Here is a 144,179-nt window from a genome sequence, read left to right on the forward strand (position 1 = left end):
GCTGTGAGGGAAATGAAGAATCTGGATAGGGAAGAGGGCAAGGAGTTTTAAAGTGCATGTTGCGGACCTTTTTAGGTTCTCAGTATCTGTGTAGGTAGAAGAAGGGGTAAGGTGAAGAGGGTGGGTGGCTGGAAAAAGGTGGATTTAGCAGATCCCGCCCATGCAAGGGCTTTACAAGTACAGGTGGTAGGGGCCAGCCTGGTGGTGCAGCGGTTAAGTTTGCGTGCTCCACTTCGGTGGCTCGGGGTTCGCTGGTTCGGATCCTGGCGCGGACCTACACACCACTTGTCAAGCCATGCTGTGACAGGCGCCCCACATACGAAATAGAGGAAGATAGGCACGGATGTTAGCTCAGGGCCAATCTTCCTCAGCAAAAAGAGGAGGATTGGCGGTTGACGTTAGGTTAGGGCTAATCTTCCTCCAGAAAGAAAAAAAAAAAAGAGTCAGTGTGAGGAACCCATGGGAGAACCCGGGGACATACACCCAGTAGAACAGCAGACACTCATCAACATAAATTGTGTTCAGTAAGTGTTTCCATGTTTGTTACTCTCTAATTAAAAGAACAAGTAAACCCTAGGAAATAAAATATTTTATTGCTCTACTTAACAGTGCTCCAGATCTGTTGCCCTCATCCCCCAATCGTCTGCAAGCAGGCCTCTGAGAGAACGCTCTAGGTGTCGTCCCCGCCTTCTGTCAGTCTGGTCCTCAGGGGCTGGGGTGGGGGGAGCAGGGCCTGAGGAGCACTGAGAAACACTGAGCCCCTCTGCCTGCACCTTTCGTTCTGTGAGTAATACGTCACCCACAGGCGGGGAAAAATAACCAGGGAAGAAAAAGTGAGAAAACAAAGGAAGAAAACAGAATCACAGAGGAGATGCACGTGCTTGGAAGGCTAAACTCTCACCATGGCAACCATATCTGTCAGACCACTACTTAAGCCATGTGGCTTCAAGAGGTCAAGTAAATTGATGGGAGCAATGGGATGACATCTGCAAAACTTGTGCAGGAAGGAATCCCTGCTGGGAAATCGGGCCAGTGGCCTCCAGAGCTGAAAGCACATTTGAGAACATCTATTTATATTTGCTTTTATCTTATCAGTATTCGATTTCTGTCCTGGGTACGTTTGATAATATACAAGGTATTGCAATATCGTAGTTTTTATTGTTCGTGCCGTGGAGTCTATTCCAGCTCCTAGCGACCCTGTGTACAGCAGAGCAGAATCTGCCCGGTCTTTTTGCTCCATCCTCTCACCATCCAGCGCTAATCAGACAATGCTCCACTGCTGTTCATAAGAGTCTTCATGGCCAGTTTTTTCGGAAGTGGGTGGCCAAGTCCTTCTGCCTCGTCTGTCTTAGTCTGGAAGCTCCACTGAAACCTGTCCACCCTGGGTGACCCTGCTGGTATTTGAAATACCAGTGGCATAGCTTTCAGCCTCACAGCAACATGCAGCCACAATAGTATGAGGACCAACAGATGGGTGGTGTGGTTCCCTGACCCAGAAATGAACCTGGGCCGTGGCGGTGAGAGAACCAAATCTTAGCCACTAGACCACCAGGGCTGGCTAATACAATAGTACACGTATATAATTTATAAATAAACAAATATACTTATATTAGGGGATGTATACTCAAATATTTCCTACTGATGGGGTACACGGTCAAAGGAGCTTGCAGAGCACCTGACTAGAACAATGACAAAAACCTTTAAAGACTCCATTAAAGCCTGGGGCCTCACCAAGGGGCCTTGGCCAAGCTGGCTTAATGTAGGAGATGTCAGCTGTCTGCTTGGAAAGCCCCTCTCTCAGCTCGTCTCTAGTGCCTCATGCCCCTTTAAAGGATGAATCACTTGCATATTTGGTCAAACAGAAGAAATATTATCATGACTGTTACTATCTAAAGCCCCAATCAGCCTCTCAGGAAGTCACATCACGGTGGGAAGGCCTTTGCTCCCAGGACCGCCATACACAACTGTGGCCCCTGAAAGGCAAGTAGGGACTGGAATCCAGTCTGTGCTCTGCTTGCCGTGCCATGTACCAGAAAGGGGAGCATTGGCCCTGAGGAAGGGTGCCTCTTACTAACACCCACATTGCATGGATTACCAACAGCCTGCCTTTTTTTTTCGCTTTATTTGAATATAATTTTCTCATCGATTTGCTTTCATAAATACAGTTTCTTGCTTGTTTTGTCTTAGTCTAATAATCACTCCTGGAGAGTACGCATTGTGGTGGGGGTGGCAGAACAGGGCTCTGGCTTCAGCAGGTGCAGCCCCTGGAAAACACAGCATACCATGGACCAGCACTCAAAAGCTGAATGTCATTTTCTGCACCTGTGTCTCAGAGATGCCCTGGTGCCATCTGATTAGGCAAGTTGTTCCACACAGAAAACAAACAACTAACGCCTCAGTCCAGCCTCAGCTGGGGGCAGCCTGTTGCCTGGGATGTGGCCTGCCTCAAATGTCTCCATCACACATAACTATTCAGTCATGGAAGGTTCCATTTCAGTCAGCCTGAGACCACTGTGGAATAATGCAATCCTTTTGAATCTGGCCACAGGGGGTCTTAGATGTCCACACATGTCACTGTTCAGTCTCATCCTCCTACAAACTCCATTGATTTATTTACTAGGGAATGTGATGTTTGCCCCACAATATCTTCTCCCTCCTAGGGAGTAATTGTGCTTCCCAGTCATCAGGTTGCACCGAGAAAGGGAGCAGTATTTGGTCTCTGCGGGCTGTCTCTGCAGTACTCCTGGCACCCTCACGCATCCGTCTTGGACTCCTTCATTGATTTGACAAATTCCTTGACTTCTTCTTCCAAGGCCTTGTTCCTCCTCTCAACGTCCTCCCGGGAGCGCTCCACATTGCGAAGGCTGATTTCCAAGGCTGCAAACTTCTTCTTCTCCTTTTCCAGTTCTTCATTGAGCCTCACCACCTTAGCCCAGACGTCATAATTTTCCTTCTCAAGGCTACGAGGAAGGAAACAACAGAATGAAAGAACAGGGTATGACCTCTAAACTCTCCCTTCCCCCTTGCCCACAACCTCCTCTGTCCATTTTTCTCTCCACGTCACAAGATTCACATCCAACCTGTACCTCTTATTTATGTCCCACCCCCCGACGTGAGAACTTCCTGGGAAACCTGAATTCCCAGAGCATGTCTGAGCCCCTTTTGTCATTTAACGCCATCTTGTGACATCTCTTGTGTTGTTTTTCATGTCATTTTCTTTTGTATCTTCCATCAGATAATGAAGTTTTTGAAAGAGAGGACCACCTCTAATATATGTATATGTTCACCCCCACAGCACCTTGCATCTGTCCTGCTCAATAGAAATGCTGATTGACTGCTGAAGCCCCATCCAGACTCCAGATTACCAACACTTTTGTACACGGGAGTGCCTTCTCATGCCGCTTCAATGGAGAGCACAGACCAACGCCTTCTCTTATTAAGGCCTCCTGGGGATCAAGATTTGGAAAAGTATAGGGAATTGCTCACTGAGGAACAGTGGTCCTGGCACTCCCGCCCTCCTTTCTGAATCCTGCTCCAGGTGAAGGATTTGTCGGATTCCTGAAATCTCAGGATTTTCATGGTTACTGGTCAAAATCTTAGTCCAGTTCCCCCTGCCAGGTTATGTTGAAGTAAGTCTTAGAATGAATACACATATGCCATTTTTAAGGCAAAAGAGGAAATTTCAGGCCTGTGAAGGGATTATGTGATAGGAAATTTGCTTCAGAATTTCATCTTGTGAGGTGCTGCCTCGCGGCTCCCCCAACGGCCTGCCCATTTTCATACGGTGACTTGAGCTCCCGTTTGAGCCCACATCTGGCTTCTCTTCTTAGCCCATTCTGCATTTAACAGCCCCTCTTCAGAGCCTTGCCTACCCCTGTCTGTCTCTTCTTAAAGCTAAATTAGTCTCATTCCTTCAGCCTGACTATTCTCCAAATTCTCCATCTCCCTCTTGCTCTGGGGGCAATCTCCAATGGGACATTACGCTAGATCTTAGCCACTACCAATTCCAGTGAAGAGGTAGAACTGGAGGGCCTCGGGAGCCTGGCTGACCCTGGTTCAAATCCCAGCCCCACCAAGGACAAGTGGTGTGACCTTCAGAGATCTTTCGATACTTCCCGAGCCCCTATTTCTTCTGTAAAGTGGAGATATTACCTATTTCACAGGATCGCTGTGGGGATTACATGAGAAGGTGTGTCTGAGGCACAAAGCTTGGACACTGCAGACTGTTAATTCTCCTCCCTCTGCTGAGGATGGGAGGCCCCCCGACGGTGGATTCAGAGGACTTGGTTCCATGCAGGAGGAGCAACCGCCTCAGTGGCAGCCAGTTCATTACCTACTTTGTCAGTGACGCTCGTGTTAGAGCGCAGCGGGTGTCTTCTCTGGGGCTGCTTTGCTCCCTGCCAACACATCATCCAAGTCTTGTACTTTCACAGGTGACTGATTTCAGGCTCTCAGACAAAGGAGTTACATTTTGCCTCGAGAAGGGCAGCCCTCTCTAGAGAACAGAGGATGAGGACTCACAGAAGTCTTCCTTTCGCGTACCTGAGTCTTAATGGACTGAAAAGTGCCTGTAATTTGAAAACCGTCTAGTTCACATTTCACTACCTCATGATTAGTGTTAATATGGGCTAAGCCAGATTGAGGTTTCCTCTTGTGAAAAATCAGTGGTGTGAGAAAGATTTCAAGACAATAGTTTAGGTACCCAAGAGAGCAAATTATGTCCAAGCAACTTAGGGATTTGCATGAAATTGTGGCCACAGCCGCCTCACTGGCCTCCTGCTTGTGTCTGTCCCTTGCAGCCTGAGTCCAATGGGAAGCCAGTGACCCAGTGAAGCTTCAGTCAGGCGGAGTCTCCTGGAAGCTCTGCCTCACTGCGGCTTTAAGTTGGCTGACAAGGTCCCCCGTGCTCTGCCTCCCGTCCTATCGGTTATTCCCCCTGCTCCAGCCCACCATGGCTCTTCCTGTGCACGAACACACCACACCTGCTCTTCCCACGGCCTCTGCACCTTTGGTTCTCTCTGCCAGGCATGCTCTTCCCCGCTCTGTGGGCCTGACTTGTTCCCTCATCTCCTTCAGGCCTTTACTTAAGTGTCACCTCCTCAGTGAGGCCTTCCTGACCACCCTACTTAACATTAGAACCCCTTCTGGAACTCTCCATCCCCCTGCCCTGCTTTATTTCTCTCCATAGCATTTTCCGCCACCTGACATAGCATAATAGTGTACAAATTAATTACTCATCTGTATTGTCTGTCTGTCCCTGACAGAAGGATAGCTCTCTAAGTGCAGGGACTTTGGACTTCTTGTTCAGTGCTGTTCCCCACAGCTGGGATGGTGCCTGGCACACAGTGGGTGCTCAATAAATATTTTCAGAATGGATGAGTCACATTAGCATGAAAAAAATTTTAAGTTCCTCTTAATTCATTAAAGGTTGTTGATCTTTAAAGAACCACTATTCAGAAATAGTTAATTAAGCTACTTAAGCTACATACTTACCTTTGTATGAATTTAATCTAAAGTTTAGAGTTTTCACTAATTTCATCATCTCATTACTCCCTTTACCCTCTTTCTTATTAGGCCCAATTGCTGTTGATCACTGTATTCTCTAAATTGAAGTTTTATAACGTCACTACTTTGGCAGATGAGAACAATTCCCCTTGCTTCTAAAGATGGAAGCCAGTGGCTGCCCCGGGCCCTCTGCATGTGACTTACTTCTCAATCTGTTCCTCATACATTTGCTTCTGTGTTTCGATTTCCTTTCGTAGCTCCTGGACCACCCTCTGCAAAGATTCAGGGTCCTCTTCTCCAGAGTTCTTTCTTCCAGGTCCGGTTTCAGAGGTTGGGCTGGCAAAAGTGTCTCTCTTGGGGTCACAGGCATGGGGAGAGAGTGCACCTGCTTCGTCCCTGGGGGACCCGGGCAGGGCAGGGACATTATCATAGGTGGAAGTCCGCTGGGGGTCAGAAAGTTGTGGAACACCTTGAGACATCGTTCTCCTGTGCCCTTCCCCTGCCTTCACCTCTGAAGAAGGTGACCAGAACTCATTTTTAAAGATCTCCACTTTGCTACTGTTGGCACCTTGAAAAGCTGATGTCAAGAAGCATTTCCGGTTAGGGAGCGTCTGAGTCCTTTTTCGAGACTGCAACTTCCAATCTCCTGGCTTTTCCCTGGGGGCTTTGCCGTTGTCTTCTAGATACTCATCACTCGGCCGCTGTCCAGTGGGGCTGGTTGTGTCCGAGTCACTGGTCTAGAAAAAAATGGCCATGAATGTTACAAGGGTTTTTCCCACATAGGTCATGCTCCCAAGATAAAGATTAGAGATTTGAAAGAAAGCATGTCCTGGTTGCACCCCCATGAAAATCTTAATTAGGACACCATCTCTTAATTTGTCACATTAGTTGATAATCTGCATGGCATTTTTTTCAAAAGGACATTACACTTGAAGGAACTCACACTCTAGAGGTGTAGTCGTGACTAAAATCAATTGTTTGTTTGTGGTAAAAGAGTTCTCAATGAGGATTTTGTTATAATCTTAGAATGGGGGCGGGGCCCATCTAACTATGGCTCAAAATCCAAAATAAAAGTTTGATACATTCAACTTGTGGATTTCCATGACCCACCAAAATAAAAAGAACAAAAACAGAGCAAAGAAATCACCACACACTAAATCAAAAAGGAAATGACAAAGTGGCAAAAATATTTGCAATACATATCACAGGCTACTCTCCCTATTATATAAACCCTATAAAAATTGAGAAGAAAAAGACCAAGCAATAAAAATATGGGCAAAGGACAAGATCAGACAGTTCAGAGAGGGAAAAATGCAACTGGCCCTTACTATAAGAAAAGGTGTTCAGCCTCTCTCACAAAATGAGAAACTCAAATTAATATGAAAATTACTGAAATACCACTTCTCACCTATCAGATGAGCAACCTCCCCCAAATTTGACAACACCCCCTGCTGGTGAAACCATAGGAAAACAGGTTCTTTCACACATTGCTGGTGGAAGTACAAAATGGCACAATCTCTATTCAGCAATTTTAATCAAAATTACACATTCCAGATCTATTTACTCTCTGACTCAGCAATCCCACTTCTGGGAATTTGTCCCAGAAGTACACCTGCCTGAGTACAAGATGAAGCACAGTCAAGGTTATTCATTGCAGCCGTGTTTGTAGTACAAAGGACTGAAAACGACTTGGTCCTCTGTGGGGGCTGGTTGCAGGGCTGATTAAGCAGATTACATGTACAAATGGAACATTACACACCTGCAAAAACACGAGGTCATAGGAGACAGCTGTCTATGTACTGACATGAAAAAGTCTCCAGGATATGCCATTAAGTAGAAAAACGCAAGATACAGATTATTGTGTGTGTGTGTGGAAAGAGAGAATGAGAGATTATGCTAAATTTTATGTAAAAAGGAAAGTAAATAACAATGTACAACTGTATCTGCTTAGATTTGTCTGAAGGAACACTGGAAGGATAAACAAGAAATTAATAAAGGCAGGGAAGGATTGGGTGGGTGGAGACAGCAGAGGGAGCACGACTTCTCACGTATATCTTTTTCTAAGTTTTCAATCTTTTTTGAACCATGTGAATATATTTTTTAATTAAATTAAAAAGAAAAATAATGAGCCCTAAATGTAAAATCAGAAAATCAGGGCTCAAGGGCTCCTTCTAACCCTTCTAGCGAATCACCTGCTTCAGCAACCCCATCTGGAGCCAGAAGTTCCCAGGCCTTGGGATGAGAACCAGATCTAAATCTCATTCTTGTATCCCTTCTAGTGCTGCCACCTTGGGCCTGCTGGTCAACCTCCCTGAGCCGAGCTCCTCGGCCATGAAGTGTAGATGATAAATTCTGCCCTACAGTGTCATGGTGAGGACTCCAGAGATGCTCTACTTAAATTTCCCAGCACAGTGCCTGTCATAGCTGCCCATGCTGTTACAATAAACAGCAGAACCTGTCAAATGAGTGGAACAATGGCTACTCCCAAGGACTGCCAGGATGATTTCATTATATGAGGAATGAGCATTTCTAAATATTAATTTAATTTTAGAGTGTTAGTAAGATGCATTGTGTCCAGATAGACATCACCTAGGAAAAATCACAATCACTACCACTATCTATCTTTTTTTCAGTACTTTGTTAATCATCCTCAGGATTAACAGTACTATGGGGAACTTACATTACCTGCTCAATCAGAAATTTAAAATTTTTTCTTGCCACACATAACGAATCAAGTTGCTATAGAAAGTTCACGTTCTTTTAAAAGAAACTTGCCCCTATAAATATGGAAAAATATTTGAGCTTTGTAAATTATTGTCCTCCAAGAGTCTAAATATCAGAGTCTGCAGAGTTTTTTGACATTGGGAACATGAACCCCAACCCTTCAGGACAAATGAGGGGGTTGACATTGCTGAGACTGCTTATCAGGGAATGAGAAATATTACACGAACACATCACATACTCTGAGAAAGGAATCACGTTTCATGCATTAGCAGGAAACCAGATCCCTCTGGACTTTCACCCGGAATTTTCAACAACGCTCACTAAAACATTTACAATGTGGTATATAATTTCTCCATTGAACTTCCTTGGATTGTGCTTAAAAGGGTTTCCCTTTTAGGGTGGGCTTCAGTGAGGACTCCCATTGCTCAGTCCTTGGGCGACTGGCACATGTCACTAACCCCACCTCCAGGATGCCAATATAGACTAAATTTTGAAAGAGGGCAACCTTTCAAGATGCATGCCCAGGGGTCTGTACCAGCTGTGCCCACTGCCATAGGATCATCCAAAATTCCCCAAATTGCCACCCCAGAGCAGCTCTTACACAGAATGACCTAGACAAAAGAAAGAGTTAGACGGAAGGAGGAAGCCTCTGCACCTTACCGTATTACTAAAGCTGTCTGTTCTAGAAATTGGGGCATCTTCAGTGGCATCCCAGCCCACAGAGCTTCGAGCCACTGGAGGTTTTTTGGGGTCATTTTTCTGGGCAGGGGGTGACAGTGGTGCATCCTTGGACTTGGGGAAGAGGACTTCATGGTCTCTGATCATCATGGTCATCACTCTTTGGATTTGAAGAGTCCCTGAAAGAAAGAAGAGATCTGTTATGCTGGACCACGGGGCAGGAGGCAGGTAGTCCTCAAGGATCTCCACCCATGGGGTGTCGCTAAACTTGGCTGTAAAACCACAGGGCCCAAAAGGACCTCATTTTGCTCCTCACAAGACCCTTCTTAATTGCTTGGGGTAGGAGATTGTGGTGAAAGGGATGAGATAGAAGATGGATATGGGAGTGGGGTGAAAGAGAATTATTTTCAGTCTACACTCCGCTGGCTCAGTCTTTGATCAGGAAAATAGGCAATATAAAAGGAGACAAAATGAAGATATCTTTCTCTCCTGATGTGGTCCTCAATATATCTGATTTCTTATGGTGCACATAGTGAACACATGCCTGGCATATTGCCTCCCCAAATCCACGACAGACATCGGTACTTTATGCCAACTTCTGGTCACTGAACTAAGACAGCCTCGGAAGTCATTTCAACACAGCTTTCAAGTAGCCTTTTTGAGAGATGACTCATAAAATGAAACCTATTTGCTCTCTCAGGCTAAGGATATTTAAAAGTAATAAAAGACTAAGAAACACTAGCTGACTGTTTTCATGCTGGCCTATTGTACTGTGTGACATTGGGTAAATCCTTAACTTTTCTGCTCTGCTGCGATCTGGAAAATAGACACAATTCCTGCCCTGCCTACTTCACAGGGCTGCTTTACAATTCAGACAAGATAATCAGCTGAAAATGCTTGGCAAATTGTGACAGCGCAGAAAAAATAAGGGGCAGTGTGGTAATTGTTGTTACTTCCTCCATGCCTGCCTCCACCTTAGGACCAGCTGTACCTTGCATGATCACAGCAGGGTCTTCCACCTTCGACCTGATGAGATTCACACCAATCACAGTAGCCAGGTTGTCCACACTCATCTTGTTAACACTACAGTTCAGCTGGATTTCATGTAGGAACCTGTGGGCAGCCAGGAAATCCCAGAGTAGGAAATAGGAAGTTGCCAGAAGCAAGCACATCCAGGTACCAGTGAGATCTCAGAGATGGATCCCAACTCTTTCCCCCTGGTCTCAGGAGTGGAACCAGCCTGCTCTGCCAATAAGAGTTAAGCTTTGCCCTGAAAGATTTAAGACTAAGGAAGCAGAAAATCCAGGAGGGGCCTGCTCAACTGCTAGTGGTGGCATTGGGCCAGGGATGGGGAGGGGAGAGGAGTCACCTCAGTGGGAGGCAGGATCCAGTTCAGGGAGCTAAGAGGAGATTAGAAGGACTAAAATGACTATTTGACTGCCCTCTTTTTATTTTTCTTCTTGAGGAAGATTAGCCCTGAGCTAACTGCTGCCAATCCTCCTCTTTTTACTGAGGAAGACTGGCTCTGAGCTACTGTCTGTGCCCATCTTCCTTTACTTTATATGTGGGATGCCTACCACAGCATGGCTTGCCAAGCGGTGCCATGTCCACACCCAGGATCCAAACCGGCGAACCCCAGGCTACTGAAGTGGAATGTGTGCACTTAACTGCTGCGCCACCGGGCTGGCCCCTTGACTGTCTTCTTGTCCCGACTTTCTAGGCGTATCTCCCAGGCTCTCAGCACCCCTCCCACCCAAGTCTCCAGAGGAGAAAACTTTATCATGAGAAGATCTCAGAGACTGGAACCTATGGTGCCTCCTTGCTCTCATCCTCTGATTACAGCATCGAGCACCTTGAATTCTCAGCAGGTGCTCAATAACTGACGAAGAATTTTTACTATACTTCCACCCATTTGAGGAATGAAGCTCTCAGATTCACTATTAAATAAACTGAACAGATGAGGAAAGGAATTTCTAAATACTCTCTCTAAAAACCTTTTTTAAATGGATAGGCTGAAGCAACATAAAATTCCAAACACAGAGAAATGATGAAATAAATGGTGGTGTGTCCAAATGAAGAAACAATATGGAATATTATGGAGTCATTTATAATCCTATTTTATGACACAGGGAAATGCTCACAATATAACACGAAGCCAAAAAAAGCAGGATACAAATACATATACATATAATTTCAATTTGGTATAAAAAATTGTTCCCCTGTATTTATATTGATGTGTGTAAAGATCTACCATAGAGAAAAGAAACATCCAGCAGGACACATATCCAAGTGTTAATAGTGATTTTTGCTAGGTGAGGGGATTGTGGGTAATTTTTATTTCTTATTTATAGCATGTTGTATTTTCCTGGTTTCCAAATCAAGCATGTATCATTTTTATAATTTGGAAACTACAACAAATTATTTTTTTAAAAATAAAGATAACTTTCAGCTGTGTCTGACATGGAGCTCCAGGCTCCCAACTCAGCCAGGTCTGGGTCAATCCATACACTACATATTGCCACAGAGATGGCACACAGTATGTCCTCAGAAAAGGAAATAAAAACAGTGGCCCAGAATGAATGTCTCTGGGATGCTAAGCTACAGCCCAGAATCAGGAAGATGAGAAATGATTCTAGAAACATTGTAAGGATTCTGGGCTCTGCTGCATGTCCCAGGACTCTGGGTGGCACTACGGCAGGCCTGAAGGAGGAAACTGATTCATTTTTTGTGCTGATCAGATTTTCAGGGGATCCTTTAAATTATCCTGTGGACACAGGAAACTACCTCAGTGCTATGCGAATAGAGTTGACCTTCCAAAGATCTGAATCAGCATCTCTGAGGTCCCAGAGATGCTCTCCTCCTCTAACCATGAGCTTCTTTCTGAGGTGCCCGAAAACTGTGGAGCTGATCCCGGGGACCCTCACCTGCAGATGTAGCTCAGGAGGCTGTAGTTGTCTCGAGGAAGGATGGAGAGCTGCTTCATCAACTCCTGCTGAGCCTGGGAAGAGATTTTTAACACCAGTAAATGAGCCTGCTCACTTGCCAGCAGAGCCCCTAGAACATAATGGTGTTTCTGTGTGGACGCAACAATTTGGCAGTCACTCCTGTTCCCATTGTTTCGTGGGATTTTTAAAAACTTTTATTTTGAAATAACTATAAATTTACAGAAAAATGCAATAAAAATAATGGAGAGAGGCTCATAGTTTTTTGTATAGTGTGTTTTTTTTATTTGTCTATAATGATGCCCCCTTCCCCGACTTGGGAGCTACTCTAAGCCAGGACTATTGACGACTCATATTCACGATAATTGTTTACTTAATGAATGCTTCAGATGTAACACTCCAATAAAGAAGTGGACCCTAAGCAAAAACTCCCAGGTCACTTTAAAAGTTCTGAGAGAAGGAGGATGCTTCTGAGAAGGGTTTCAAGCAATATGGCCTTGCTGAGACCCACTGGGACACAAGGACAGGCTGATCGATCTAAAGGGCAGGTGAGAGGTCTGAAAGTTCTAGCTCTGTGATGACCCATAAGTGTCAGAGACTGTCATGCAAGGGATGCGTGTGCCAAGGAGAAGAAGGACAGGAAGCATTTCTTTGTTCTTTTCACCTGCAGCTGCCTGTAGGGTCTGTAGTCACCGTCTGTAGTCACCGTCTGTAACATCACAATTGTAAAGTGCACCAGTTCCCGTGAGGCACGCAGGCTCTCCTCAACCTGAGCATCTCCTGGAGAAAATGTGCCCTATGGCCCGTCGGCCGGCATGCTGTGACTTGGTGCAGACCCTGTGTATCCAGAGGACCCGCTTCATACTGAGTTTTCCTCCTCTTCAGTTTAGTTAAGTGAATTCTTTGCAAAGGTTGGTATAGACTCAGCCCTCTCGGCTACTGCCTCTGCCACATTTTCACCCATGAGGGAGGCTGCGGTCCCTCTGCCCTGTCTAGATGTGTGTTACCGTAGATAGAAACCCTCAGATATGCTGAGATTGAGAAAAGTCGGGAGAAGCTGGTCCAGAGCAGGGAAGTCAGGGGTGGCAGTCTCATTGTCAGAACTACATCTATGCGCCTCCTTTCCTCGCCCTGGAGCTGTGGGCTGAGATGCCAGCTGAAACACTGATCTTTTTAGCCCACTTTTAAACTTTATTCCATAAAATATTATTCCTTTCACAAAAGGGAGCTGATATGGCTGTATAAATTAAGGCTTTCTATAGCCTCTTCTCCCCTTCACAAAAAAACTCATAAATCATGCACAAAATATTCTAAATCAGATCTAGTTTTTGTGTTGGAAAACAGCTACAATCACTACAGCATGTTGGCTACAACATTATCATTCTCTTCTTTCCTAATGTTGAAATAGAAAGTCGCCTTTTTTCTTGGGTCAGGATCCACTTAATTCGTGAGGTCCTCCCTCTTAGTCAGGACAGAAGTTCCCATGGCTGCGCTTTCTTCCAGGGCTAGGGTGCTAGCCACTGATTTTTAAAAATATATATACATAGTTTTCTGAGAGTATACTATATAAAAAATTTTGAAGTACAATAGAGAATAAATCTCCCCTTAAACCAATAATTTTAAAATGTCACTTACTTGTACCATGTCCCTTGGTCCTCAAAACAAATCTGAGTAGAGCAGATGTTATTACGAAATTTGGCTAAGTTGGTGCCATCCAATGCAATAGCTACTTGCCACACGAAATTATTTAAATTTAAGTTAAATTAAAATAAATTAAATTAGGAATTTTGTTCCTCACTTGCACCAGCCACATTTCAAGCACCCAGTGGCCATGTGTGGCTTGTGGTTATCATATTGAAAGGTGAAGCTATCTAACAGTTCTATCTTGTAGAAAATTCTATTGGACTAAGTAAATAAGCTAAGTCTCATGGAAGAGGCATGATTTGCCTCATGGCAAAATCAAAGTTAAATCCAGGTCTTTATTGCGGGTTTGTCTGTGCATCACTTTGCCAGAGAGAGCTTTTAACATAGTAGTGCTAAAAACTAACCTCCCAAAAGTGGGCAGTTAGCCCCCTGTGTTAGCAGCCTAACATAAATGCATTCATGGGCCATTTGGTTTTGCAAATTTTGGTTGAAAACCATGAAGGCTTTATTGTTGCTAGTTGGGTTTTATTGGTTTCTTTTGTTAGTTGGTTAGTTTGTTTAATTAACATGACTCCAGTGTGGTGACTGTTGACTATAAGGCCTTTCAGGAAACAATTTATATACGATCAAAAATCCTGCCGGTGAACTCGTGCACTCTAACAAGCTTGATGCCGCAGACAGTGACTACAGACCCTACAGGCAGCTGCAGCTGAAAGGAACAAAGAAAACCTCCCTGTCCTTCCTCTCCCTGGCACATGAATTCCTTTTATGCCCATACCTGACACTCATGGTCATCACAGAGCCAGAACATTCTAACATCTCACCTGTCCTCAAGGTTGGTCAGCCTGTCCTTGTGTCCCAGTGCGTCTTGGCAAGGTCATGTTGCTTGAAACCCTTCTGAGAAGCATCCTCCTTCTCTTACTAATTTTAAAGTGACTTGGGGGTATCTGATTATAGTCCAATTCTTTATTAGGGATCGTTAGATCCCACGAAGACTATCACCATACTTGGCTTCCTTTGCCTTTCGTTGCTGAGGAAGTTCCAGGGTGATGAAGTACCTCACAAAAAGGTAGGGAGCCCCCTGATCCACTGTTGCCTGCCTCCCAGAATAGTGTTCAGTAACAATCACTTTCTTCTGAAGCAGGACAACTACCCCTAATGAGATACAAACCTTTGTCTCATCTGCATTCATGAGCTGCCCACAAAGCAAGAACCCCTCATACTGGCTCCAGGGAACCACTGGCTCTGGGAGGTCTCGGAGGTAGAGCTTTAACAGGGAGGCCACTGTGTGCACATCTGTATCTCTGGAAGAAAATAAACAATGCTTTTTGAAAGTGAAACTCCAGAACTCTCCACACCTCCCCCCTGGTGATCCACTGAATAGAATCCCAGGTTCCAAAGGGGAGTTTTTTACAGAGGAGTTGAGTCCAATAAAGATGTATCCAACCAAAATGTTTTTGCTAATCCCCCTTCTGGATTAATAATGCTCAACATTTTTTCCTTTATCTCTTCCACCTAACTGTCTGAAAGATAAGTTCAAGGGCTACTTTTTCTTTTTTTTTTTTTTTTTTTAAGATTTTATTTTTTCCTTTTTCTCCCCAAAGCCCCCCGGTACATAATTGTATATTCTTAGTTGTGGGTCCTTCTAGTTGTGGCATGTGGGACGCTGCCTCAGCGTGGTCTGATGAGCAGTGCCATGTCCGCGCCCAGAATTCGAACCAACGAAACACTGGGCCGCCTGCTGTGGAGCGCGCAAACTTAACCACTCGGCCACGGGGCCAGCCCCCAAGGGCTACTTTTTCTAAAGTGGAAACTATTTTCATCTTCCTTGCTTTATTCTTTCTCCAAGTCACTTAGAACCTAATAATTTAGCATTCTTTACTTAGTCTCTAATTTTTCATGTGATAACTCCTTGATATCTATGGTTCATTGATCTCTTTAATCCCTCAGAGAGTTTAAAGTAGTTCTGAGATTCATCTGTATATTTGTGTAATCAATCATTCATTCAATCAATAAGCATTGAGAGAACCTATCAGGTGCAAGATACTATGTCAGGCACTGGGATTTCAGCAGTGAACCCGAACAACACACAGGACACCTGGCCTCACTGAGTCACAGAGCTGCACAGAGTCAAACATTACCAAGTTATTACGAGACTGCATGGTTAGTGTGATGACGGGGGGTGTCCAGGACCTGGGACCATGTGGAAATGTGGGGAAGGGACACCCAATGCAGAGTCGGGGAGCCACAGGAGACTCATCAGACAGGATCGGAAGAATGACGAGGAGTTCCAGCATGGTGCAGGCAGCGTACGTGTCAGCCCGGAGGGTGGAGAGGAGGCCCTGCTGCAGGGACTGAGAAAACAGTCCTGCGATTGCCTGATTTTGCTGGAAGAGGCACTGGCATTTCAGCCCAGCCTCTCTGGTTTACAGCAGAGGGGTCAGCATACCCTGGCCAGGGGACAAATCTGGCCCATTACCTGTATTTGTACAGCCTGTGAGCTAAGAATGGATTTTATATTTCCAAACAGTTGGGAAAAAAAAACTGAAAGGAAGAACATTTCACGGCATCTGAAACTGGTATGAAATTCGAATTTCAGCCTCCATAAATAAAGTGATACAGGAACACAGCTATGCTTGTTCGTTTTTGTATCGTCTTTGGCAGATTTCATGTTCTAAGACCAGAGTTGAGTAGCTGCGGCAGAAACGATCTGACCCGCAAAACCTAAATATTTCGTATGTGGCCCTTTAAGAGAAGTCGGCTGACCCCTGGTTTATAGAACTATTGCATTTATTCTGCAATTCTATAAGAGAAAATGTCTGAATCTACCATACACTTGAAGCTCATTAGTGAAGAAATCTTTATTTATTTCATATCAAGAAAAACTGGTATTAAGAGGCAGTCCTGGCAGTATTTTGAAAAGCTGTGATGTAGTAAGAAGTTCAGACACTCTGAGTGTCTCCTCTGTTTCAGCGATGGGGAATTTAGAATCGGCTGGGTGGAAATGCCCCCTGGAGGAGGGACGGGAGGGGTGCATTCGAGCTGGAGGAGGAGAAGAGAGGCATTTGAGGCAGCAGAAACAAGAACAACAGGACTTGACGGTAAAACTCGGTCTTGGCGTTTGATGACAATTTTTATTTTTTGTTTTCAACACCCAGTGGTTGGAGCTGTCTTGTGAAAAGGCTCCCCTTCTGCAGCCTGTGAACTCTCTACCTCAAAGGAGACCTCGAGCTGGCACACGGCCCCGTCTAGGCTCCACGGCTGCCCTCAGGAAATCCAGGGTGGGAACCTTCACTTTATACGTGGATTCTGGAAAAGCCTTTCCCTGCTGAGTCACTGCCTAAAAACACACCCTTGTGAAAATACACAACAAGTTTCAGAATCCAGGCTCTCTGGTTTAATGGGGGGCTCTCTTTCACCTCACATCCAATTAGTCTCCCAATCCCCCTCAATTCTACTACCCAAATGTCAGTGAACCCCTCAATGTTCCTCCCCTCCTTTCACTGCCCTATTTCAGGAGGGTGGCGTCTTTTACCAGGAATTCTGCCCCAGCCTCCCATCCGGCCTCCTGCCTCCAGGGTTCCATTATCCAATGTACGGTCCATTGCCTGGCACAGCCCTCAACACTCAAAACACCCACAGAATGAAAGCAAAACCCAAAAAATCTGGAATGAGAACAACAGTATAGACGATACCTCAAAACATGGAATCTTTTGAAGAGAAACAACAATAAAAAAGACAAACTACTGGATAGTTTAACCAGGAGAAACGAAGACAGCAAAAATATTCAACGTTAGAAAAGACAAAGGTGTTATAACCACAGATACAGTATACACACTTCAAAGCTATAGTCAAAGAACACAGTTGGCTATAGAAACCATCTTTTAGAACAGTGAAACCCACAGCAAGCTTCCCAATCCATTTTACCAGGAGAAGATAATGCTGCTTGGACTGGCTAACCCTCATGCTTGTTTATTGTGTCTCAGCTTAAATGTCCTTTTCTTGGAGACCTCCCTAAATCCACCAGACCATATCAAAAGCCCCTCATCCTAAGTTCTCATGGTACCATCTAGTTTTCCTTTTTAGCACTTAACACAATGGGAATTATACAGGCATTTCTGTAAATTTTTGGTTTAATATCTGTGCCCTCATTATAACAAGGCTGACCCAGATGCCATGGTTATAGCCTAAATTTCCAGCATGATTTTCCCTGGGTTTGCTTTTCCTCCAACATCTTTAGATGATTTTTTTAAATCAAGGACTAAGAGCAAGTCAGGAGCCGGGAGGCCTCTGAGTTCACCACTTGATCCACCAGAGATCAGCCCAGGCCCCTTGGCCGACTCTGCCCGCCCTTCCCTGGTAGCACCCATCTTACAGTGCGGCCTGCCTGTATGTGTTTCTCACAGAAGTGTAGGTATTGGAAGTGTATCAGTTTTGCAGCCAAGGAGTATCCAGCCCAGTGGAAACTCCACAAGGAGATTTTTTAATTCTTATTCATGTTTAATGAGAAGCAGATACACCTGCACTCAAATCTACCAAATAAGAGCTCCTTTGTTCTTCTCTACTCTAGCGAGGCAATTTAGGGGATCTCATGATGGAACCAAGTGTATGATCGATGTAAAGGGTCCAGATGAGTACCCAGCAGGCTCAAGTTGACCCAAGAGTCACCCTGGGAGGACCCTGAAGAGCCCCAGGTGGCCCTTCCTATTTTTGGATGTGTAAACTCTAGCCCTCAGTTCTGGGGGTGGAGACGTCATGACAACGTGTGGTAACTTTCCTCCTTCCAGCCCCAAGTACCTCACAGGAACCAGACGCCGACTCCGCTCCCCAGGCTGACTTGATAGGTGCAGAAGCTCAAGTCTAGGGTGGCAGACACGCCACCATCACCTCTATCCCTCCTGGCTGACTGTTCCCAGTGCTTTAGCAACCACCCACCTGTATCTTTTGATCAACTCAAAGCTAATTAAAAACATAAAAAGAAAACAGAATATAAAGGTGGTATGCTTGATTGAACAGACGCCTGATAATTAAGCGCAATTTACGCTACTGCTGAAAGGTCCTTAAATTTGATGGCATACCCTGCTACAGTTCTAGTAACAACTCCACCCTTGCTTTCCTGTTAAAATACAGCACCCTTGGTAAATTAACCTAGTACATTCCAAGGGCAGCGACGACAGACATATGGTGGGCCAAACTAAGACAGTGGCTGTGAGAATGGAAAGAAACAGATGGGTCTCAGAAATACTTTGGAGAGAGAATGGACAGCGTTGGTGACTGGAGTGGGAGGTGAGGGAGAGCGAGCAATTAGACTGTCCACACAGATGACACTTAGCTGGTCATGACTTTCCCAGGATCAGCTCTACTCCTGGGTCCTCAATAAACTCTTGGGGAATTTCAGCCTTTGGAAACTGGACAGAGTTCAGGCCTGTCTTACTAAACCTTGGTCTATGGGCTGCTTATTTGGAAAGAACAATGTCTCCTTCTTGCCAAGAAGACAAGCGCATGCAGGCATCCAGGGCGAACATTGCACAATAGCAGAGCATGTACAATGTCAGGGTGGGGGTTGTACCAGCTGGGCATGGCAGAGAAGAAAACCTCGGCTGGGTGACTGGAGGAGGTGGGGTGGGAGGGGGATGGTGGGCAGAAATGTCACTATACCTGATATGCCCCAAACAGGCCCTGCAACCTCCACACAGGAGACTTGGGAGAATGCCAGGCTACCAAAGTGTCAGTATGTACTCCCTCCAAAAGGGCTCAGGGCTAAGTTCAGCAATGCACAGTACTGTGACCTCCCAAACTAACAGGAAGTCCTGGTTCTGGCCATTTCTGGAAAGCTGAGAAAGACCATTGGAGCCCTTGGATATAGATATGGTGCGTTCTCCACCACACCGAGTCTGTTCTACAGCCAGCATTTCTCATCTGCTCAGAAGGGTGGACCTGGAGTTAGGGCCCATCTTTCTCCACTACTCTGCATTTTTCCCACCCCAATATCTTAAACATCTCTTGACTGTCCAGCAAGGCTCTAGTTCTAGTTCACATCATCTATCACATAAATGATCAGCATACTCTCCTAACTGTGCTCCAGGCTCCCAAATTCTGATTATGAGCACAACAAAAGGCTCCTTCTGTTGCAAGCTAGGGCTCTTGGAAGTGTCTGTGCAAGTCCCATTGCTCAACTGGAATAGAGAGGTCTTCTCACTCGAGCAAGACAGAGGAGAGGGTGAGGTGAGGACAGCATACCTGTCAAAGGAGGGCCGCTCCCCGGCGTCAAAAGCATCTCTCAGCTGCTTCACCAGGTTGTCCTGCCCGGGCAGGCGGAAGATGCCCTCTTCATTCAGGCCATGCTCCAGGATGAATTCTGCACACTTCTCCACCAGGATGGGCACCAGGTGGGGGCCAAATTTCTGCTCATAAGCCACGGTCTCATCCAAGCGCTGACCAAACACGGCTGGGAAGAGAAAAACCAGGACCTGCCCATCACCATGGCTTCCGCTGGATGAACTAATAGGCCAGGGCACTTTGCCTATTTCTGGATTGTCTATGTTGCTTACAGCCTCAAAGCTTTTAGGTACTAAACAAATGATATTAAACGAAATATAGTAGACAATCACCCATAATATTTCCTGGGGCTACAAATTTGGAGCAGTCTCTGTCAGCCTTTTTCCACTGACCCACATTTTTACATATTTAAAATAACTTGTGGCACCGACCCAGCGGCACAGCAGTTAATTTCACACGTTCCTGCTTCTCGGTGGCCCGGGGTCCTCCGGTCTGGATCCCAGGTGCAGACATGGCACCGCTTGGCAAAAGCCATGCTGTGGTAGGCATCCCACATACAAAGTAGAGGAAGATGGGCATAGATGTTAGTTCAGGGCCAGTCTTCCTCAGCAAAAAGAAGAGGATTGGCAGTAGTTCGCTCAGGGCTAATCTTCCTCAAAAAAATAAAATAAATAAAATAACTTGTTTTTACTGAGTATGTGTTGTGTGCTAGAAATTGTGCTAAGCCCTTGCACACCTTTTTTCATCTAATCTAGACAGCAACCCCATGAAGTGGTAGTATCATTATACACACTTTAATACTAAAAACACTGAGCCCTAGAGGCACTGATGAACTTGCCAAGGTCAGCGGCAGGGCCTGGTACAGTCAGAGTTCAAGTCCAGGCAGTAAACTCAAGAGAATGTGCTCTTAACCACAGCAGCAAGCAGGCCATTTTGAATTCTGCTTGTGTCATATCGTATTAAAGCCTGATTGTCTATCACATTCACATGGGTCTCTCACTGTATTAAACCATTGAGGCATTTTTAATTATTTACGTTGCTTACTATGGTTTACTATGATCAACATTGCCACAGAGAACATGTTCATTCACCTAGCAGAGCTCTTGGAATTATGTGGTGCAATGTGTAATTTCTAATTAATTGCTTAATTAATTAATTAACATTTGGATGGATGAACATAGGCTTTTCGTTCTTTTGAACTATTTCCTTAGGGCAAATTTCCACAAGTAGAATTACCAGGTCAAGTGGTTTGAACATTTTTACGACTTGATGGTATGCAAATTGCTTTCCAAAAATATTTTTCCAAATTATACTGCCTCCAGCAAAGCATGTGTGGACCAGTTCCACCCCAGCCCTGTCAGCACTTGGCCCTCTAATTTCCCCACCCCAGTGGTGGAGCAAGGTTAGTTTACAAATCAGGCCAATCGCTGGCTACCTCTTCTCCCACTTGCCCCCATGCCCTTCATTTCCTGCAGGTTCAAAAGACAGGTCACGGCTTCAGCTCCGTCCTGCCTGATTTTCCCTCTGTCGTAAGTAGGGCTCTGCCACACCGACCACTTCAATCCCTGGGACACTGGTTCCCAAAGTCCTTTGGTCTTCCCACGATTCTCTCTCTCTGGTTGGTCGCCTATATCTAGTCTCTAATTAATGCAGATTCCACATTAACGTGGTGAGCTCTTGAATGCAATGCGTCCTCTCCACTCCTCCATTCTGCCCTCAGACAGGCTGGACTCCTCTCTCATCTACGACTGCTGTGGTCTCTTCTAACATGTTCAAACCTCTCCTGCTTCTTACCTTTCTACACCACTGATCTAGCTGAGCACATCTCCCCTGTTTTTAATAGTCATCCACTTCTTCCCCAATTGCCACAGCAGTGTTTTTCAAATCACCCCTCAAAATCCCAAGGGTTCCTCTGAGGCCCCTCCCTCATCATGTCAGGTGCTGAGAGGAGAGGGCATCAGATCTAGAAGGAGCTGAGCAGGTGGGCCTCTGCACCCTCTATTCCCAACCAGATCTGCTGGGCTGTTGTCTGTTTTATTTACAGCATTCCAGTGAGACTTTGGCTGGTTAAGTCTTTCTGGGCTAAAGTTTGAAAACTTGGGCTGGCACTCCTTATACTGGCATTGGGCCTGGCCCCACCTGCCTTTCTGGCCTGACTTCTTGTCACGCTCCCAAAGGCACCTCAGCCTGATGTTTCCAAAGCCCACAGCACCCTCCAGTCCTCACACCCTTGGACAGTCTCTTCTTCTTGCCCAGTCTGTTCATCTCTCCCTTCCCTGTCTGCCGGAATTCTACTTGTCTTTCTTGGCCCAACTCAAATATCATCAACTCTGCCCAAGCCTTTCCTGACCCCAGCCTGAGACACGCCATCTTTACTCTGTGTACTCATATCCCTTCTTGAATAACCCAAGGCCTTTCCACAGTGGGCTGCAATTATCTGTATGTACCTGTGTCCTCTGCACAACTATAAGTTCCCTGATGCTGGGAAAATGGGCAGGGTCTTTTCTCATCCCCAGTATTTAGCATGGGGCCTGGCACAAGGAAGACAGTCAATCAGATCTACTGAATTACTTAATGAATCATTTCATCTTTAAGCAAATTCTCTCCATGATTAATGGTAATTTTGACATTTCTTTAAACACTAGTAAGGATCTCCTCAGTAAACAAGTTCAGCTACATGCTAAGAATTATTGAGTGCCCTGCCATATGCCAGCAGCAGGCCACGTGGAATGGGCTATGCAAGCAAGGGCATGTGAGACATTCTTGTTTTCAATTAACGTACCATTGAGTTATGAAAATGAAATGACCACATGTAAAATAAAAACAATTAGAGATTATCAATAACTATGTAGAATTAGGTTCCTCTTTGTCTGTGAAAAGAGCCGGATAGACATTTTCACCAAATTGGAAGAAAATGATTGAAACCATCTGACTTAAAACACAGACCACATGGCATTTGTAAATCCCTTTGAGGGGTCCAGGTAGGGGCACCTCAAAGGGAGAAGCAAGTGTGTTTCAAAGCAGTCGAAACTTGGGCTCAAGGGGCCCAGTGGACTCGGATAGGGAAAGATATCCCAAAGACTATGGAAAGATGTGCACAGAGGTGTCAGAGCTGTCAAATGTGAGCTCCATGTCTGAGGTCCTGAGGCCGATGCTCCACTTTGCAGGTGATCTGGAATCAAGCTCCTTCTCACACCCCTTTGTGTAGCCAGTCCTCTAACTTTTCTCCTCATCAAAGTCTATCAGACTTGTCCTGTGTTCATCCTCTATCCCTCCACACCCCACAGTCAGTCATTTCAATGTCACTCTCACCAGTAGACTCATTTCCCAACACTCCTTTTCCCTCCAGCGTCTCCAACCTGCCGATTCCCGATGCCCTCTCCATGCCTTCATATGGCCACTGAGAGCTTCCAGGGAACACAGCATACCACATCACGGGAATTTCTATTTCCAATCTCTGTAAGACCTTGGTTCCAAATCTTCACGATGCCTCTTGAGGTCAGGACCCATTCCCTCTCCTCTGAGCAAGTGACCTTGTCTCCTCTTTCCCTTATCTCCCCAAATGGAAGACATCATAAGTGAACTCCTTCATCTCCAGTCCCTGCCTTTTGTATCTTTCCTCCTCTGTCTCTCTGCCCGTCCTCTCTCAGAGGTTTCCTCTGAGATTCTGCCATCTTGAATGTTGGTTCCACCCCTTCCATCTTTTCCAGGACTTCACTCCTTCTCTTTGGTATCTTAAATTTTTCTCTTTCAATTGAAAGAGCCCACATGAGTCTAAGTCTTTACAATTTATTAGAGAATAATCTCGCATCCCAGCTCTCATGCAAATGACCGATACTTGCCTTTCTTCTCTTTACCAATACACTCATAGAAACACACGTCTACTTCTGGGAAGTTGTCCACCCTCACAGCTTCTACTTCTTCCCTTATTATTCACTTCTCAACCTCTCAACCCATCTCTCTCTGGTTCATCTGCCTGCAACTGTCCATCCAACCTGCTCACTAAGATTTCTAGTGCCTTCCTAACGGCCAAATCTGGCCTGTGTTCATTCCACATTCTACTGGTCTTCTCTGAAGACTCTGATGGTGTTGATTCTCCTTTCTCCTCAAGACTTTCTCCCTACATGGCTAAAAAACCATCCACTTTCATTCTATTCCCATTTCCCTGCTGGCTCCTTTGCCGTCCCCTTCCTCCATCTGTTCCTTTAGTGTGTCATGTCTGTCATTCCAACTCAGATGTCTTCTCACTCTAAACATTCTCCTTGGGAAAGGTCATATGATTCCATACATTTGGATATTATCTACAAACTGATAACTTACAAATCTGCATACCTAGTCTAGGTCTCTCTATATATCTCTATCGTCTCCATTTCCACTTCTCTCTTCCCCTGCCCCCTCTCTTCCCATAAGTGCAACACTGAATGGCAGTTCTCTCAGAGTGTCCTCCAGTCTCACTTTCATCTCGCCTCAACACTCCCAAATCACTGCTTCTCCTGTAGCCTTGCTTGCAGGCAATAGCATTCCATCAACCAAGCACCAGGCACTGAGAATACAAATCCATTAACACAAGTTACCTGCACTCAGCTAACCCAATTAGCAAAAGAACTATCTGCAACACCCCTGTTTCCCTCCAAACAGTTCAGTACATTCTAAATATGCCTTAAGCCATCTCTCTCCTCTATCCACACTGCCATTGTCAAAATTATTGTAATTTTCTTTGCAACTCTGTTTCTTACAAATTCTTTCCACTAGAATTCACAAAATCGTTCAGCAAACATTGACTGAGCATCTGCTGTGGGCCAGCCTCTTTAGGAGCTGGAGATTATGATAGAAAAAATGAAAAATGGTCTTTGCTCTTGAAAACTCTGGAGCCAATGCCCTTCCTCCTTCTCCCCACCTGGAAACTTGATCTTCTGGCAAGCATGAGTTCAGATGTCTTCTCAGAGGCAACTGGCCACTCCCTCCTCAGCGCTCACAGAGCTCCCCAGATACACCTCTATTCTATCACTTCTCCTGTAGTTTTATGATGATTTATTTAAACATCTCTCTCGTCCACTGGACTGTGGGCTCCTCAAAGGCAGACAGCCTGTCTGGCTCACCATCTATTTTTATTTCCTGGCACAGAGCCTGGCACATGTTGGACCAATCCTCAAAGGGCTGTGACTACTTGCTGTTTCCCCTTCCTCCCTGTCTCGCCCCTTCTCTCTCGAATGCACTCTGATCAGCACTTCTCCAAACTTGCACTTGTCAAGGAGATCAATGGCCTTTACATTTTTAAACTCCAGGGGTCAAATTCTCAGCCTTCTTAACTGCTCTGTCAGCAACATGTGACACAGCAAATCACACCCTCCTTCTTGAGACATTTTTTCAGATGGCTTTCAGTACTCTCTCTTAGTTCTCCATTTAGCTCATGGGCCATTCCTTCTCAGCCTCCTCTGACGATTCCTCTTTTTTCCCCATTCTCTAAATTTTGGAGTGTCCCTGGCCTTCCTTTGCTCATCCGCATGAACTTCATAATTTCGTGGCATCAAACGTCACCCACATGATGAAGACTCCGAACTTTACATCTCCAGCCTAGAAATCAGTCAAAGCTATTTCCTCCAACAAGAAATCACCACTGCATGCTCTAGAGATATGAGGACCAACAGAGTCCCCTCTCACATGAAAGAAAGAACATCCTGGTTTTCTTTAGTTTGTCTAGGTCAGGCTTTGCCACTCTTCATCTCAAATCACATATGAGGAGTTTAGAATCTAAAACATCCCTGGAACTCCAGAGACCCAATCCTGAGTTATACCTACCTCTGACTTCTGGGTCCTGATCACCACCCATTGATCCTCGGTGGACATGAAATAGCCTAGTTACGGGGATATAGGTGAACCGAGAAATCCCAAGAAAACTAGGGAAGGGGCCAAGGAAGGAGGAGGAGAGCAGAGAGTAGGTGGGATGTACTCAAAGACCATTGTCCACCCAACAACACTAAAGGGCAAAACCCAGGCTCCCCCGCTGTGCCATGCCCTCCTCGGTGCACCCCCTCCTTCAGGGAACCAGTGCCTTACTGCTCTTTCTACCCTCCCCAGCCACTCATTCACTCAGAACTGCCCATCACTTTGTACCAGCCACCATTAGCAGACGCTTTTCCATATTAACAGGCACAAATCTTAATTAATTAATTATACTATGTAATATTATAATTATTTATAAATTTAATCAATTTTATGACGGAACTGCCCTAGAAGCTTTCACACGTGCTCTCGTTTAATCCTCATAAGAAACCCTACAAAGTTGATATTATTGTTCCATTTTACAGATGAGAAAACTGAGACTCAGATTAGGAATTTTTCCAAGGTCATATTTGCCCATGATTCTAAATTCAGTGCTTTAATCTCTTTTGTTTAAAGTCAGTGGAATAAAATTATCTAGGCAAAATTTCAGACATCATCAAGTCTTAAGGGGAGAGGGTAAGCGGTCTCTGCTCACAGGCCATCTACCACCCTTTGCTTCTCAAGTCCCCTCTCCAAATTTGCTAGAAAACTCCAGGACACCGGGTTGGTTTGGAGAAGTGACAATGGATAGATTAGCTGTTACCTCCTTTCTATCCTCTTCCCTCCTTTATCATCACTCAAACACTCCTGGGTTCAGATTAACAGCCCCTAGTCCCTCCCTACCACATCTCCAGTCCAGCCCAGGTCACCAGAAGGGTTCGCCCTACCCTTCTGCTCCCTCCTTCCCATTGGCCCCATCAGCCAAGCACTGGTACCTGCTTCCCAGGGGCTGGTTTCCAGGAATGTCCCCATCCCTGACAGGAGAGGGGAGAAGAGCTGGGTAAAGTGTCTTTTAGTGGAAGAATTGAATCACAAATTAAGGAAGAAATACCTTTCTTTTGGAGCTTGGGGGTTTTCCTCCTGAAATTCCAGCAAAAGAGCAGTGCCAGGGCAGGAAAGCCACAGCCCAGCTCCCACTGCGGCATCCTGGGAATACGAGGCATGGCGGGGCCCACGGAATCTCAGCCTCTGCTGGGCCAGCCTCAGGCCTTTCCTCCTCCCCAAGCTGGAAGAACCATCCTCTCTCGCTTCCAGATCAGCACATGTTTGTAAATACTGCTCAGGTTCCGACTCCGGCACAGAAACCATGGGATCTGTCGGCACCTGCCCCAGCCCTCCCTTCCTCCTTCCCACACCACTTCCCCTCCCAGTTCACCTTTATACACATGACTCTTGGCTTTCAAAGAGTGAACATAAAGCTGTCAGGGCCCGCAATAAAAATAAGTGCCTCCTTTTACTTAGCGGCTAATTGTCAACTGCCATTCAAAGGATACCATGGAGGTGGATTAAAAAAAAAAAAAAAAAATCCCACACACAAGCCCTTACCAGCATTGCTCCATACATCAAAGCCTCTGGCAAGAACACAGGACTTCACTTAGCGCTGATGAGGCCAGCCCACCATCCCCTGGAAATGCTTTCAGAGTTGCACGTGGCTCAGTGAAGCCTTCAGAGAGAATGATCTTGGAGTTGTTGGGTAAACTGAGATGATTTCCCTCTCCCGTTGAGATTTAGCAAATAGTGCGGCAACCCTAGCGGACATACCCAGGAGACTTGAAATGGACTCAGCATCACGAGAGGATAGTCAGGAGCAGGGAAAGATTGCCAGGAAGGACTCTGGGCAATGTGATGCTGCCAACAAAGTGTCCATCCCTCCATTCATTCACAGGCCAGGAATCAAGGACTCATCTTTGACACCACATTCTCCTTCCATATCAAATTCCCTCCCACGTCCTGGCATTGTTACCTCCAAAATGTTGGGCAATCCTGTTCACCTCTTTCTACCTCCACCACCACCACCCTCGTTCAAGCCACCTTAGCATGAAGACTGCCATCTTTAACAAGGCTGACTCCACTGTTGTCACCTTCCTCTCACTGCAGAGCCTCTTCTCCTTTCTGTCGCAGGATCTGTGCACATGCTACTCCTCTGACTGAGACACTGTTCCTCTTTTCCCTCTCTGCCTAGTTCGATTCTACTGCCCCTTCCGATATAAGCTTAATCATCATTAATTCAGGGAAGTCTTCCCTGAATTTCTTGACAAAGATTTGTTTTTCTCACATGGCATCATGTGTTTTTTTCATCATGGTACTTTTCACAGTTGTAATTTTATGGTTCTCCTTGAGATTTTTTAAATTAATTTTTGTGTCTTCTACTAGGCTGTGAGCTCCTTGAGAGAAAGGACTTTGTTGTTTTTTTTCTCTTCTCTGTCTCCTTTCTCACTATTGTACCCTCAGTCCTAGCACAGTGCTTGGCACATGCTCAAGAAATATTTATTGGGTAAATGAATAAATAAGTATCTGTCTGGTGTTAGGATCTGGGGGAAGGAAGGATGAGGGAATTAGTGGAAATAAGTAAAAATCAATCCTCTTAATGTCTAGTTTAGCTAGAGAGAAAGAGCCAGCACACATGGAACAACAATGAATCACAGAGACAGCACACTCCCACAGGCTAACCCGTGCTGTGGATTGTGAAATCATGCTCCGAAGGATGCAGAGAACTTAAGAAATGAGAGGAAGAAAAGAAACCCAAGGCATATAACAATTCAATATTTATATACTCTATGCCTAGTGTTGGCAAACACACAAAGGTGCTTAAAACACGGGACCTGCCCCAGGACCTCACACTCTGGTTGGGCCAAGCAGAGCTATGCACAATGTAGTGGAGTGCCTATGGCCTGAGAAAAACTTCAGATGGCCAGCCTCCAGGAGAAGAAAGCAAGGCAGGGCCTGACTGAATAACAATTTGCAATGTGGACTGTCTGCTCCCTACGCATGCAAAAGAGACCAGGTTTCAATGTGGTGCTCCAGGGAAGGCAGAGCCCTCTTACTAAAAAGAAGGGTGGTTTGGAGAAAATGGGCAGCTGTGAGCCTGGGAACAAGTCACCAGAAGTTGAGACGTGATCACCTCTCTTCCCTTTCTCCCACTTAAATTGGGAAAACCTGGGATTGCATCCAGACCTTCTGGGAAGAAGTTAATCTAACCTTTCCAGCCCCGCCCTTAGGAGAGGGTAGTAGAAAAAAAAAAAAACTGGCTGGCTAGGAAGGAAAAGGCTGGAACAGTGAGATGTACCAAGGTACGGCTCTCCAAGGTGTGATACTGTGATTTACAACAAGAAATATATATTTGGTCTTCCACCCATTTCCTGGCAAGGAGCTCCTAAAACTCTTGGAATTTCCTGTGATGAGAGGGATAAAGGTATCTTTTGTTATGTTAAAGAGGTGACTTTTGGAAAGCACCTAAGGATGGGGGCTGGGTACCAGTGGACCCAAACGTGATTAGAGGGTTGGAACTTTCAGTGTCCCCCCGCCCCCCCACCAACCTCCAGCGAGGCAAGAGGGGCTGGCAACTGAGTTCAATCACCACTGGCCAATGATTTAATCAATCATCTGCATGATGAGCCTCCATAGAAACCCAAAAGGACGGGGTTCAGAGAGCTTCAGGGTTGGCGAGCATGCGGAAGTCCGGGGAGGGCGATGCACCCGGAGAGGGCATGGCAGCTCCATGCCCTTTCCCCATACCTTGCCCCATGCATCTTTTCCGTCTGGCTCCTCCTGAGTTAGATCCTTTTGTAATAAACCAGTAATCTAGTAAGTAAACTGGTTTCTTCAGTTCTGTGAGCAAATTATTCTAGCAAATTATTCAAACCCAAGGAGGGGGTAGTTGGAATCTCCGATCTCTAGGCAGTTGGTTAGAAGCACAGGCGATGGATGATCTGGACTTGAGACTGGCCTCTGAAGCGTGTGTGTGGTTGGGGGCAGTCTTGTAGGACCGAGTCCTCAAGGTGTAGAATCTGACGCTGTCTCTGGGTAGAGAGTGTCAGAGTTGAGTTAAACTGTAGGACACTCAGCTGATCTCTGAGAATTCACACACACACACACACATTGGAATTGGTCCCAGAATCAGATAAGGAGAGAGGAATGTTCAGAGCCAGCTACGAGGCAGGAGCAGCCAAGGGGAAGAAGCCGGGTGTGCCATGGGGACCAGGTGGGTCATCTCTCCCATCAAGGGAGAAAGGAGACAGAAACGGGACTAGGGCAGGCAGAGAGGCCTTAGCTTTGCCAAATTGTCACTAGAGTGACTACTAAAACTTAAAGTTGGGATTCATTATCTGGGGCATACAGATGGACTACAGGGGTCTGAAAATATTTTGCAGTTGAATGCAAAATAGTTTCATCTGAACATTTTTCTGGGAAGAGTTTCCATAGCTTTTGTCAGATTCTCTAAGGGGTCTATGAACCATAAAGAGCTTCATCAAAGCTCACCATTAATGTGCTTGGAGGGAGATCATTCTAGAGGGAGCAACCCATTTACCAAATAATTTCTCAGATAAGCTGATCATCGTTTAACAAAGAGGAAAGCCTAGAGGGAGCAGAACATAGTACTTCTATGGGGAGAGGAGGCCATTCCTTCTCCTAATCATTTAATAAATATTTATTGAGCACCTACGATGTCAGGCACTGTTTAGATGCTGGGATACAGCACTGAACAAAATAGAAAAAAATTTCCTGCCAAGTAGTTTGAAGCTTTCATTCTAGTGAGGCGAGACCAACGATGAACAAATGAGTAAAATACTTAGCATGTTAGAAGCAGGTAAGTGCTAAGGAAAAAAGTGAGTCAGGAAAGAGGGATGGGGGTTTGGGTGGGGAAGGAGTTCAACGTTAAATGGGACGATCAGGGGAAGGCTCACTGAGGTGATGTTTGAGAAAAGGCCTGCAGAAAGCAAGGGACCAAGCCTTGCAGCTCCCCAGGGGAAAGAGGGTTGCAGGCAGAGGAAACAGTGAGTGCAAGGGCCCTGAGGCAGGAATGTGCCTAGGGTGTTTGAGGAAGAGCAAGGAGTGAAAAGGTAGGTTCTGGGTGGGAAAAGCATAGAAACTTTCACAAAGGGCTGGGAAGAGGCAGCAGCAACATATCTCAATGATGTCACACTGTTTGTGGGGACCTCCCCTGCCGATCTAGCAGACTCTATGAGAGGCACTTTCCAAGTGGGATCATGGTGCGGTGACAGAGAGCCGCCCACAGAGGCAGGAGCCCCGGCCCGGCCCCTCGATAGCTGGGCCCCTTGGACTAATCATTGACTTCCTCAGAATCAAAGTCTCCTGACTCACGAACAGGAAGAACAGATGTCTGTCCTGCCCCATGGCCTCAGACTAGACTCTCCGATCGCTGTCTTAAAATGCCTTCTTATCCCGAGATTTATGATTTTGGTTCAATAAGACGCTTTTTACAAACAACTGAAATGCCACATCAGAGCCGAACCTGTTCCTTGAGTTAATAAATAGTGCTGGGCTCTTCTTTCTCCTGACTTGGACTTTCCCCTGACCACAGGACTTATGCTTGACTTGCTTCTCAGGGTAGGGGCCTTGAGGTGGGGTGAGGGAGAAATCCCCTTGTGGACTATGCCTGAGTGCAGCAGCTCACCGTGGCGAGGCTGAGCCAAGCACCACATGGGGCACAGATGCTGGTCACAGTGCACCAACGGCATCTGACTCAGAGCAGGTGCCTAATTAAGGCAATATCCACGACCCTTGTCAGGGCAGACAACCTAAAGCACTGGACTGGGGAAACACAACATGTCAATGTGGCTCACCACCTCCTAATCCAGGGCAATAGGGAAGGGAAGGCGAAGATTATCCAGGTGGAATGGCATGTAATACAGCTGTGATAAATAAACACCTCATCTCAGCCTGATTAGCATCGTAAAAAACTGTGTTTAGGAATTGGGAAACAGTTAATGAAGCCGAGATACTCCTTTTTGTAACAGGATACAGCTGTTCAGGAGGACTGTGGCACTCATTCTTGAGTTTGGATGTTCCATCCAGGTCACTTCTTCTCTTGAAGCCCCACTAGGAGGGTCACAGACCACAGGACTGCCTCCCCACCCCAGATCCTGGGGCCGCAGGTGGACTTCTGAGCCCAGCTGAGCCAGGTGGCTCCTCATTCTCAGGAGTTTGGAATCGGGCGGTGGAGGTTGAGCTCAGCCTCCGCTGGTGCTTGAGGGAGAAATACAGGAAAGCCGGGGCTGGCACAGCAGTATCTGGGACAGGTCTAAGTACTGGAGGGCTGATAACTACACGAAAACAGGCAGGCATGCAGAGAAAAGCGGAATGAGAAGCTGCGTGGCCGCAGAGAAACCAACAGGACAAGCTCAATGCTGATGGTCCAGATCTTGGTCTTAATGTCTTGAGTTCTCTCGGTGGTTCTGCCCTAGGTTTCTTTGGGTAGCTACTGTACCTACCCAGGAAATCCCTCCTTGTTGTTTAACATCATTGCATGCGGTTTCTATTTCTTATAACCAAATAATCCCTGAAATGTACCAATTAAGATCATATAGCAATTAAATTATATAGCAATTAAGATAGGTATTAAATTGTATATACTCTATGCTTGTCATTCTGAGAAAAAAAGGAACATATATATAAACATTAGCTGGAAGGAAAACAAAAATATCTCCGCTGCTTTTGGAGGTCATTATTTTCCTATATTTTTTCAAATTTCCACAGAATTGCTATGGTGTTCATAATTCTTGAAAGTGTTAGGCAATCAAATGAATATTTAATATTTGAGCTGTAAAACCCCCCAAATGATTTCCAAAATAACGGCAGCACAGTTAACAAACAATCCCGTATTATACAGTTATCCTGGAGTTGACACAAATAAGCGTGTTCCTAAAAAGTTGGAGGAAAATGGCCACTTGAGAACTCATCCGTATCAGTTCTTTCATATTTTTATGAAAGGAAAAAACACATACTGGATTCACCTGTTCGTTCATTTCAGATTTTTTTTTCACATCAGTTTTTCACAGGCACGGCCCTCCTCTAGTCTGGACACAACCCCGGAGGCCCCAGAGAGCTCAAACACTTGAGTCATGGAACCTAGAAAAGTGTTCATCCCGAGTACCTGCAAGGCTATTCCTGAACCTCGCCCCAGTCGGACCACCCAGTTCTGGATGGCAGCTCTGCCTTCCTGTGCTGCTCAGCCTAACTTAGCTTTCGGCATCGCTCTGGCTATCAACGCTCTCAGGTTCCACAACCCCATAACCGGGCCGACTCATGCTGCTGCAGAATGTTAGTACTGCCAGGGACTAGGGTCAGCTGGTGCAGCCCATTCATTTTACAGGTGAGAGTACCGCGGCCCAGAGAGGAGAACGGACTGCTTCAGAACATCACCCACATTTGCCAATGAGTGCAAAGGGCTTTCAGTCCTTCCAACTAAACTGAAGGTGACTCTTTGAGATGACTCAGGGAAGGAAGCTAGAGGCTTAGCCATGGGCATGGCCTCAGAGCTGTCCTCTGGTGGTCTCCCTTGAACACTGTTCAAGGAGAGATCATGTCTGGAACTACCTCCTCCCCATCCCTGAGATGTCACAGACACCTGCCCAGGAAAGCCTGCTGAGGTCCTTACCTCCAGAGGGTGTGCCAGCGACTCTCCTAAGGAATTTAACCCACTCCTCCATCTCCGCCTGGGAGCTGGCCATGAGGACATAGGAGTCCTGTCCCGTGCGACACTGGTCCCATGAGGCTGGAGGAAGAAGTAACACTAATGAAGGTCTTAGAGTGGCAAGGGGCTGGAGCAAGGGGAGGAGATGGGAAGCTGAACCTGATTTGTTTCCTTGGTTCAATTAAACAACCAGTCAAACAACACAAAAGCATAATCTACTTATCCTCAGTGGAACTGAGTATCTATGCACTCCTGTTGTTTTTGCCAAAGCTCTAATTCTATAGATAAACCACTGACCATGGTGGTTTACAACTGGGATGACTTGGGCTGAGATCTGCTCCCACGGAAGACAGAAGCCATTTCCTACCAAAAAGGAAGAGGAAGTTCCAGGGGTGATGTCAGTGTCAGTGTTAGAGGAGACAGGATCAGCGAACACAAGTTTGAGATTTCAGTCCATCATGCCAATCACAGACACTTTCCTAAGCTACCCCTGAGCTCAGCTATGGGGATGGGAAAGGGAACCACAGCTCAGGAGGGAGGGACAATGAGCACGTGTGCCTTTCTCACAAAAATGGCGCTTCCTGTTCAGGATTTACTGCTCTCCTGCCTGCACAAGGCATTGCAAATGGTAGGTCTTGATACATAGTTGGTGGGCAAATGAAGTTTGTCAGGACTATCTTCACCATTTTCACTGTAAACCCAAGATTATAGACAGACACATGTAGTGTTTCCTGGGTTGGTGTTACCAAATGGACAAAAGGGTAGAGAAAATGACAAGGGGACAGAGGTGGGGAGAGGAGACCAAGAGAAAGGATGAGAGAAAGTGACAAAAAAGAGAAAAATAGGGAGAGAGAAGAGAGGGAGAGAGAGAGCATCAAGCGTGGGTCTTAGGACAAGAAATTAATAGCAATCTCTTTCAAATACAGGGTACTATTAAATTTCAAAGTGCCTTTGTAGACAGCAACCCATTCTTCTCACAATGTCAGGGCATTTTCCTCAAAAAGAGCCTATTCTAACACCCAGGTTGTGACCAAACCTGTATTTTCTTGCAGGACAAGAAAAGACTTTCCAATTCCCTTTGGTTCTGGTCCCTTAAACCTACCTTAATATCACCGAGCCTCATCTTCTTTTATGCTTTGGGATGACCTGATTCTAAATCCATCTTATCATGGGGTCATCAGTTCTTCTGACCAGAACGGCCAGTCCATGGAAGCCCTGGCCATTCAGGAACATCCTGAGAGCTGAGTATTTCCAGAAGTAAAATGGGAAGTAAAAAGTGCTCAGGGAAGAACTAAAGAACTAACTCAGGAAGCACAATACCTCTTTGACATAGAATAGGGCTCTGGTAGCATTTCCACTCTACAGATGACAGAACTGAAGCCCAGAGATGCAAAAGGACCCGCCCATTGATACCCAGTAAGTTACTGCCAAACTTGAGGCAAGGCCTCTGGTCTTTCTCCCAATAGTTTCCAGTAGCCCATATTGCTTTAAATTTGACCAACCTTGGCCAAAATTTATCTGGCATCTACCATTCTCTACCATGCCTACACTTCAGACTATTATATTATCAAGAATATGCCTTCTCAGGGCTGGCTCTGGTGGCCTAGTGGTTAAGTTCAGCATGCTCCACATCAGCAGCCCAGGTTTAGTTCCCGAGTGCAAACCTATACCACTTGTCTATCAGTGCCCATGCTGTGAAAGTGGCTCCCAAATGAAAGGAAGATTGGCACAGATGTTATCTCAGGGTGAATCTTCCTCAAGCAAAAAGAGCAAGATTGGCAATAGACATTAGCTCAGGGCGAATCTTCCTCAGCAAAAAAAAAAGAACATGCCTTTTCAGTTTACCCTGATTCCTGAGAAATCCTTTAGTTCCATCATGGTAACCCCACTCAGAAAAGTCCAGCTCTCTAGATGGTCCTGAATGGCCAGGGTTTCCATGGACTGACCCTTCTGGTCAGAATAGCTGATGACCTGATGATAAGATGAATTCAAAATCAGGTCATCCCAAAGGGTAAACATGGTGAGGGTCAGTGACATTAAGATAGGTTCAAGAAACCAGAGCCAAAGGGAATTTGAAAATCTTTTGTTGCCCTACAAAAAAGTTACTGTTTGGGCCCTTGGGGTGCCAGGACAAGCTCTCTTTGAGGGAAATTGCCTGACATTAATACAAAGCCCATGAATAGCAATCTGCCCTCAGGCACATACTTTCTCTGATTTCAACAGTCTGTTCAATATGCATCACCTCTTGGGCTGCTTCCCTTGGCAGAAAGGAAACTCCCTTCTTTTCTTCCTCTGCCTAAGGAACTCCTATCCATCCTCTAAAACGTAGCTCAAGTGTCATCTTCTCTAAGGATCCAAACATCTCCTCCTCCCACTCTAAATTGAGTGAGGAGTCCCTATTCTAAATTCCTTAACATGCTATCCTTACCTCTATCACAGCAGTAGCTAAATTATCCTGGACACTGGTTTCCTTATCATTAACATTGAGGTAATTACTTAATATGTCCGAAACTAAAGCCCTGATCTTCCACTCAGAACTTGCTTCATGCACAAATCTCAGCAAATCCATCTTTCCCATTGTCTAGTTGAGAACCTTGACTTCTCTTTCAAATCCGTCAGCAAATGAAGTCCTCTGTACCCTCAGAATGTGTCCAGAGACTGGTTGTTTCTCACCCCCTTCATCGTTACGATCTCTTACTTGGATTATGGCAGTAGCCTCCTTGCTCATTTTTATTCTCAACTCACAAAAGTTTTAAAACAGAAGTCAGATCATGTTACTTCTTTGCTCAAAACCTCCCAATAGCTTCCCACCCTTCTACCATAAAAACTAAACCTTTTTCAACTGCCTATAAGTGCCTGTAAAGTCTGTGCCCTCCCCCACCAAATCTCCTCCTTTTCCCCCCATCACCACTCCACTGTAACCACATTGGCCTCCTTGATGTTTCCTGAACATGTGAAATACGCTCAGAGACCTTGCACTGGCTGTTCCCCTTCCTGGAATACTCTTCTTCCAGATATGCACAGAGCTCACTCCTTCAGCTCCTTCAGATCTTTGCTCAAAGGTCACCTTCTCAACAATGCCTATTCTGCCTGCTCTATTTAAAATGACAAAGCAACCAAAGCCACCCCCACCTCAACCAGCGCTTTCTCTTTCTTTGCTTTGATTTTTTGCATAGTACTTATCCTAACATAAAAACTGTAATAAGTTACTCATTTCCTTGGTTTGTTTTCAGTCTCCCCCGCACTAGACTGTAACCTGCATGCAGCCTCTTTCGTTCTTTGCTGAATGCCCAGTTCCTACGATAGTGCCCGGCTCATAGTAGGTACTCAGTAAATTTGTTGTAACCTCTCATAAGGCAGTACGAGAATTAAATGCAACGTAAGCCCACAGAAGGACTAACGCCCCCATCTCTGAAGACTCCCTTAGGGTGGGAGGAGAACAGATATTTATTCTGCTGGAGGTAAGCGGGAGGAGGATGCCTGCCCTAAATTTTTGCCTGCCTCAAATAAAGAAAAACATAGCATACCTACAGTGAAAGTCTTCTCTGTGGCCTTTGTGCACTAACAGTGGTGATCGCGGAGAGGGGGCCTGGATTAGGAAGGCCATTTCTTAAGCCAGCATCGGCCCCTGAGAATCATCCTGGACAAGAGGCTGATCAAAAAAGGGACCAAAACTTCTCTACGTCATAACATAAAGGGCGTCTCACTGTAGGTTGGGCGGAGCCTTGGGAATGATGGCACCTTTAGGAAAATGGTTCCCTACCTTCCCATTGCTTTAGAATTGTTGTTTGTCCTTATGAGGTGTATGTGTGCTGTGTGCATGCATGTGTACGTGTGTGACTCTGTCCAAGAATTCCCCCAGCAGCCAGGAGAATGCTGCAAGTAAGAGTGAGAGTAAGCGGACAAACCTTCATCCACCGCAGCACAGCAATCTTCGAGGGTCCTGGACTTCGGTGCAAAGCCCACAGTGCATTTGCAGCTGGAGCTCTCAAAAGGGTTCCCCCAGACTGAAAATTCAGGCTTTGGGACACGTGTTACCACGGATGGTTGCATCCTATGAACTGGGCTGGGGAAAGGATCCTAGGAATAGAAGGCTTGTGGGAAAGAGGTGAGGTTTTCCCAGAGAGGAGAGAATGAAAAAGTAAGTTCTCCCTCTGCAGGGGAAGAGAGGTGGAGAGACTTTCACATAGAAAAGCGAAAGAGTGCCCATGAGGGGGCCACCTGGGAAGAGCTGAACTTTAAAAATGTTTTCCTTTGTTTTCTATGGATGGTCATAGGTAGTTTTAGGATTGGTTTCTACATTATAATTTCCTCTAGCTATCCCCAAAATATCAAACCCTGACATGGTGCTAACTATACATGAGGCACTGTACCAAGTGTGTCATATATATTCCTTTATTCAACGCTCACTACCATCATCATTGTCCTCATGTTACAGATACTGAAACAGAGGCAGGGAGAAAGTAAGTAACCCGATCACAGTTATACAAACTCCCCTCGCTGCAAATGCATTACAGGAAGGTAACTCTTGATGGGGAAGAGGCATCCTCCAGTGGGCTGCTCACGCGTACAAGTGGTGAATTACAACAACCGACATGTGCTAAGTGCTCAGTAAGTTAGAACTGTTATTTCTCGTTAGGTCACGTTGAACCATATGCGACTGTTGATCGTCAACCATTTTCAAGCTACGCAAACGGCAATCTCACATGATTCAATTTATATTTTAAGTGTTAATTTTAATGTCCCACTCACCTTCAAAACTGAGCTGCTTTTAGTGAGCAGGGAGGGCACACTTTCCAGATAAACATTCCCCAGGGCCTAGTGGAATACCTGACGCTAAGCACACACTCATGAAATGTTTATGGAGTTGACCTGAATGTGCACCCACTTAGCTCACTTGATGCCAGTTAAGGAGCTAGTATAGGTTCATTAACTATACCCAGAAGTACTATGCATTCTTACTAGGTTGGTTAGTTGACTGACGAACTCACTGAATATAGCTTTGGATGCAGAAGTTAAATTAAAATGTAATGCACCCCTGTCCCACCTTTCATCACCTACCTGGAGTGACTTCAAAGATGAACTTCCCTGCTTCTTCCGGGTTTGTGGCGATCTCCTTGATCGTACTTCCTGGTAGATACATGCAACCCTGAAAGATCAAAAGTCAGGCCTTTAATATAAGCAGCAATTTTATCATCTGTAAACTAAAAGGAAGTTGGAGGACAGACACAATAATGATGGGCTGGGGCAGGGGATGGGTGGTGAGGAACATGGAAAGCTGGCATCTCAGTTTTGAATGGGGCTCTTCCACTATTCAGGCCTCAGCCAAATTAAACTGGCAGCCATCTGAGAGCAGGCTAGACGCCTAGAGAGAAAAGGACAAGGTCCCGACAGGAGAATGAGCAGAGAGGGTACCATCGCCAACACTTGCCTCTTCCCACTTTTCCAAGGATATGACTTCCTGGCCAAATCAGACACCTGATCCTTGTGAAGGCAACGCTGAGACTGAGTGGATCATACTATCTGCTGGGCTGCCAGAGGGGGCATTGTGACCAGAGAGGGTACCATCGCCAACACTTGCCTCTTCCCACTTTTCCAAGGTTATGACTTCCTGGCCAAATCAGACACCTGATCTTTGAGAAGGCAACGCTGAGACTGAGTGGATCATACTATCTGCTGGGCTGCCAGAGGGGGCATTGAGGACTGAACCACAGGTAGCCATTCAAGGGGATAGGGTACTTAGTCATAGCAAGAGCTACTGAGCAGCACATTCCAGGTATCTGCCCCTTTGCTAAGCACCTTGAATATATTATTCATTTAGTCCTTCCAGCAACCCTCCAAGCACAGTACCATTGTGCATATTTACAAGTGAGGAAACTGGGGCTCAGAAAGACCCCGCCATTTTCTCAATGTCACAGAGCTAGCAAGAGGCTGAATGGTAATGCATCTCAGAGGGTTCAAAGCCTGCGCTCATCACCATCACAGCTGGGGTTGTGGGGACCCGTCAGCTTAATGTGCCCTGGAAGGAGGGAGGAGGATCATGGATCCTTGGCGGGGAGTGAGGGTCCGGAGGATATGTGACCTCTTATACACAAATGTGTTATCAGAAAAACAAGTCACTTCCACCATGTGGATGCACGGTGCTTTACCATTCACTGCGCACTGTCACATGCGGCATCTCCCCAGATCCCCTCAACAGCTCCATATCAAGGGTGTGGCAAGATCTGCCACTTCTACTTTGCAGATGGGAAGACCAACACTTTGAATGTCTAACTGATTGCATAAGCGAACATGGTGAATTTGTACTCGAGTTAGTTACTCATAATTTACATCCCACTGGCTGTTGGAGGTAGTGCGTCTGATTCTGAGCTGACTAAACATGTGTGTCGTTATTCTAAAACACCACGTGGATGAGGAGGATTGGCAGCAGAGAAGCTATAAAGGCAAGAGTCTTGAGGAACTCTCAGATCACTCAGGAGCCCGAAAAAAATAAACGTTTCTTAAGGGTCTAGAAATAAAAATGGGGGCCACCCTGTGACTGAGTGGTTAAGTTTGCAACGGTCCGCTTCGGCGGTCCAGGGTTTCACCAGTTCAAATCCTGGGCACAGATATGGCAGCGCTCATCAGGCCATGCTGAGGCGGTGTGCCACATGGCACAACTAGAAGGACCCACAACTGAAAATGTGCAGCTGTGTACTGGGGGGATTTGGGGAGAAAAAGCAGAAAAAAAAGAAGATTGGCAACAGTTGTTAGCTCAGGTGCCAATCTAAAACAAACAATAAAAATAAAAATAGAAATAAAAACGTCTGAGTGAGACGAAGAGTAGGAGAAAAAGAAGAAGAAAAGGAGGAGGAAGAAGAATAAGAAAGAAGAGGAAGAGGAGGAGGAGAAGAAAGGGGAAGAGAGGAAGAAAAGTGAGGGGGGAGGGGGAAGAAGAAAAAGAAAAATATCCGTCTGTCAAAGGGAATTCTGCATTTTTTCTACATTTCTCTGATTTTATCACTTAAATGTAACTCCACCTACATGGTCCTCGCCATCTTTAAATAATATCAATGGCCTCAAAAAAACGGCCCTGAGATTGTACTGCTGGGCTACTTTGCATGAGTTATGGCACCAGAAGAAAAGGCCACGTTATTTTTACCCCAGAGCGGGTACCACCTGGTAGGAAGAAAAAGAGAGTGTGATTTCACAGGTACCTGCCTCTCCTAAATACCTCTCTAAACTATTATTTGATATCCCAAATCATTTCATCCAAAAATAGTAAAAATAAAATGCAAAACATATAAATACCACTCATTGAGCAGTTACTAGGTGCCAGGATCTGTGCTAAATGCCCTGAATATACTATTACATCCAACCTTCATAAGAACTCTATGAGGGATGGACTGTTATATTCCCCACTGGGGAGATGAGGAGGTAAGGCTCAGAGAGGTTAATCAGCTGATCCAACATCACAAAGCTAATTAAGAAAGCTGATTCAAACCTCGGTCAGTGGGATTCCAGAATTACAAGTAAGGCTTTACTTACAAGTCGCACTTACTTGCTGGAAGAAGTAGTGATCAGAAGTAAACTTAATCTCACCAAGGCAGAGATGACAGATCGCAAGCCGTCTCCTCATCTTGAGCATGAGAGCCTAACATCTTAAACGAATAGAGGAGAGTGAGGGAGAAGAAGAGCGGGAAGGAGGAAAAGAGACATTGGTGGGGGTGGGGGTGGGAACACTGATGGGGAAGGAGGAAGTGTCCCAGGTAGGGAAGGGCCCAAGACGCCTGTGGCCACTTTCGCCTAACTCACAAGTTGATTAAAGCAGACTCTGAACAAAGATGGAAGGAGGGGGAGGTTTGCTCTGGAGGCCACAAGTCCTACAGGAGTGAGGCAGGGGAGAGCCGTACGGGGCCTGCTTATATTGGCTCACGAGAACTAACTGTTACATTTTCAGGCAACTCGGTGAGCCAGTGGTTAAACACAGCCATTATTAAAAGTTAAACCATATAAATGTACAATGAAATATTTTATATTAAAAATAAAGATAATACTCAGAAATCAGCACTTCCCAATTATCTACCATATTTTACTAGTATTTCTGTTCCTATGGTTATTTTCATCTAACCTACCTGTGTGCTAGAAATACTGTAACATCGTGCTACTGCGCGTCTTTTTTCAATGCTGCATTCAGTGATGACACGTTGGTCACTTGAATCAGCCACGTGGGGAAGATTTACACCACAGAAACTGGCAAATGCTGCATTCAAATCAACTCTCCCACCAGAGAATCATCTATTAAAATTTTGCCAACACATCACCGACAGACAACAGCCTGTGGTGACTCCACAGAAAGCAGGAGATGAGACGACGGAGCAACCAAGCTCGGATTGTCTAAAACCATCATGGTAGCAGTGACTTGGGGACAATTTGCTGAGATTCTGTTTTAAACGACTTCCCCAGCAAAGAACCTTTTGGAACGAGTTTTGTGAAGCTAGGTCAGAGACTCACAGAGCATTATGTTGTCAGAGCTGGGCAGATCTTTCTGTGAACTCAGAGCAAAAAATGCATAGACTCCCTTCTACCGAGCCCCAAGTTTCTTGACAGCACATACACAGAGACCATCAATACAGGGTTCCATAATTTATTTGATCATTTTCCTTTGTTGTACATTAGGTCCAGTGTTTCTCATCACAAATAGCACTGTACATATCTTGTTATTTCTTTTAGATAGCCTCTCAAAACCAGAACAACTGAATGTAAGGATATGACTATTTTTGGCTCTTAGAAATTTGGCTAAATGACTTTCTAGAAAATTGCACCAATTTACACACACATCATCAGCATACATGAAGGCCTTTTTCATCTGATTGCTCCAAGATTACTGGGGTGTTTCTGTTTTGGGGGTTCTTAGGAATAGGATGTGTGTGTTCTTTTTAAACTTCTATTTTAGCTATATAAAAATTAGAAAGGAAACAAAAAAGAGGAAATGAAAAATTGCATGTAACTCCAGTACTCAGAGATTCATGACTATTTTCCCTCAACAATGGGATTAGTATGTACATCATCCTCTGTTGTAAACTGCCCTTTTTAAAACAATAATATTATGGATATCTTTCCATTTCAAAAACTATTAATTTAGGGTATCAACAGCTGAATTGTATTCTATTGTATAGCTATATAAAAGTTCCCTGATATAACCTAGCCCCTTCCACTGGGCATTTGTTTTCACATCTCTCTTATAAACAACAGTGTGGTGAAAACCTGTACAAGTAAATTTAATTATCTACATCAATCTTAAGCATCCATTTAGGTTAAATTACTAGAATTAGAAATACAGGGTCAAAGAGTTTGTATTTTCTAAAAGGCATATATCACCCTCCGGAAAGGTTGTATGGATTTTCATTTCCACCAGCTGTGCATGATAATTCCTGTTCCGTGGTCTTTACCAACACTGAAATTTCCAGAAAGTCTTTGTTAATTTGATAAGGGAACAGTAGTATCTCACTAGCTTACATTGTATGTCTTTAATTATTACTGAGATTGAGCTTTTTTATAGATACTTATCGGCCATTACACTTTGGCAAATTGTCCATTTGTGTCATTTGCTCATTTTTCTATTGAGCTGTTTGAACTTTTCTTATAGATTTGAAAGAATAGTTTAAATATTAAGAATATTTGTTTATCATATACATATACACAATTTTTTTCCTGTTTATTATTTGCCTGCTTTATTATACTGTTTTTTTAAATACAGACATTTTTATTTATGCAATTAAATTAGTCTTCCCCTTGTGATATCTTTGTTGTTTGCTTAAAAAATACCTGCCTCCCAAAGATTATGCAGATAACGACATTTTTACAAACTCAGGATTTTTCATTTAGTCTTTAATCCACCCGGAATCACGAGTGGTACGAAACATAGTATGGAAATATACCTTCACTTTTCCCAGGAATTTAGCTCATGTCTGTAACTTTCACTTCATTTCTAGATATTTGCACTGTCTAGGAATCCCAAAACAATGTTAAATGATAGCATAATAAAAGTACTTTACTTTGAATAGATTTTTTTATTTAGTGAAATAATTGTGGATATATGAGAGTCTACAGTGATGTTCACTTAATTCTTGTTTATAATAATAATATAGAAACATCAGCCCAAATTTTCAACTGATTTCCAGTAGGAAATTAGTTAAATATATTGTAGAATGTCCATACAATAGACTATTTTGCCACCATTAAGAATTACATTGTAGAAGAATATTTAATCATATGGGACAATATTCATGATATCCTGTTAGTTCTTTAAAGAATATGATTATATTAATTTTGCATTTAGAATAATGAGTTTCTAAATGTACATAGAAAAAACTAGAAGAAGTGAGGATTTAGGTGGCTATGTCTTGCTGATGGGATAATTTTTATTTTCTATTTTGTGCTTTTCTGCATCTTCCAAATTTCTTACCATGCGTACATACAGCTTTTGTAATCAAAACATGCATATACATATAAAGTAAAATTTCTTTTCTAAGAAATTATCATTTTATTCTTAAAAGCTTTTTTAAAAACTTTTTATATCTGAGATGAGTATTTTTGGATTTTATCAAATACTTTCTTCAGCCATCTAGTTAGGAGTTGTGTGGTTTTTCTCATTTGCCTTATTGATCTCGACCTATTGATCTGACGTATTATATTAATAGATTTCCTAAAAAATAAACCACGCCTGTCATCCTAGAAGAAGCTTTACCTAATTATCCCAGGCTAATTTAATCCTGAGAGGACTTTGAGTTTCCTCCTCCAGAAGTAAGGGAGAGAAGCTGGGACCTTCAACAATTTATTTTACCCTTTGACATCAGTTTATGCTTACACAAAATGGCTTTTTACACATGCTTCATATTGTTTGATCCTGTGACAAAGGCAGGCCAGGTAGGATTCTCTCATTTTTACCAAAGAACAAAGAGGGGTCCGGAAAAATTAAATAGTCACATGGCCAGACAGTAGGACCGGGAAAAGAACACAAGCTTGGACGTAACGTTCCTCTCACTCTCTACACCTCTGGGCAGTAAACCCCACGGAGCTGTCCTTTCCCCTGATCTGGTGAGGCCAATGCATCATTGCCACCTCCCTCACTCTGCAGGTGGGAAGTCCACCTACTAACCCGCTGTCACTGCATCACCAGCGTCTTGGCCTGCAACTGCTTGGCTCTGACAGGGTCTGCATTGTTCAGGAAGTGAAGGGAGTCTGGTGACCACACACAGGACACCGGGCAAGAACTCAGTCTGTCGGGGGGCCTCTGGCCCTTCTCCAGCCTCTGCAATGACAGACACTCACAGTCCTCAAGTGGCAGGCCTGGTTAACCAGGTGCTGCTGATGCGTCACAGATCCCCAAGCCTGCCCTTAAAAGGAACTGTCCTGTTCCAAAGTGACCGTCTCATTTCTTTACATACTCCCATCCCCCCTCCAATATCCTCACTTTTCTTGGGATTTTTTCTGGCTCCAGAAGGTTCTAGAGTCTGTCTATCCTAATAAGCTCCTTCTGGCCAAGCCCACTCTTCCACCTCCGCAGACATGAGGTCTAGACAGGGAGACCAGTCGTCCTGGTTGCCCTGAGACAAGGAGTCCACACCTTGGGTCCCAGGGTAATTTTTAATAGCACCCCTTTCCACTCTCATGCACCACGATGGCCATGAGGAATCAATGAGGCAGGAAAAAGAAACACAGGCCCAACATTTAGGATCAAAGCCCTCTGTGGCCCCATCTACTCCATCAGGAAATCCTGTTTGCTGTCCTTCAGCCCACAACTCCCACTGAGATTCTAAACATCTTAACCTCTCACCTAGATTACCCTCTTGCCTCCTCCTTCTGGCCCTGAGTCTATTTTTGGACACGGTAGAAAGAGCCATCTTTTTACAACATAAGCCAAAGAATGTCCCCTTTCTGCTGGGAACCTTGGAACGCCTCTCCATCGCCCTCAATGTAAACACTCAAGGATTTACAGTGACCTACAATGCCCTTTGCAATCTGAGCCCTGACCCTCAACCCCTCCCCTTCCCTCTCTGACATCATTCCCTCTGATTCCCTCATTCTCTAGCTCTGCTGCCCCACACTGACCTCCTTGCTGTTCCCCACACATAGCAGACATGCTGCACCTCAGGGCCTTTGTACTGGCTGTTCCCTCTTCCCTGGAGCACTCTTTCCCCAGATTGCCCCCCCCCCAACTGCCTCTCCTCCCTCTCCACCAGGTCCTTCTAACCACTCTTTAAAATTGTGACTCCTCCCCCAAACGCTTGCTCCCCCTCAAGCCATTCTATTTTTTCCTCATAGAACTAGCTATTTTCCAACAAACTACCTATTCTCCTTATTTATTATATTTATTTTCTGTCTTTCCCCATCTTCTAAGTTCTACATGGCAGAGATTTTTATCCGTTTTACTCACTAGTTTTCTTCAAGTACCCAGAACAGTTTCTGGCGCGTAATGGATACTCAATAAATATTGATGGAACGAACAAATAAAGGAAAAGGACAAATCAGTTTTCCTGAACCCAAATCCGCTCTCTCTGAGCCCTGGTACTCAGCATCCCTGTCAAGACCAGGCTGCCAGCTTTGACGTGGAGCTGCATCTAGGAAGCTCCACAGTGCTCACCTGGGGGCTCCGTGGAGGAGGATCACCCTGGCATCTTTGCAGCTCAGTTTACTTGTCTAGAAAGTGGTGAAAGGGGGAGAGTGAGCTCCTCTCCAATGGATGCGGGTCTCGTCCCAGTAAAAAGGCCCCTGTGAGTTCACACATAATCTACGTGGGCTCCTCGCCCGCCTCCTGCGTGCCTGGAGAGGAGAACCCTGGGAACGGGGACGAACAGTCTGGCTGGTACCTGTGGCTTCATGTCCTCTTCGTCCTTGTAGTAGCAGAGCTGCTGCGCCCTCAGCACAAAGTACCTCTGCTGCCAGTTCTTCACGATGGACCTCTGCTTCTTCAGCCAGCCCATCTTGATGGGCCTTTCCAGAGGGTTGGGGGTGGACGACAGGTGGAAGGCCGCCATCTGCTCGCCGGTCATCACGCTCCTTGACCGAGCTATGGAGAGGAAGAGACAGGCAGGCTGACCGAGGGATATGAAGCAGTGTGCAAAGAAGGGGCGGAGAGGCGAGAGAGGAACCCCCAGGGGGCCGGACAAGCCCGTGGGGCCCCAGCCAGGTCGGCCTCAAGGGTGCAGATCTGTATCAGAGAAAATCCCCCGGGACCCGGAGAAGCGGCCGCGGGGCCTGCTCCCGACGGGGGGCTGGAGCGAGACCGCAAAAGAGGCGAAAGGCAGCGGCCCGATGCACACGCAGTCCGGCCGCTGATGTCGGCCCCCTCATTCTGCAAAGCGAAAGACCGGCTGGAGCCTCATGAAGAGGAAGTGGCCACAGCATCTGACAAAAGGTGCTTCCTTTTTCCTGCGTGGGAGCCAGTATCTGACAAGAGAGAGGAGAAAATAAAGCCTCGCTCTGAGGGCACCGGGTGAGTCCCACGCAGCTGCAGAGGCGGCGGAAGCGGCCCGGGCATGCTTCCACAGAGGAGGTGCCGGGGTCCGTGCTCTGACCTCTCCGTGGAGTGGAGTCCTTCCCCAGCAGACCCCCAAAACCCCCGGCCCCTGGCCAAGCAGCCAGCCTGCAGGAAGTTGGCATCTCCTGAATGTTCCTGCCGCATGTCATCGGGTGGCATTCTGTCCCCTGCCCTGTGAGAGTGTTTACAGCCCTCCTGCTGAACCAAGGGCCTCCCTGTAGCTGCCTTCCTCCTACCTCTTCAGTCAGGCTCCATGTGGCTCTCTCCAGGAGGCTGACAGCACATAAGCATTTGAAAGCAAAATGAATCTACCGACAGAACGCAGAAGCGGATTCGAATCCAGACCCCTTAACCCACTGAATCACTAGTTGGCTTTTGTTTTCACACAAGAGCTCTGCCTGTCGTTGGATCAGGTCCAGGAGTCCACAGCTTGTCTCCACAGGAACTCCACCCAAGACAACTCTCTCCTTTCCTTCCCTCCACAGCGACCTATCAGCTGGCCTGTGGTCCTCCTTGAGCACATCCTCTGAGCGCCACCTTCCTTCTTTCCCAGCCAGTTCCACAGCGCCCTTAACACTACGTGGAGCTCCTTGACTCCTCAACGCTGTGCTGTGCTTCACGCTTGCCAGGCCCCAGTGCCTGCCTTCCTCTCCTGGCTGGAGGAAGTCTCCATCTTATAACCGCTTTATTCAGCTTTCGTCAGTCCCTAGAACGTCCACCACATAGCCAAGCTAAGCCAACTGCACTCTCGCGCAGTTTCATCTCACCTGGTTAGAGACCAGTCCTTCCCTTCCTGGCTCCTTGACCCTGGGAACATTATACAACTTCTCTGAGCCTCGGTTTCCTCACTTCTTAAACTGGTATAATAATAGTCCCTACTCTATGGAACTGTGGAGACTAAACAAGCTAATGCATATAAACCACTGAGCAAGGCGCCTGGTCCAAGGCCAGTGAATGTTATTCATTATTTTTATCAACAAATGACTGCTTCCTACTCCAAGGATGGAGATCGTCTTTGAGAGCTTCCTAAACTCCCCTCTTCATTTCAAAATGTCGCTCCATCACCAGGCTTTCTCTCTTCCTTCACTCCTATCTTTAATATGTTGAATCCATTGCTTTTGATTCCTTTCTTTTTATCTCCTTACAGACCTGTGGTTTTCGATCTTTATTTATGTTCACGGCATATTTTCAAATACTAGAATTTTATATGGAATTACAGAGTCTTTCTTCCACTGACTCTAATCGTATTCAGAGTTCTGACCCTATTTATACGTTTTGCCCTTCCGTTCTACATTGCTGTCTGAAGAGGGCTCTGCCCTAACTGGGCTCTCTTGATCCTCACATGGGGTCTGTGTTCCTGTCACAAACTCTCCTTCCTGGGTGCCAGCCTGTAGTCAGCCCTCACCTCCCACCAGGGACTAGAAAGGTCATACTATGTTGTACACTAGGAGCCAAGACATACTTGATTCAACCTCCTGTTGGACAGGCATCATCACGAGTGCATATACTCAGGTAAAAAGAGTTTGACATTTTGATGACAATTCGGCACCACACTTGCAAAGGGTTCGCTTTCCATCAGTGTCCTGACACCCCCGTTAAGAATTTTATCTTAGATGTTGCTCCTCAGTTAACTGCTGTCTTCAAGGTCTTCCAACTCAAAGAACAGCCACTCTGGGGCTGATCACTTACTCTAAGCCTGTGTAAATGATCTGAAGGAGCCATAGCAGGAATGCAAGGAGGAGGAGGAAATTTAAAGACCTGTATACAGCTTTCTGTCTCTCTAGGTCAGACGCTGTAACTTGCAAAGACTCATATCTATCCTAGCAAGAGGGCAGATGAGAGGCAGAAATGAAAAGGATGGTTCACACACAAAATTTTCTGGAGAAGATGGAAGAGTGAGGCATTCTGGCAAATGCACGGGCATTCTCCCCTACCTCAACAGTCTCAGCACGGCCCAGCCCAGTGTGAGTTTTGTGATCATTCACCTGAAGCAGCATCAGACTTGGGAAAGAGGACCCCCTCCTAGCAGCAGCATAATGAGAAGCCTTCACTTGGCTTCTGGTGTGATGCCACCAAATGGAGTTGGCATAGGAGAAGAGGAAAACAGGCAGGTGCCACATGGTGGTTATGAGGACTCAGGTCTCATGGGCTACCCCCAGAGACCCAAATTGTTAGAACCGCTATGGGAGAAACTGAAGGTCTCCAACAGCATTGAAGAAGTGGGGTCAGGGCAACAGGAGCCAAAAAGATACCCTAGATTAAAGAGAATTAACTCAGCACAGAAGAATGCTGGGATATTATTCTGTGATTACTTCTGGGAAATATTTTATGTTCTGTTGTGGCAAAAACAAACACACAAAAACAAAAACCTCCCCCAGAAGCATCTGTGCATTGTAGAATGGCCTTGCAAAGACAAGAGTAGGTGTGAGGATCTTAAGTTCTCAGACCTAGCCGAGAGGGGCTTTCATGCCCCTGTGACAGGTAGGCTACCACCTTGTCTGCCTGCACGTGGTCAGGGCCCTGACTAACCATCTTTGTATTCCTGAAATAATGCCATTCCCCCATACACCCACCCAGTGTCCCCTGGATGCTGCTATCATCCCCACCGTAGGTGGCATGACTGTGAGCACTGGGCCATGGGTTACAGGGTAGAGTGGGGGTGGCTTAGGACAAACTTCCACACTGCTGGGACTGCTAGAATTAGGCCCACGCACTGGGGAGATGACAGCTGGACGCTGATGACTAAGCAGGGGAGCTTCCGGTCCCATGTCAGAGCCATCTTCTACTGTGGCCCTCAGCATTGCTCATTAGCCAGGCCTATCGTGAGATGATTCAAACATCAGGGAAGAAAGCCTGGTGGGCCTTGAGTTTGACTTGCTTTTGACTAACTTTCCTTGTTAGTCCCTTTAAACAGTCTGTCTTCTTGGTGGGTGTGACTTGTTCTCGGATAAAGTAAACAAAGAAATCTGTTACTATTAATGGAACTGTTTTTCATAATGAAAATAACAACCGTGATAAGCTTTGCTTGTGGGCCAGTCATTGCACACTGAGTGCACACTCCCAGCCCTTCAGGAAGGAGATCTGAACTAGGCTGTGGGCTGGAGAGGGAGCTGCGGGCAGAGCAGGGAGGCGGGAAGCTGGAAGGCAGTTGCTAAGCCTTTACGGAACATTCTGGGGAAGTGGGAAATGAAGGTCTCAGTGAAGTCAGACATCCATCCTCACGCTATAGAGAGAGAAAAAACAAGCCCCAGCCTTGTACTGCCCAGTACAGTGGCCAATTACCATGAGTGGCTATGTACATGAATATGAATTAAAATAAATTCAATTCAATTCCTCAGCCGCACCTGCCACATTGTAAGTGTTCAGTAGCCCCGTGTGGCTCATGGCTACAGTACTGGACAACACAGGTAGAGAACATATCCATCATGCCAGAAAGTTCCATTGGTCAGCACTTCCTGGCATCTGAGTGTTATCATTACTAAGCATGGGACAAAATGGGCCATAAAGGTGGGACAGCATTTCATCAAATCGAGAAATTAAGCTACAGGGCCCAGAGAAGAAGTGGCTTCAGCTGGCAGAAGTTCTCTCTTGATGTTAGAGGTAATAGGGAGCCATTGCATATACCTTAGCAAGGGAGGCCTATGATAAAATATAGATGAGTTATACACTTGTGCTGCATATGCTGAATTTTAGTCTGCAAGTGAGGGAATGTACCAAAGGAAAGAAGAGAAATGGAAGAAGTGCCACATTCCCAGCAATGATGTTTTTGCAGTAGAAGTTAGCTGCTTTTTGCCCTAAGTTGCAGCAAGAGAAAATTAAAGTAGGAAGTATAAACAGAGAAGTCAGCTTGAGAAGCATTATCACTTCCTTTCTTCATCTTCCCATCTTCTGACCCCTAAACCCAAAAATAACCAATCACAAAATCTCATAGGGTCTACTTTTGAGATATTTATTCCATTTTCTCTCAACTCTGCCTCAGTTAGGATTCCATTTTAGCTGGCTCTGAATGTGTGGGTGAGATGGGAATAATTCATTCAAAGCTGGGGGAACTATTGAAGATATTTTTTCAGTATGTTGATATGAACAGTGCATTCATCTGGGAACCATGTTTAAATGAATTGTAAAAGGGAGCAGAATTTACATGGCTTCACCACAGCCCCTCTCCTGAGCTGCAGACCCATCTGTCCAGCTGCTTTCATGTACCTCGGCAGGAATCTCAAGGCCACCGTGGTGCTAATTGAACTTACCATCTCCCCACTGCTTGCCTTCCACCCTCCCCCTATCCTGCCCCGTAAACACACCCGAGCCTGCTTTACCTCCACTGGTCTCTGACATGCTGTGAGTGACATCCCTGCAACCAACCAACCAAACCAGAAAGCTGCCCCATTCCTACGATCATCACAATCAACAACTCTCTCCCTCTCTCTTTTTCTCTCCCTCTCTGTCTCTCTCTCGGCCTTTCTCTCTACCTGAACCTGGTTTTTCAGGCCCTTCTATCCTCTCCCTGGATTTCTGTAATAGTTCCCTGACCTATCTGTCTCCTACCAGTCTCACCTCCAGTCCATTGATGACATTGTTTATGGCACAGTCCTTTGAAAACACAAATCTGAATGTGGCACTCTCTTGCCTAAAAGCCTCCAATGACTCCCCAACACCTTCATCCTGAAAGGTGATGTCTGAATTCCCTACCAAAGTCAGAGTCCTTTGTGGTTTTCCTACTGCATTCCTTGCTCTTCCTCCATACTCATTCTGCACTTCACTCATGACAATATGCTATTCCAGCTACTGGAATATTCTCCCCCCCATCCCCACTCACCCCCAGTTCAACCCTTGGAAAGCCCTTGTTCATCCCTCAAGACTTACTTCTGGCCACACCTCCCATGAGAAGCCTTCACAGTCCAGCCAGACTCAGCTGCTCCCTGGGCTCTGTTCTCTCTTAACTGGGGACACACGTCCATCAAAGCACTTATCCTGCCTGGTCCTTTTGCTTAATGTCTTCCCTTTCCACTTGCGAGAACAAGTCACACCCACCAAGAGGACAGGGGCTCTGCCTTGCTGTTTTGACCTTGCTCATCCTTGTTCTCCCAGCACCTAACACCTAAAAAGTAGCAGAGGGCACAGACTTCTACATACGCAGCCTGGGGCGAGTCATATGCTGTCTCTGAGGGTCAGTTTCCTCCTCTGTGAAATGGTGATAATATCCATACCTTGTGGGGTGATTAGTCTATAAAGATTAATAATGGTAAGTGGATGGGCCCCAGCCAATGTCTGCTTCTTAAAACATGGGCATTAAATGGAGGCTATTGTTATTAACATTATTTTTATAGTATGGACTCGATTTTATGTTAAATGAGAGAAAAGAAAGAAAAGATGAAAGAGGGAAGGAGTGAAAGGAGGGAGAGAGAAGGAGAAAGGGGAAAAGAGAAGACTAGCTGGGCACTGTACAATATTCCAGGTGCAAATCCAGAGGCCTGAATCAGGATGGTGGCAGTAGAAAAGGAAAGAACAGGAGAAGCAGTCATGGGGCAGACCACCAGACCTCAGCAAATGGCTGAACGAGGAGTAGTGGGAGGCAAAGACTTTTGTGAGGTTTGGGGTTTGCGTGGCTCAGGTAAGGTAGCCTACTCCATCCATTCATTCAGCGCACATTGACTGAGCACTTGGCATGTGCCAGGAAGTGTGTCAGGTTCTGGGGTATAAGATCAGCCAGACACAACCTTGCCCCCAAATAGATCATACACCTGGGAGACCTGTCTATGGAAGCAGGGAATGAAGTCAGAGAGTAAGGTGGGTTTGAACAGGCAGGGGAGTCCAGTTCCGTGCATGATGAAACATATGGGTGGACCGAGAGCTTTAGACTTCCCCTCAGTTCTGGTTTTGACAGGTAAGGCCTGTGGATTAAGAAAGAGGATAGGGAGGAAAAGATGTGCAAGAGAAAGCAAGGAGATTTGAGTGATGTGAAAATATCAGATCTGGAAAGTAACACAAGAGATGTTCAGAAACCAAAGAAAAGGCTGAGCACAGAGGAAAGTAACATTTTAACTTGAGGATATGGAGATAAGCTTAGATACAAGACAGAAAAAGTATTGTTTTCCTTGGAACTTTAAAGAAAGCTTGTACTAGAGTTAAGTATAGAAGTAAGGAAGTGCAGTCAGAAAATCCGTTATCCCCAAGAGTTTGGGGATGGAGCAGAGGGTTGCTGCCTGGAAGGGAATGAAAAGAGAGAGGCTGTCATCCTGCACCAAGTGAAGATCCAGGGCCACTTCTCATCCATTTCACGCCCTGGGACTGGAGCTGTCCTTAGGGAGCAGATGGTGCCTTTGGGTAGAGAAATAGGCCCTTCTGTCTCTGGGCGGATGGATGTAGCCACACACCAGGGTGACAGCTTGATGAGAGGAGCACCAGCTGTATTTCAGCCCTACTCATCCTTTCTGCCAAGACCCTTGTACAAAATGCATGCTTATACACCTTACATGTTCTGCAAGAGGTCATTTAAGGATATAAAGTACCATTCAAAAGCGAGAGGTCTTTTTTAAAGAACTGCTCAAGTTTCTGATCTCAGTTTTCTCTCTCAGAAAGGTATATCTGACTACAAAGGTGAGTTGAAAGGCCCCAGGGCCTCAGGAATAAACATCTTCATGCTTTTTTTTTTTTTTTTTTTTTTTTTTTGCATGTCCGCAGGTTATAAGTGCTAAAACTATAGAGAAATTCTTGAGGGCAGGGACCATGTCTTATTCATTTTAGCATCCTGAGGACCCTCACAGTGTCTGGCCCAGTAAAGTTAATTGAAAGGACCGAAGAGAGAAAGGATATGTGTGTTTATGTTACATGGAGAGAAAATAATGTTGAGTAATCTTCAAATAAAAGATTCGTAGGATGGGTTCTCTTTAACAAGGAAACTCATCTTTCTCTCTTATGCCTTTAGTTAACCAATCGCAACAACTTCTTGGGCATTTCTTATGCGCAGGACATGGTGCTAGGGAATGAGATGCGTTTAAAAAATAGAGGAAAGCTACTAAATTAATGAACTCAAGACTTGTGGGGTGTCAAATATTTGCTGTGCACCCTGGCTCACAGAAATGCATTCCCCCGCACCCTGTGGCCAAGAGCTGCTCCATCCCAGCCCTAGTTCCTGATGGGCCAGAGCTTGTCACATGCTCCCTTTCTAGAAAAGGAGAATTAGTCATCACTCATGAGATACAACGTGTTAAGGAGAGATTAGCATCTAGTTGAGGCTTTCTTTCTGGTAAAATCAGAATGAGGAAAGAGTACCACTGATGGAGAATATAAAATGGAAGCTCAACCATCAGAAAGTAGGTTCCCGAGGGCGGAGATTTTTATACATCTTCTTCACTGGTCTAACCACTCCTCCTAGAAGAGCTTCTAGCCAACTGAAGGTTTTCAATAAATATTTGTTGAGTGAATAAACATTTTAGAATGAAATGGAAGCCACCATCAGGCATTCTATATTTGCAACAAATATTGGCCGATTTACCTATTTGTGAGATCTCTAGATCTTGTGCCTGCTCCAGCAGAGTGGCCAGTAGAAGATATAATCCCAGATCTAATAATGACCCACACCAATAATGATATATTTATTGAGTACTTACCATGTGCCAGCCACAGTGCAAGCCCTTCATATGTCTAGTCTCATTCAATGCTCAAACTAACTCTTTACGGTAAGCAGCATATTGTCATTCCCCTCTTACAGAGGAGGGACTGAAGCTCAGAGAGGCGAAATGATTTGTCCCAGTTTTACAGCTAGAAATCTGATTTCAAAGCCCCATATCCATACCTAGGCCACACAGCCCATGGAGAAGCATGTATTCTAGTGGTAAAGAGAGGCATCTAAGTTGAGAATCAACGTGTGATAATTCACAAAATTAGCCAGTAACAGTGAAGTGAAGGAGAGATAGCACCACCCTTCCTCTGGGCAGGGAACAAAGCCACTATTCCTAACCCATCACAGAGACACCAGCCTCAGCCTCCACCCATTTTGCCTCAATATTACGTGTAAACAACTTTGCGCTACTTTTTCCATCCAGCGATGTATGCTCTGCAAGGCTCAGCAGGCCTTGAAAAAATAGTGACAGAGAAAAGGTACTGAAACCTCAAACCCACCACTGGAGCTGAGCTGACACCCCCACAGGAAAATGGACATATTAGGTAGTCCTACCATGTCTTAGGAGCTCTCAGTCCAAGCTCATTTGAAGAGACCTAAGGGTTCTGACTGAAGCCCAATGCAGCCAAGGTGTGAGAGGGAGGAACGAGGGCTAACCCACCGTGGGCTCAGCGCTCACGCCCACGTCGCAGCTCACAGGCAGTGCCCCACCCCGGCTGAGAAAGATGCTTCTGGGGAACCGTGTGAACCAGCGGGCCCATCATCACTGCCTCCCTGATCGACAGGGATTCACACACTCTTGCCCACACCCTTCACACATACACACACACACGCTCTGTCCCCCATACGCCCACGTGCACATGCACACCCTCAGCCTGTCCGGTTATCAGACAGTGGGAAGATGGCCCTCCTAGAAGAAAGTTAGATCTTTTAACCTCAGAACCTCCAGGACCTCTTTCTTCATCCCTTTTCCCTCATTCCTCTCCAAGACAAACTGCCCTCCATTTGAAAGCATCCACCATTTGGGAGGAGGTGGGGAAATTTAAAAATCTTTCCACTTTCAAAACCTGGCAGTTAGACTTTAGGATAAATGTATCCTGTGATTACCCTCCTGGATTTTTTTTTTTTTTTTTTGAATTCTAAGTTTCATTTTTAACTTTGGTATGAAAAACATTGCTCCCTGCAAAAAGAAACAAGCCTCCAGGCTGAGGACAGGAAAGGGGCTTGCTCTGTGCACCTCACTTCAAATCACAGGGACCTTCCCAGGACGCTTGCCTGTGAGACAAATTTACATAACCTAATTCAAAGAAATATCTGAAGGTTGTTTCCTGCGTGCTGGCCTCCATACCCAGGAATTGAACGGGTTACATTTTCCCCTGTTCTATAGTTTGTAGAAATGTCCTTCATTGTTTGACAAGTGAGCATTTCAACCTAAAAGAGCAAATTCTGCTTTGGAAATGGACTTAGTACACACAGCTATGTCTTTTGCAGGAAGAGATAAAAATGTGGTCTCAGTAGCAATATAAAGGAGAGAGAGAGAGAGAAGGAGGGGTGGAGAGAGGGCGGAAGGGAGGGAGAGAGAAAATTGGCTTTCTGTTTCTTAAGCTTGCAAGATCTTCTACACTCTGCAAATTCTCTTGACCCAGCGTCACCCCTCTCCCGGGCTGCCCCTCTGGTGTCCACATTTTTCAGCTTCCAGGTTTCTTAGGAATTGAGAGTGCTGTTGTCTCTTGCGGGTGTGTGTCTCCAACAGTTGCAACACTTCACCGGCCCCCTCTGCCTATCTTTGCATAACAGGAAGCCAAGTGTAATAACAAGAAGCTTGCAGAATTGTGAATGCTTCCTACTGAACACTGCCCGGGGCTGCCTCTTCCTCAGCACAAGGTGAAGGGGACATTGGGCAATGGGGTGGTAAATGTACCCTGGGTTGACAAGTGGCTGCTTAGCTGTGTATCAAAGTTAATTGCCTTTCCAGACATCAGTGTAAGGAAGGCCTTTGCATCATTAGGACTGTGGGACATGAGCACAGTAAATTACTCACGGCTCACGTGGTATGCTAAAGCAAGAAGGGCATCAGGAGAAGAATTGACTCTTCCATTGTCAAAGCGAGTCATTTGTTCTAATTAAGAGGTTTTGCTTAGTCACTAGCATTCATAAATAAGTATCGCATTAGAATGCTTGAAGTATTTGCATTTTATAAGCCCAAATGAATTCTGCGGCCCCAGTATTTCACGGTGGCACTCCAGCCAAGGCAATGCTGAAGGACTGGCACTGATGACCAAGCACTGGGCCTCGATGAGGCTGCAAGTCATTACTGACCTTAGAGATGTCACTCCAAGAGGTTCCTAGGTCCTTCACTGGTCTTCGGGAAAAGTGATTTTTCACCTTATAATTCTATTAAGAGTGTGAACAATGAACAATTCTTGCAGTGGGACGGGCCTGGCATACAAGTCAAAATATGTTTCTCTTATTCTACAACCTGATAAAAAGATTCTGTTAAAAACTGAGGCTATTAGATTATGGATAGATGATAGATGATACTAATAAATTGTCATTTAGTTTTGTTAGGTGTGATCAGGCAATGTGGTTAAGAAATAAAATGTTCATATCTTTAAAGATGCTTAAGCTTGAGGAATAAAATTACATAGTATATGGGATTTGCTTTAAAATAACTCAGCAAAGAAAAGAAGAAAAGGAAAAGAAAGAGCTAGATAAAACAAATGTGACCAAATAGTGATATTGTTGCACTTCAGTAATAGATACACTTATATGGGGTTCATTATACTTATTTTCTATTTTGGCGTTTGAAACATATGTATAATAAAAAAATCTTTTCCAAGATTCTATTAGGCTTCATTATTTTCTCACATCAGCTATCGCCCTGAACTTCAACTTGGTTGTTTTCCCAGGCCTGCATTTCTAGACCTGTTAGTTACTCCTATGAGCACAGCAGAATGATGCTACACAGATGTTACACCACACACGCGCACATTGCCTCCCAGACAGATCCTGGCCCTCCCTTTCCCCTGCACTCGTTTTATCAGTTAATGACAGGGAAGAACTGAGGGTCTCCTGATGCTTTTAGTTATGGATAGTATTTCCTGTAAAGTCAACTTTTACAGAAACTGTTAGTGGTGGCAATGGTGTGTGTGTGTGTACATACACACACACACACACACACACCCCTAATTCCCCCAGCCCCACCTTGGAAAACAGCTGTTGCAAGGAAAGCAAAGAGGCCCCGACTTATATGACAATTCCTTTTGACAGGGAGTAGTGTCTGGGCTATCTGAGGCCCAGTACAGGCTCAATGGAAAGAATGAAGTAACAGGATTATCAGCGTTTGCAATGACAAAAGTTGGAGGAAGTGACAGTGCACAGGCTACCACTGCAGCATGGTAGATGGCCAACACTTGATGATAGCTCCTGCGGCAGAGAGGCAGGCAGCAGAGCACAGGGAGAGGTGTATCTGACTGAACATCAAGAGACCCACGTTCAGGTTCCAGCTCAGACATATACCAGCTGTGTAATTCTCTCAACCTTTCTGAGCCTTCATTTCCTTATTTATAAAATAAAAGCATGGAAATAAAGCATCTTGAATGTGTTTCCAACTCTCAATTTTTTTGATTGCTATATAAACACATTAAAAATTAACATAAACATCTTTCAGCCAACTATTTTGTCTGGTAACCCTATTTTAGGTGCGACATGTCTAACTTAATTTACCAACTCAGACAAGATTCCAGCTGTATACCAAGAAAACAGGATTCTAGGGATGTGTTTATTTAATTGATTAAGAAAAATAGACTTGGCAAAATATATAATCTGGGTGATTTTAATAAAACACAAGGGTTGGCACAGGCCTGGTTTGAGTGTTTGTGAATTTCAATAGTAGGCTAAAGAAGATTTCCTGAGAAGTCTCAGTAAAAATGCAGAGTAGGAGGTACAAAGACAAAAGACACAGTAGCTATTACTCAAGGATTGACAGCTTAACAGGCTGTCTGGTCGATTTATTTTGGGGTAAATACCTTAGCTCCCAAATATTATGGATCCATCATCTTCTGGATATACTCTGACTCTAAACCAGCCTTTATGTATCAAAAACTGCAAACACTTCCATGCCTTTCAACCAAGTAAGTCGTCTACTAATTTAGTTAAGAAGATGATAATGTATGCATATTAGGTTTATTTACAAGGATATTCACTGCAGTACTCTTGTTTAAAAAACATAAACAACTAAGTGTCCAACAACATGGGATTGGTTGAATGAAGTATGGTATGCCCATAAAGCAAAATATTATGTAGCCTTAAAGATGATGTTTTATTGGATTATCATGAGATGTGAAAACGTTGTATTTATGTAGTTAGGTTAAAAACTACTGATTCCAAAAACTGCTGACTCCGTTTTGTTGAAATACACACATACATGTACACACATATTGTAGCACAGGAAAAGCATAAATACATATGTGGTGTAGCACAGAGAAACCTAATGGCAAGATTCACACCAGACTGACGAAGGGTTAGAAGTTATTTCCAGAGAGGTGAGATTGTGGGTAATTTTTGTTTTCTGTTTACTGTCATTGTTTATAAAGAAAACAAAAGTTACTTGTAAAAGCTCTATGTCAGCTTTCTCTTCAATTACATGCAGGCTGAATCTCCCAATTTAAAAATTTTAAGACAAAGTATGTGAGTCAAGAAAGAGAAATGACGACTGAGGGGAATCTGTCCCAATGTCAGGAGGAATTTACGTAATCTAAAACAAAGCAAACTCCAAAAGTTTTGAAATAGACCATTTCAGGAGCTAGCTGTATCTTCTTGGGCAAATCACCTACCGTGCTTGATGGGATTATTTGCTAGCAGGATACACTATATTAATATCTTTTACAAAATATAAAGTAGGTATCGACTTGCCAATTATTATTATTATCATTGACAAAAATAACTTCTACAGAGCTTAGTTTCTACATATATGCAATGAGATTGTTGAACAAGATGCTTTCTAAGGTGCTTCTCAACCTTCAATTCTCCTATTCTCTGTATCCTGGTAGTTTCTACTAATAAAATGTATGCAGAGTATACAATTAGAGAAAAGGGCAGCAGAAATGGAGGATTCATTATTTGGGGAAGAGAATAAAAGAGAAAGTGCTCAGGAAAGGTGAGGGATCAGTATAGCTTGGCGCTCTCAGCCAAGATGTCACAGAAACCATAGAACCTGAACACAATCCTTGGCACTGAGAAGGGGCAGACGTGGGGGAGAGAGAAGTCAGCAGGATTGTCAGGGGGAGCACGGGGTTGGTGGTGCGGCGGCGGGGGGTGGGGAGCGGCCCTGAGGGAGCTCAGGAAGGAAGGACTACCTGGAATTCCAGGAGGTTTGACCTCATCGTGTATTTCCAAATTTCCATTGAAAGGACCAGTGAATTACTTCAGTAATAATAAGGGGTAATGTGAAATGGAAGTAAAAGTAAAGAAGGGATGCTCTCTGCGTGATATTTGAGGGGAGGAGGAATTCTGTAAGATGTAGGAAAGGCAGGGCCGAACTGAGACAAGAGCTGACCAACCCACAATTCAGTGTATGTGGAGGAACAGCTGTCCTAGAGCAGAGCCGGGGAAAGGTCCCAAGAAGACTCTGCCCCGACTCCTAGAAAGGAAGAGCAGCAGGGGAGGCGGGGAACGGATGGAGACCCCAGAGCTGTACTTCCGGAAGTGCTCACAGAACAGAGGTCTGGCTGGGGCATGTTCTTTCCAGCTGACTGCAAGTCCGGTCAGAGAAGAAATGGTGGCCCTGTCTTGCTGGCTCCTAAACTGGGTCACCGTATCAGAAAGAGTAGAGGGCACTTTTCCAACTAAGCTCGGGCTACCACAATGAGAAAATAAAGAAACTCTCCATGAACAGAAGGGGAGCTACTCTCTCTAAACAGGATGCTTCTTAAAAAGTTACAGGTAAGCTGAGCACACCACCCAGCAGTTCCACTTTCAGGAAGCCACTCATGAGAAGTGAATATGCATGTCTGCAAAATTTCTTGTGGGCAAAAGTTCCCAGCAGCATTATTCATAATGGTCAAACTGGAAACAATCCAGAGTCCATCCACTGGTGGATGGATAGACGCGACGTGGTATAGCCATAGAATGCAACTGACTCAAAATATAAAGGCATGAAGTCCTGACACTGCTGCGACACGATGAACCTTGAAACGTCATGCTAACTGAGAGAAGCTGAATGCAGAGGACAGCGGATTATGATTCCACGTATGCGAAATATGCCGAAATGGCAACGCTGTAGAGGCAGAAAGCAGATCAGCGGTCGCCTGGGGTTGAGGGTGAGAGCAGGGATTGACTGCAAATGGGCAGGAGAGAACTTTCTGGGATGATGAGAGTGTTCTAAAATTGAATTGTGGTGATGGCTGTACAACGCTATAAATTTACTAAAAATCATTGAATCTACACTTACAATGAAAGAATTTTATGGTGTATGATTTCACTCATACGTGGAATATAAACAAACACATGGACAAAGAAAACAATTCAGTGGTTACTGGGGGAGGTGGGGGGGGCACAGGGGGTAAAGGGGAGCACTTGTGTGATGACAGACAAGAAACATGTACAACTGAAATCTCACAATGATGTGAACTATTATGAACCCAATAAAAAAAGAATTTTATGGTATGTAAATCGTGTCTCAATAAAGCGGTAAAAAGAAAGATCAAGAACCATGTATATTTAGTTGCCACCCACACACGAAAGAAACCCACAGTGGAAGCGTGAAGAGCAAAACAGTCTCTACATAGAAAAATAAGAAATAATTCCTAACTCATCTTATGAAACCATTTTAAATAGACTATAAACTCCACAAAACGAGAGATTTGCCTGTTTTGTCTCTCATGTATCCCAAATGTCTAGAATATTCCAGGAATGCAAGGATACTTTAGTATCAGGAAAACTATTAAATGCTTTATTACATTAATAGGTAAAAGAATTAAAAAGCCATATGTTTTCAAAAGATTGTCAACTTAAATTTGATAAAGTTCCATATTGATTTATACTAGAAATTAATTATTAAGAATAGAAGAAAGATGTGAACAAGGGCTATCAAACCGATAGGAGGGAACTGAGAGAAGACTCTATGTTCTTGAAATTCAGCTTCTGCAAATTGGAAGAATCGTAAGTTCTTGGGAATCAGAGAAGGTGTTTGGTGTTTTAGCTGTGTAAGGAAGAATGATGAAGCACAGGCGAGAGGTCTCAAAGGAAGAGAAAATGACACAGCTGAAAATGTCTGACACCTCTACTGCGTCGTACAATTAAGGGCTGTGCAATGTGTGAAAATTTGCATTGCTGTGACATTTTGCAATGCTGTTAAAAGTTTTAGGGTTTGGGGCTGGCCTGGTGGTGCAGTGGTTCAGTTCGCATGTTCTGCTTCAGTGGCCCAGGGTTCCCCGGTTCGGATCCTCGTTACGAACATGGCACCGCTTGGCAAGCCATGCTGTGGCAGGCGTCCCACATATAAAGCGGAGGAAGATGGGCATGGATGTTAGCTCAGGGACAGTTTTCCTCAGCAAAAAGAGGAGGATGGGCAGCAGATGTGAGCTCAGGGCCAGTCTTCCTCAAAAAAAAGTTTTAGGGTTTGACAGAAGAAATCATTCAAAAATTCATGAAACGTAATCAAATAGAAAAAAAAACAATGTCAGTGTCTTGCTCAGAGCTACTGACTTGTGGGAAATTATTGAGATTTTACTTTTTCGTAAAAGCATATCATTTACCAGTGTTTCTATCCATTTCAGGCTATGCGTCACAGTACTTAGGTGAAGCTTTGCAGAATGCAGAATTTCCCCTGTGATTTTGCCACTGAAATCTTGCAGTTCTGTTTCTTCTTTAAAGCTGTCAAACCTTATCAGCCGTCTGAGGAAAAAAAATACTTCAGGGAGTTTCCCTTTTATCACCCAAGGTCCTGGCAAAAACGTTAGGATTTATTTTGTGTGCATCTGTGAGCAACCGGAGCTCCTCTGTCTGCCCTGGGCTTTGTTGGCGGTCAGACACAGACCTTGGCCCTGAGAAGTCTCTTTGTGGCTGGCTCACCTTGATGGCGCTCACAGCCTCTACACCGAGTCTCTTGTTGCCCATAGAAGAACTAGCAGAACATCATTCTTCTTTCTTTTTTCTTTATCCATTCGTTTGCTTTTAGCTGATGGTCACTGAAGGACGAACTATGCATTGAAGTCCCGGGTGCAGAAGCTGAAGAAGTGGGAAGTACAGACAGACACAGGAAGTGGAAAAAGGAGACCCACAGTGGGTGACTCAGTGACTGACACCGTGACACACAGGGTTTGCTCCCAATTCCATGTCCCTCTAGCCTGGCACATCTTATAACATGAGAGACCTTTTCAAGGCAAAAAATAACTTGTCATGTTTGGGCTGGATTTGTATTAAAGGAATAATTTCACTAATCCCAGTGTATGCACTAAATGGAGATTCATCAAACGTAAAATAACGGACACGTCTTATAATAAACTGGCATGGGGCATATTTAGAAAAGAAATAGTAAATATTTTAATGGAAAAGATTTCCTTCGTGTGCTCGAGAATGAATCACGTCTTTTTCTCCTTCAACCCTTTAGCTCCACCCTTTCCCTCTCTCCTTCTCTGTCCTGGCACTTCCTTACGGTATCAACTGCGAAATGGTGAAGTGGGAGGGAGCTGAACCCAGACTTCAGAACAGCCCCTGAAAACATCTGTTCCTTTTAATATGTGGGAAGATGTTTCAAAATACAAGTAGATAAACATAGCTACTTAACTGACTTGAACATTGAATTCCGTTGATGCACAAACAGCGTGAGTTTTCTTATACCAGGAACGGATGTATTTCTGGGAAGATAAATTTCCAGAATGCCATTTCTACTTGCGTAATTTTGAGAAAGAGGATCCTGAACGGCATTCTGGAGTGTTTGGCCATAAAAATAGCACCAACCATTCCAATCTTCCAGCACTTTCTCCTGAATGATAAAAAAATACTTTGGAAAATGTGACTTTTGTGATCTCTGGGAGGAGGCCTGGAAAGGGAGGGCTGAGGGTTCCGAGGGACACAGGAAATCTTTGTTTGTAATGCATAAGTGTGTGGGTGTGTTCCTGTGGGCAGTGCTAGAAAGGAAAAATGAGAGAAAATGTTTGCAAACCATTGCAGGCAGGAGCTGAATGAGAGGCTCAAAGAGTCCATAACATTTATGAACCATATTTGATATCTGCAGAATCTCCTGGGTTGAGATTATCAAAAAACAACTCAACACCAAAAGCACAATCTAGAAAAGAAAAATTTGATATAGGACTTCATCAAAATTAAAAACTTTTGCTCTATGAAAGGCACTAAGGGAATCAAAAGCAAGCCACAGATTGGGAGAAAATATCGCAAATCACCGATCTGACAAAGGAATTATATCCCAAATATACAAAGAATGCTCAAAAACTTTGGAAAACAATTTAGCAGTTTCTTACAATGATAAACATACACTTACCATATGACCCAGTAGTCCCACTACTCAAAATTTACCCACGAGAAATGAGACATTATGTTCACACCAAAACCTGTAAGCACTTATTTATAGCAGGTTATTCATAATCTCCAAAAATTAGAATCAATCCCAATATCTTTCAACCAACAAATGGCTACATCCATGCAATGGACTACTACGCAGCAATCAAAAAGACAAAGCTATTGACACACACAGTAACATGGATGAATCTCAAATGCATTCTGCTGAGTAAGAAATCAGACTCCGAAGGCTGCATACTACATGATTGCATTTATATGACATTTTGGAAAAAGCAAAACTCTAAAGACAGAGAACAGATGAGTGGGTGCCCAAGGTAAGGGTTGACAAAGAAGGGTTGACAAAAAAGAGAAGGAGGAAATCCTTCATGGTGATGGAACTGTTCTATTTCTTGATCTTGGTGATTGTCCCATGACTCTATGCGTTTGATAAACTCATAACTGCAGACCAAAATGAACACATTTTACTAGACGTCAATGTCAAAAAATTTTTTCATCTGCTCACATTTGTTGTATGTTTGTTACACAGAACCATCTGACATTCTCACCTCTTCCTGACCTTCAAATTTTCCATAGATAATGTAATAAGAACGTGGGAAAGACAAACATATCAAGCTAAATCTCCCCAGATTGTAAGGGAGTGGGATCCCAGAGTTGACAGATGGGGCTCCTTCATTTAGCTTTTCCCTTTCATAGGGGCTAGGAAAGGCCCTGACATGCCTCCCCCAGCAACAAGCCCACACTCCCATGAAGAAAGTCTGACCATGGGCCTCACCCAGATTATTCATTTGAGTGTCCCAAACAAACACGGGAATGTAGCCAGGGGTGTTCCCTCCATAAACTCAATCTCCAAATTCCAGTGGTACTGAATTTTAGTATATGGAATAGCACAACGGCAGGCAAGTTGGTGGGATTAGAGACCCTGCAAAGGATTCTCTTGTGGAAAGTAGTAGAAAGACCACTGAGTAGTGTTCAGGAGACCTAATATCCAGTTCTGGTTCTCCTGGTAACTTGCTGTGTTCATATTTGGGCAGTTCACATAATTTCTCCATGTTTTCTCATTGTCTCAGTCAACAATTTTTTGGCTGCAAGAAACAGATTCTGAAATAAGCTGGTTTAATATAGACACATAAATGATAGCTAGCTAGCTACCTAGATAGATGATAGATTAGCAGTTCTCAACTGGGGACGGTTTTAAACCACAGGAGACACTTGGCAATGTCTAGAGATATTTTTGGTTGCCATAACTGGGAGGGCTGCTACTGACACCCAATGGATGGAGTCCAGGGATGCTGCTAAATACTCTACAATGCAAAGGACAGCCCCCACAACAAAGAATTGTCCAGCCGCAAATGGCAATAGTGCTGAGGTTGAAAACTTTGATTTAAATACAGACACACATACATATATATAAATAATGTGGTGTATGCATGTGTGTATAATTTTTTAAGGATAACATTATTTCAAAAACTCTAAGGAAATTTTGAAAAAAAAGATCATGGCTGGAGACGAGTAGAAATCAAGGTAGACTTTGAGAGTTTTAAGCTCTTAGAGTTCAAGGGCCTTCCCCTTGGCGCCCTATGATTTGCAGGGCTCAGTTCCAAACACCCATTCTCTGTGAACCTCAGACTGAGAGAAAACCAGACAGACATACTTCAAGTCAGCTGTTCACCCTGCTCGAGTCTGTCCAAGGGGGCAGGAAAACAAAGGCCAAGCCTGTGGCCACCCCTGGAGACTGGGTTGGAAGCCCTCTGAGACGGGGAGCTGAGAAAACAGTCCCAAAGAGGCATATCCCATTTATCTGTAAAATGATCATAATGCCACCTATCCTCTAGAAGCCAATCATTAAATGAATGACTGTGGGCCTCAGCTCACTGGAAGCAGAAACGGCAGGTCTCTCCTTGAAAGAGAATTTATAATCTTTTCTTTTTTTCCCTTTCTATCTTGAAGAACCGTTTGCAATTTTTATACTGCTACAGAACAAAGGGAACCATAACTTATGTTCCACAGTTTGCTTATCTGATTTCATGAACTTCAATAAGTTTTGCTTATTTGTGGCAGTCCCAAGTTTTACCCCCTCAGAGCTATTAGGATGTGGAGGGTAATTCTGCTACCTGCCCTTTATGAGATGAGGATCAAATGAGATAAAGTACAGTACATCCCTTCCCCAACACAGTAAGCGAGGTCCAAAACTCAGTCATCTACTACACATGGTCACGTTGTTTTGAAGCTAATGAAATGGCTGCCAGGAACCTGCTCAGCCGGCAGCTCCAGAGGTCTGGCTGTGCCAGCATATCCATCCCAGCCCAGGCTGAGTGTGCTGCCATCTGCTGGCCACAGTCAGCTTCAGTTTACACATCATCCAACAGGACGCAGCCCTGCGGGGGGCCAGGACTTGCAGTTCTGCAGCAAGAAGCAATTCTAGGAATTTGCCAGTTAGTTTCCAAGTCTTATTGGCCCAGGCCAAGAAGACGGGGCCAGGAAAACACTGTGGACTAGGGAACCCCTGTGACCTTTCCCACTCAGCCTCATCTTTTCCTCCACATCTCACGACACCCAGGAAATACCTTTGGGTGGGAGGCTCAGGACAGAGGACGGAGCCATTTGCCCATCACATTATATCTAATTATCCCCTGCTTCCTTATTGAGGGTTTTTCTGTACTTGGAAATAAAAAGCAATGGTTTTAACCTTTGTAAGATGACAGACCCCTTTGAGAATCTGCATATGCACACATAATCTTTCATACAATTTTAGGAAGGTTATGGGCTTAATGAAGCCAACCCGTGGACACAAAGGAAAGGACACTGAATACAGCCCTGATATAGGTGTTAGTTGGGTATTATATATATATAATCATAAGCCACTCTGAAGTCATTTGGAACAAAAAGGAAAAATGGCAGAGGTAAGCATGAGGGAAGGAAGAGGAAAGCTATGCTAACTGGAGGATAATAAGCCCCCTACTGTCCTCTAGAGTGTGCCAAACGCCCATAGGGTTCTTTAGCCCTATGGATTCATGCTGTGTATCCTCCACCTTTTCTCTTCCCCCTGAACAGATGTTTTACACATCTGAGTTTTTCCCAGCCCTTCCCATTCCCTCTGGTTGTGTCCAGAGTCCCTGGCAGACCAGCAATGAGGCTTGAGTTGGGAGCGAGAAGACTGGCTGGGTTTGGCCCAACTCATCTGAGCAACCATGAGTAACTCCTACTCCCTCTCTCTGAGCTCTGAATGAGGACAAGCATTCCCTAATCCCTTTGGGGATGTAATGAGACACTGCGTACAGGTGAAAATCATGGGAAGAAAAGTGGTGGACCATTTTTGGAACCTGCGATGTTATTCCAAAAACAAGTCCTTCTAGGATGCGCCACAGGCAATTCGTGCTTAGAGCAGGGGAAATAAGTGTCGTCTGGCCCTGTGCTTTGGTAACACTCACAGCAGCAGATCCCAACCTTTGCTGCATATCTGGTCACTTGGGAGCTTCTAAAAATCCAAACACGTGGACCACACCTCTGCCACTTAAATCAGTATCTCTGGAGTGGAATTAGACAGCAGAATTTGTTTTTTTAATTTTTATTGAGTTTATGATAGCTTACAACCTTGTGAAATTTCAGTTGTACATTATTGTCTGTCAGTCGTGTTGCAGGTGCACCCCTTCACCCTTTGTGCCCACCCCACACCCCTCCTTTCCCCTGGTAGCCGCTAATCTGTTCTTTTGTCCACATGTTTACCTTCCACATGTGACTGGAGCCATACAGAGTTCATCTTTCTCTATCTGGCTTATTTCACTTAACATAATTCCCTCAAGGCCCATCTATGTTCTTGTGAATGGGACGATTTTATTCTTTTTTATGGCTGAGTAGTATTCCATTGTGTATATATACCATATCTTCTTTATCCAATCATCAGTTGCTGGGCACTTAGGTTGGTTCCACGTCTTGGCTATTGCAAATAATGCTGCAATGAACATAGGGGTGCATAGGACTTTTGGAATTGCTGATTTCAAGCTCTTTGGATAGATACCCAGTAGTGGGATGGCTGGGTCATATGGTATTTTTATTTTTAATTTTTTGAGAAATCTCCATACTGTTTTCCACAGTGACTGCACCAGTTTGCATTCCCACTAGCAGTGTATGAGGGTTCCTTTTTCTCCACATCCTCTCCAACATTGGCTACTTTTTGTTTTGGTTATTTTTGCCATTCTACTGGGTGTAAGGTGCTATCTTAGTGTAGTTTTGATTTGCATTTCCCTGATGGTCAGTGATGATGAGCATCTTTTTCTATTGGCCTATTGGCCATCCGTATGTCTTCTTTGGAGAGATGTCTGTTTATGTAGGCAGCAGAATCTTTTTTTTTTTTTTCCTCTTTGTCTCCCCAAACCCGCCCTGTACACAGCTGTATATCTTAGTTGCAGCTCCTTCTAGTTGTGGGATGTGGTACACCGCCTCAAAGTGGCCTGACGAGTGGTGCCATGTCCACGCCCAGGATCTGAACCCTGGGCCTCCGCAGCCGAGCGCGCGAACTTAACCACTCGGCCACGGAGCCAGCCCCTTTTTTTTTTAAAGATTGGCACCTGAGCTAACAACTATTGCCAATCTTCCTTTTTCGTTTGTTTGTTTTTCTGCTTTATCTCCCCACACCCCACTGTACATAGTTGTATACCTTAGTTGTGGGTCCTTCTAGTTGTGGCATGTGGGACGCTGCCTCAACATGACCTGACGAGCAGTGTCATGTCTGCGCCCAGGATCCGAACCCTGGGCCACCACGGCGGAGCGTGTGAACTTAACCACTCGGCCATGGGGCCGGCCCCCAGTAGCAGAATTTTTTAAAACCTCTGCAGGCAATTCCAAACAGCAGCCAAGTTTGAGAATCAATGAGTTAGAGGAGAGGGGAGGGGCTCAGCTCAAGAGCCTGATGTCACTTTCACATGATTTCCCTGAGCCCTGGGGCGATCGCTCTGATCAAGGAAACTATCAACACACACGTGCAGGCACTGCAGGGCTTGCAGAGACTAAGTTACAAGACCATGAAAACTGGAGGTTAGACAATGGTTAGGAGGCTTACAGTGCAATCTGGGCCTGAAATGGAGCTAAGACAAGTGGGCGGATTTGGGATACAGGTAGGAGACAGAATTACTGGGACTGATGTGCGCTACTTGGGGGAGGAAAAGGTCCTGTGGTCAGAGTCTGGCTCAACAACGACTCAGTTCCTGGGATACAAGGTAGAAGAACATCAGGGTCAGCTATAATTTGTGGCCCCCAGTACAAAATGAAAATGGGGGACCCCTTATTCAAACAGTATTAAGAATTTCAAGATGGTTACAGCAGAGCATTAAACCAAGCGGAGTATCCTTCTGAGCTTGGGGCCCTGGGTGACTGTGTGTTGCACACCCGTGCAGCCAACCCTGAGAAGAGGGTCTTGGCCACCTGACAGAGCACGGAGGAGTGGACAATACAGGGGTGCATAGAGAGAGACAACTAGAAAGAAAGACCACTGGACTGATGAGTCTATCTCTTTGAAGGACCCACAGAAGTGCTACCCGGGGTTATTGTAAATTTTCATATCGATCAGTGAACTTCTGCAGAATATTTTAATGGCAGGAGTGTGTCCCTGAAGCCCGTAGTTTGCTCGGGTGTCAATGGCACCAGAAACTCCGGAGATGTTTTTGGTGGAGGAGTCTATGGAATGGGCTATTCTGGGTGGAGAAGATGAGAGAGCTGTGTGCAAACTTTGCAGTGGTGACACAAACCAATGTATTGATCAGAGTTCAATGCAGGATGTCGGAACTGCCTTGTAAGGATTTAAGGGCTTATACAATATTTGGAGGAGCTGAAGGAGCAGGTTCTCAGCCTCTAAAAGACCTCCGAGAGCAAAACAGACCTGATTCCCTCAGGGAATTACCACCTTTGGGGAAATTCCACAAGTAACATCCTTCTGCAGTGGCTGCTGCCACTGCCGCTCATGCCCAAGATGCTAGAGAATGGAGGCCGGAGCTCTGCTGCCTGGAAGCCTCGCATGCTCCTATCTTGCTCGCCAGCAGCAATGCCAGGAAGGAGCCACAGGAAGCTAGATGCTCGCACTTTCCTTCCACCTTCCAGATCTCATCAGAGCAAAGCTAATCAGCAGAATGTAATCTGTTTCTAGAATCTTAACTACAAGAGAATCCGAGAAATCTTGGTTTTATCTTTCAATCTCTCCAAAGAGAGGGAAGGCAGAATGAAGTTTCAGTGAAACAGTCCAGAGTAGCAATCGCAGTCTGTTTTGTCATCAGCCATTGCCCAACAGCCTAACCACATTCTGAACGTGTGGTGGATATGCTGGGTTTGGTGGCTGGTTGGTGGCTTGGTGAAAGTCAACTTGCGGGACTTTGAAGAGTGTCCCAAATTGCAAAACCATGTGGAGGCTCCTCTCTTGCCCACCTCACATTCTCCACTTTCCCCTCCTCCTTCTTTCCGCCCCCTCCATATGCTAGGTGCTCTCTCCTACTCTCCGTCTTTCTTCCTTTCCTCCTCTCCCTTGCTCGTCCTCGCCCCTCATCTCAGCTGTCCACCTAGACTCACTGACCATATGACAAAACTGGTGAATAGCTTCAGCATCTGTATTTCCTGAGTAAAGCTGCTTTGTGCCTGAGTTAGGAGCTCCCTGGATGCTCAAGATGAGAACAGAGGTGGCGGGGAAGCAGGACTGGTGAACATGGCTCCCCCACACCCCTGAGTCTGAGGTAGAGGAATTCTTCGGCCACATTTTAGTCTCAGTCATCAAGAAGACTGTGATTATCGGAGCGGCCTGGATCCCTTCTGACACTTTTCAACAGTCTAAGCCCGTGACTCAGGCCCTGACCTCTCTCAAGAACAGCTGAATACTCAGTCACCCACGCGCTGTTCCAAATTAGCTTCGGAAACTGAAAGCCCTGCTTCCTTCTCCACAAGAAAGTCAGACTTGCCTCTCTGGACCAAACCATTGCTCAACACTAATAAGGACAGCAAAAGGAGGCATTGGTCTTATTTCAACTTACTTCATGTCACTGGGATAGAGGAAAGTTAGCAGGCTATAGGTCAGTCCCCAGCTATTCCACAAAAATCTCCTTGATCACCTACTGTGTGCCAGGCACTGTTCTTGGCAGCAATGATCTAAAAGTGAAGGAAACCGACCAACCCTGCCTTCAAGGAGCTTACAGTCTAGTGGAGGTTGGAGACCACAGACCCACAAACAAATGAATATCACTTCAGGTATGAAAAGCATTGCAGAGAAAATAAAATAAGATAATGGGATAAAGAGAAACTGGAGTATTGGAGGCTATCTTAGATACTGTGGTCAGGAAAGAGATAATATTGGAGAGATAATATTGGAACTGAAACTGAATGAAGTGGAGGAAAGGCCATGGTAAGAGCGGGAGAAGGGCATTTCAGAGAGAAGAGCAGACCAGCCTTGAGCTGGCCTTTTGCACCAAGTGTTTAAGGACCTTGAAGGTGCATGTGGCTGAAGGGCAGTGTGAGAGGAGCAGAGGAGTGGCAGATGGCTTGGGAGAGAGGGGAAGGGATCAGGTCCCATAGACAGGATCATTAGTTAGAATTTCATTCTATGTGTACTGAAGGTGTTTTGTTTTGTTTTGTTTATTTATTTATTTTTTTTAGGAAGATTAGCCCTGAGCTAACATCTGCTACCAATCCTCCTCTTTTTGCTGAGGAAGACTGGCCCTGAGCTAACATCCGTGCCCATCTTCCTCTACTTTATATGTGGGACGCCTGCCACAGCGTGGTGTGCCAAGTGGTGCCATGTCCGCACCCGGGATCCGAACCAGTGAACCCTGGGCTACCAAAGCGGAACGTGCGCACTTAACTGCTGGGCCACCGGGCCGGCACCTACTGAAGGTTTTAAAGAAAACATGACACAACTCAATTTCTACTTTTTAAAGCTAGCGAATCTGGCCATGGTGCAAAGAATCTGTGGTTCAGGACAAGAGCGGAGGCAGGAAGACTAGTTAGCAACAACTGCAGTAGACCAGGCAAGAAATGATGGTATTTAGAGTATCAGAGATAATGGAAATAATCAGATTGGAGACAGGAATCAGTAAAGAATCCAGAAGTTCTCTCTGGTGGATTAGATGCAGGGCGGGAGAGAAAAAGATGAATGGGAGATGACTGTAGGTTTTTAGCCTGAGCAACTTGGTGAATGGTAGAGCTTTTATGGAGGTCAGGGAAACTGGGTGGGAGGGTGGAAAGAGAGGCCATTCCAAATTCCATGTTGGACATGCTGAGAGAGAGCTCCTGGGACATCCCAGTGGAGATGTTGAGCAGAGCCCAGCAGAGAGGTTGGGGCTGATGTGTAACAGAGCAGATGGGATTTAAAGCCACGGGAAGGGATGAGATGAGCCAGTGAGTGAGGATGGATGAAGAAAAGAAGACCAGGGAACTGAGCCCTGGGACAAGTGCTGGTGTCATAGACATGCAAGCTGTGCAGTCACATCGGGCTCCACGCTTCGATGGCCCCTGCACTTGGTTTAATGCTCTGCTCTCACCGTCTTGAAATTCTTAACAGTTTGGATCAAGGGGCTCCATATTCTCATTTTGCACCAGACCCTGCAGATGATGTAGCCAGTTTTGCCTGGAACGGTTCAAAGTTAACAGGTCTGGTGAAGCAGGAGGCTCCAGCAGAGAAGACTCAGGGAGATTGGCTCAAGAGGAAGGGGAAGCCAGGGAATGTGGTATCAAGGAAGCCTTGAAATTATTTCAAGGAGAAAACAGCTGACTGTGTCAAACAGTGCAGAGTAGTGGAGCGAGAAGAGGACAGAGGATTCTGCCTTGGCTTGCCGGGGTACAGATGACTCACGACTTTGGAGAGGACCTTCTTGGTGGAGTGGCGCACACCAGGGCTTAATTAAGTCGACTGCAGAAAGAGAAGTGACCAGCTCTACCACTGCCATTTGAGAACCTGTAGCGAGAATACAAGTGGAAGCCCCCATCCTGCAGTCTACACCCCTTCTCTTCCCACCCCCAGCTCCACTTCACAGTGAGGGGCCTCACACGTGCATGTGGACACATCAGCCCAGACATCCGGGCTCTGTTCTGGGGCTCCCTGCAATCAATCATCCTCAAGACAGCCACTGGGGGGACCCAGGAAAACATTTGTGTGGGCCCTGGAAACAGCTCTGGCCATCTGTGTGGCCAATTTCACAGTCCCAAGTGGTCTAGACGGCAAGCAGGGCACAGGCTGTGGGTGGGCATGTTCCCTTGGCGAGCCGCCTTGCCCTGTGAAGAGGAATACAGCCTCAGCCAGGACCCTCGAAGATCCAGGCCTCTTGATGGGGCCTTTGTTGCCTGGGACCAAGAAGGTGAAGATGCGGGTAGACGGAAGCACTTGGCGGTAGGAGAATGAGGTGGTGCTCACTGGGTGGCACATATTTCCTCAATGAAACAGAAAAGTGAGAGTGATGGTGGAAGGAGGTGCTAAGGTCTTGTGGAGAGAAAAAAAAGTTTTGGGGAAAAGGAAAGTAAGTTTACTAGGTAGGCATAGTAGGATTATCAGGCTCTGTGGAACATCCCCCTAACATGATTGATTACAAATTTTAAGAAAATCCATGCGGCTCAGTGGTCTGATTTCCCCCAGCAGTGTTCAACGGCCCAGGTACAGGCACCAAAACCGGGGATCATTGGGTTTAAACAGGGTCAGGGGTTTCTCCAGTGGTTATGACCATGCGAGAGGAGGGCAGAGGACTTCAGGGGGTTAGTTCAGCAGTTCTGCACTACCAGAATGAGGACTCGACGGTAGAGGGGTGTGGTGGATGATTGATCATGAAAAAGCCATAGAACCAATGGAATGATCGCTCACTGGGGTGAGAGGATTGCCTGGGTGGGGGAGCTGGGCATATAGGAGGTGGTGGTCACAGCGGGGGAAGCCTGGAAGTGAGATTTTAGAGATGGTACAATTATAGGGGATGACATGGTTTACTTATGACTATGAGCAGACCAACTGGTTGGAGGAAGTGTTATGGGAAATGAGGCCATCAAAGGAGAGATGCTACCAATAATAAAAACAAGGTCATTGTCAGGCACTGCGCTAAGTAGCTTGTACACCCATTATTTGATTCTTATAATAGCTCTATAAAGTGGGCAGGACTACTGCCCCCATTCTTCAGACGAGAAGACCCAGGCACAGAGAGATTCAACCTACTTGCCCGAAGTCAAAGAGGTGGTAAAAGGCTGAGTTGGAAATCGAATCCAGGCTTGTCTGACTTCAAGGATTGTATTCTTAAAGACCCTGCCACGACACTCAGGTCTGGCTTCTTAGTTGAGTAGAGTTGGTTTGTGTTTTTTAATTTTTTTTTCTTTCAAGAAAACACTTTTTGTCTGGAACATCACTTTTTATCTGTAAAGACACAAAGGTGAGTAAATCATCAATCGCTTTCATTATAATGCTGGGCATTTCAGGCCACAGAAGGATGCGATATGGGCCTAACTTTGTGCTGACCAGAGACTGGTTTAATCTAGGGCTTTCTGGAGAGAAACAAAACAGAGCAAGTTTATCGGCAGAAATGCAACTACGTCCATTGTCTGCGGGCGCCCTCTACTGGCCATTAGTCAGAACAGCAGTCTGGGACAGGAAATGCTTGGTGCTTTTTGGAAGGAGAGTGTAGACTTGAATTAACGAGTAAAAACTTGCCCCTTGTAGATATTTAGTGACTATGGGTAAAGTAGGGCAAGGAAACTTTAGTTACAGAACAAACCCTGTGTCAGCTTTTTAAATGTCACAATCGCAGTCACGTCACTTATGTGTTCCTGATTCTCTTTAGTGGGAGAGCCCTGCCTCTCTCTGGGTGTCTCTCCAACGATTGTGAGCTACTTGAGGTCAAGCTCTTAAGCTTTTTAATCTTCTCACATCCTGAGCCTAGTATAGTGCCCAGCACATAGTAGGTGTCCAATAAATATGCGTCAGCCAGAATAGAAGCAAAATGAGCAAAGTGGTACAATTTCACAGAAAGAGGGATGAACTGTACTTGGGCAATTCAGGAAGACTCCAGGAGATGGGGGGGGGGGGGGTGGCCGTGGTGATGGGGAGGAAGGAGGAGAGTTGCAAAAATTTCCAGAATGTAGAATGGCAAGCCTGGGGGGCAGATATAGAGCCCATGGGATTTTCGTGTGATTCTGGAAGGAAATACCCTGCCATATGACTGACCGGTCTGACCCTTCCAGAGAATGTATGAGCAAAAATAAAAAATTTCATAGAAACCGATGGAGGAAGCTAGCATGGCAGACTCAGTTAGGCTGAAGGAAGAATCTGGAAGATTCTAAAGATGGGTCCTAAAAAAGAACAACAATTCAAGGTTTAAAGAAGTTTTTCCATAATTTCATTTTTACCTTAAACTATGTGATCTCACCAGAAATTCAATTCATTAGCTATACAGAGCACCTATCACAATGATGGCATTATTTTCTCAAAATACCTGGTTTTCTCAGACACAGAGCGCTGGCACTAGGGTGACTGTCTTGGTTTTCATCCTGGGAGTCTCAAATCTCAGGAGCCCCCTGAGTCTCGGGCAATTTAGGACGGCTGGTCACCCTAGCTGAGCAGGAGAACTTGGAATGGCTCAGAGGAATATTAGTCCCAAACGAAGAAAAAGCAGGTGGACCTCAAAACAGAGCACAAACGACCTTGACTAAGAATGGATTAGAGGTGACAGCTATACTCTGTACCTGTTGTCATCATGACTGTAGTTGTGGGTATGGCGAGATTCCTCACGACCAGCAAAATGGGTTTCTGAGTCATAAGTGACTAGCTGTGGAGGAAGAATGCACTTATAAGAACCCTTGGGTAGCTGTTGCTAAGGAAGATGGCAGTCTCATTTCAAAGGTCCTGCTGTTCCTTATAGTTCTATCTGAAACTAACGATCTGAAAATGAACAGTAGGCCACATGCAGGATTCTTACAGTCAACCAGAAAGCTAGTCCACCACTGTTGTAACCCACATGTGAGTGATCACAGACGTTAAACGTTGACCCCAAATAAACAACTTTCACCCTCACTTCAGTGGCCAGAGACACATGTGACAGTGGGAGACGTCAGCAGTTCTGGAGGAAGGGGCTTCTCAGTACTGGGGAAGGGTCTTCCAGGTGGCACGCAACCCACGGCCCCTCTTTTCCCACCCCAGGTAAGCGAGGTTTGAGGAACTGCTCCCATCCCAGGAGCACGGAGACAGCGACGCCTCCACCGCAGGCGCTCTGCGGGACGCCTCCCACGAGCTCCTCATCCTTATCGGAAAGTCACAACGCAGGCACTTTACTGATTTAGGAAAGAAATGACGACAAAGAAACAAGACAGAAAGAGAAGAGTGAGAAGAAAGAAAAAGGAAAAAAGAAAACAAGCATAGCTGGGTGAACATAACCGATAAAGCTCGTGTGCATTAAGGAAGGACTGCGCATTCGAGGACTGGAGGAAAAAGGAGTACGAAACACGACGTGACCAGCCAACTCCAGACCAGCATGGCTGTTGTGGGCCAGGGCCCGACACTGGGCAGGAAAGCGGATCAGAAGATATTGTAAAGACCATTTGTCTAAAGAAAAGAAAGAAGAACTAAATTGGACCAAAACAAACAAAACCCTAGCCTGCTGGCTGTGGCTTCCACCAGTGACTTGGTTAGAAGGAGCCGACATCATGTCTACATTGTTGTGATGCTCATGGTGACGATGATGATAACGACTGATATTTATGAAGCACATACCAATGCCCGCTATTATGCTAAGGGTTTTACCAAGATCACCTCCTTTAATGCTCACAGTAACCATAGGGGTTAGCATGATGATTATGCCGAGATAAAGAAACTGAGCACCACGGTCACACGGCTAGCAGCTAGGGATAGTGGGATTCAAATTCAGGCACTCTGACTCCAAAGCTAGCTTCCTAACTCCCCTGCTATATATAGCTGGCCCATTTCATTGTAGCTAGTTCAGACTTTGGTCAGAAAATTCTTTTTGCAAGCTTGATTAAATTATTTTAAAATATTAAAAAATCGTCTACATCAGCGTCAGAAACTTCATACCGCGGAACTTCCTCTTTCATCTGGAAACTCCCAAACCAACAAGGAAGCCTACGAATGGTCCAGAGGCCGGGGTCCCATCAGTAGAGTAGCACCAGCTCCATCTGGAACTAAGATCTGTGTGTGGACATTTCGGGGAGGGTCACACAGTAAGAAAGGGAGGAAGTGAAGCAGCTGTCACCTGAGCCAGCCACAGTCCTGGTGACAGACGCCTCATGGCTTGTGGAGAATGTGCGGTGGCACCAAGTGGAAAAACACTTTTCTTAGAAAGATGGAGGTGTGGGTGAAAGAGCGCTGGCAGCGTGAGAAGCACAGTATCGACAATGCTCCTGGCACAGGACCAGTCCTACAGAGATGAGCAAATAAATATGACCTGAAGAATGAATGAACAAATGAACGAACAAATGACCGGCCTCAATGTGCTAATGATACCATCATCTTATGCAACTCCAAAGAAAGAATATGAGTGGTTGTGGAATCGTGTTTTCATTTATGAACAAAAAGAACTGATTCTCAGCACTGACAATTTTGAACACCATTCTTGGAAAAATTGTAATGCCCGATTGCTACTAGTAAATGAACTGTACCCACAGGATCTCCTAGGAGTTGTGTACTGATAGATTGCTTATGCTTACACTCTCTTCTTAAAGGAAAAGACTTAACGGTGTTTTCATATTCAAATAAAAAACTCATTTGCCATGAACATACAAATTCATATCAAAGACAGGAAAATATAAGTATGCTAATCGAATGGTTGAAAGTTGCTGTGAGTGAGCTTCAAAATTTAGCTCTGAGTTTCCTGGCAGCCAAGATAAAAGGAGAAACACAATGAGTTGCACAACTGTCTTACCCGAAAGGAGGAAACACTTGGGTCCCTCAAAGAAGACAAAGGGTTTCTGAGCACTGAATTCTCAACTAATTTCCTCATAGAGTTATACATAGGAGTTGCTAGCATTGTCCACTCCTTGTTCACAGCTTTTTATCAGTCATTCAACAACGTTTATTGAGCAAGTAATGTATAAACAGTACCTTACTAGGTACTGTGTAACAATGGGCTTACATCAAACATACAACGAAGAGCAACAATACAATGAGACACATGTTTAGGATATTTAGACTCAAGGTACTCTGCGTGGAGCGCTTCACCCGGGAGAGGTCAGCGAGGTTTCACAGAGAAGGTCACGTTCTTTGTTTTGTTTCGGTTTTTGTTGAGATATAATTGACATATAAGATTGTATTCGTTTTAGCTGTACAACACAATTATTTGATATATGTTACATTGCGAAATGATCACCACAATAAATTTAGTTCACATCTGTCACTGCACAGAGTTACAATTTTTTTTGTCCCATGGTGGGAACTTTTAAGATCTGCTCTTTTAGCAACTTTCAAATATACAATACTACACTCACCATGCCATACATTCCGTCCCCAGGACTTGTCTATCTTATAACTGGAAGTTTGTACATTTTGGCCGCCTTGTTCTCATTTTTACAACACAAACAGGAGCAGATTTCATGAAATGATTACTTGCAGCAAAGATAAAAACCAAGGGTGTGCCATTAAAGCACAGGTCCGTGAGCCCACTGTGTGAGGGTGTACGTCCAGTGCATGCAGTCCGAGCACAGCCTTTAGCTCATTCCGAGGTTGGCAATGAGATTATCTATAAAGAAAGGAAACAGGTGTTTGCCGAGCCCCTAACGTGTTCTGCGCATGATGTAGCTTCCTCCTCTCAACAGACGCGTAATTAATCCTATTCGTTGAGCAACTTGCCCTGGGATTCTCTGCTAGTTAGCAGAAGGGTGCCAAGTCCATGCACGCTTTTCTGTTTTCTTGACTAAACACCCTCCTGCTCTCCTAACTCTATCAAGAAGGGTCAATGGGCAAGTCACAAGTCACCCCTTAGACAGTCCTCTGTCGATGCCACTTTTTACAGGCAGTTTGAGTTCATTCTCTCCAGGGAGAGCCTAGAGTACTGTGGTTGCCTGTTACTGATTAAGGATAAATATCTTTCTTTGAGTACCCAGCGATCCGTTGGTAGGGTTGACTCAGAGCACGCAAGTTCAGGAGCGTTCACTGAGCTCACCACAAAGGACATCCACAGTCTCTAGAGCTACAAGCCTCTCTGTCTAAATGGCTGGGAAAGGATTACTACATTTTCCTTCCAGCAATTTGCAGACTGAGGGACTCCCAGAGGACAAGATGTCTTCACTGTGACTTACGTAGCGGTAGGAACTGGGGGGTGAAGAGGGGGCCCTGAGTAGAGAGGCTTCAAGGCAAATGAAAAAGAGCAGGAACTGGGAAAGGTAAGCTGTGGCTGAGGGCTGCAGTGAGAGTGTGTGCGTGCTTGGGGAAGGAAGTGGGTGTGGCAAGAGACAAGCGGGCAGGTGAGCAGGGCCAGATCACAGGCACTTTCGGTTTAATCCCTTCACAAGGAGAAGCCATATGAAATTATAAAGCTTCTTTCTCCTTCGAAGAAACAGAGACTATGTAGAGGAAAACCAGGGTGAGAAAGATGGCAAGTCTGCGACTCCCTGAAGAACATGTCCGTCCACACCTTAAAGAAAAAGAATGGCAGTGATGGGTGGCCGGGAGACCAGAATTCCTACTCCTGGGCGCCCTCCTATGGCTCCCAAGGCTGTTCTCATCAGAGGACTTGTCTCGCGTCTCGTCATTGTTTCCCTGACTGTCCCACTACCCCATAAGCCCTGCAGGCGCAAAGAGCACGACTGTCTTTATATTTGGCTGCTAGACCTATGGGTATAACGTTTTTTTGTAAAATGATTTTTGTTTTTTAAGAAAGCTTTCAAAGGAAAAAAAAAGCTCTCAAGGAGAAAAATGATGATGAGTGAAACATAAGACAAGAAATGCAAATTATTTTCTCTCTTTGTAACTTCCATATCTCAGTTCCTGTCTGGAAACTCTACAAAATGTACATACCGTCCCCTGGGTGGAATCTCTCCGCTTGGCCTGTGCCTCACCCCGGCTCTCACCCATGTTATCCCTGGCTCTCCACGGGTGCCCTGTGGTCGCAATGGCTGTGGCCACAGTTGGGGCTTCCCTTCAGCTCCTCACACACTCCCATCTCTTGTACCCGATTAGCCATAGAGCTGCCTTGTGAGCTGTCACGCACTTCTTATCTCTCAAGCTGTGCTGTGTGTGACAGCCCATCCTCACAACTTATCTTCTCAATAGGTCCCGGGATCATTCCAAAACTCCCATAATGGGCATTCCTTTGTTTTTGTTTTTGCTTTTTTTTTACAGTGTAAATAGATCATTTGTCTTTGCTTTCTTTAAAATACTATTACAACTGTACATATTAATACTAGCACAAGAATTGCAAGTTTTGGAGTTTAAAATGTATCCCAGGGAGACATGGTTGGGCCAGACGAGTAAGAGGAATAACTGAGGATGATTTCTCTGTTACTTTATACATCGTAAAGCATGTTCCCATCCGCTCCCAGCTCAGGGCTTTGCACACAGTGTGGAATTGTAGAAACAAATCCCAGGTGTTTTCTAATGCCATTTTATTTTCTGTTCAAACAACAGAATGTTCAGAGAAAGGGAAAACGTCTACACTTCATTTTTCCTTTTTGAAGCCTTTCTAAGTCAGCTCTTCTAATTTTGAGAGTTTAAGTGAAAATCCAAATTATAACACACTACGTTATATAGTCAATCTGCTTTAAATATTAGTTCCCATATTTTTGTTTTTACAAAAATCGTACTGTTCTGGGGCCGGCCTGGTGGCACAGCTGTTAAGTGCGCACGTTCCGCTTCTTGGCAGCCCAGGGTTCGTCGGTTCGGATCCTGGGTGCGGACATGGCACCACTTGGCACACCATATGTGGTAGGCATCCCACATATAAAGCAGAGGAAGATGGGCACGGATGTTAGCTCAGGGACAGGCTTCCTCAGCAAAAAGAGGAGGATTGGCAGCAGTTATCTCAGGGCTAATCTTCTTCAAAAAAAAAAAAATAGAACTGTTCTCTATGCGTATTTTACATTATCAGCTCATGACATATTTCAGGCAAATAAAAATGGTTTCAACTGAGATTTTGAATCCAACAGATATAGAGTTAAGCATTTAAAAAGTAATTTTAACTACCAGGAAATGTTAATGAATCAACTCACATTTGTTCCTGTTTCACTCAGTGACAAAACCTACAGCACACTCTACAGAGAGGAAAACTAACTCAAATTAATATATCTCTATCTAGAATTATTGTATTTTCAGAAGCTCCTGGCAATTAAAGCCTTATCATGAGGTACAATTCTGGTGTTTTTGTGGTTCATCATGACAACTGCGCAGGAGCAAAGTTTAACAATTTTCTGAATATTTTAAATATTAGCCTATTTTCTCACACCAGTTATTTAAAAAGAATGCTTTTCTTAAAATCTCCCAAGTATTAGTGTTATACAAATTTAAACCTTTAAAGAAAACCACCACAAGACTCAGTATGTGAACTTTCCCTATTAATTCTGAAACTTAGAACTAACTCTATTAGTTTGCTTAACTTTGGGATTTAAGAAAAAAAAAAAATCACATACTGCACTACACACATTCTAGACATTTTCGAAGATCAAAGTCTACTGCTGAGTGTAGTTGGCTCGGCGGGGAAGCCCTGTGGTCAACTCCGAGCGCCCCTCAGTTAGGAGCATCTTGGCCAAAAGGACCAGGGACCAGGCTCCCGGTGGGACGCCCCGACCCTCGCCGGCCACGTAGTCCCCAGCGTGGCCCCCGCCCTGAGTCCCAGCCTTGGCCGCCCCTCGCTCAGGCCTGCCACCCCCGCCACGGCGCTGCCGCGCCCTCCAGGAACCTGGCAGACACAGAAGGCCAATCCTCCAGGAGGAGCGAGTCCTCTAGAAAAACAGGCGGCAAGTTAACGGGAAGCGCGGTGGTACAATTCCTAGCACCATTGGGGCACGTGCCACCCAGCCACCCCATCTTTGTCCTTGGACAGGCCTCCCTGAATCCCCAAGCTCTGAGGGGAGCAACTCCTGACTCGATCGTCATTGCAGTCCCTCACCGATGGCACCCTGAGAGTTGCATCGGGCGGGCTTTCCTTACTCAAAGGACCGCGAGCCAGCTCTGGAGACAGGCAGAGAAGGCATCGAGTTCTCCCGTCAGACGCTGTGCAGATGCGTTATAAACTGTGAAGTGTGGGTGGGAGAGATGGCGGCACTACCGCAATTGGAAGGTATTTATGGCTGTGTATCCCACACCAGGGCCACAGGGCATTGCACCCTTGACCCATTTTTAGAGACACAAGTGCCCACAGCCACTGAGCTGGCCTCTGCCAATCCCAGTGAACTTGGGCTCCTAATCTAACACAAAGTCCAGAATCCAGGGCAACATTGTCCAGCGCCTGCAGGGGACACTTTGTGTGTGAGGGAGTAGAAATCAAGATTGTGACATCCCTTCACCACTTAGGTTGGTCCTAACTCTGCTGCTGTGTACAAGGGCCGGACATGACATCAGTCCCTGTTTCCCAAGTGGCCGGGAGGCCCTGGGCCTGGGCAGCAGGTGGTACGCATCTTGTGGAAAGAATTTAATTTAAGCCCACAGGTAAGTCGACAACAACATGGGGACAGACATTTTACTCGAACAAGGAATAAAGATAGGCATGGGCCGTGGAGGGGCATCCCTGCGTCAGTGTTCCCTGTGGAGAAAGTCACGTTCTTCTCCTTGACTCTGCCTGCACACGTGGGGACCTTTCCCCATCGGGAACCTGGAGCTGCTCAGGGACGGCAAAGGCTTCAGCCACAGCAAATAAACTAAATTTGGTCCAGAACGCAGGCTGGTCCGGATTAGCACCTTGTAAGTATGGCAATGAATTGTAAAGAAAGTGTTCACCAAAGCTGAACACTGGACCAAGACGAGTTCACCATGGCCTGCATGGTCTCAGGATTCCTGACCTGGGGAGCCAGCGTTTCAGTGTTCAGAGAAGGTGACGAATATGCTCCAGCAGGCTGGCCTGCTCACTCTGGGGCCATGGAGCTGTTCCCAGAAAGCCCTGTATCCTGGGACTAGAGGTCCAGAAAGTCCACAGAGGACCAGGTGTGGGTCCTGGCTTGTTCGAATCTCTGTGGTCAGGGTTTTGCAGCTGGCTGCTGATCGCCAAAGAGGGTGTGTCTGTAAGACCTTGGGCCAGTAGGCCTGGCCAAGAACTTGGAGTCCAGAATTCGGAATCTGGAATTTGTTTTAGCTTTCGGTGTTTTTAATAACACGGTTAATACTTGTTCATTATAGAAATTCTGGAAACTACTTTAAAACTAATAATATATATGTGTGTAAGTATGGCTCACCCATAAATCTCTCACCCATGGTTAACTCTTAGAGACGAATGATGCACATCCTTCCAGATTTTTGAGGGTTTATTACATGTTCATTTCTTTGTTCATTTTACAAACAATAATAAAATAAACTCTTGTGTACCTCCCACTGAGGTACCTGTGAAGCATCCCAACTGCTTTCCCCTTCTTTTCCCCTCCAGAGGTACCAACCCCCTTGAATATTATATTAGTCCATGCCTTGCTTTTCTTTATAGTTTTGCCATATACATATATAATTTTTAATCTTAGTATAAATGAATCCTATTCTGCTTTCCTGTGAGCTCCTTTTTGGCCCAATGTTAAGCTTTTGCTACTCAATCTCATTTAAATGTATAACTATAATTAAGTAGTTTTCCTCTTGTGTAGCATTCCATTTTATAAAGATACTACAGTTTATTTTCTTACTCTGTAATTGATGAGCAATTGGGTTGTTTCCTGTTGTCATCAACAATACTCCTATGAAACGTCTGTACCTCTATTCTGGTTCCCAGGCACGAGAATGTGTCTAGGCAGTCTCTGAAGTGAAATGGCTGCCTCGCAAGGTTTGTGCATTGTCGACTTCACTAAGTGATGCCAAATTGTTTTCCAAAATTGTTGTATCCTCAGCGTTACGAGAGTTCCTGTTGCTCCACGTCATTGACAACACTTGGTATTATCAGACTTTTTCATTTTAAGGCCAGTTTGGTGGGTGAGAACAAGTATGTCATCGTGCTTTTAATTTGCAGTTGCTGATTATGGTGATTAAGCATATTTCCATATATTTATTGGCGGTAGTATTCTTATTCTATAAAATGCCTATTCGTGTTGTTTGTTCATTTTTTTAATCATTTTTTATTGATTTACAGGACTTTTTTAGTATATTTAATTCTATCTGTGTCTGTGTATCTATGTATTTATCTACCTAAAACTATACTTTCAAGTCTGACTTCTTTTAACAAGAATAATGACCTACAGTGCGTAAGGCCTTATGGCTTTATAAATTGATCTAGTTGTGAAGATCCTAAGTAAGAAATGCTTTTATTCCCTTTAGTCTAATTTCCTAAAGGAAAAAACGAGACCCCACTTCAGACAAATAGTGATTTATCAAATGGAAAAAACTCAAGTGGGAAAAAAAACCCACTATTGATATTTTTCACTTTACTACTTGGGAGACTAGAATAATGCATTTTTGTTTCTAAATAAAAATTTTTTCAATATTAAATTTCAGAGGGAAAAAAAGTTGAAAACAGCCACCTTTCCATAGTTACTTTCGTCATGTGTCTCACAGTCACACGCTGTCTAGGGCCTGTTCTCCCCTGTTTTGGCTTGGGGGAAATGAGGAAAAGAGAAAGATGTGCCTGCGACTGGATACAATATGGGCGGTCCGGAAATCCACCCAGCAATCTTCCCACTAAATGCTCCCAACCACTGGGCAGACGGGGGGGCCTTCCCTGGATGATCAATACCCTCTCGATGGAGCCTCCAGGCAAGGAAGTGGATGTGCCAGGCCCCCGACAGTGTGCAAGAAGGGATGCTGCCTCCTAGAACCCGCCCTCCAGGGCTTACAATTCAGTGAGAAAGACAAATATGTGAAAGAGTAGAAGATTGGAGTAACAGTGCATGAAAACCACAGAAGGCTGTCACAGCTTTAATTGCTAGACTGAAATTGAAAATGATAAAGGATCAAAAAAGGAACTGTGTGGTCTTGGCTCCAACTTAAGTCAAGTCTGTTCGCTCTGCATCCCCTTTTCCTCCAACCCCTCTTCCCTACCAGGATCAATAGGTCAGATGCAGGGGGGCCTGCGTCCCGGTCTCCCACCACTGCCAGGCCCAGGTGGTGGTTTCCGGGTCAGCCCTGGCCTCCAGCAGGGCCCTCCTCAGCTCTCTGAGATGGATGTACAGTGGGGAGTCCCTTCCCCACTCTCAGGGACTTCCACTTTCAGTCCAGCCTGACTCAGCACACAAAAGATTTAGGGGAAACTGGAAGTGCAGCCCACCAGAAAAATGCTGGGGCCTCTTCCTGGGCCAGTGTCTTGCTATTTCCTGAAGCATGTGCTGCACTTGGTGCACTCCCTGTGCTTCTGCCCCTCCCCCTTAAACTATAGCTTAATAAGAGCCTCTTGGAAATTGACCTGGACAGTGAATTTGCGGTAATACTTGGGTTCCAGTCCAAGTGGCCTTAAAATCACACCCTTTTGCTGCTCATTTACTCCAGTGGTTTCCAACTAGGGAAGATGTCTCTCCCCAAGCATCTTATAATGTCTGGAGACATTTTTGGTTGTCACAACTGGTGGCAGGGTAGTTGCTGCCATCATCTAGCAGGTAGAGGCCAAGGATACTGCTAACATCCTGTAATGCCCAGGATAGCCCCCATCACAAAGAATTAGCCAGCCCAAAATATCAATAGTGTCCACGCTGAGAAACCCTGATCTACTCCTTACTAGCTCAGGCTGGGAAAACCACAGGTCATTGGCTTGACTGACATGACTCCCAGTTCCACCGATCCTCCTAATAGAGGTAAGCATCTCTGATATATTGTTAAGCCAGTTCCTACAGACGCACCTGGACACAGGATGCTGGAGAGGGGACCTGAGATCCAGTGGTTGAGTCAGTGACTCTCTCCATCGACATGACATTCATGAAAGGTATTCTGGCTGCAGTCCCATCTCTCAGGGTGACAGACTTGTAAATAGCATGGATAACGACAAGGGCCCGTCTATATTTCATTAGGTAATTTTTTTTCAGTAAATAATACTAAATAACGTTATCTTCTTCTAGTCACTCATTCATTCAGTCAACAAATATTTATATTGTGCCCACTAAGACCAGGCACAGCGCTCCATGCTGGATGAATGGTAACTCTCAAGGCTACTGACTTAGATGCCAGCTGTACAGCAGGCCTTTTCATCAGGTGGGATAGAGGGCCGGGTGCTTGTTAAATTACAGATTCTTAGGCCTAATCCTCAGAGATTCTGACTCCATAAGTCAGGATGGTGCCCAGGAATCTGCATCTTTAACAATAACTGGAGGTAACTGATACCGGCTATCCATGGGACCGTGATTTAGGAAGCATTGGTAGAAATCATGTAATCCACCCAGCCCACTCCCAGGTCTGAGCATGTTCAGACATGAGTTCGAAGGTGGTAACTTCCTAGATCCCTGAAAAAAAATCACTTAACTGTTAATTGTCTCACGTTTCCCAGTTTTAAACAGAAGGAGAGTAAGACCTGTTCAAACACGGATAAGGGGAAGGTAGAATGACCTCACGTGAAGAGAAGCAGGACACTTTCAAAGGAATAGAACCATAGAAGTTTTACTTCTAAAAACAATTTTGATGACATATAATAGAATAACATTAGCCAAGGGCATTGGTATCAGCAGCAGTTAGGAGGAAAATCTCTTGCTTAGAGGCACACACACTCCCTGTTCTCTGGACCGACCTCAGCATGCAGTGATTTCTACCTTGATTAGGGACCTCCCTGGTCACCAAGATAAATGGCTCCTCTGATTACTCTCAATTTTCTTTCAAATCCTTTCTCAGACCTACATCGTTAACCGTCCATTATGTAACTTTGCAGTAGACCGCTTACTCTAGTAGCACATTAACCACTGTTGGAGGCCCAAGTCTAAACTTTGTTCTTAGCAAAACTTTTCCAAGCCGCTGGAAACACCTGAACACTTACCTCTGTCTAAGGTCAAGGAAACCACGCCGCTGAACGGGGATAAGAATAAAACACAGAGAATCCCTCTTGGCCCAATTGCTCCACACTAAAGTCCTGTGATCGATTCAATAGAAGAAACCCACATAAAGAAACTCATCACAAGTGCATGCCAGATTAAAATCAACGGATCACCATCATCATTAATGAAAGGCCAGGAGAGCTGAGAAAGCATGCCAGCGACCCTTAAGATAATTAATCTAAAATGTGTCTCTCTTTTTTAGCTCCTCTAGCAAAGAGTTCCCTTCCATTCTGTCGCTATAACTAAAATTGTCTTTATTCTACCTTCAAATGTCTCTATGTTCCTGTCTTGTCCTCACTGTTTATTTGTTGCTACAAGCAGCCCCATCTCAGCCCCCCAGGTCCACAGAGAGGGCCTGGAGACCCAGCAGACTCAGAACACAGGACACCTCGAGTTTACTCACAGAGGAAGCACTTCAAAAGACTCTACTCTCAGTGCTCCCATCAAAAACCACTCCAAATATGGATGAGGTTCCAAACAGGAGGCAAATTATCCTTCCAGGATAAATAGAGAAAAACTCACAGTTTTGTGTCTGATCTGTAGGCTTGGCCCATCCGAAGTACCCCAGGTCCCACACACTGAGGAGCTCCATGCCACCGCCACCTCCGAATGAAAGAGAACCCCCTGCCAGTGCTTGGGAACTTTGAGCCAACATATCCGTTTGAATGCAAATTTTTCCCCAAACCCAGATTTGTGAGAGACCCATTTTTAAGTAGCCTGTGCTCCCTGCAGACCCACATGCAAATAGTGGGAGCTCAAGTAGAAGAACCGCAAAGGTAACAAAAAGACATTGACGGTACCTATTTTTGCAGCCTCCATTTTCAGGTTGAAATCCCAGTTTCTTGGCAACTTCAGGGACATTTTGCCTCTGGTTCCGGCGAGTCCCTGCCCAAGCGGCGAGTCTGTCAGGATTCGCACCCTTCTTGCTTTTTCGATTCTTCCCTCCAGCTGGTGTGTGTGTGTTTTCCCCTTTATGTCGCTTCACAAGCAACTTTGGGTCTGAGGTCGACTGGCCAACGTGTCTCCTCCTTTCAGATGAGAGGTCCACCCATCTGTCACTTGGAGATGGCACCCAAACCCCTCCAAATTCCACCCACAGTCCCACGGGGCCCGGGACCTCGTGAAGCGTGCACCTCGCTTTTCTTGCTTTCAGTTTTACCAGAAATATCCCAGTTGACACTTCGCTGTGCGTCATGGGAAGCAGAGCTCCTGTTCGAAAGAATCTCAGGCCTCCCTGAGACGAGGTCGTGATAAACAACTGCGGCCTCTCGGCTTTTTTTTTTTTTTTTTTTTTTAACTGTCTGCTTCCTTGCATTTGAGGAAGTGGGTGGCTGTTCAGTGTAGATGATGCTTGATGAGCACTGTTTCTCAAGAAAACGGGTTTTGGAAATGCTTGTACAAGTAGAGTGAGTGCTTTTGTGATATAAGGCTAGCATTCTGATTAAAAGAAGAAGAAAATGCCAGGATTCCTGCCATTTGCCTCTAAGCCCCTCCCCCTCACCAAATGGATCAAGCACCTGAAAATGGCCAGTAAGATAACCAGTGTTCCCCCAAAGTCACCTTCCTTTAAATTCTTCCTGCTGTAAGGACCACATGGTAAGCTCTCCACCTGCTCAGGATAAAGGTTCCAAGGGAGCCCAGCCCGCTGTAGGGAGGGTTCTGATGGATTTAGCTAATAAGTTAGCTGTGGCTGGGTAGACCCCCTCACACGCTCTAGCGATTTTCTGGTATTGTGTACAGGGTGTGGGTTTTGGAATCAGACCAACATGAGTCCCAAACCCAGTTCTTCCATTTCCTAGCTCTGCAGTTTTTAACAAGCACCTGGATCTCTCTGGGCTTCCGTGTCCTTGTCAGTAAAATGGGGTTGATAATACCCATGACTGAACAAAGTTGTGAAGGTGGCTACTACAGACCTTGACACACAGTGGTTGCACCACAATAATTCAACCCTTATTCCATTTAGTCCAGTTCTGCAACAAGCTTTCATATGTTTAACTGGGTCAGCCTAACCTAGTTGTTAAGTATTTGGGCCTGGAAGCTGACTGCCTGTGTTGAAATCCTGGCTCTCCCACTTTCTTGCTGTGTGACTTTGGACAAGTTTCTTGACCACTCTGTGCTTCCATGTCCTCATCTGTAAATGGGGCAAATAATAAGCCCTACTTCATAAGGCTGCCATGAGGATTTATTAAATAGTAGGTACAAAGTGCTCACCACAGTCGCTGCCTGCCAGCATGCAAGCTACACATCCTTGGTCCGTTCATTCTTCAGCTCTCCTGGCCTACTCTGTCACACTTTCTTCTTCGCCTCCCACATGCTCACTGTCTGTTGATGACCTGGCTTCCTGTTTCACGGAGAAAGTTGACGCAACTGGAAGAGAATGTCTGCAGGCTCCCACCACTACATCTGCCCACCTCCATACGTGTGAGCCCACACTCAAGCTTCTCCGGTTACAGCAGATGAAACATTGTCATCACCTCCCATCTTTACCGCCTCATCAGTTCTTTCTCTCTTCTGGATCATTTCCATCAGCATTCACACTTACTATTTTTTAACCCACCTTTTAAAAAAAATCTCTCTTGATGCCACTTGGCCCTTCGGCTACAGCCCCATTTCTCTCCTTCATTTCTAAGCAAAGCTTCCATAAGAATTATCTGCTGTTATTCTCTCTGAACCCCTTCTGTTGATGTTTTTGCTCCCACGACTCCACAAAATATATTCTTGTCAAGGACATTGATGACACCCCTGTCACTGAACCCACCGGTCACATCTGCATCTCATTCACTGACCTCTGAGCAGCTGTGGACACATTTGACCACTTTCTCCAACTCAGCCCCCTCTCTGCTTGGCCCCCAGGACCCCTCACCAGCCTGGTTGTCTGCCGGGCTTTCTGGCTGCTCCGTCTCCCTTGCCTTGCTAATGCCATCCCATCTCTCTGACCTCTGCATGTTGGAAGAAACCAAGACTCTCTCAGTGGACTTCTCTTCCACCCAGACTCACATCTTGGTGAGCTCGTCTGACTCAAGGCTTTAAATGCCTTGTATCTGCTGATGATTTCAACGTGTATTTCCAGCCCAGACCAGCCCCCTGAGCCGCAAATCATCCACATCTCTGCTTAGATATCTAATAGCCATCTAAAAATAAAATGTCCAAAACTTATATATTCAGGGGACCAGGCTGAAGGAGGAGTGGTGACCTGAGGCATATTCTTCTCATTGTGATTGACAGGAATGTAACAGGGAAGAATCGCACCAGAACCTCTGCTCGCATCATGTCTGCTCATATTCCAGTGGCCCATACACATCCCATAGCCAAGGTCAAAGTTATTGAGGCAGAAACTACACACAGCCCTGAGGGGGGCGGGGGGAAGGGAGTGAATTTTTGTGATAAGACTCCAATCCATCACACCAACCTGGTTTACCCAGCTACCCTCCAACCGCCCAGGGGTGCTGATTCCTCTGAACCTGACTCAGCCAATTGGAGACTTTGGACCCCCACTCTCATTACTGCCTGCCTGACCCAAACATCGCTGCTCCTTTTCCTATCCTGAGTAGGGGTAGGGTGGGGCGGTAGCCATCCTGAGCCCCAGCCCTGCAGCGTCTCCGAGTCTCCACGGGGAACTTGACACCATCCAAAGTTTCAGTCCTGGGATCTTTAACTCAGGAACTCTGAAAGTATTTTGGAGGTGGTATTTAGAAACACGCAGAGAACTTCCTTAACTCTTTAGGGCAGGTTCCTGTGAGTCTTGGAAAAACTCATGACTGATGGGGAAGTTGGCTGTGAATACTTGGGAAGGCCATTGGAGGAAACGCACCCCTGGGAAGGCCCAGCACCGCAGCCTTCCCTCCGAAGGGCCTTCGCGGGGCCATCAGTGGCCTGGGGCAGGGTAGGGGCACTGTCTGCCACAGGGCTGCTCTCCTCTTCAGAAAAGGAAGAACGAGATGTCTTGTCTGGTCCCAAAGTTTGAATCAGCATCGCCAACAGCAAAAGCAAAAATTCCTTCCCCCATTTGCTTACTGAATGCTAACCATTTGTTGAGTAAGGACTTAATTTTTGCTGGACATTGAAGGAATGTTCATGAAGAAGCAGGCTTGGTTTCCGCCCCCATTCAGGTTACAGTCTGTTGAGGGAGAAGAGTGATTAAGTAAACAATTAAATACAGTGTGAGAAGGGGTATGTGGGGGGAGGTGTGGGGAGGTCTGGGAGTTTATATCAGAGGGCCTAACTGGGACCTGGCGTGTGAGGGAAGGCTTCCTGGAGGAAGCGTCTTTTAGATTAAGGCTTGATGAATGAGTTAGGGAGGCAAGAGTGTTGGAAAAGTCTTCCAGACAAAACAAACAGCGTGCAAGAGGCACAGAGGCAAAAAAGAACACACCAGCTTGCTCCTGAAGAGGGTGAAAGCGGTGGGATGGAGGAGAGATGAAGCTGGAGAGATAGACAGAGCTAGATCGGGCCTCGATCCCTGGTAAGCCTTGGTAAAGAGTTTCGACTTTACCTGGGAGGAAATGGAAGCCACTGCAGAGTTGTTATTGGCATCGAGATGAGGAGGCTGTGACAGATGAGAGATGAGATGTGTCCAGGTGAGAGCGAGTGTGAGGGAGAGAGGTCAGCAGCAGCATGCAGCGGAAGAAGGGAAAGCAAAGCAAAAGGCTTTCAGGTGGAAGGACTGATCGCCCACGGGGAATTTCTATGGGAGGAAAAAGAGACCCCACGGTCTGTCGACAGTCCCTGCAGAGAGGGAGGCTCCAATCACAGAAATGAGGAGTGCACCAAAAGAGCAAGCGCTGCTAATGAGGAGCGGGGAGTTGAGGCTCCCCAGGGAGAAGATGCAAAGCTCAGTTTGGGGGTGTTGCATTTAAAGACCTATGGGGTAGTCGAGTGCAGATGTCCTGCAAGTATGTGAGCCCAGAGCTCAGGAGACTGGTTGATTCATTCGTTCACTTGTGCACTCCATAAACATTTATCCAGGACTGTGCTGGATGCTGAGTAAACAAGGATGATTAAGAACCTGGCCTAATCCTCAACTGACTCATGAGAGAGGAGTGTAAACATAATGGCAGTGCTATTCAAGGTACAAAAATAGTGCACGCACAGGGAAGGGCGAGAGCAGAAAATGGGGAGCTCTGCTTGGGTGGCCAGGGACGGCTTCCCGGGAGAGGTGACCCAGGAGAGGGCAGGCAGGCAGGAAGCAAGGTGGGAGAGAGGGAGGAGGGCATTCAGGGCAATGAAACAGCAGACGGCTGCTAAAACAGGAAACCCGCTTAGGGAAGTAGCAGGAATGGCGTGTGGCTGCAGGGTACGGCTGCAGGAGGAGCCACTGGGCCAGGGCCTGACACACTGCTGAGGGTTTGGACTCCACCTGAGATGACAGTCATTGGAGCACTCTTTAACATTCCTTTCAATGTTCTTTTCACCATTATAGGAGTCTATGCAGGTTTTAAATGAGCCTAAAATAAAAATCACTGTTACCATTTAATGTGTAATGAAAATTTTTCCCATTCTCAGTCTCCACCTCTCTCTTTCTATTTACGTTTATATGTAGTGTATGTATATATGGATTTTTTAACTGATTAAGGAATAATGGGCAAATTTAGTTGTATATATTTAAAGTGTACAACATGATAATTTGATATATATGAATATATACATCCAGATGCATTGCAGATGTACAATTACCAAGATTAAGATTATTCACACAGCCATCACCTCACACAGCTAACATAGATACTCTTGTGTGTGTGGTGAGAACGCTTAAGATCTACTCTGAGCAACTTTCAAATATATAATACTGTATTATTAACGATAGTCATCATGCTGTACATTAGATCCTGTATACATATTTTTTAATTAAAAAAGTATATGCTGTTTTATAAGCTATTATCTTCCTTTCACAAAAAACATGAATAGTTATCTATCATTAAGCATTTTTTCAAAATATCATTAGTAGTGGCCTCATAGTTCTTAATTGTTTGGTGAGATCAGCATTTATTCAGCAAATCCCTGTATCATTGAGTATTTGAGATATGTACAAATTTTCGTAATATTGTTATAGCTAAATATCTGGGTAAATCCATTCTCCACTCCTTTCACCCCCAGGTAAATTCTTAGAGATGGAATTGCTGCAAAAGTGGATAAGAAAATATTAAAACTTAACGTGTATTTCCAAACTGTCCTCCAGAAAATTCTACCAATTTATGTTCCAATTAGTGATATATGAGGGGCCCACTTCCCTCGTGGCCTCACTAATAGTTGGTGCTGTTATTTTAAAAAGAAGAAAAAGCATTGCCAATTATTTAAGCAAATAATTAAACAATGAAACTCAAGTTATTTTTTTCATGTGCTTAATGGCCACTTATAGAGGTCAGATACGTCGAGGTGTCTATGTGTCTGAGTGATTTTGCGGGGAATCGGCAAAGGGGGGTTTTCTTACATCTTTATTTGTGACTTTCATCCCACTAGATCTAGGGTCTTCCTCAGAAACTCCAATATCTGCATGGTGGGTCTCTGCTTTGTTGCCCCTTTGTCTTTCATTTTGTCACCTCTGTTACTGTCCTCTGCATTTTGAGACAATTGCTCATATTCGACCTTCATCTTACTAGTTTTGTTTTTTTAACAGCTTTATTGAAATATAATTTACATAGCGTGCAATTCACCGATCTAAATGTACAATTCAATGATTTTTAATATATTCACAGAGTTGTGCAGCCATCACCATAATCGACTTCAGAATATTTCATCCCCCACAAAAGAAACCCCACACTCGTTAGCAGTCCCTTCCCACTCTCCCTCACCCAGCCTTAGGCAACCACTAATCTACTTTCTGCCTCTATTTGCCTTTTCTGGACATTTCCTATAAATGGAATCATATAATATATGATCTTCTGTGACTGGCTTCCTTCACTTATCGTTATGTTTTCAAGCTTCATCCATGTTGTGGCATATATCAGAATTTCATTTCTTCTTATAGCCAAATAATACTCCGTTGTATAGATATAGCACACTTTGTTTATCTATTCATTAGCTGACGGACATTTGGATTTTTCCCACTTTTTGGCTGTTATAAATAATGCTGCTCTGGTCATTCGTGTACAGGTTTTTGTGTGGACATATGAGTTCGTTTCTCTTGGGTATGTACCTAGCAGTGGAACTTCTGGATCATGTGGTGACTCAAGTTTAAACTTTTGAGGAACTGCCAGAATGTTTTCCAAAGTGGCTGCTCCATTTTACATTCCACTATCAATGGAGGAGGGTTCTATTTTTCCCACGTCCTCCCCAACACTTGTTACCACCTGTCTTTTTTATTTTAGCCATCCTAGTGGGTATATAATGATATTTCATTGTGGTTTTGATTTGCATTTCCCTGATGGCTAATACTGTTGAGCATCTTTCCACGTGCTTATTGGCTGGTTTGGTTTTCCAAAGCGTAAATCCTGCTTCTTGAAACATCCAAGGATGTAGCCACAGGGAACCTGCATTTCTACAAGACCACTTTTAGCTAAACCTCAAGCCTCCAACTTTGACTGACATTCTACTATTTTGTTTTGGTTCCCTTAAATCCTTCCTTAGGGGAAGCTGATGCTCACTGTGCTGAACAGCATTCCAAACTTCCGGCAGCCTTTTCTCTATTACTTCCACTTTACTAAACTGCCATCGTCCCCTACCCCCGCCAGTTCTCCAGAATGTTTAAGTGACCCTGCGCAGGAAAAAGCAGTCACACCTTACCCGTGGTGATTAGATCTGCTGGAGAGAGTCAGCTGCCACTAGATCTCTCCCTCTCTTTCCCCATCATATGCTCCAGGTTGTGGCTGTCACCCTCATCCTCCTCATCATCACTGTTGTAGCTGTTGTTTTCTGCAGGGATTTGTAACAACGCCTGGGGAGGGGATGGAAGGATAATGCTCCAGCTACCTCGCTGATGAGCATCAGAGAAATGGACGGCGGAGAAGGGGAGTTCAGTTTTCTGGGTTTTGCACAGTTTGAGTCTCTGAGTGAAGAACAGATTCCAGGAGAGTCAGAACGTGGATGTCCACCTTTGTCAGGAGGTCTCTGTTCATGAGACAAACCAGGAAGGTCTCTCTGAACCAGGTCCTTAGGCAGTAGGACGATGCCCTGTTGATCAGTGAGGTTCTCCTTAGGAGGAGCAAAGAGGCGCTTTGTTGTGAGTGCCAGCCAAAGGGCTTTATGGTTGCTGTTTTCAACAGAATTACTGTACATTTGGGGTGGGAGGGGCATAAACCAAGATAAATCTTGGTGTTGGAGTTTAAACAAAAGGGGCTTTCCATTTCACTTTCATTCGCTTACATTTAGCTGAAAAATTCTTGGAATGTAGACAGGTGGCTGAGGACTGGCCTCCGTCCCCCGTGTCTCCCACAGTCCTTGAAGAGGTAGGTACTTGGTGAAATTTTAAGGCCCTGCCCATGGTGGCAGACCCTGAATACAATGTCTCTTTCCCAGTGGTGAGTGTGGGGTGGGAGAGGAAAGGAGGGCAATAAGTGGGGCTGCCCATGCAATAGGGTGCATTGTCTATAGACAATTTAAAAAGTATAACAAAACTAAAAGCCATCTGCTTTTTTATTGTTGTTATCATCACCACATACGGTAATTCTAAATAATGTCTGTGTGAAAACACTGCTCCCCCTTAGTTGGACCTCCTCCAACCCCCACCTAGATATGCCCCACAACCCCTGCTCATCCACATGAGAATTCTCTCCTTGCTGCCGCACCTGCCCAGGTGTCGTGTACTTTGATTGATTTCACTGTCTGCCTGCAAATATCAACAGCAACCCCAATCCTTCCCACCCCAGCTCCCTGAGGATTTGAATCCCTACTCCGGCCCTTACCCCACTTTCCCCAGTGGTGGTCTATAAGAAACCCCCTCATCCTGTGAACTTTCCAATGGCCTAGAATTTGAATCAGGTGACTTGTTTGAGAAAACCTGCAGGATGCCCTTCTAAAAAGGAATGTCTTGAAAGACTGCATCTTAATGAGCTTATCCAGACAATTTGGGTAGAGTTCACACTTTTTTTAAAATTTGCAGATCTTATTTTTTTAAGCAGTTTTAGGTTTACAGAAAAATTGAATAGAATGTAGAGAGTTCCCGTATACCACCTACCCCCATGCACTACCCATGCAGTTCCACATTTCCGCTTATTAGCAGCTTGCGCTAATGGTACATTTGTTAGAACTGATGAGCCAATATTAAAACATTATTATTAACTAAAGTCCATAGTTTCCATTAGGATTCACTCTTCGTGTTGTACATTCTATGGATTTGGCAAATGCGTAACACGTGTGTCCATCATCATCATCATAGATAGAATAGTTTTGCTGCCCCAAAAGTCCCAAAAGTCTGTGTAGAGGACCCACTTTTTGACACCTCCTCATGTTTGCTCGCGTAGAGGGTTTTTTCTTTATTAGAATTAATTGCCATGATTTTAAAATCAAGAGATTCATATAGGAATGTGGGTTTCTGGCTTCTTGAAACAACCAGCGATGCAGCCACTTGTACCTGCATGTCCACGAGACCGCAGTCAGCAGAAGCTCAGCCAAGGCTGACCCTCTTCAGATGGGTCAAGTGTACCCAAACCCTTCCACTCCCGAGAGGCGGTGCCAGGTGCCATTTGTAGTCACACTTGTATTGTTGTTTTCTCTATAATAGATCTAAGAAAAAAAGTATAATACTTTATACCCACGTCTCATTCAAATGTGGAGAGATAAAATGTGGTCTGAGAAGGTCAAGATGGTTGGGAGAAAAAATCTCTCTTTGTGGACATGAGCTAGCCAGTTTTACATGCTTATGTTGTGTCCCCCCCGCCCCCCGCCCCGCTCCTGCATCGAAGTGTGGGCCCCATGTTGGGGGAGCACTTGAGTAGCAACTGCACTTTTAGTTACCACTGAAGTGTGTAGGGCTAATGGCTGCATCTTGTAGATATGACCAGCTCCCAGAATGTGTGTCCTGGAGTGTGGCATTTGCAGACACCCAAAGAAAGATCTTTCTGATGTGTGTCTCTCCCTAAGAAAGCTGAATTTAGAAGGCACAAGTTCAAGGTTTTATTCCCTTTCCCTTGGCTATATGGAGAAAACAGGAAAAAAAAAAAAAAACTTGGCGGAGGAAGAGACTTCTGTCCTCTGAACACTGTGTGAGCTCAGGGACGGGGACAGTCATCTTGGCTCAGAGCCTTGTTCCTCCAGGGCCTGAGCCGAGAAGTGGACATGCCCTGTCTCATTAGTGATGTTGCCTCTGCCAATGTCTCTGATGTTGGTTCCGATGGCTGGTCACAGTTTGATAGTCTATTAACCTTTACTTTTTCCAATTATCCCATGGCCAAAATAAAAGTATTTAAAGTATCAAAGGCCAAGGCTGGCATTGTTGCTGCCAAGGCTGTACCTGGAGGAACACAGTTCCGTGGATCACGGGATTAGGGACAGAAATGTCCATTTGAGTGGGAAATTTGTTACCAAGGGATTATAAACAGAACCTGAAGTTTTTGAAAGGAAGCACACAGAGCAAATAAAAGGCAATTGTCCCCCACATAACACCTCCTTTGGGCCACATTATATGAAGCTGAACCCCATGAAATTGCTGATATCTGACCACTTTAGACCTACAAAAAAACCCAGTTTCATATGGTTCAATGTAAGAGGCCCAGTCTGCTTCCTGCCACTCATTCACTCAACAAATATCGAATGAATTGTTCACCTGTAATGTCCCAGGCACTGTTTAGGTGCTGGGAAAACAGCCAAAAGCAAGACAGACAACATTTCCTCCTTTTGTGAAGCTTATGCTAGTGAGCAGAGACACATAAACACAATAAATAAGTAAACTATGTATGGTATGTTAGATGGTGGTGAGTGCTGTGGAGGAAAACTGAAAGTGCTGTGGGAAGCGAGAAGACGTCTGGTTTCAGGTGATGTGGCTGCAGTTTTAAACAGTTGGACTGTACAACATTTGAGTAGACCTAGAAAGAGTGAGAAATGAGGCAGGTAAATATCTGTGGAAGAACTTTCCAGCAGAAGGGAGAGTGAGTGCAAGAGTCTCACCTGAGGTGGGACCAAGCCAAGTCCAACCAAGAGACAGCAGGTGGCAGTGTGCCTGGAGTAGAGGGAGCAGGGGGTCCTTGGGAACAAGGTTGGTGAGGCAACAGGAGCCCGATTGTACAGGGCTTTCCAGGACCTGGCCAGGACTTTGGCTTTTACTTGGAGTGAAGTTTTGAGCAGAAGAGTGACTTGACTCGATTTGTACTTTTAAAAGATCCCTATGGCTTCCATGTTGAGAGCTGAAGAAGATGAGATGAGAGGTCCCAGCTCAAGCAGGCAGGCAGGAAACCAAAAGGGGCAAATAGTCTGAAGAGTGGGACTTGTGCCTTCTGCAAGGGCGGAAGCAGAGACATCGCACGCAGGCTGATGGCAACAGTGCAGGTGAGAGAGGATAGTGGGTCTGGACCAGGGTGGACCAGCCAGCACACCACGCGTGGTTGTACAGTTGATGCCCTGCGCTGGTGCTGGTCTCGTGGGTGAGTGGAGCTAGAATCCAGCCAGGGCCCAGAGCCTAAGTGTGGAGCTCTGTCCACGCATTAAGTCATGGATTTAACGTTTTTCTAAATTTTACAAGAACAACACCATCTGGACCAGCACGGGCTCTGGTGGTAGCCAGGGAGCTGGTGAGAGGTGCTGAGATTCTAAATATATCCTGGATCAACTCTGCCAGCTCCACTAACAGATTGGATGAGGAGTGTGAGAGAAAGAGAGGAATCAAGAGAAACTCCCAGAATCACGGCCTCAGAAAATGGAACAATGGAGTTCGCATTTGCTGAGATGGGCAAGATGGAGAAGGAGCAGGCTGGGGAGAGAGGGCGGAGGGCAGCACATAGTGAGCTAACAGGCCCAGTAAACATGCAAGTGGAGAAGGGCCAGTGGGCAGTTGGATACGAGTCTGGTGTTCAGGGCTGAGGTCCAGTGGATGGATATTTTAGATAATGTAAAAAGACATCTCCTTGACCTTACACTTTTTCGGTCCCCTGAAGTGGCTGAGGAGCAGCCTCAGTAAAAGCAATAGGTAATAACCTGCAGGGCCCACAGGTGCCCAAGGCCCCCATCCTTGCAACATCCTGCAGAGATTACACACTGCGGGGCTTGCCCCAGCTGGGTGGCCGCCCACGGTTGTTCTCCTTTTTCAGGGGTCTAGAGTAAGAGAGGTTTTGCCCAGGAGAAATAAACATTTGAGGCTCAAATGCCAAGCGTCTAAACTAGAGGCCAGGTGTTTAGGGGGCCTGGGGGAACTGTCAGCTCCCTAGCACCTGGAGAACTTGGGGGCCCTAATCTAGCAGGAAGTTGAGTCCAGGAGGGACTCACTTTTCCGTTGGAAGAAGGGAAGCTGTGCCTCTTGGCCACCCCGAGAACTCCTCAGCTCACTCCTCAGACGGTCCTGCTCAGCTCATAGTTCTGCTCTCACCCCAGTGGCTCATCAAGCAGGCCCATAGCTCTCTTGTGTCTGGATGAAGAAGAGGGAGATTATTTACCTCACTCCTCCCACTTCCCAGTGTAGGACATGTCCATGCCCAACCAATTGGGGTCTTTCCTCCTTCCAAAGTGAGCCAGATTATTCATCTCCTGGGAGCAATACGCTCTGTGGGGATCTGGGAGTCTCCATCTTGCCACCATAAGTGCTCTTCAGGAAGTGTGTTAATAAAATCACTCAAGGCACATCTGTATGTCCGATTTGTGTCCATCCCAGACTGGCTGGCCATAGTCAGTGGCAGGGCCTGTCACCCCCCCGGGAGCCCTGAGCTATGGGCACTAACCGCTGAGCACAGGAGGTCAGAGCAACTTGCAGGATGACCTGACCAAGCAGGCCAGGTGAGCAAGGGGTGGAGGGATAGCTTCTCCCATCTCCCATCCCTCACACCTCATCTCAAGGTCCAGGAGTCTCTACATGGCAGAGCAGCCTGGGCCTCACAATTGCCCCCTCAGGTAGCCCCTCCCTAGCAGAATTTCCCAAGCGCTTAGCTCACACCAGACCCCAGAGACGGATAGAAACGGTCAAGAGGCCAAGATTCAGTGCCCTTTTCTTTCCCCTCAGAACTAGTGAGGAGTGGGGGCTTGCTCGCTGATCCCTAGAGGGAGCCCTAGGGCAAGAAAGGTGTCCTTGTCCGTCCTCCTTGACCAGGTTCTGGCTCGTCACTCTCCTTCTCACAACGGCTCTAGGTTTCTATCGCCCCTTCATATGCTGTCCCAAATGTGACAAACCGCCACAAGGAAGTTCCCAGTAAATGTAGCCCATTCCTAGAATTTTCCAAAGGCGCCTCCAGGATTTGGGGTAGCCCGCTGGCATTCAGTTCTCCAGCTGGTCCTGGAGTAATGACAGGCCTGAGCAGGCTGCCCAGGGAGCCCAGTGTGGGTAAGTCCACCAGAGCGTCCCTCATTGTGAATGACCACCTCGCTTCCCTCACCTTGGCTCCAGAGAGCCTGTTTTTGCTATCAACCAGCAGCCACAGTGCTGGCACCTGGGTGGCTGCTGTGGGCTCTTGTAAGCCCAGATTTGCCCTCCTGGCCTTGAACACAAAGCCAGTGCCCTGTGCAGGCTGCCCAAGCCAAGTGCCAAGGTAGACAGCACTTAGGAGCATTTGCCCATGTTCTCCGGAGACTGCTGAGCTTGGCCTGCCCCTTCAGGCTCTCAGTATTTTCCCCACGGTTTAAGACTTAGCAACTCCTCCATTTCTCTTATAGCAAAAATGCTGTTAGCCATCTTGCTTCCCATGAGGGGCTCTTGCAGCAGATTTGGCCCACCGACTTTGCCCTTTCTGGGCTTCCTCTGCTCTTTCTCTCCTAATTATTTCCTGGGTGGAGACCTGGGAGCTGCACCCATCCAGCCTGGGATCTTATGGTCCATGCTGACAGGGCACGCTGAGCCTGGGTGGTACCTGCGGTCTTAGCAGAGCTGTTCAACTTTGCCTTGGGGGTCTCTGGGAAGTTACATACCCCACACAGGTATGTATTCACTCTGAGTCCAGTTCAAGACAAGGGTGGGTGTGTCTGCCGCCTCCAGATGGGCCAGTCTAGACACCTCATTCCACGATGAAGAGCTCTGCACTAACCCTCTACTGCCTGTCGTTTGGGCTCACTCAACTGCAAAGAGATTCCACCGACAGATTCCTGTGGCCTGGGCCTTAGAGGGCACACTTCTCTTTTCTCAGAAGGCCCCAGAGTGTATGTACAGGAACTGCTCCATCTTGGGGAGGCGTCTTTGGTCTCTGCTCATGGAGAGGAGCCAAATGTTTGAATGCGGGAGCCCAGTGGCTCTAGTTCCCCGTGTGTGATCAATCCACCACACAGGGTTTCTGAGGGACCCTCCTTCTAGGGCTTTCTTGGCCCACAGCTAACAACATGGCCACCAGACCACCAACCCTCCTTAGGGCCAGTGACCCACCCTCTCAGGGGTTTTGCTGGCCCACAGACATTGTGGTCACCCTGGTTACTACTTCTACTTTCTCCTGACTTGCCATCACCCTTGGGGTGAGGGAGCTATCTTCCGCCCTGGAGGACCCTGTCGACCCCTTCTGTATGTGTGGTTGGGCGATATTCATTCCATATGAGCACACTCTGCCAGAGAAAGCACTGGTGCCATCGCATGTGCAGGCTGAGACCACGGGTGGAAGGGTCAGCAGGTACCCACGGTCTCCCTCCTCTTGGTTATGAGTGTCAGGTTGTACTCCACAAGAGGGACCACTTCTGAAAAAAGCATTTGGAATGAAAAACCCCTGGGAACATTTGGAGGCAGCAGTCATTATAGTGTACCCACAGCAGACCACAGAGGCCTGCGGGACCCCTGCTCAGACCCAGGACAGTGATGAAATAGCCACAAGGACTGGGAAGGCCACAAGGAATGTGTTGGTTACAGAGATGCATTGCTCGCTAGCTACCTGAGCAGGGTTCCATCCCCCGAGGGTCTAGCCTGGCCCATAACTAGCAGACTAACTTTATAGGCTCCTTCCTCCTGAACAGGGGGCGTCACTTCCTTGAACATGTTCTCAGGGCATGAAGTTGTCTGCCTCTACCAAGTGGAAGGCCACAGACTGTTAGATTATAAATGACCTCCTTTGTCATGTGCTGGGAATTTCTGACTACAGGAACTCCATTTGCCTACCTCCCGGTAGGCTCAGCTCCGTGGCATTTGCCAGCTATTCCACACTCTTACCAACGATAGCCAATGTGCCTCCATGAACACTGGAATGGTCAGCTCAGGAAGCAAACCAGCCACTGTCACATTGGCCCCATAAGAAGAGAGAGCAAAGAGGTGGTGGTACCCTTCTGCTGGAGCACAGACTCATGGGCATCCGGCTGAAGCCAGGCCAAGCTCTCCTCTCCCCAGTTTGGAGAGTGGGGAAAGGGTGTACCTGTTGACTGCCAGCCCAAGGGCGTCTGCACCTAGTGACACTTGCTTGCATTTGTCCTGTCCTTTGCACAGGGCTTTACAAAGCTGTCCTGGAGCACTCATGTGCCCATAAGTGATGTGGAAAGGTGGAGGAGTCCAGAAGCCTGAACTAGGTGAGAAGCATTGTAGGGAGCAGAGGCCCTGGAGCTAGACTCCTTGCGTTTGAACCCGCCTTCCTCAGCTGGCTACCCGCCTGACCGTGGGCACGTTGATTAACCTCTCTAAGCTAAGGTAATTAGTACATCTGTCTCATAGAGCTGATGAGAAGATCAGATGAGATAATACACCAAAAACACTCAATACGGGGCCTGGCATGGAGCAAATTCTTAATAAATGTTAGAGAAGAAAATAATATCCATGGGTGAATTTATGTGTCCTGAAGAGCCCTTGAAGCTCCATTTCATGTAACTTAATAAGAAAGCAAGTGGTAGCTAACAAGTGAAAATATGCTATACAGGCTCCAACCTGGGAACAGGAGGGATCTGCTGTTCCTTGTTGAAAAGGCCCACCAGCCTGCAAAGCCAGCTTGGACCCACTGGGGAAGGGCATGGAAAGGAGGGAGGAAGGGCGCTGTCTGTCCACAAAGCACTGCAGTGCTGACATGCTAAGGATGGTGACTAATTCTGGACCACAAACCAGTGGTGTGGTTTAATGAGCCCCTTCTTACCCGCCCAATGGCCCAGCACGTGTGCAAACAACGACACACCCAGTTTTATCAGCTTGGACATATTGGGGGGAAGGAAGTGGTGTCGTGGGGAGGGGTTGAATTCTAATCCTGACACTCAGAGAAGAGAAAGGGGTCCAAGTCGCAGAAAGGCAAACTTGTCATCTTCCGTCTACCTGGGGTTTTGCTAAGAGGAAATCTAATGCAACAGTTCAAGAACTGTATTTTTAAGCCCAACCTGGACCGCTCCGTCAGTCAGCTTCTACTCTCCTGAGATCACGAGATGCTCAGCAGGGTGCTGCCAGAACAGGAAGTGACAAAGGCAGCTGATTTCGCCAGTGATATGTAAACCTGCAGTTCACATTGAGTAATTTCACACAGAACAACCAGACCTGCTGGTGAAGGAAAGAATTAGTGCAAATGTGTAACTTCACCTTAAACTCAGTCCACACATTGGCGAAGAGAACACCCGGCTTTCATACCCAATGCAAATCCACTTTCTTCTCATGATTTTCATGACAACATTGTATTATTCATCCCATTTTACAGATAAGAAAACTGAGGCATGGACTGGAGAGGTAATTTGCCTAGGGATCAGGTCAGAAATCTATATTTTGTTCATGAGTTGTTGCAAACCTTAATGGTCAGAAAATACACAATATAATCCTTAAAATAAAGTATGAAATTCAAAATAAATCAAGGAATTAATTTCTGATTGTTAGCTCTGATAACAAAAAGAGGAAATGAGTTTGGGCCAGTTTCATAAAAGGTGTCGCCTTACTTTATGTGTTATTCAAAACAAGTTTTGTATATGAAATTTTAAGTACTCAGTGTAATTAAAACTTGTACACACTTTCATCTGAAACATAACTGTTGCCAGTATTGATGTAGAGTTGGTACTAGTTAAAGTTGTCACCAAGAAGTTTTATGTGTGGTTCCAGACATGTGGGGTGGGAAAAAAGAATGAGGATGTTGATCCACAATAAGCCTTTGGAGTCTGGGGGTGTCTTGTGTTTCTGTATCAGTCACATCTGTAAGCCTGGCAGGATTTCTATAAAAATTCATCTCCGTTTTGAAGGATCATATTACTCAAGCAGAGGCATCTATTAGGATCACTTTCAGATATTCCAAAATATCTGGCAGGGGTTTGTGGGGAAGTGTATCAGAAAATAGCCTACACATTTTAAAACCACATAGATGTTGCCCACCTTGCTAAAGGATGCTTGTGTCCAGGAGGTGGAGAAATGCTGAAGGCAGACCGTGGTCCTTGTGCACCAAGAACGTACCCTTCTGGATGAGTCCAATAACAGAGTGATTATGGACACATAACTGGGGGGCGTTTGATCTCTGCCCCTAGCAAAACTTCCAGGGCAAGCGTAGCAGCTATTTTTACTTTTGAAAAAACTGTTTGTAACGTTCCCATGTCTGCGATCTCTGTTCTGTCCCAGCTTCGTTCCTCCGCCCCACCAAAATTTAGAGCCGCAGTTTATCATGTAAGCTCGTCAGTGGCATCTCTCAAGCCACCTTCTGCGAAAGGAAAGCACTTCTGTCTGGCTCCCGTGATTTTAAAGATGGGGACCTTCCCTATCTGGGTGTGTGATTTCTAGAATTGGGCTCTGATCAGTTAGCTGATAGTGCACAGGAAGTTGCTAGGGCTTTTCACCAAAACCGTCACTTTGGTCTTTGTGTAACATTTAAAGTTTTCTTCTCAAAATAAGCATGGGCTTTAGATCAGTGGACATAGGTAACTGGACAACCCTGGACTATCCAATGTCACTCATACTGAGTTTGGAAATAAATCAGGTGATTATGTTGGTGACATGAGCCAGGTACCAAGAGGTAGGCCTGGACTCATGAGGGTCTGAGTGCGAACCCCTTCTCTGTCTCACTGTGATTTCTTTTTCTTTTTTTAAAAAATTTTATTTTTCCTTTTTCTCCCCAAAGCCCCCCAGTACATAGTTGTGTATATTTTAGCTGTGGATCCTTCTAGTTGTGGTATGTGGGATGCTGCCTCAGCATGGCCTGATGAGCGGTGCCATATCCACGCCCAGGATTCCTACCGATGAAACCCTGGGCCGCCCGAAGCCGAGTGCGTGAACTTAACCACCTAGCCACAGGGCAGCCCCTCACTGTGATTTCTGAGCCCCAGGCTTCTTATCTATAAGGATGAAGTGATAATACTTGCTGTGGCTTATTCTTGTGAGGATTAGGCTTTGCGTATGTAAAGTGCCTGGGACATAGCAGGAGTTGTTAAATAGTAAGATAATCATGCTAAATTTCCTTAAAATTTCCTTAAAAATAATGCTAAATTTCCAATATCTGACAAGACGATGTGGAACACTGAATAATGGCCTCCCAAAGACGTCCACATCCTAATCGCAGGAACCTGACAGCGTGTGAAGGGACTTTGCAGAAGTGATTAAGTCAAGGAACTTGACATGGGGACACAATCCTGGATTATCCAGGTCGGTCTAGTGTAATCACAAGGAGCCTTATAAGAAGGAGGCAGAGGGGGATTGATATTGATGCGGGGTCGGTGAGCCGAAGGTCAAAAGAAAGATTTCTTAGACTCTTAAGATCTGGCAGTGGTGCTCTTTTATTTAGAGAATAGTGTGGAATAGCATGGGGACAGGACCCATGGGCAGTCAGAGCTTCTGCTGCCGCCGCTTCTGCTGCCCCCGCTGGCATGGGGACAGGGCCCATGGGCAGGCAGAGCAGCTGCCGCTGCCCCCGCTGGCATGGGGGCAGGACCCATGGGCAGGCAGAGCTGGTGCGTGGGGACAGGACCCACAGGCGGTCAGAGCTCCTGATGCTGCCCCGAGTTGAGGGTTAGGGCTAATTTTATAAGGCATGGGTACGTGACTTATTTTTACTGGAGAAAAGAAAAGATGATGTAAAAAGTCATTAAATGATTTCAGTGCAGATGGGGTCTGGTTATTGTGCGGTCATATAACTTTAGATACGAATCTGGCCATATAGATCGGCATGTAGGTGAGGATGCCCTGGGCTTCTCTCCCTGGGGCGGTCCTAATTCATACCATAAAAAAAGTCCACTGGGCCGTATAGTTCGGCATGTAGGCCAGGTCACCTTGGGCTTCTCTAGCTGGGGCAGCCTTAATCCACATCAATATGAGTATGGAAGCAGAGGTCTGAATGATGTGGGAAAGGGGCCACGAGCCGAGGAATGCAGACGCTCTCCAGATGCTGGAAGAGGTAAGGAGACTGATTCTCCCCTCAGGGCCTTCAAAGGGAACGAGACTTACTGACCCCTTGATGTTAGCCCTGGGAGACCTTTAGGAGTTCGACCTCCAGTACTATCAGAGAATAAATCTGTGTGGTTTTAAGCCGCTGAGTTTGTGGTAATTTACTACAGTAGGAAGCAGAAACTCACACAAAGGTCATAAAACTGATTTTCTTGGGTGACCCATAAGCTGGCTCTGGAGGCAATTTCCAACAAAACAATCTTTCCCATTTTTTTACAACAAGATTATCACATATTCATGACATACTTCTTTCAGTGTGTAGAGTGGGACAAACAGAGGCCTTAAAGCAGACCCTAGAGCAGTGATTCTCAGACATTCTTGTAATTTTGAATCATTTGAGTTCTTGTGGAAGTGAAGATTCTGATTCAGGAGGTCTGGGGTGAGGCCTGAGACTCTGCATTCCTAACACGTTCGCAATGATGCAATGCTGCAGGTCCTCAGATCACTCTTTGAGTAGCCGGGCTCTAGAGGACCAATTTGAAGGGAACACATTTGGTTGGCACACAAGAGACTCCTGCAAGGGACCTGCCCTTAACTAACTTCCCAACTCTGCCCAGTCCTTTGTAACCCTCCTTGAGGGCTCCCAGGGTCTGCTGAGTGCTCACTACTGGTAGTACGTCATTCACGTCCACTCCCACCGAGTGAACTGTACGTATTGACTTGGTTGGATCAGTTCCCAAACAAATGCATCCCAAGATAATACAAGCTGTACTTACTATTCTAATTATACGATGAAGTCGATTACTTACACCAATGAAATATGAGTGCAAAGAAAAAAACAGAGCTCTTTCTATGAAAATTAATTTAATGGATTTGGAAAGAGAGAATAAATGTATATCACTACAAAATGCATCAAATCACATGTGGGCAAGTAGAACGGAGAATCATAAAAATCTCTAGACTTAGAATGCTTTAAAAGGGGGCCGGCCCCGGGGCCAAGTGATTAAGTTCACGAGCTCCGCTTCACTGGCCCAGGGTTTCACTGGTTCGGATCCTGGGTGTGGACATGGTACCGCTCATCAGGCCATGCTGAGGTGGCGTCCCACATGCCACAACTAGAAGCACCTACAATTTAAATATACAGCTATGTACTGGGGGAATTTGGGGAGAAAAAGCAGGAAAAAAAAAGAAGATTGGCAACAGTTGTTAGCTCAGGTGCCAATCTTTAAAAAAAAAAAAAGAATGCTTTAAAATATGCCTTTAAATTTTCACTCTGATTTTAAAGAAACCTAAACTTTCCTGCCAGTGCATTATGAATAAGATTTAGATGAGAAAAGCTAGAGGGATCTGCATCTGCTTTTTAAGAGAAAATGTAAAAGGTCAAGTGATTGTTGCCACCCTTAGTGGTGGTGACAATGTGCTTGCTTACACTTCAGACCGTTGGCTTTCCTTACATAACACCACAGTTGTTACCTACCACCCCTGTCCAGCCTCCGCGCCACAAATCTGTCAGAGGCTGTAATTAGTCTCTGTCTTTCGCAGAGAAAGAATCTGAAGCGGAAAATGAAATGAGTGAATTGATTCAGTTCTAGAGCAAGTAAAAGCCTCAACATCCTGGGTCATCCCCGACAACCCAGGGCCAGATCATGACACCTCTGCCGTGCCTTGTCCTTTAAAAGGGGGTCCCTGATCAGAGACAGCATGGGAGCAATAGTTTAAGGTATATTTAATCATAAGAAGAACATTAAGGAATACACACAAAACAAATACTTTTAAACAAACAGAATGTCACATTCTGACATTTAAAGAGGACAGAATCAGATGTATCATTCAACTAGGATCAAAAAGTACAGAGAAATATCAGCTGTGGCAGAACCACATCAAGCTAAAGGAAGTTCAGGTCAGAAAACTTTATAAGTAGAACACAGATGCCCATCTGAGTTGGCCCTAGAGCCCCCATGGTGGTTTCTCACCAATGTAAGTGCCACCTCAAGATCAGACCATGTGGGTGAGGGGTTGAATAAAACTAGATACACATTCTCAATCCATTTGTGCTAGACAATTGAAACTACAATTTCATAAAATTATGAAGGTAAAGGGAATCATATTCCACACCTTCTGATTTACCTTCTGGGAGGAAAGGATGTTGGCCCAAGCTCCATAAGAGGGTAGAAGCTATCTAAGGCAAGCTCAGGAGCCCTGCTGACTTTCTCCACTGCCACGCTGACCACCACAGTATCCCTGTCTATCTTGAAGGATCTACAGTTTGGGAGAAGCCACAGCATGTAAGTGTGAAGGATAATTTCTGTAGCATCAGAGTGTGTCCCACAAGGGTCACAGGGATGTTCCAGAGGGGACCTCGCTGGACAGCTCTTCTCCTTCCCTAGACATGTCATTTTTCCTTCTGCTTCTGAAATGGGTTACAAGGGACAGTGGGAACATTTTTTCCCTCCAGAAGCCCTCCAAACAAACCTCTCATCATAACTCATTAGCCAGAACAGGGTCACGTGTTCACCCTTAAACCAATCACCAGCAAGAGGAATGGGATTTCTGTGGTTGACTTAGAGCAATGCTTCTCAAACTTGAGCACTCATCGGAATCACCTGGAGAAGTTGTTAAAACACTGATGGCTGGGCTCCACCCTCATAGGTTCTGATTTGGTAAGTTTCAGGGTAGGGACAGAGAATTTGCATTTCTGCCCGGTTCCCAGGTGATGCTGATGGTGCTGGGCTAAGAATTACCGGATTTGAGGAGGGAACCAACAGTGAAAGGCCCATACTCTTTCGGCATTTTAAGTGGTTCTAACCTGACTTCCTGCTCACATGTTTCAAGTTAAGCCTTCTAGTTTACATGGCTCGCCCTCATGCTCAGAGCTGAGTCATCCTTCTCACACAGGGAAGTTATGATTGTAACCAGCAGAAGAACTCAAAGCAGAAACGGTCAAAAGTGGCTGCCTCTGGAGAACAGGTGGGAGAGGAGGGGAGGAAAAGAAGTAATGAGATATCTCGTTATGATTATGTGCCCATCTAAACTGGATTTTTCTTTTCGTTGTATTATTTGCTTTAATAAGAATACTTTTGGAGTGCACATTTTTCCTACTAAAGAACATTCTCAACTTTCTTCCTTTCCCCAACCAGCCGCTTCTGTGTATCGAGATCAAGGTTGTGAATGGAGCATAATATAGGCATGAGTAGCTATTCTTTCAAGGATACCAGTAATTGAGTTAAAATCATCATAGTGAGGTTGACAAAATATTAACCTATGGCTTGCACCAAAATTTGTCTTAGGAAGGGCACGGTCCCCCTTTGGAAAAATAATTTGAAAACAACCTGGGGAAGAAGCTCACCTCCCCTTCTCCCCAGGCCACCCCCCATACCCACCCCCCACCACAAGGACCTCCATGAAGGCTAGCACCAAGGCTCAAGAGAAAATGGCTGAAATGCTCTTCAAACAAAAAGAGAAGTCATTGGACCTCCTTGGAAAACCCACCAAAGAGCAGAGAGTAGAAGGATAGAGAAATGAGTGCCACTGAGAGGGAGGGGCTGCATTTTGAGCTGTAACCTCTCACCTGACATCCTTCTTCACCTCCCCAAGACTCTCTTCAGTTAAGACTCACACATACTCATGCAAGTGATTTTTTGTAGTGGAAACTAAAGCAGCTATGACATGGGATGACCCAGACAACCCAAGAGGAAGTGGAAAGCCAAGGAGGCAGCAGAGACTTGGAGAACGACATATGATTAGTCTACCCTAGGGAGATGTAGCAGAAATCTTGGTTTTCACTTTCCACAGGCCCAGTTATTAGAGAGTCGAAGGTAATTTCACCTACATCTCAGCCTCCAGTTGACACCCTGTCATTTAAGAACTAGAAAAAAACCACCAAGTTCATGTCAGGGAGCAAATATATTCAATCCTATGAAATTGCCAGATGACCAAGGGCTCTGACCTCCTGAGAAGGAATCACCTGCTGCAGAGAACTCTTCTTGGAAGGGGGGATGGTTCAGCAGTGTCCAGAGCCACCCGGGCTGGGAGCTATAGACCAAAAGCTGAGTGTGTTCTTCATGTGGAACAACTCGGAGAGCTCCTAGGCTGGCAGTCATCTACGCAGAAACCAGAAAAGCCAAGTCTGACCCATTGCAGGGGCTTCTCTAAGTAAATAAGTAAATTTAAAAAACAAACAAACAAACAAAAAAACCCTTATAGCTATTTTTGGCCTGATTCACTCTATAACCATTATTTCATTTACCATCTGAAGAACAGGGACTCTGATTCAAATAATACTTATTCTTCATTTGGTTCTGGCCATCATTCCCCACTAACACCGAGGAAATAACCTGAAGTTCTGCCATTAATACAAAGTTATTATTATTCCATTTGCTCAAGAACTTAATGGATTCTATTCATCAATACATTTCTTTCACAATTCAAGTTTGTATCTTTTTTTTTTTTTAAAGCATTTCCATTTCTCTTCACAATTGCAAGGCTAGGTTGAATTAACATTTTTTCCTCCCTTTCTATGGCCAATTCTTCTTTTCATTTATTAATTACCTGCTTGACTCATTTGCAGACCTAGCATAAAATCAACCTCATGCTCTCTGTCCTGAATAATTAGCTGTTTCCTTTATGGATCAAATGGAAGGGCTTGTCATCAGATTCTTCAATAAGACAGCTTTCAAAAAGAATAACACTATTACCTTAAGGAAAACTATTCTCTAATTGTCAGAAAAACAATCTGAAGAGAAATGTATGGTCATTTTGTCTTGCGATCCAAAGTCCAGTTTAATTCTGCTCTCTTTGTCTCCACCCTGAAGAGGATGTTAGGCAGCACAGACATCCACGTTGGCTGGCGTGTGTTACATTTGTCCTCCTATCGCTCAGGAACAAGGACCACATGTCTGGCTCAGGGAGGCAAAGTGGGACTGAAATACCAAACACATTCACTTGCCAAATTCCAGGATATTAGGATCTTGGTTTAATCTGTTCCGAATTATAACCGAGTAGAGAAAAGTCTGTTTTTCTATATCTGTAGCCATGGGAATATTTAGCAAGAGGAAAACTCTTGTTCCTCAGCTCCCTCTGCTGGCCTTTCAGAAAACCATTTGTCCCCTTCCTAGCAGATCTCGTGCTTTGTGAGCATAGAGGGCCAACTTCCTCCCAAATGTGAGCTGATAGGGAAGACAGGTCCACATCAACTGGGAAAAACTCCTCAAGAAACCCAGTGCTCCAAAAGATAATAATGGAAGAGAGGCAGGCCTTCCTAATGGTGAGTCCAAACTGCCAGGCAGATTCCCCAGCCCACTAGACAAAGCAGCAAGCCAGAGATGGGGCCTAGGCACGTTTATTCTGAAAAAGACTCCCAGGTGATCCTGGTTAGGAACGGCAGGTCCTAAAGTTATGTTTTATGTCAAAGGCATATTCTAGTGGCTACAGTTCGCATTTCTATGTATTTTGCAGGCTTAATGTGTTGAGGGGGGTGGCTAATCATTAACCTGACCCAATATGCTTGGTTATTTAATGGCACATATACCCTTGTTTCCTCAGACCTAAAACCCCACTTCCATTTCTTCATGCTTCTTATCCTCCTCGAAGATTCTCAGGAACTGATAAGAGCAATTCAGAGAGGCATTCAGCTCTGCACCCAAGTTTCTGAAGGCTGCTGCTTTCCTGTCTTTGGTTTTCTCAAGTCTTCTCCTTAAGGGTTTTGCTAGTGTCAATGCGTTTCCTCTGAATGACAGAAGGGTCACATTTCCCAACCTTCTGACTGCCATTCCTCGTGCATGAGAGCAGCGAAGACCGGGCAGGTGCTGAATGACACACACAGTATACTGAGCCCACAGGCCTGAGGTCTACACATCAAACCTATCCCTGGCAAGAGAAGACGTCTTGGCGTGTCAGCTCAGGGACTAAGAGATTGCTTCTCACTGGCCAGGGCACAATTTACCCTCAAATTCTATTTACCCCAGTCAGAGCTACACCGAGAAAAATAGTTTCACAGCTCTGAGTTATATCCATGAGTTCAGCCAGACGCCTTGCAAATGTGTGGTCTCAGTCATTTCCTACCAAGGGAAATAACTCAAAATTTGTCCAAATAACCATGGGTCAGTCAAAGTACACACAAAGCAAGAGAACAAAACATTCCCATAGTTTGTTCTATCTAGGAAAATATTATACACACATAATATAATACCTTCCTATAAACCTGCGTTCTTCATAAAGCATGTTAATATGTTTTACAATCAAATTTCACAACCACAAATACATGTTGATTTGTTACAATGATTTGCTATAAGTCATTTGTGTGTGTGTGTATATATATACATAACACATTTTGTATATATTTACATATATACCTATAACCTTTAAATAAGAAAATTTTTCGAAACGTAGTTTAGCATCTTTAAGATAAGCTCCTTGATTATTGAAAATAATGTTTCAGGTTTGACAAATATTGACCCAAAATATCTGTAAGGACTCAATTAATGGCCTAATCCACAAGCTCTCAAATTTAATTCCCTGTGAGTGGCCTTCTAAAAAATACTGATAGCAATACATTGAAATGATGTAAGTTCAATGCATGTGAGAAGAAGTCTTGAGATAAATACTGGGAAAGCTCTTTGGATTTTTCAGAGATACGTCTTTTTCTAAAAAGAAAAAATTTGTTGTTACAGATATAATTTAGGTTTATAACGCACCAGAACTGAGACTCTCACTTGTAATGTTAACAATGCTTTGCAAACCGCCTGTGACTCTTCAAGAAGAATATTGACATGCACTTTCAAGCACCCACCAAGAAGGCCCCTGATCTACTCATTTGGATATTTATTCTTCCACTCACTTTGTCTTTTGTTCCCAACACATAAAGCTGCCAAATTAAATTGAAAATACCCTGGACACTAGGAAAAATTAAGGAGACTGGTACTCTGGATCTTTTTTATTTTTCGCTCATCTTATAGCACAGCGGTGGGGCCAGGAGGCAAGGAAAGGGTTTTAAAGCCCCAAATGTTTAGAGTTTAATTGGCCCTCAATGCTGACTCACTTTCTAATCTGCTTCATAACCATTTCAGCTGGAATTTAGCATGAGTTTGCTTGGCTTTCTATATTTATCCACTGAACAAATATCCATTAAGTGTCTTCTGTGTTCTAGGCACTATTTTCAGTGCTGGAACACAGCACTAAACAGTCACTGCCTTTGTGGAGTCACATTCCTTAGGGGAAGACCAACAATCAGCAAGTAAATATAAAATATAATTCACATAACAGGTGGTAAGAAGAAAGATAATGAAGGCTTAACTAAGGGAAAAGAGAGCGATGGTGAGAGTGGTGGGAAGGCTTATAGGGTGGTCAGGGAAGGCCTCCTTGAAGAGCTGACTGCTGAGCAGAGCCCAGGGGACCAATGTGAAGGAGCAACACTTGTGAAGATGAGGGAAGAGTCCTTCAGAACAGGAAACAACAGGCATGAAGCCCTGAAGGTCTTTTTTGTAGACCTACGAGTTTCCAGGTACTGTACTAGATGCTACATATATAATGGTGGACAAAATGGGTGTGAACTTCCACTGTCATGGCACTTATAAATTATTTGGAGAGGAGTCCAAGAGAGTGATATGAAAGGATGGTGGTGAGAGTGGGAGTGAAACTGACTTACTTCAAATGATCAGGAAATGCTTCTCGGAAGAGCTGACACTTACCTGGGAGGTGATATTAGCAAGGAAGCAGTTGTGGTGGCCAAGAGAATGTTCCTGACAAAGAGAATGGTATTCTCAAAGCCCCCGGAAGATCAGTTGGTATGCTCCAGGAAGAGGAAAAAAAAGCCAGTGATGCTAGAACCAGCGAGCCAAAGGGAGAGCAGATTGAGATCAGTTTGGAGAGATGAGTAAATGTCAGACTGTTCAGGACTTTGTAGATCATAATTAGGAATTTGAAGTTTTTAAAAATGCATTGTAGAGCCCTGTGGGGATTTAAGCAGAGAGCATCACTACCAGATTTGTGTGTTCAAAAGATCACCCTCACTGCTGTGAAGGAAATAGACTGGATGTGAAAAGTCCACTGTGGAGGCTATTGCGGCAGCTCAGGGGAGAGGTCATGGTGGCTTGGACCATGGTGGCAATGGGAATGGAGAGACAGAGTCCAGATCTGTACTGGAAATAGGAGACACAGGCCTTGCTGTTGGATTAAAAGAGGGAGATAAGAAAGAAGGAGATAGCTAGTTGGTGGCCTCTTTCTTACACTGGGCAATAGGTGTTTACTAATGTCATTTACTGAGATGGTGAAGATTGGGAGGAGAAACAGATGGGGGAAGGAGGGAACCAAAGTTCCATTCTGGACATGTGAAGTTTGAAATGTCCGTGAGGCTATTGATAGAATATAAAATAGGCAAATTTTACCTACCATCCCTTTCAAAGGAAGTCTTTAAAACTCAGTGTGGGTGTTTGGTAACTTCTAAACCTTAGTCACTTAATATACCATCCAGGATCATCTCTCAGGTCGATAAAGTGGTTAAGATTTGTCACGGTCTGATTCTGCTTGGCAGATCATGCAGGGGACACTGATGCTGAATTGACTGGCACACAGAGAAGAGGCATGGCCTTCCAATAGTGAAGTCAGTTGCACTCGGCGTGACAGATTCCTTAGGAGTAGAATCTGAAAGAGGAATCGTAACAAAATTAAACATGTGACAAAGTCTACTTCTGATAGATACATGTAAATCAGAGGCCAGATGAGAACACCAAGGTGATTTTTGTGCCTATCCACTGCAACAAGATAGCGTTCCATTGATTTTCATTGATTTTTCTCTATTGTATTTTTATTGTCTGTGTTTTTAACTCCTGCTCTTGTTATTATTATTTCCTATTATTACATTTACTCTCCTTTTTCTAGTTTCTTAAGACGGAGACTTAAGTTATTGATTTAAGACCTTTTGTTTCCTATGGCAGAAGTGGCCAGGTTTCTTGCCTGTCTCCCAGGGGCAGCTAATCACCACCTAGTATTCATACAAGGCCAAGGGCGTGGACAAGCTTCTTTAGGTGTTCTTGCTCCACCCTCAAACCTTGACCAGCCTTCCATGCCTACACCATCAAAAGGGGCAGTCCCACTGAGGTTGAACAAGGTAGTGCCCCGCCCTCTTGTCTCAGCTCTCAAATGGTCAACAAGCATCCTCTCCATGGTCTATTTAGTGCCACATTTTCCACATTCTTGTGCTTTTTATTAGTGATTTCACTGTTTAAAATGGCCCCCAAATGTAGTACTGAAGTGCTGTCTAGGGTTCCTAAGTTTTAGAAGACCATAATGTGCCCTATTGAGAAAATGTGTGTGTTAGCTCAGTTCTTTGTTTAGCCAGGAGTTGTAGTGCCGTTGGCCATGAGTTCAGTGTAAGTGAATCAATAGTATATATTAATAATGTGTCTTTAAACAGAAACACACATAAAACAAGGTTATGTATTGATCAGCTGACAAAAATGTTGTGGCCAGAGGCTCATAGGAAGCTAACTCTATATTCCCCTTAGAAGCAATGGGTCAGTATTCGTGAATTCAATGTTTGTGCTGACTTTACAGAACACAACTACTGTGAATAATGAGAATCGACGGTATATGTGCATGTGTATATGTGTCTATTTTACGTGCGGGGGCGTGTATGTGTGTGTGTGTGTACATACACACCGTGTATATATGAGTATATCTGCTGGTATAGTCCTAACCTATCTCTGAAAGTATTCCCAAGAAACTAAGAACATTGATGATCTCTGGGAGGGGAACTGGGTGGCTGGGGAAAGCAGTAGGAGGGGGACTTTTCACCATATATCCCTTTGTATCTTTTAAGTTTTGAACCAAGTCAGTGTGCTACCTCGCCAGAAGATAAATACAAAATTGAAACAAAACCAATGATGTACCTAGAGTAGTTAAATTCATTGAAACAGAAAATAGAGTGGTGGTTTCCAAGGCCTGGGGGGAGGGGGAGAGGGGAGTTACTGTTTAATGGGTATAGAATTTCATTTAGGGAAGAAGAAAAAGTTCCAGGGATGAATGGTGGTAAAGGTTGCACAAGGTGCATGTACTTAATGCTAATGAATTTTACATTAAAAACAGGTAAAATGTTAAATGCCATGTTATGTATATTTTACCACAATAAAAAAAGGGAAGCTCTCTCAGATCTCCTGCCCTGGCCCAGTCTTTCTCCTGAGCCCCAGCGGAGGCTCGTGGAGAAAAGCTGATGAGTGAGTGAGTACATACCCACCTTGAACCTGGGGCCCCCAGGATGCTAAATTGTCATGCTATCCCATTTAGCCTTTAAGAATTCCTTAAAATTCCCATTGTTTTCTTCTTATCTGCCTTTCTGGCTTCCACCTAGCCCTTGCATGCTTGGCCAAGGCTAAAACAATTTGTGTATCTTCATTCTCTTTGTCTTATCCTTTGAAATTCACATCACCTAATTGTCTTGCAACCTCAACTCTCTGATGGGCTCAAGGACTCTGTAGATTATCTGATTCTTCTCACTGTTAGTGTGGGAGTGAAATTCTCTTCCAGCTTTCTATATCCTAAGCAGAAGCAGAATCCCTACCTTGAAGTTCTACTGTTATTAGATCTTGAGTTCCCTGAAGACCTCAATCAAAGTGACCTGCTACCTCAAAACGAACAGTAACCAACATTCTAAAATATTCCAATTCTGTTCATACTTCTAACATCATGTATAGTTCACATTTTAGCTTCAAAGTATTATAATATTAATTTCAGTTAAATTCTATGCAGAAACCAAATATCCTGGCTCTAACCTGCCCACACAGTTACTCCAGCCCAAGTATTTCTGGTCTTCCCCATGGTTATGTACGTGGGGAAGTCTCATTCGCATGGGATCTGCTTGGTTCTGTGGGCCTGCACCACGGTCTCTGCACCATAGTCTCTCGTCACACCTCCACTGAGCATGGCAGCTTCCCGACTTGTGCCACCATTACTCATGCCACCAAGCAGATCCTGCCCCTGCTCCAGTGTGGCTCTGCCAGGGATGACCATCGCTGCCACTCTCCTGGGCTACCGTGCTGCAAACAGTGAGCCACGGGGCACCAGAACGGTGCAATGTTCTGGAGGGGAATGAGAGAGAATGGCTCCCTCCCTTTTGTATTAGATACTACACGAGAGACCCCAAAGTAGGATTGCTAGAGCCTGATATATTACAGAATGCCAGTTTTTCCCTCAGTGCTTTTTTCCCCTAGGCTAAGGACACATTTAAGTAATCACAATTATATCCTCAGGATCCCTATCACCTCTGGGAAGTACATCTCTTTACTGATTCTAACTCTTCATGCTTGGCTCCTTCTTCCCTTAAGATACCACCTCCCACAGCAGTCTTCTTTCAGGCCACCCCACCAGTTCACCAGAAATATCCACTTATTTCTGAACCCGGCGGTATACACAGCCTGAATCCCACAAACAGACACAACACTAATCAGAAAACTCGTTAGCCCCAAATACAAGCAGCCATCTGTCAGATCAGTTTTCCAATTAACCAAATGTATCTGAACTTTTCATAGTAGGCTGTGCCTCTAGTTGCAATTTCCATGTTGAAAATGTTTTTTGTTAACAAAAGTGCTTTTCCCCAAAGGAATTTCGAAAAATGCAAAGCAGCTTCAAATTTTTTTTTTTAAAGATTTTATTTTTTTCATTTTTCTCCCCAAAGCCCCCCGGTGCATAGTTGTATATTCTTCATTGTGGGTCCTTCTAGTTGTGGCATGAGCTAACATCCACTGCCAATCTTCCTCTTTTTGTGTGTGAGCCGCCACTATAGTATAGCCACTGACAGACAAATGGTGTAGGTCTGCGCCTGGGAACCGAACCCAGGCCACGGAAGCAGAGCCAAACTTAACCACTAGGCCACCAGGGCTGGCCTGGAATTATCGCATTTTAATCCTACTAACTGACGTTTATAGGTTTTTATCCTAGGAAGTGGTGAAATGGTAGAAGAATATATGTGTCCAATGTCAAGAACAGAAAAGGTCAAACAAGCTAACCAAGAAATTGTTTCTTGGAAGTGATTTAATGAAACTAAAGAGAACATAGAAAACATTTTTACAACAAAAATATGTTCATTTTTTATGCGTGTAATGTTAAAAATGAAGAATAAAGACATAACAAAGACACACACACAAAGAGTATTAACTTGAGAACGTGCATACTGTAATAGATCACAAAATTTCAAGTTCTCACATCTGATTTTTTTAGATCATTAAAAAAAGATGAAGGAGAATATATATGATTTCACTGAGATTTAGAAACAGAATTTAAGAGCCACCTAAATTTTTTCATTAAATTCACGATTTATGCAGCAACACAGAAAAATTAATACTGGTTAGTCATTTGATATGTACCCCTTCCTCCGTCTACGTTGCAAATTTTAATTAGCCCAGGCACAGATATGCCCTTCTTCTCTCCACTTCTCTTTCCACACTAGCATCTCTTCTCTTTCACTCTTTTTCTACTTTAGATTCCTACCACCCTCCTATGTGTGCTTTTGAATAAGTCCTTTCAACAGGACATCAGTTCTTCATACCTTAGTGCACATTTATGCCAATGAGTTATCTTTGTCATGGATGCTTGCCTTCTAAAGCTTTATCTCCAATTGTATATTGAAAAGCTCCTTTTTTAATGAAAATCCAATATTAGCTATGCAAGATATCCAGGTAAACTTGATTCAAAACATCCAATTCGGGGCCCCCCAGTGGCACAGGGGTTAAGTTCTCATGTTCTGCTTCAGTGGCCCAAGGTTCGCTGGCTTGGATTCCAAGTGCAGACCTACACACTGCATATCAAGCCATGCTGTGGCAGGCGTCCCATATATAAAATAGAGGAAGATGGGCATAGACGTTAGCTCAGGGCCAGTCTTCCTCAGCAAAAAAGAGGAGGATTGCCAGCAGATGTTAGCTCAGGGCTAATATTCCTCAAAAAAAAAGGGGGGGTTGCCAGCTCAGTGGCACAGCAATTAAGTTCACACGTTCCGCTTCAGTGGTCTGGGGTTTGCCAGTTCAGATCCTGGGTGCAGACCTTTGCACTGCTTGTTAAGCCATTCTGTGGCAGGCGTCCCACGTATAAAGGAGAGGAAGATGGGCACAGCTGTTAGCTCAGGGCCAGTCTTCCTCAGCAAAAACAGGAGGATTGGCAGCAGATGTTAGCTCAGGGCTAATTTTCTTAAAAAAAAAAAGTCACCCAATTTCACAGCCCCCTTTCTGATTTTTGTGAATTCCCAAGAGTTATTTATTCTCTTGGTACCCTCTGCCAATGGATCCTGAGTCCGTGTGTACCATTTCTGTCATGCATCAACTTGGATTCAGAAGTCAGCACCATGTTTTGAGTTTAGTAGGATTTGCGGAAGATTTGGAGTTACAATGGACAGCACAGGTCCCTCCACTGTCTCACATGCTCCATTCCTCCCTTCTTCCTTGCCCTGAACACGTCCTTTGAACCTCAAATTCTTCCCTTCCTGTTATGCAGAGCATTTCCTCTCTCTTATAGATTCTGCTCTGAACCTTGCAGACAGAACCCCAACAAGATAAGCAGCCTAACTGAGAGCCTTCCATGTTGGAATTATAAGGAAGGAAACTCCTCCTTTTGCCTCCATATAAGGTGTTCTAACAGTAGTTGGGAAGGAGGCCCGAAGACAACCAACTTTGGTAGTTTGGGTTGAGTGAAGACCTGCTGTCTGTGGAGCACCATCAGGAGAGAGGTTGGCTGAGGAGGGGCAAGAGTGGCAGCGAATGAAATTGGTTCTTGGCAAGGGACCGCACCTCCGCACACTTAGCAAAGTGTTGTCAGCAGTAGTTAATTAAGTGTAGTGTTACTGCGCCTGGAAGAGCAACTAAAGTAGGCAAATTACCCAGCTTACTGGCACTGGCCACCTTTCCGATGGTTAATTGGAAAAAGTGCTGCTTCTCTCTTAAGGCAGAGCGTCTGCATTTGGTTCAAAGATAGGTCAATAATGTTTTCCTTTTTTTGAAGAACATGAATATAATTGGCCCCATCCCATGGCCAACCTTTACACGATGCCCCCTAATTCAAAGAAAAACAAACAACTAAATAGTCATTAAAAACAATTCAAGGTAATTCAAATGTTGTTCCATGTCATGAGAAACCACCTTCTTAATCCACAAACGTCTTGGGGCATCCTCTCTCTTCAGCTCTTCCACTCTCAGTATCTTCACGTACATGGAAGTTACTCCCCGGGAATGGTTTCTTGCCCACCCTCAGCTCCCAACTTAAACTTTCTGAACCTATCCTATTAGACTCTTGTAGCGCTCCACCTCATTCTTAGGTTTTTTGTTGGTTTTTTAAATTCATTTCTATTATAAATTCTCTAGCTAGCACTTCTCCTGTTCTCTAATAGACTAGATCCTCTTAATGAAAATGACTGTTGAGGTGGGTAGAGCAGTGAGAAGGTGAATAGGGCAGAAAACATGGCCAAAGGGAAAGTGCCAAGCCAACAATGCTAGAATTTCCAGATTTTTCCTTATGAGCTAGTGGAGGGTCAGAGTTATGAACGCTTATGCATTATTTGATTTTCTCTGTATTGTACAAGGAAAATAGGATCTCTTGGAAAGGATCAGGGGTTTTTTGTTTGTTGGTTGGTTTTTGATAGGGAGGGAACACCCCTCCACTACTTTTATATCTGGGTAAGGAGCTTTATTAAGAAATAAATAAACAAATAAAAACAGAAGCGTAGAGTGGGATGTTCTGAGGCTGGCCCTCTTCACTACAGCTATTGAGTAGGACCTTTCTGCCTGAAGGGGCCACAGTGATGAAAACCTTAACCTAGGGCGTGAGGGTCCTTGGGCATGCGAGGAGTAATGGGAAATCCCAGAGCAAGGGATCTGTTAGCCTACAGATAAAGAGCCAAAATGAGAGGCAGAGAGGCATTTATTTTGGGATCAAAGAATTGCAATTCCGGGTACACAGATTCCTGTAGCAACCCAAATAGGGTCCCGCTTAGAGAGGAAGAGGCAGGGGCTTTTAAAGGCAAAAGCCTTTCACAAAGAATGTTAGTTAATTGGGGTTGCAGCAGAAAGCTAGTTTTGGCTAAACGTAATTGACTGCTAAGGCTGGCTGGAGGGAGGCAAAGTCTGGCACTGTGAGGAGACGCAGGGTCTTGCCGTGCTGCTCAGTTCAAAAATTCATGTTCTGCCAATAAGCATGTGCATGAGACCCATTTCCTTAATGACTTCTTGGTTCCATTTTAAAGCCCTTGGACATGAGGGACCCCGTTTTGTTTCACATTGCACAGGTCCCAGAAACCTTGAGTGGCTTGCGTCATTGATATCAATGACCTGGAGAAGGTCTGGTCTCCCCAGTCGTTTGCTCTTTGCCCCTCAAATTTCAGTAGCGTATTTATGCAACTGTCCAGAAATATCATCCCTACCTGGACAAGAATTTTCCAAACCAGGTGCCTGTGAGAAACACAGGTGAGACCCTCCTGCCCTGGCTGTTGGCAGGGAGGCAGGCTCATTAATTTCCTCCAGCTGGTTAAAATCTCTCACGGGCTCCCAGGCCAGGCGCGGAGAGAACATTGCCCTGAGCAGCACACTATCTGAAGAGCTTGGTTCTCAGCTGAGCGCTGAATCACTTGGAGTCCTTCCCCAAATCCAGCGACGCTGCAGAATTGGCTTCTTTCCCCAGATGCTCTACCCATGGGGGTCTCAGTGCAGTGAACAAACCTTTTCCTACGCAGAGCCCAGGCCAGGTGTGTTGGAATCAACACAGGCCCCTAATTGCACCTCCATCTGAGGGGGAGAAGTGTATCTTCCTGACCTTTGGCTCATAATCGCTGTGTTTTGGGATGCACGACCAACGGGCCTTTTCATCTTAGATGCACTGACATCAATTCCAGACAGGTTCTACTCCTATAACACTCCTACAAATGATCAAATATCTATTTGGAATTAATATGCAATATTCAAATTTTAAAGCAAAAGTACAAACCAAAACATTAACTCATTAGATTGGTTAATAGTTATAAGGCCTTATGACACATTGAACCAAAAGACATGCTGTATTGTTCTTCATAATAATATGTCGGTGATACCACAAGCTGACAAACATTGAATATAGACTGTGTCTCAGGCACATGTCACGTTATTCCATTTAATCTATGGTCTGCTCCTGCCAATCACCTCCTTCTCCTCCCACTCTGACTCTCAATACTGAGGATGGGTCCAGGCCCCCAGGGAACGGACATAGCCCAGAAGGCACAAAGTAACCACAGGCTTTGTTCCACTCCAGTTTGAAATACAGCTCTTCATTACGAGAATTAATGCAAATGGACACAGTTTAAATGAAGCCTTGCTACATTACTCAATGGGAAGGAAATGCAAGATTTCAAAAGGAACCTTGCTGGGAGACACAGGAGAGCCATGGGTGGTAATGGTCATCTCATTTCCTGCTAGAATTTTCACATCACAGCACACCACTTCTCTGTTTTTCTGCTTTATCAATCAGTAAAATGAGAGCCCCATGCCAATAAGGCCTATAGGCCAGAAATCACGATTAAATACAATATTCAAAATCAGCTTCAACAAAACTAAGTTCTCACTAAGAGGAGAGTGAAGAAGGTTGCCTTACTGCTCTGGTTTCAGTTCCTCTTCTGTGAAATGAGTTGTTGAACTTCATTTTCTCGAGACCCCTTGGTATCCAGCCCCCTTCCCGCCTGCCTGCCCTAAACCTGCACAGGAGACTGTGATTAGTGGCAGGAGGAAAGACGATGCCAGCTTTGGCTCCCGAGCAATAAGTCTTCTGGAAACATTTGTAATAAACCTACTCTTCCCACAGCTGATACTGTGTCCCCGACGCCCCTGAAAACAAGCGGTTCCCAGGATTGCTCTTCTTACCTGCTTGCAGGAGAGGAAAGAACAATGAACCACGAGTTGCAAGACCTGATTTTTATCCCAAGTCTCAACTAGCTGTGTGATCTTTGCCTAAGCTGTTGACCTCCCTGGCATGTTTTCTCACTTGAAAATTGAGGGGATTGGTCCAGGTGATCTCTGAGGTCCCTTCCAACTCTGAAACTTGAAGTAATACGAGTCACGTGGAATAAATGAATTTTCATCATCTAAAGTTCTCAGGATTTGAACTCAACAGTGACCCAGGATGCAAACCAAATGGCCCCTTGGAAGGAAATGGCTTCCTAGAATTGTTGTTGATAAGCACTTAATGTTCATACCAGACTTACATTTCATGCCAGAATTACCTAGTCCCTTATTTAGAATGTGATGCCAATTTCAGCTACAGTTACAATGTTGATTTGAGTATAAAATTTCACTTAAAGCACATTTCTTCGATTTACTGATTTCTGCTCTGCCTGGTAGCTAGGAGACAATGGGTATGTGGTTTTCCTTCCAACAGCCGGGGGTTTTATTAAATTAATAAGCAGAAAATAATAGGTCAATGAATATTTTTGAATAAATGAATAATACGAACAGGTAACATTTTCTAATCAATTTACTTCCTGCCATTTGTGTGGGTTCCACACAGAAGTAACCAAACTCATAGTTATTGTGCCTCATTACAGTGTGGAAACTAGGTTCTGGAGATTCAGCAATGAAGAGATCACAGTCTAGTTTGAAAAGGGAGAACACAGAGTAAATAATGAAAAGCAACACAGTCATAGGCAGCTTTACTTTAAATTGCTGCCATAAATTTGGTTATGTTTTAACGGCAATTTCACACTTTCCTAGCAAATACACAGTAACTAAGACATTCTTTCCTGTGTGTGTGACGGCGTAGGGCCCGGGCACCCCTGCACAGCTGTGTGCCTATGGGCGCTCGGTGGCCCAGAGTGGAACATTGGATGTATGTATGGGAACTTTTTCTATGGGAAACTATGGAGAAGAACCACAGAAGTCAGGATCTTGCGAGAGGGGTTGCATCATTTTGCATTCCCACTAGCAATGTATGAGGGCTACAGCCTCTCCGCATTCTTGCTAATGTGGAGTATTGCCAATATTTTTTAGCCGTTCCGGTTGGTGGGAACTGGTATCTTCTGATTTTATTTTGCATTTTCCTAATGTCTGATGATGCTGAAAAGCTTTTCGTGTGCTTATTGGCCACTCATATATTTTCTTTTGTGAAGTATCTGTTCAAGTCATTTACCATTCTTTATTGGGTCTTTTGTCATTTTATTGTTAATTTTTAGGAGTTCGTTACATGTTTTGCATGCAAATCCTTGTCAGATATATATATTACAAGTATTTTCTCCCATTCCATGGCTTGCCTATTTATTTCCTTAATAGTCTTTCAAATGTGCAGAAATGCTTTATTTTGATGAATTCAGTTCGTCAAGTTTTTATTTTATATTACGCTTTTTTTTTTTTTAAAGATTTTTATTTTTTCCTTTTTCTCCCCAAAGCCCCCCGGTACATAGTTGTGTATTCTTTGTTGTGGGTTCTTCTAGTTGTGGCATGTGGGACGCTGCCTCAGCATGGTCTGATGAGCAGTGCCATGTCCGCGCCCAGGATTCGAACCAACGAAACACTGGGCCGCCCGCAGCGGAGCCCGCAAACTTAACCACTCGGCCACGGGGCCAGCCCCTATATTACGCTTTTTTTTTTAAAGTTTTTTAAATTTTTTTCCTTTTTCTCCCCAAAGCCCCCCAGTACATAGTTGTATATTCTTCGTTGTGGGTCCTTCTAGTTGTGGCATGTGGGACGCTGCCTCAGCATGGTTTGATGAGCAGTGCCATGTCCGCACCCAGGATTCGAACCAACCAAACACTGGGCCACCTGCAGCGGAGTGCGCGAACTTAACCACTCGGCCACGGGGCCAGCCCCTTATATTACGCTTTTAGTGTTCTAATAAATCTGTTGCTGCCCCAAGATTTTGAGGATATTCTCCTTTGTTTTCTTCTAGAGGCCCTATGGCTCTTGCTTATGTATTTTTAAAATTTTTATTCCAGTAATATTGGATTATAACATTATATAGCTTTCAGATGTACATCGTAATATATTTCGAATTGCTTATATTTTTAAGTCTTTGATCCATCTGAAATTAATTTTGGTGTACAGAGAGACATAAGAATTGATGTTCATTTTTTGCCATTCAGGTATACAGCTGTTCCAATCACCATTTGCTCAAAAAATTTTTTTTCCATACTGAATTGTCTTGATGCTTTCATCAAAAATCAGTTGACATATAATATGTTACGTGTTACGTATGGGTCTGTTTCTGTACCTATTCTTCTGTTCCCTTGATCAATTTGTCTATTCTTATTGTCAATACCACACCATCTTGATTACTATAGCTTTATAGTATGTTTTGAAATCAAGTAGTATATGTCCTCCAACTTTATTCTTCTTTTTTAAGATTTCCAAATCCTTTGCATTTCATATAAACCTTGGTATCAGTTGTCAATTTGCACAGAAAAGAGCCTACTGGGATTTTAATTTGGATTTCATTGAATCTATAGAAAAATTTGGGAAGAATACATATCTTAACAAAATTTAGTCTTCCAAACCACGAACAATAGAAGGATGATTGGATGGTCTTCACTCTCTCTCAACAGAGTTTTGTAGTTTCAGATATGGCGGTCTTTCACCTCTTTCCTTCCCGGGTGTCTGATGGGTTTCGAAGCTAGTGTAAATAGTATTGTTTGAAAATTTTATTTTCCTATTGCTTGTTGCTGTTATGTAGGAATGTAATTGATTTTTGTATATCGGCTCATCTTGCAACCTTGCTAAAATGACTCATTAGTTTTAATATCTTGTGGATTGCTTGGGGTTTTCTAGAAACAAAATCATGTCATCACAAAAAGAGGATAGTTTATTTCTTTTCCAATTTTTATACCACTTTTTACAGTTGCTCCTGTCTTATTAAATTAGTAGGACTTCCAGTATAATATTGAATAGAAGTGATAAGAGCAGATAGCCACCTTGTGATTCAGATTTTAAGAGAAAAACATTTAATATTTTATTATTAATTATAATTAGGTGTAGGTTTTTCATAGATATCCTTTATCAGGCTGCAGATGCTCCCTTCTATCACTAGTTTGTTCAATATTTTTTATCAAGTATTGATGTTGGATTTTGTTCAATGTTTTACCTGAATTTTTTGAGACGATTATATGACTTTGATTATTTATTCTGTTAATGTGGTGAATTACACTGATTGATTTTCAAGTCTGTTGCCAACTTTGCACTCCTGGGAGAAACTTCATTATTATGATGTATTCTATCTATTAATGCATATAAATTGCATTTCTTATATTTTCTTATATTCAATTTTCTTAGATTTTATTAAGGAATTTTTCATCTAAATTAATGGAGATTTTGGTTTGTACTTCTCTTTTATTGTAATATCTCTGTCAGGTTTTAGTTCAGTGTTACGCTAGCCTTATAAAACTATTTGGGATACATTCCCTCGTCTGTTTTCTGAGTTTGTGTGAGATTGGTACTATTTCTACCTTAAATGTCGGAGAGAATGCACCACCGCAGCCGTCTGGGCCCAGAGGTTTTGTTGCTTCTGCTGCTACCGTGATTGTTGTGCTGGGGAGATGGAGGGGTGGATATTGCAAACTCAATTTTTAAAATAGATATAAAGTTCAGATTTTCCATTTCTTTTGCGTCAACTTTGCTAAGTTGTCTTTCTAGATATTTGTCCACTTTATCTGAATTTCAAATTTTAATACTATAAAATTTTTTATAATATTCTCCCTTGTTATCTTTTCAATAGCTGTGGAATCTTTACTGATGTCCCATATTTCAACTCTGATGTTAGTAATTAGCATTTTTCTTTTTTTGATTGGTTTTGCCAGGGACATATCAATTTTATTAATCTTTCCAAGGAAAAAAATTTATCAATTTTTCTCAAATTTTTATCTATTTTCTATTTTTAAATTTCTGTTCTTATCTTTATTATCTCCCTTTTTCTATCTCTTTTGGATTTAATTTACTTTTTTATTTCTTATAACTTAATATGGAAGCTGAGGTCCTTAACTTTAAACCTTTTTATTTTCAAATGTAAGCATTTAAAGCTATAAATTTCCCCCTAAGAACTCTTTAGCTGCATTCCATAAATACTGACAGGCTATGCTTCATTATCATTCAGTTCAAAATATTTTTGAATTTCTCTTATAGTTTATTCTTTGAATCACTGGGTTATTTAGAAATGTGCTGCTTAATTTCCAAATTTGGGGGAATGTTTTTAGCTGTATTATTGATATTGATTTATAATTTAATAACATTTTCAGAGAACATACTCTGTATAATGTCAGTACTTTGAAATGTATTGGGACTCGTTTAATGGCCAAGCATCTATCTAGTCTATCTTGGTGAATTACCTAAATGTGTATCTTGCAGTTGGTAGGCATATAAGTTTTTAAAATATATTGCCATTATGTTGTTCCTAATCATCTCTTATGATTTTTAAAATATCTACTCTATTTATAGTTATACCATGTTTTCTTAATACTATTTATTTCTGCCTTCTCTTCTTGTTTCCTTTATCAATTTTGCCAGAGATTGGTCTCTCTTACTAGTCTTTTTAAAGAGCAGACTTTATTGGTTTCATTGATCATCTATATTTTATTGCTGTTGTTTTCCATATTATTAATTTCTGATTATCTTAATTTTGATTTGCTAGGTTATTCCCTGCCTTCTCCCATAATAACCTAAGTCCTATGTGGGAAGGGAGGGGAGCTTATCTCTTTAAATAAACATTTGAATAAATGAATTCACGAATGAATGAATGAATGTGTACAGCTTCCAAGGTAACTGCACACCTGGCGTATGTCGGTCCCCAGACCCACCTGTTTCATCCCTGCTTCCTCCCTTTCAGTAGCATTTAGTGGATCCTCTTCCTCCACTCAGTCTCCCTTTGCTAGATTGTTCCAGAACTTAATCATTGGTGCTCTGCTCTTCCTACACCTACTTTCAAGGCAACCTCATGCAATCCAATCACATTAAATATTGTCTAGACATTGATGACTCAAACATTTCTATCTCCACTCCTAAACGTTCTTGTGATCTCCAGAGTTGTGTATCCAAGTGAGTTCTCAACTTCTTCATCCTAACTTCACTTAAACTTAACATTTCCAAATACTCAATTTACCACTTTCCCAAAACGTGATCCTCCCCAGATGTGATTCTATCGCATGAAGTGTCATCGTTCGCTCAGTTTTTCAGGAAAAGTCCTGGAGGCATCCTTGACAACTATCTCCTCCTATACCACATCCAATACTGATAAAGTCCTGTCAGCTTTTTATTCAAACTATGAGTCCATCCACCTCTCCCCATCTCTACCATTACCTCCCTTGCCTATGATACATCTATATCTCACCTGGACTATCACTTCCCATCTGGTCGCCCCCTTCCACCCCTGTCCACCGTGGTCTATGCTACACACAGCACTGGGAGTTATCATTTTAAAAAGCAATTCATGTTAGTTACTCCCTTGCCTCGCATACACTTAGAATAAAATCCAAAGTCCTTCCAAGGCATGTAAGGTTCTGTGTAATTTGGTTTCCAGCTACCCAGTTCCTGTCAACCATGTTCTCCATTCTATTCACCCTGCACCATTCACCTGGGCCTTCTTGCTGTTCCTTAAACACTCCAGTCTTTTTCCCATTTCAGAGCTTTTGCACTTGCTGCTTCTTCAACCTGGAATGTTCTGTCCCAGATGTTCCCACAGCTTGTTCCTTTCACTTTATTGGGGTAGCTGGTCATGTGCCACCTCCTCAAAGAAAACATCCTTGACCACCAATCTAAAACAGCCATCCCTCCCTGCTCAGTCAGCCTTTCTTACTTTTTTCATGTTCTACATCACATATTCGTTCCCTCGTTTATTCCCTGTCAATCCCCATCAGAATACGAGCTCCATGAAGTTGAAGCTTTGTCCTATTGTTCACCTCTGGATCCTTAATGTCTAGAGTACTGCCTGCCACATAGTAGGTCTGGAATGAATATTTGTTGAATGAATTAATGACTTTTAACCTCCACTGCAACTGTCTCTGAAGGAGAATAAAATTTTTCTAAAAGTTTACTACCAGTTAGTTATGCAAGCTTAAGCAAATTCCTAGGACAAAATTTTCTTTTCTATAAAACACAAAGTTCAGATTAACTGCTAAGATCTCCTCCAGCTCAAATGTGGTTTGACTATAAGCCTTGAAAATTCTGTAAAGATGCTCTTCAGTTGAGGTGTTTTTGAACGGGAGCATCCATAGCAAGTGGGCAGCAAGGGTGGAACCCAGGTTTGGGGAGACTCTGCAATGACTGCTGAAATGAGACCCACAGCCATTGGGTAGCCGGTTCCCTGCAGTTCATTGTGGACCAGGAGTGGTCCTGGCCAGGGCCATGCCCAGGTGTTCTTGGGCTAACAGGTAGATAATGATAAGAAGCCAACCTTCGTAGGTATCTATTGTTCTGAATTACAGAAGAATCAAGAGTTAAGCCTTCTGACACATATTATTGCAAGATTTTCTCTTCCATAGTTAGGATATTTACAACCCCAAATTATAAAATCTTCAGCGGATAAAATTTCCAAACAATTTCTCCCCCTCCACCCCACCCCTGGCGCATCCTGCTAGAACACTCATGTTCTCCTCTCAATTTGCTTTATTTGATCCTGGCCCTGACTGGGTTACCACTGGTGCCATTTCCCCCAACTCACCCTCTAGATGTCATCTCATTGCTTTGTCTTATACATATAGTCTCACAGCCTGGTTGTATTTATTCTTGAGAGGAAATATCTATCATGATACTCAAAAATTCCGGATAATTTTACCCTCTTTATGAAAACTAATTTATTAGAGCAAGGAGCCTCCCTCAGGTATTATCCTGCTGTGAGGGAAAATAAGAAACTCTAATTGCTCTTCAAAGTGCTAATGACAGCTTCATGGGTAAGAAGATGGGGAAGATGAAGAATTACAACTTTCTGAGCTCTCTCAGGCTTTAATGACAAGTGGAGGCCGGAGTGGTCCCTTTGCTCTTGGCCGTTGAGATCACAAAGAAAATCTGCCCAACTTTATCAAATCAAGTCTCCTGAGGCTGCACAGAGTCAGGGTGAAGTAGAGGTGCTGTGTCCTGAATGTTTGTGTCCTCCCCAAAATTCATATGTTGAAACCTAATGCCCGATGTGATGGTACGAGGAGGTGAGGCCTTTGGGAGGTGCTTAGGTCAAGAGGCAAGAGCCCTCACGATGGGATCAGTGTTCTTATAAAAAAGATCCCAGAGATATCTCATGCCTCCTCAGCCAGATGAGGACACAGCTAGAAGATGCTGTCTATGAACCAGGAATCAGGCTCTCACCAGACATTGAATCTGCCAGCACCTTGATCTTGGACTTCCCAGCCTTTAGAACTGTGAGAAATGAATTTCAGTTGTATATAAACCACGCAGTCTATGGTATTCTGTTATAGCAGCCTGAAGAGACTAAAACAAGTGGGAAGCATATTTGGCCACAATCAAAGAACCCAATCCTATTCCATGTTGTTTCTAACCAGCTGTGCAGCCTCCCTGGACTCCAGGCTTCAAATCTCTAAAATAAGGGGCTGAATCTCCAGTTACCACTGACAGATTAGATACTCACATGTGTCTCTGGATCCTTCCTAGTGTCAATAAAAACAACCACAAAGGGATTTTTTAATGAAAAATTTTAACAAGCTCTTTATTCATTTACTTTTAGGTATTTTATAAATACCAGAAGAGAAATTGGACAGTTTGTGATGAAACTTAGAAAAATTTCTTTTTCCATAAAGCAAACTTATAAATCTTTCCCTTTGGCTCCTTCTTCCAATCCTCCTTCACTGTATTGAAGAGACACTGGGTTATTCCAGGTTTTTGGTCAGGTGGGTGGTTTCCAAACCAACTGGACTCTCCAGGTAGGGAGCTCCTGCACAGAGTTTTCCAGTCACTGGATCTATGACTTGTCCAACTTTGAAAATGATCTCAGCCAGTTCATGTTTCACATGCTTCATTCGTGGGACAGGTAAAGCTTTGAGAAGCTCAACATCCCCAGCTGTGCACTGCTGAAGAGCATCGTGAGCAAAGTAGGTTTTTTGCTTATTAAAATACTTTAATAAATAGGGATGCGGAACAAGCCTGGCCACTCTCACTTTAGCAGTTTTTTGCATCGCTGTCCCAATCACCTCCCCATGATCCATTTGCATGGACAGATGAATGAGCTATTGACATTATTATGTGGCTTTGGTCACCTCTTGGCTCTGCTCTCCTGGCGTGCGGCCTGTGGAGCCCAATTGCAAAGGGATTTTTAACAAAGAAAAGAAAATGGGACAGAGAAATGTCAATAGAATTTTGAAGATGGGGAGCAGATGGAATTAGCTATATAAAAAATCAAAATGCCTCAAATCAGTGAGGAGAGCTGAGAAATGGCCCTGCTTGCGCCGCTGAACCTCCAAAAGGCTCAGGAATTGGTAGGACTTGGCGTCTTTGGAAGTGAAAGTAAAGATGAGACTGAAAACAAGGGGATGGAAAGTCTGTTGAAGGAAAAATTGGCCTCCAGATCTTCTCCCAACCTTACAGAGTGGGCTGTCTGTCCCGACTCACCCAGGAGAAGACTGGAAGGCTATTCTTTGGCGAGGATGAAACACGCACTCTGGATTTGAGGCACAAATCACAGTTGGTGGATGAATGAGTAACACTCATGGGGCACCACTAGAAAACAGGGAGATTACATGAACGTTTACGACCTGCATGTTGAGAACGCCTTCCTTTTTTATGCGATGGTACAGCTCAGCCTATAACCTCCAGGCAGGATAACAGGAGATTCTTCTCTGTGAATCTGACCAGCCCAAGAGAAAAGAACAGAAACTAGGTTTTGTTCCCAAAGGATATAGCCTAGCCAGGGATCCTAGAGCCATGCCCATAGTAAACAAGCCTTCCCCCTGTGCCCAGAGCTCCAAGACAGCCTGTTAGTGACCCATTCTTGATTTTGAACGAAGAGTCACGAATCCCCAGACATTTGAGGAAAGCATCTAATATACCAGATAACCAAAGCAAACAGAAAAATAAGAGTTGACCCTTATTGAGCACATATATGAGCTAGGCACTCTTCTAAGGACTTTATGTGTATTTACTCATGTAATCCTCACCACGGCTATTTAACACTATTATTATCTCTACTGAATAGATGAAGAAACTGAGGCATAAAGACATTAGGTAAACTTGCCCAAGGTCACCCAGCTAGTAAGTGGGGAAGCTGTTATTTTAACCAGGCAATCTGGCTTGGATCCATGCTGTAACCACTAAGCCAAAATAATAATAATAAATAAATAAAATAAAACACATTTGTTAGTAATAGAGACCAATTCAAAGAAAATAGAACTTCCACAGTATCAATAATATCCTCTGAAATATAAGAGAAGAAATTTCATCTAAGAAATAAGAAAAGAATGCTGTAAAAATGCAATATTAAGAGAACCAAAAGAGTCTTTTTAGCAATTAAAAATATGGAAACACAAGTGAAAAACTCAGTGGAATGGAGATTTTCCAGAAAGTAGAGCAAGTTATAGCTTTGTAGCTGGTCACCTGGCTTCCAAACCTGGTCCATCCCTCCACCCCTCAGACTATTCTCAATACAACAGGCAGAGCGCTTAATTTTAAATCCTAATTCAGAGACACATTAATTCCTTGCTTAAAACTCTCCAGCAAACCCCCCTCATATTTAGGATAAAAGTCACACACGTACTATGGCCTGTGAGGTCCTCTATGATCTGGCGTGTGGCCTCCTCAGCAATGCCAACTGTAGCCATTTTCCCCGTACTCACTCCAGCCACACTAGCCTCTTGCTGTTCCTCTTATCACCAAGCTTACTCCTACCTCAGGGCCTTTGCACTTGCTGATTCCTCTGTTCATAAAGCTGTTCTTTCATATCTTTGCAGAGCTGGCTTCTTCATTTCAAGTCTCCAAGAAGCCAAGCTGTCCCTGACCTCCCAAACTAAACCACCTCCAATCCCTTTCTGCCTCTTTCCATGAGTTGTCACTTGCTGACCCTTTACTCTGCTCTACTTTTTTCATAACACTTATCACTGTCAGAAAATGTTTATGTATGTGCTCTTACTTCTTTGTTTCATTGATGGATCTAGGCTATAAGCTCCATGGGGCCTGCAACTTTGTCTCAGTCACTGCTGAATCCTGAGCACTTACATGGCACTGGTACACGGTAAGCATTAAATAGATATTTGTTAAATAAACAGTATTAGGTGGTAAAAACAATGGCACCACCTTCAATGACTGTTTTTATAGAATCCCTGGATTTTCAATCTGCAAAGTAATGAAAAGTAGAAGTCTGTACAAAGCAGAGGAAATTGGTTTCATTTTTGTTCCGCTCATAAGCTCTGGAGGGGGTAGCTGCAAATACAATATCTGGGCTGAACAGTGTGGTCTGACATTTCTTCTGTGAGCCCCAGAGGTATCTCCCTTCTGGCAGAGCCGCAGGCACGGATGGGGAGCAGCACAGCGCTCCTATTAGCTAAGTATGTAAACAAGCCAGCCAGCGGCTGCCTCTGCTTATTATCTACATGAATAAAATGCTTCCACTGGGACACACCAAAGGAGAAGCATTCTCAGTTCCAGTGGAGCTAAATTCTCCAGAAAAGTGATTCTTGACCCCGGGCTCAGAGAGAATTCTTTGGAGGAAGAAGAGATCAATAGTGTTAATCGCCCTTTCCACAGCTGGGCAGGTTTCTCTCAGCTGCAAGCCAGGAAGACAAAGAGGGGGACAGGTTTTCTTTAAACTATGAAGGAATCTTTTCTGAAAAGAGCATTTAGACTGTCAACTCCTGTGGAATATCTCCATTGTAATAAGGGATGGAGAGAGAACAATGAAGAGAAATCCCATGGTAATCCAAACATCTCATTTTACCACAAATAATCTCACTCCTCAAAAATGCCAAGTTCCCCAAGGAAGGACTTGGCAGGCGCCTTCAGCATGACAGTGCAGGGCTGGCAAGTGGACCCTGCAGTTCAAAAGCAGATGGAGGCCAGAGTGGAGGGCCTGGAAGTGAGAAGGCAACAAGACCTACTCTGGAGTTCCCACAAGCTGATTCTAGAAGATGATCTGAGGCAGTGTGGGTGGGACGCCGGGGAGCAGAAACGTAAAGAGTCCAGGGTGGACCCAAGGCAGCAATCCTAAGGAGAGTCTGGTGTCATCTTATAGGTATGGAGTCAGAAGTCCAAAAATCAGTGTCACTGGACTAAAGTCAAGACGTCGGCAGGGCTGGTTCCCAATGGAGGCTCTGAAGGGAGAATCCCTTTCCTCGCCTTTTTCAGCTTCTAGTGACCTGGGCTTGTGACTGCTTCTCCATCTTTATAGTTGACTCCAGTCTCAGTTTCCATGGTCACATCACCACTTTCTCTCTCTCTGCTTCTCACTTACAAGGCCGTGTGTGATTACACTTAGGGCCCGCCTGGGTAACTCAAGATTGTTTCCTCATCTCAAGATCCTTGACTTAATCACATCTGCACAGTCCCTTTTGCTATGTAAGGCAGTCTTCACAGGTTCCAGTGGTTCAGACCTGGGTATCTTTAGAGCCGTTGTTCAGCCCAGCACAGTATATAAAGTAAATTATGTGTATGCATATGTGTATATAATATATATGTATATTATATGTAATGTATGTGTATATATGTCAATTATATATAATATATAAATAGATATAATATGTGTATGTATATGTGTAACATACATATATGTATGCATATATGTATATATACACATAGTATATATAATATCCACTCATTATTCATTGCTCATTGAGAAGACACCATTACTTGACTGGTCATGCTTCAAACTGAGATTAATTTGGTAATTTGATATATCTTTAGTGAGACCATGTCCTTGCAGCCAGAAGGGATCCTCTCCCCTTACAACAGACATATCCCAAAGGTGGATTATGAATGATCCCTAAAAATAGGTGTGTACTTTTAGTAGATGCGTGTGTCTATTTCTGCCCAAGATTTACTGACTGAAGATCACATTTTCAAGACCATACACATTAGGGCCAACTGCTTCTTACCTTTCTCTGGATGGAAGAAGGTATTAGGCTTCCTGGGCATAAGTCATTCTGAAGTGGGGTACTGTTGCCCCACCCATTAAAGAATGAAAAACCTCAGACTTTGAGAAATATTAATAAACGCCTCTGAGTGGGTGAGAGATGAGGGAATTCTGCGGGAGAAAATGCATGTAGCCTGGTCCTAGACCCAAAGAGGGAAGATTTTCCTCTCTGTCCCATGGTGAGGGACTCGTGGAGAGGCAGACAAGCCCCTACAACGTGCAGGCCAGCTGGAGCCCCCTTGTGGAGGGGCACAGCCTACAGACTCTAGCATCAGTTGATGCAGCCTGTGGAAGTGAGATGCCTAGCTGAAGAGATGAGCAAAAACCAAGAAGAACTTTGTGAAACCTGGACCTTCCTCGGGGAGCCTCAGTAGTACTCAGAAACAGGATCACGCAGCGAGACTTCGTGCTGAGTTATGGACGAGTGACAATGTAGTGACAATTATGTTAAGCAAATGTAACCTTACTGCACTGTATTGGAGAAGGGGGATATTCCTACTTGGTTTGGTGATATGTTGCCATGGAAATACTGATTGACCCCTGAGGATATTTTATTCGAAGACCTGCCCTCTCTCTAGGGCTCAAAAAGTTCTTTTAAAGGAGGTATATTTTGTTTTACAAACTGCCATTTTAAGAGTCTTTAGACACTTTTTCTTGGTGTATTCCAAAAATAATGACACTAAAATTGAAATGCCTATTCTAATTCAAGGATTCTCTAAGTTTCTGTGTATGTCCTGATGAAGATGACCTTCTTTGTTCCATATTTTTTCAATGCTGTTAAAAAGCAAAATGCATTCATTAGGTTGTTTACTGTTTACTGATGCTCAAACTGTCCGTCCTTGAAATTCGTGGAAGACTTTGGTCAGCCCACTTGCTAACTAAAAAGAGCTGTAGGAATGCATTTTAATGCTTCACACTGAGAGCTCTTCTAACCCTGGCTTTCTGCAAGCTGAATCCCAACAAACCATCTATTAATTTTAGCTTTCTGGTGTAAACATTTGAGAGAGCCCAATTTTGAAACAGAACCAAGAGTACTTACTTCTCCACTATCCACAGCCTCAGAACTCCCATCTTGGCTGCCAGTTTGGGATCTTTTCTAACTAGCAGTGTGTGGAAGCTGACAGCTTTATTGCATGCACCTGCCATACCTATTGCCTTTTAGCTTTAGGGGCAAAGGTAAACATCCAGAAACTTTGTGTGCTTAGATAGAATTCTCTTTACAATGGAGCTAAATGGTCCTTGTCCTCAAACACACCTTGTACATTAGTAGACATACAGAGGATAAAGGAAAGATGAGACGGGGTAGTTCCATCTAGATATCATTCAGGGGTACCCCTTCCAATCCTTGTTCTTGTCACTTTAAATACAAAGGTGAAAGAGACCCCAGAAGCTTACAAAATAGTGTACCCTAGTGACCTCATGCTCAGAAATCAAACCAGCCTGGTTTTGAATGGCAGGCTGACTATTTACTAGAAAAGTGATCCTCAGGAATATTACCACCCATCTCATAGGGTTAAGAGGATTAAATAAAATCATGCTGTAAACTACTTAATTCAGTACACAGAGACCCTTGACTAACTAGAATTAATAGTGTAGTACATTATTATTGTATTCCATGTCACAATAGCCAAAAAGAACATTTAAGCAATTCTTATCCATAACAAGGAAAACTTGCCTATGATAAAAAGCATGCACCTTGAGGTTGGGTTAAAAAAAAATTCCTCATAGGGTGGTACAGATTAAACTAGAATTGTTCAGATTCAATTTTTGTTAAGGTCCTAATACACTGGAGAATGCTGATATCCTGTTTATGTAGTTTGACAACGTAGCCTTTGTTGGAGAGTTGAGGATTATGTGGAAGACAAAATGCAGTCAGAGCTGGCTGTTACTGAGTCATTCTGGCTGCCCAGTTAGGTAGGAACGGAACGTTGTAAACAGTGACTTAAATCAGATGGAGGTTGATTTTTATGTCACTTGGGAGAAGTGTAGATTTAGTCAGTTCTGTGCTGGTATGAACACCCCAGCATTATCATGAGCCCGTTATCCTTCCAGCTATCTGGACCACCATCCCTGTGGTGTAAGCCTTGTTTTCATTGTCCAGGATGCTTACATCTGCATTCTAAATAATGGGATTTTGAACAGGAAAGAGAAAAGCACTTAAGGAAGTAAGTTCCATACTTTCATAAGCATCCTCCTAGGTTTTACCGGTAGGTACTTGGTCATCCTTAGCAGCAAGGGAGTCTGTGAAATATAGTGTTTACTCTGAATTAATAATTTGGTTCTCTTACTAAGGAAAAAGAGGGTCCTGGAGAGTGGAAGGAAGCTAAACTTCCTAGCCACACTAAATTCATCCTCTTCTCTGAATATTCTCCATCTCTCCCTCTCACTTTCCATTCCTGGTTCCTTTCTCCTATTTCTCAATGACCACTTACTTTTCTCTGCAGAGTCTACCCTTTCAATTTTCCATCCATTCTAAAGACTTCCATTGCTGAGTTTCCATGAGCAGAAGAAGGTGTTAAGCCGGCTGGTCTGTGGTTTATTTCTCTCCCTATACCACATGGATGCTCCCAGGGTGAGAAGGCAGGGGGCCCGGTCTAATCTCCTTGTAAACCTGTTGATCACTGGATCTCCTGGAATCAACTAATGATTTTATATGATAAGAGTCCTTATCTGTAAAATTCTCTTAGCAGGATATTTCTGTTTCAGGATTAATTATGTTAAATATAACTAGAATCTGTGGATTTTTGAGTCATGACCTCTAAAAAATGTCACAAAATCCCTGTGATGATCTATAGAGAAAAAAAATGGAGAGTGGGTGGGGCAGACCCCTGTGCCAACAGGCCAGGGGAAGAACTCCGATGGCGTTTGTGTCACCATGCCTGTACTAGGTCACAATAATGGCTGCCGCCAATGTCTCAGTCCCCAGGAGGTGATCCTAGCCACTTCCTGCCTCGCCAAGATGCACCCAGAGCCTATCGAGTCTGTGGATCAGCTGTCACTCTGCTGGACTCAGCTGGGCTATTCCCATTTCCAGAAAGTCGGTTAGATCGAAATCTGCTCTATGTGTCTTTATTCACTCTGGGACTATTGGGACCTGGGACCCAGGGCCTGGGTGTGATCTTCTTATGGCAAACATAGGAAAGCAAGTGGGATTCTCCAATGCCAATTTTCATTCAGAGTTCAAGCTCACTAACCACTTATCTCATCTTCCTTTAACAGTCTCTGGAAGAATGAAGATCTTTTTGAGCACATAGCTGAAAAGGGAGCCCAGCCGTAGGATAATGACTCTACTTCTGGTTTCTGGACAGAGTGGTCATCCTTTATCCAGGAGTTAGTGAGAACACTGGGTGTGGCAAAAGAGAATCTGTCTTGGTGCTGAAATTGAAAGTGAAAGTGGAGAGACTTTCTGCAGGTTAAGTTCTCCAAACCCTGAGATGAGGATTTGGGTAAATTATTCTTAAGTGTGTTCCCAGGAAATACTAAAAGGGAAGAAAGGAAGTGGGACTGCGAATGCCAAGTAGAAGAGGCCAACCAAGGATGCCATCTTGAGTATGTGGAATTGAGAAAAGAAGGAGTCAGTCATGTTAAGGCACTAAAATGGGGCTGGGGGGACGCGAAGAGGAGAGGAGCAAATTCCCCCTTCACCATGAACTCTTGAACTCATTAGATGCCTGAAACGCATCTGCAAGCCTTCTCGAGGAAGATAAGATTATTGGGACCAAGACCTCATTCCTGTCAGGGTCATCTTCTACATTCCTAATTTTAATGGCTTGTTTCAACTGACTCTCACTCCATGACTACTTGTGCCTGGAATTTGTTAAAAGACATTCCTTTTTTTTCCCCCTTTGCCTTTGTTGGCCACAACTATAAAACCTTTCCTCTTTCTTCAACAGCTGGAACACAATTCAAGTGCTGCTTGAGTCTGTGTTCCCGGGCTGCAGTCCTAACAAACCTTGAGTAAACTTTTTGTTCAAGTCTAAAAAATGAGAAAAAAAAAAGAATGGAGATGTTTCATAACTTAAATGTTCTCCACCCAATGTGGTGATCTGCAAACCTCATTTAGAGACCTCATCTTTATTGTGGGGCAGAGACTATGTCTGACATGGAAAGGGAGGACCTGTATGGCCACTGAATTGTCCTAGACAGCCCCTGCTCCATCTGAGCCTCTTGATTTCTTGAAACATGAGATTATTAGTAAAGCTTCATACTGAATAAGAGCTCTAATTTGTGAGTCTAGTTTAACAATCTGATCCTTTGTGATAGTTCAACATGGGTGGTAGCCACATCTTTCTAACTTCCAATTTTCTCCTAAATTCTTCATCGATATTTCTAACTACTTGCTGAACGTATCTAAATATTTTATCAGTACCTCAAAATCAACATATCTAACAATACACTTCTTATCTACCGCCTAAATCAGTTCCTGCTTCTGAATTTCCAATCACTCAGCCACAGGCATCAGCATCATCCCTTCCTGCTCCTCCTTCCTCAACTCCAGGAACACTTTAAAACCTTTGCTCCATTCATCTCTTCCTTTGTATTTTCACTCCCATTTAATTGGTCTTTCTGCTTCCAGTCCTTCTGGCCACTAATCCATCCAACATATTGATCTTCTTATAGCACTCTTCTGCATAACACATGATGGGCTTCTGGGGAAATATGGTGGAGGTGATATAGGATCATAAAATCTGATGAAATAAACAACAGTAAGATATAGATAGACATAGATAGATAGATAGACAGACAGAGATATGTATATAGATACTCACCTTGGACAGAACTGGCTCTGATACCCAGTGTATTGTTCAAGGTGAGTAAAATGAAAAGAAGCAACAGGAAAACTTTGCAATTATGCAAAAAGGAAAGAGAGAGAGAGGGGAAGGAAGGAAGGAAGGGAGGAAGAAAGGAAGGAAGGGAGGAAGGAAGGGGGGAGGAAAAGAATAGAGCCTGCAAAAGAAAAATGAATAATCTACTCTGGAAGAAATAAATTCCATGGGAAACAAAAGGAAATAAATATAACAAATGCTGGAAATCTTAAACACATAAAGAGAATATCAAAACGATGAACCAAGAGATACATATATCAAACAGAATGAAATAAAAAGAGATATTTCAAAGCTAAAGATATTCTACACATCCTACCAAGAGTAAAGCTCTGCTCAAAGGAAACTCATTCCTTTAATCACTGATGAGACACAAGAAAGATTAAAAATAAAAGAAGTGAGTATTCAACTCAAGAAAATATGAAAAGGCCAACAAAATTAAAATGAGGAAAACAGAAACAAAACAATTAACATAACAACAGAAAGTAACAAATGAAAAGAGAGCGAGACAGTCAACTTGATAAGTCAGTCTGCAATGCTTTTTTTATAAGATCCTTCCTTGTGCTTCCCAGCAACCAAAATGCCCTGTCTCCTTAAAACCAGTCATTAAGGGACAAGGGCTGGAGTTGTGTCTTATTCAATTTTGGAACATCATAGCCTAGGACAAGCAATGTGTGTTAAATAATTGCGTGAAAGAGTCCTGAGTCTCCAGGTTATAAAGAGAGACCTTCTCTGGCTGCTTGGATGAAGCTTTGCCACACGAATGAGGATGGGGCCACTGAGAAGGCACAAGGCACAGAGTCAGGGAACCACAGAGCCTACTGAGTTGTCTGTCCAAGAAGAATGCCCATGACCATCTATTGATTTCATTCCATTTAATGCATGTGCGCCTTCCTTCCTGCCATTTGCATTTCTGCCAGTGCCACTGCAGGGTGTGCTTGCCTGCACCCCCCCTCTCAGGCAGGGCTTCTTAATCAGTTCAGCGGCCATGAACATGGATGGAAAAAAATTCATTGTTTTTCTCACTGACCTGTAACTAAATTTAAGCATTCCCTCCATTATGCTGTAGGCAACAGATCACTCCAGTATTAGCAGTCCCTGAAACTTCCCCCGAGAGAAACCACAGATATTTTATGTCATACTGCAGTTTGGGGAAAGATCTGAAAACTTCATTCTCACTCATCACTACTTCCAAATTATGGTAGTTATTAGCCTTGATGCTAAATCTTGTTATCTAAGGAATTAAATAAAGATTTAATATAAAGATTTATACAATTGCACCATAAACATTAAAAATATTTTGATAACTGCATTTCAATGTAATTGATTTATTTGGTATTCCTATGTATTTTATTTAATAAATTTGGAAACGTTATTTTGAGAAGGGGCTATCAACTTCGCCAGATGCCAAGTGCCCATGATGCTCACAGGTTCAGGATCCCTGCATTGGGGCCAGCTGTTGAGGGTGATAAACCTTCTCATAGCAGGAAAAATAAAGGTGGGAGTGTGCTATTCTCAGTTTTTGAGAAAAATCCGGGTAACTTAGGAGATGAATTATCAGTCAGTGATTAGATTTAAGGAGAGAGGCATCTATTTGGTATTCTAGAAAGCATGAGGAAAGTCCAGGAAAATCATGTCAAGTCTGCAGCACAGCGTGATCAAAAGCACGAGTGTGGAGTCAAACTGCTTGGGTTCCAATCTCAGCGCTCCTCCACAACGTTCATTCACTCCTTGTGTGACCTGGAGCAACCTCTGCGAGTTGAGACTCGATCTCCTCACCTGTAAAATGAGAGTGATCCTCGCCCCTGCCTTGGCGGGCTGTTGTGAGGACTGACGGAGATGATCCCTGTAATGTCCTCAGCTCAGCCCCCGACACATGGCAGATGCTGCCCACTGTTAGTATTCAAATCAGCCAGACTTGTTTTCAACAACTTCCTCCTCTCCGTCCTTTCTCTCATTTTTTCCCTTCATTATGAGATGCCTCCCTCGCTCCATCATGCAGACCTGCTTCCGAAGGCTGGACCTGCTTCCTTCTCTCCTCCCTCTGCGCCTGCCAAGACCTACTCTCAGATAAGGCTCTAATATTATTTATGTCTCTGTGTGTTTTTCCGGTTTTGGCTACCTCTTCCAGCTACGACAATCCCATCATTGTGTGAGAAGTCTTTTCCCCGAGGAAAAGTCAATTTCAGTTTCCAGGAGCAGATTAAAGGAATGTTTCTCTTCCATGTGGACTGTTCACCTTCTTGCTCTCTACACTCCACTGTCCAGTTCAAGTCCCACCTCATCCGAAAGCCACCCCTACCTCTCTTATCCTCACTGGCAGCAGCACGAGGTAGCCTTCTGATGCCACTGAACTCTGAACAGACAGGCCTGCCCTCCGGTCTGGAGAGCCAGCCAAGCCTGGCTTCTTCTTCTTCTTCTTTTTTTTTTGGTCAGGAAGATTGGCCCTGAGCTAACATCTGTTGCCAATCTTCCTCTTTTTGCTTGAGGAAGATTCACCCTGAGCTAACATCCATGCCAATCTTCCTCTATTTTGTATGTGGGATGCCACCACAGCATGGTTTGATGAGCAGTATGTAGGTCTGCACCCAGGATCCAAAGCTGTGAACCCCAGGCTACCAAAGTGGAGCATGCGAACTTAACCACTTAACCACTATGCCACCAGGCTGGCCCCCAAACATGGCTTCTTTATCACCCTCTCCTGCTTTCCTAGGGCTTGGCAGCTGTCCTCATGGACAAGGGCCTGGTATCTTCCTTTTTTCTTCCTGGGGACCCCCAACTAGTCAAGGTAAAGAAAGAGCAGCTGTGAACATTTTTCAGCAGTTCTTCCCTCAAACCTCCTGGTCTCCATGTCTGTGCTGCGAGTTCCCAGGGGTAGCATGACCTAAACCTGGCTTGCAAAGGAATCAGGAACGCCTCCGCTAAACTCCTTATGTGTCTCCAGAGAAGGCCAGACTGGAGGTGAACAGTCACCTCAAGGATTCTTGGAAATGACCCTTCCTTTTCCAAGATTGATGCTCCCTGCACCATGAATGCTGTGGTAGAGGTCCAGGGACTGAGCATCGGGAGGCCAGGGGGCTAACGCTGGCTCTCACGGTGACCAGCATGAGATCTCGGACACCTCTTCCCCACTCTGGGCTTCGGTTTCATCAACCGTAAAATGAATGATTTGAATGCGATATTCTCACCTTACACTCTAGAAAGGAGACCTGGACTCATTCTTCATGGATACATTCCAAAATGTATCATATTTTTCAAAAAACAGGTCTTATATGTATAGTTTTCCAGCCGTCTCACAAATTCTTTAGCATTCTTTTCCACCAGGAGCATGGAAATTATTTCATATGTGAGGGCTAGCTGTGGTGTCCGCCACATTGCCATGTTTTAGTGTCTTTGATTTAAGAAATTATTTTTTAATGATTTTTTTTTTGGAAGATCAGCGTTAAGCTAACATCTGCTGTCAATCCTCCTCTTTTTGCTGAGGAAACCTGGCCCCGAGCTAACATCTGTGCCCATCTTCCTCTACTTTATATGTGGACGCCTGCCACAGCATGGCTTGCCAAGCGGTGCTGTGTCCGCACCTGGGATCCGAACCGGCGAACCCCGGGCCACCAACGTGCAAACCTAACCGCGGCACCACTAGGCTGACCCTAAGAAATTATTTTTTAAATGTGTACTCATTAGGCAAAAGCTTTGCTGTAAATCTGCCCTTCTTTTTTACTTTAGTTAAGGAAATTGTTTGATTTTACAAAAATCACATCTTTATCCTTTTATGACAATGTGCACATTAAAAGTATGTAGAAAACAGAAAAGAAACGCAAAGCACAGGTGTCACCTTGTCGGGCTTACTACCAGTTTTTGGAGAAGCCATCAGCTGGGCAGGCTACCAATCAGTTCAATGAATTAGCCACCAATCTGAACGTGGCTGGGGCTCATAGGTTCCTCTCCTGGTTCATTCTTCATGTGCAGACATTACTCCTGTTCGGAGGTTTAGTCTTAGTTTATGTAACAGGCACAAATGGGTCCTCC

At 44.6% G+C, this 144,179-nt stretch overlaps 1 protein-coding gene and 1 pseudogene across 9 annotated transcripts; both read right to left on the minus strand.

Annotated features, from left to right (window-relative positions):
- Positions 1-572: 572 nt before the first annotated feature.
- ARHGAP25 (Rho GTPase activating protein 25) lies at positions 573-88,275 on the minus strand. Of its 9 annotated transcripts, XM_070236278.1 has the most exons (13): positions 87,806-88,165; positions 75,615-75,697; positions 74,095-74,289; positions 46,101-46,300; positions 38,311-38,398; positions 33,214-33,330; positions 19,734-19,941; positions 14,665-14,797; positions 11,832-11,905; positions 9,899-10,020; positions 8,890-9,086; positions 5,710-6,242; positions 573-2,960 (listed from the first exon to the last, which is right to left on the minus strand). In XM_070236278.1, the coding sequence occupies exons 4-13, from the start codon at positions 46,281-46,283 to the stop codon at positions 2,753-2,755; spliced, it is 1,863 nt and encodes a 620-aa protein (XP_070092379.1). In that variant the 5' UTR covers positions 46,284-46,300; positions 74,095-74,289; positions 75,615-75,697; positions 87,806-88,165; the 3' UTR covers positions 573-2,752. The 9 variants fall into 9 exon arrangements, with proteins under 9 accessions (XP_070092379.1, XP_070092381.1, XP_005599974.3 ...); XM_070236280.1 differs by lacking the exon at positions 75,615-75,697 and having other exon boundaries at positions 87,806-88,246; XM_005599917.4 differs by lacking the exons at positions 74,095-74,289; positions 75,615-75,697 and adding an exon at positions 87,528-87,608 and having other exon boundaries at positions 87,806-88,001.
- Positions 88,276-131,042: 42,767 nt separating this feature from the next.
- Positions 131,043-131,550, minus strand: LOC100629747 (small ribosomal subunit protein uS17m pseudogene; annotated as a pseudogene).
- Positions 131,551-144,179: the final 12,629 nt, after the last annotated feature.

Source organism: Equus caballus, chromosome 15, assembly GCF_041296265.1.
Source record: "Equus caballus isolate H_3958 breed thoroughbred chromosome 15, TB-T2T, whole genome shotgun sequence".
Taxonomy (NCBI): Eukaryota; Metazoa; Chordata; class Mammalia; order Perissodactyla; family Equidae; genus Equus; species Equus caballus.

Excerpts from the sequence above, each read along its gene's own strand:
- ARHGAP25 (XM_005599917.4), bottom strand. The coding sequence starts at position 87,866 with ATGTCCCTGAAGTTGCCAAGAAACTGGGATTTCAACCTGAAAATGGAG. Across the intron at positions 87,609-87,805 it reads AATGGAGGCTGCAAAAATAG|GTGGCGGTGGCATGGAGCTC; the intron begins GTACCGTCAATG and ends TTTCATTCGGAG. Across the intron at positions 19,942-33,213 it reads CGCTGGCACACCCTCTGGAG|CCGTGTTTGGTCAGCGCTTG; the intron begins GTAAGGACCTCA and ends TTCTCTTCCCAG.